At 43.7% G+C, this 144,179-nt stretch overlaps 3 protein-coding genes and 1 long non-coding RNA gene across 11 annotated transcripts; 2 read left to right on the top strand and 2 right to left on the bottom strand.

Moving 5' to 3' along the window:
• Positions 1 to 4,452: 4,452 nt before the first annotated feature.
• On the top strand, positions 4,453 to 15,131 carry LOC134312468 (uncharacterized). Its single transcript, XR_010011550.1, has 3 exons — positions 4,453 to 4,535; positions 14,252 to 14,436; positions 14,925 to 15,131. It is a non-coding gene; the product is annotated as an uncharacterized LOC134312468 (long non-coding RNA).
• vangl2 (VANGL planar cell polarity protein 2) lies at positions 10,801 to 20,567 on the bottom strand. Its single transcript, XM_062993423.1, has 7 exons — positions 20,448 to 20,567; positions 19,161 to 19,278; positions 16,446 to 17,053; positions 14,284 to 14,420; positions 12,574 to 12,709; positions 11,831 to 12,074; positions 10,801 to 11,649 (listed from the first exon to the last, which is right to left on the bottom strand). Exons 1-7 carry the CDS (start codon positions 20,516 to 20,518, stop codon positions 11,389 to 11,391), a joined length of 1,575 nt encoding a protein of 524 aa, XP_062849493.1. The 5' UTR covers positions 20,519 to 20,567; the 3' UTR covers positions 10,801 to 11,388.
• An 18,165-nt stretch (positions 20,568 to 38,732) lies between these two features.
• On the bottom strand, positions 38,733 to 111,208 carry arhgef11 (Rho guanine nucleotide exchange factor (GEF) 11). Of its 8 annotated transcripts, none has more exons than XM_062994439.1 (42): positions 110,164 to 111,208; positions 102,387 to 102,401; positions 99,926 to 100,017; positions 97,242 to 97,346; positions 97,110 to 97,159; positions 92,912 to 92,969; positions 92,631 to 92,815; positions 89,906 to 89,977; positions 87,129 to 87,236; positions 86,990 to 87,038; positions 86,682 to 86,719; positions 86,440 to 86,523; positions 83,420 to 83,488; positions 83,227 to 83,331; positions 80,859 to 80,957; positions 80,639 to 80,681; positions 78,064 to 78,160; positions 77,835 to 77,957; positions 75,735 to 75,758; positions 75,503 to 75,632; positions 73,939 to 73,996; positions 73,137 to 73,166; positions 70,920 to 71,046; positions 70,621 to 70,827; positions 70,456 to 70,503; positions 70,211 to 70,359; positions 66,356 to 66,496; positions 65,735 to 65,811; positions 65,501 to 65,626; positions 64,221 to 64,338; positions 62,105 to 62,283; positions 61,937 to 62,012; positions 60,160 to 60,342; positions 58,815 to 58,896; positions 56,449 to 56,526; positions 56,328 to 56,368; positions 56,063 to 56,233; positions 55,141 to 55,371; positions 50,812 to 50,886; positions 48,309 to 48,547; positions 45,497 to 45,635; positions 38,733 to 42,773 (listed from the first exon to the last, which is right to left on the bottom strand). In XM_062994439.1, the coding sequence occupies exons 1-42, from the start codon at positions 110,196 to 110,198 to the stop codon at positions 42,715 to 42,717; spliced, it is 4,215 nt and encodes a 1,404-aa protein (XP_062850509.1). In that variant the 5' UTR covers positions 110,199 to 111,208; the 3' UTR covers positions 38,733 to 42,714. The 8 variants fall into 8 exon arrangements, with proteins under 8 accessions (XP_062850509.1, XP_062850510.1, XP_062850515.1 ...); XM_062994440.1 differs by having other exon boundaries at positions 73,939 to 73,993; XM_062994445.1 differs by lacking the exon at positions 50,812 to 50,886.
• A 9,192-nt stretch (positions 111,209 to 120,400) lies between these two features.
• On the top strand, positions 120,401 to 124,131 carry myadma (myeloid associated differentiation marker a). The gene is made up of 2 exons (XM_062993422.1): positions 120,401 to 120,469; positions 122,290 to 124,131. The coding sequence occupies exon 2, from the start codon at positions 122,422 to 122,424 to the stop codon at positions 123,304 to 123,306; it is 885 nt and encodes a 294-aa protein (XP_062849492.1). The 5' UTR covers positions 120,401 to 120,469; positions 122,290 to 122,421; the 3' UTR covers positions 123,307 to 124,131.
• The last annotated feature ends 20,048 nt before the right edge of the window (positions 124,132 to 144,179 follow it).

Below are 144,179 nucleotides of genomic sequence, written 5' to 3'. Positions count from 1 at the left end.
TAAGCTAATGACACAGACTAACACAAGGTAAATGGTTCACGTTTTATACTCAAACATCTCAGCTCTGTTTGTTCAACGCCTTAAAAAAATTGTGCTGACCATCATGGACTTTTCTCCACACTCATCAAGCATCTACAGCAGAGGTGTCAAATTCACGGCCCGCGGGCCAGATCCGGCCCGCCACGTCATCTGATGTGGCCCGCGAGAGCTTAAACGACTGTATGATTGTTGTGATGGTTCGAGTCGTTACAGAGAGACGCTTATTATTTAATGGGACTCCAGCGCCTTTAAGGGACAACTGCTGACATCGTAGTCATGGCAACTAACTTTGACCTCGCTGAGTAGCCATGTGACTTTTACTGCAAAAGAACGCGGGGAAGCGCAGTCAGTAACGTAAACAATAATAAATAAATACAGATAATTATCTTGCAGTATAATACAGAAGCATCGTCTGTAAGTGGTGGCGTTTATATTCTCAGTTTAGTAAATGTTTAGTGAGTATATCACAGCGCTTTAGTTACAATTTTACCGTAATGAAATACTGTTGTTACGTTACTATAGCAATTAGTATTTTTACACAAAATGCTAACTCGTTAGCGCTATTTTACGTTTGGTTAAATCTCATATTGTACCAGATGTAACACTTGACTACAGCTGTGTGCCTTTACTGTATTAAGTTCTTTATTGTTTTTATTGTTTGTATTTTGACTTCATTTTGATGCACACAATGTATCACACAGCTGGCGAGCAAATAAACCGACTGTATTCTGAAGGGAGCTGTCTGTCTGTCTGTGTCTGTCTGTGTCTGTCTGTGTCTGTCTGTCTGTCTGTCTAGCTGGGAAAGGGGATAAACTATTAGTGAGGGCAGAATGATTGTCTTAAAAATACACTGTAAAATCCTAAACAAACTGCATCTTTCAAAATGCAGGCTGATTTTGTGACCTGCAAAGTGACACATCCCGCCAGTAGATGATGTTACACATATTTACACATGATCCTAAAATGTACAAGAAAATAATTAAGAAAATTAAGCATAAGGATGAAATTTAATGAAAGTGAAAACAAGTTTGTGCTTCAGGAGGAAAAACCGGTGCGTCTCTTGTATTACGAGGCTGTGTCTGTGGTGAAGTAGGACAATATAAATGCAGAATTCAGCCTCCAAGAAAAACAGCAGACTGCAATCACAGCAGAATACGTTACAATCGGCCCTTTGAGGGCCACAATAATGCTGATGTGGCCCTCGGTGAAAATGAGTTTGACACCCCTGATCTATAGGGTCACTTGAGGACAGACAAAGCCGAGCATTCAGTAAAATCCTTTTAATCGTATTGTGAAATCATGCAGGGAGAACACAGATCATCAGATTTTGCACAAATTTGTGGAGTCCATGCCAGCTCGAGTGCTGCTGACATCACAGGAAAAGGGAGAAAATACCAAACACCAAACATGGTTTAAGCCCCATCACTGGCAGGTTGCCTCAGTTGCTCAGACTGTATACTGTATGTTTACTGTATACCAGGCCACTGACCCTGGCACTAGTTTGTGTACTGTGAGTATATCAGGTGTAGGAGTATTGTTGGGATTTATAATCTGGCCTTGCTGCGTGTTGATATGAGCACAGCTACAGCTCCTGAAGAACCGATCAGCCATAACATTAAAACCACCTCCTTGTTTCTACACTCACTGTCCACTCCATTAGACACGCCTACCTAGTTGGTCCATCTTGTAGATGTAAAGTCAGAGACGATCGCTCATCTATTGCTGCTGTTTGAGTCGGTCATCTTCTAGACCTTCATCAGTGGTCACAGGACGCTGCCCACGGGGCGCTGTTGGCTGGATATTTTTGGTTGGTGGACGATTCTCAGTCCAGCAGTGACAGTGAGGTGTTTAAAAACTCCAGCAGCGCTGCTTTGTCTGATCCACTCATGCCAGCACAGCACACACTAACACACCACCACCATGTCAGTGTCACTGCAGTGCTGAGAATGATCCACCACCTAAATAATACCTGCTCTGTGGGGGTCCTGACCATTAAAGAACAGGGTGAAAGGGGGAACCAAAGTGCTTCTATATTTTAAGTGAAGCTGATAACATGGACAGTAAGTGTAGAAACCAGGAGGTGGTTTTAATGTCATGGCTGATCTGTGTATTAGCATTAGTCAGTTGGGTATCTTAACCACTTCCTCCCAGCCACAGCCCAACCCTTTCCCATCAAAACATGTCCTTTCTCTTACTGAGCATTTTCAAAACCTAAACAATATGTATGGTTTAATATAATAGAAGGTTTTATAACATGACAGTAAAATCAAGTACATTAATAAAGGGGAGTGCACTGTGATATCACATGCTTCCTACAACGGTCAGACAGACATGCTCACATTTATTACATTACATTATATTTTCTTAGATCTATATGAACTTAAAACTGTATTAATGTAACTAATAATCCTAAAATACCTACAGATATCCTAAACCTAAATCTAATACCCACAAGAAAGGTAGGACCACAAAACCCAACAGAAAGGTTCTACAGATAAATTCATTTTAACATTGGGTTAGTAATCTGCTCATTACAATATGTTGTTTCTGTGAAGTTTGGAGGAAACTACATGTTTCCTGTATGAAACTTCACACCCACAGGTCACACAGAAGAGTGTTAAAGACAAAAAGAATGAGTGTAACTTAAGTACAGCTAATTAAACAAAAACCTAAACTTGCCTCACAGTAGAATAAAAGATACTCAACCAGTATATTATTAACCAGGTATTATTTAGGAGGTGGATCATTCTCAGCACTGCAGCGACACTGACATAGTGGTGGTGTGTTAGTGTGTGTTGTGCTGGTATGAGTGGATCAGACACAGCAGTGCTGCTGGAGTTTTTAACACCTCACTGCCACTGCTGAACTGAGAATAGTCCACCAACCAAAAATATCCAGCCAACAGTGCCCTGTGGGCAGCGTCACTGATGAAGGTCTAGAAGATGACCAACTCAAACAGCAGCAATAGATGAGCGATCGTCTCTGACTTTACATCTACCAACTAGGTAGGAGTGTCTAATAGAGTGGACAGTGAGTGGACACGGTGTTTAAAAACTCCAGCAGCGCTGCTGGGTCTGATCCACTCATACCAGCACAACACACACTAACACACCACCACCATGTCAGTGTCGCTGCAGTGCTGAGAATGATCCACCACCTAAATAATTCCTGCTCTGTGGTGGTCCTGTGGGGGTCCTGACCTTTGAAGAACAGCATTCATGCTCCTCTTCAGAGTTTGCTAGGTAAAGAGCGGGTAACACAGAAGATGATGTTACTGCTGCAGAGGGAGTTTTTGCATCACACCACAAAGCATCAAAACAAGCCGGGCAAGCCGTAGCCTAGTGGTTAAGGTACTGGACTAGCAACCAGAACTAGCAACCAGTGGTTCAAGCCCCACAACTGCCAGGTTGCTGATGCTGGGCCCTTAAGTAAGGCTCTTAACCCTCAATTGCTCAGACTGTATACTGTAACTGTACGTCTCTTTGGATAAAAGTGTCTGCTAAATGCCGAAAATGTAAATGTAAATGAAAACATCTACAGATTAACGGCCTTCACGCCTGACTTGTTAAAAAGTCTTTACCTGAAACAGCGTAAACATTTTCAGGAGAGCGTACTAAGACTGAGGTTAATGTCAACGCCGTGATAGCGCCAAATAGCTCTACTGGTGAACTATTTTATTTGTTGTTATTATTGTTTAGGGCTATAAATGGATTTTGTTAGTTGTCTTGTTAAAAAGTAGCTGTTTATTTATTAAAATTCAAAAAACAGTCGGATGGTTTATACTTTATACACATTGTCAGTGTCACCAACGACATGACATTACTTACCCAACCCCCCACCCCGCCCGGCGTTCTCTATTTTGTTATCTGACTCTGTACTTCCTTCAAATGAATAGGTGTTTTATTTTAAGCTATTTTTGTCACAAGGTTTATATTTAACTTAGTTTACTTTCAATTCCGCAGTAAAATTACCAAATTATCAGTGGTGAAACTACGATAAACGCAAATCAGGTATCTGGGTGAAAACTAAAGTGAATCATTAATCGACTGCAGACATTTACGGCATTTAGCAGACGCTTTTATCCAAAGCGTCTTACAGTACTGTGACATTATACTGTCTAAGCAATTGAGGGTTAAGGGCCTTGCTCAAGGGCCCAACAGTGGCAACCTGGCAGTGGTGGGGCTTGAACCAGCGACCTTTTGGTTACTAGTCCAGTACCTTAACCACTAGGCTTCACCTGCCCAGAACAGACAATTGGGATCAACTCTCAGAGTTAAACACTTTTTTAAAAACTCGGCGGTAAATATGCTGCTTTAATAATAACTGGTAGCTGTTGGTGTAACTACAACAAACCCACAAACTAACCAGGTTGTCGGTTTGCGGGTGAAGCAACAAATTTCTGTTATATCTGGGCGGAGGCGCAGTTGAATCAATGTGTGTTCGGAATCGACTCCATATCTTTATAATCGACTCCAAGTTCACAACAACTTGAATAGGTAAATCAACTTAATTTTTGCGAACTCTACTCTTACCAACCGACGCGAAATTAATAATAAACTAGTTAAACTGTAAGTGTATGAAATGTATAGCTTAAATGTCAACGCACTACTGATTGTAATGTGTTCAAAAACAGCACGGAATCTTCCGCATCACTTTATGATTTTGGAACCGACTCACAATGATCGATAACTGGAATTGGTAATACAATTCAGTTTGGGTCGTATGTATTAGACCGATAGCTTTGTTATGTGATCAGAATTTGTTATCTGTTCTAACAATGCCAAACACACTGCTGTTTGTGGCATGCAATGAGACAGCAACAACGGATTCTCGGAATCATTGTGTTCAGAATCGACTCTTTGGGTTTGAAATCGACAACTTGACAATTAACTAGTTGGTAAATGTTACTATACTAGCCATATACCGCATCTATACTGTATAACTAACGTGCTGTTCATTTTTGGCTGTGGGTGAAAGGACAAAATCTCCGTCACCAGGCGAACATTAAATGAATGTGTTAGGAAACGACTCTGTGGCTTTAGTATCGACTCTTAGTGCACACGAACTAAAATTGGTCTGAACTTAAATTAATTTCTGCAAACCGTACACATCCGAACATCCGAGGTGAAAGTGGTAATAAACTAGCTGGTAACTGTAACTTTGACTATAACTTAAATGCCAAAAGACAAATCAATAATCGAATGTTTTGAATCACTTTGTTTGGAATCGACTCCTACTAATCTACAGTTACAAGTGTTGAATCAAATATTTTAAAAGAATTAATTGTACAAATACGACCGGAACCCAAGATTGTTAGTTAGCTAGTTAGTTATCTCTAGCTGTTACTAAATTGTCAATATACAGCAGATTCTAAATTTCTTGTGAGTGAAGGGACAAGAGCGACGGAATGTAAAGAATCAGTGTTAGGAATCGACTCCCAGTGCACTGCGTTCGAGCATTTGGACTGTTTTAATTCACGGACTGTCTAACATGTTTGCTTCATCCTCTTCAGGGTTGCGGTGGGTCCGACCCATTGGGTGAAAGGCAGGAATCACACTATACTTTTTGAAGATTTGATGTCTGCCAGTACATCACAACGCAGACACACACACACAAGCACACACACACTTAGAGCAATTTAGTAGCACCTGAGAACCAGAGCATACGAAGGAAAGCTACACGGACACAAGGAGAACATGCAAACTCCACACAGTATATATATATATGAAATTTGTTTAGGGGGCCCAACTTTTTTCTTTTGGCACTGGGGCCCATGAGCTCCTAGTTACGCCACTGGTATCCCACCACTAGAGGAGGTTAAGAAATATTTACGAATAATCCCAAAATGTACAAGAACACAAAATTGAAGCAGGAGGAGGAAATTTAATGAAAGATGTGAAAGTGAAAACAGGTTTGTGCTTCAAGAAGTATAAACTTGGCATTCTGACACCAAACACAGAACTTATCCTCCAAGAAAAACAACAAATTGTCCCAGGCTTAAAAGGCAGAGAGCGATCACAGCAGGATACTTTACGATCGGCTCTTTGAGGGCCACCATGATGCAGATGTGGCCCTCTGTGAAAATGAGTTTGACACCCGTGTGTTAGAATTTGGGGTTTACGTATTCTGAGGGAAGTGGAGCATGTGAATTAATATTTACAAACATAGAGGGAACCAAAGGAGGGATTAAAATCCTGCCCTAGACGTTTGTCCAACAATCAACATGACCCCAATTGAAGCAACATCACTGATTGGTGGTTGTTGCAGTTCTTTACTTCTTTTACGGCTGTAGAGGTAAAAGCGCAGGTTAAAGATTTCCTTTTAAAAGGGAAATTGCTTTTGCATGTTATTGTTCTGTTCAGGTGTAGGTGTAGAGTGAATCATGGTTTCTATAAAGGTAAATACCATAGTTAAATATTTAAATATCTCATTTTCAGTAGTTAAAAACAAACAGCATTTTTATTTTTGGACGTCGGAACAGAAGACGAATTTCCAAAACATGAACCAAATTAATATCATTTATTTAAAAAAGGCTGTAACATTTTAGTTCTAAAAATCATCAAATGCAAAGAAAATTCACACAATAATAAATCTACAGATTTCTTTACAACAGTATTTTTCAGTTTTCCTTTTTCTTTTTTTGAAAAACAAACAAAATAAAATAAAAAAAATGTTAAAAGGCTTAGCTTCACTTTAAAAGTACAAGGCAAAGAGTACAAACGTTACAAAACTTCATTACCTATGTGCATGCATTAGGCCTAAACAAAAGAAATCAGGTTCATTTAAAACCACCTACATAAAATAAATGTCTGTTTTTCCATCTCGAGACATAAAAAATGAGTATTACTGTTATGTACAGAAGGGGGGAACAGTCTACAGCGACTCAGAGCTGCCAGAAAACACAAATATGTAACGTGTGCTGAAGCCAACGGGCCTCGGTATCTGAAACCTAGTTTTATTGGTCCAGTTATTGATACCAAAACTGATCTGATGTGCAGTAACACAGTAAATTATTCTAAACCCGTCCTCACTGGCCCGTAACAGGCATAAGCAAACAAAGCACAGAAGGGTTTGGTAAGGGCGGCCCACATAACGTTTAGGCATCTTGCAATGTTCTCAACACTCGGCCCAGTGTTAGCTAGGACTAAGCTGGTCCTGCCAGTGAATTGTTTGGAACCAATCAACTCCCAGTGAGCAGATGTGAAAGATCTGTGTGGTATCTGTACAACCAAATGTGTATAGGATAAAAATACGATTAAAAAGGCAGTGGATCAGATCGAAATCTGTCCAGTTAGACTAAGAGCAATCCAGCATTGTTAAAAAACAGTACTCAGTACAGGAACAACAGTCCTGGTTTGAATTGTAAGGCATGGCTCGGCAAATGTGTTTTACCAACGTGCGCGTTTACACGTCCCGTCGTGCCAAAGGATCTTGTTAAAATTCAACAAGTTGCTACATGACTTGTGCTTGAATCACTGCAGTCCTGGTCTGTGATGGTTTGGCACACATTCAGTTGTAAGCCAGTGGTTTTGCGATCCTCGCGTTTCACTGTAAATAAAATCCACACACTATTTCAGGATGATGGAGGACACCTAAAACAGGCTCAGCGCTAAACTCCGAGTGTAGCGACCCTGCTGGTACATGAACCATGTATATTTTTGCTTAATGTAAACAAATGAACGTTAGAAGTTAGAAGGCCTCTTAATTCTGTATACAAATGACAAGACGACAAAGCTGAATGGCTAAAACGATCAGTTCACCCTAAAACTAATGACAGCCAGCGAAGACCTGTTAGCATGATCTTACTTGCATAACGCTAACACACTCCTGCTGGTTTAAAACATTAGCATTTTGAGGTGAACTTTAATCGTGAAACATTCAAGATATGCTTATAATCAGCTCGTGATCCGGATTCATATTTACACACGATACAGACAATGAAATCCGAAAAACAAACACGCTGTGTAGTGTTCCAGCTCAGTAAAGTAAAAATGCTTGTACTGAGGTGTGAAGCAGCCATCAGTGGTCAAAATCTGCACATTTAGAGCTAGAATGGAGCATCGCTAACACTTATCATTAACGATCACTTCACCAATTTAGCAAATAATGTTCACGTGGCTCGGCCGGTCGTCGTGTTTAATGTAGTTGGCTTGCACCAACAAAGCTCTTAGAAGAGGTCCAGTCACATTTGGCTTTACTTTTTTTTTAGCAGAAATGATGCATAATACTATAATTATGGAAAACTAATATCCAGTGATGTAATTGTGTCCAAGCAGAAAGGCATTAAGTAAGAGGTTCATGATTTATTAGAGCAGATTTAGTCCAATAAATATGTAACAATAATAAAATGCTGTAGTGTCTATAATAAAAAGTCCTTCCTGTTCAGTATTAGATAAACTGGCTGGTAGTCTCAGGAAGCCAGACATGATCTCTAAAGAGAACACAGACGTGTGTTAAAGATGAAAACCTAGAGTTACCGAGGCAGCCCGGAACTCTAAGTAGTAATGACACAGTTTGGGCTGCATCCTAAACTGAACACTACTGTACACCACTGTACAACACGGTACACCCTTCTTTTTCATTTACTGCATTATTCTGATTAAGCTCTTTCTGAGACTAGGACTCTGCATGGGAAGTGAAAACATCTTGAACAGTGAACAGGGTGTAAATATAGAGCAGTGAACGTCTGGCGGGGAGTTATTTAAAGGAACAGAGATCTGAGGCAAAGATCAAACCCAGACTCTGCAGATCCTACACTTCATGTTGCACCACTGTGCAGCCCAGCAATATGAAAAATACACCGTTTAGAAGACTGGATGTTCTTTGGGATGCAGTCAGAAACCTCGCCTGGCTGCAAAGTTGGTGAAAATCATTATGTGGTCAAAATAAATATTTTTGTGAGGCATGACCTGGTCAGGTGCATCAGACTGCATGACAGCCTCTCTGTCAACTAAATGATAGTAATAAACAAAAGTAGGTTGATGTAGCCGATCAGGTAGTGCAGCGGTAAAAACACACGCTGTTCACCAGAACTGAGATCTCGAATACATCGTATCGAATATCGGCTCTGCCTGCCGGCTGTGGCTGAGTGGCTACATGAACCACGATTGGCCTGTTGTTCAGATAGGGGCGGGATTAAGCCGGATGGGGGACTCTCTCTCAGACTAGTGCGATAACGACCTCTGCTGGTTGGTGGCGTCCGCACAGAGATGGGAAAGGAGTGCGGTAGAGGGTGTGGCTCTCCGTACACAGCGCTGTGCTGCACTGCACTCAAGTGTAGGTGATAAGATGTTCGATTGCTGTGCACGTGTCGGAGGGGGCGTGGAGCAGCCTCGTCCTCCCCAATCAGGAGCAGGGACCAGCATTAGTGAGAAGATGATTGATGGGCCGAAATTGGATGCGCTAAAGTGGGAGAAAAAGTGGAAGGAAAAAAAAATAAGTTGATGTAAAAAATAATTATCGGCTCAACCAGTAGAATTTGCATTGGAGATCACTGTACCATCATCTATGAGAACCACTGTAAAAAGGACTGCACAGCAGCAAACATCTGTAGAGAGTAGTGCGATGTTAGATAGTTAAAGAATTAGCCTTAGCCTTGAGACGGTGCTTCACTTCAATCGACGTGGCCTACAATATGTTATCACAACGATTCTTGACTTCTGCAAGAACTTTCTAGATGAGAACTGTTACCAGATCATGTGTGGCCCTGTGAGACGTGATCACATGACCCCATGAATGTTCCTCTTTTAGGCTTTTATGCAGCCAGTAGACTGTAGTGTGGCATCTGACATTAAAACTGGTCTGGATTTGTGATCGAGGTTGATCCAGTATTTGCTGGTCATGTTTAAATGCTGGGTGATCAGCTTGCATAGACTTTGGGAGGCTCCCTGTTGGTGATCTGATGGGTGCTTCATACCACGACAGTTTGACCTGCTAGTGTTTACATCTGTATTTAACAGTACAATCACATCACATTAGCTCTTGACTTGTCAAAAAAAATACTCCAGTTGTTGGTTACACATGATTCAGACACAGTGTCTTCTCAGGCGAGGTCTGAGCTCTCAGAAACAACGAAGACGGACGAGATGGAGATACGTAAACTGCTGTAATGAAGATTTAAGCTGCGTTCACAAGGGTGTTTTCAGGCGTCTGGAAAATGTGAGACATTTATTTTGAATCAACCAGGAAAGGTTATTTACACAGGTGATGGTGATGTATAACCCAGAGAGCTATGTGGTGAAGTCACGTTTACACTATTTACTAGATATTATGTTATTTGGGACACAGCAGCTCTTCAGCGATGTGTTGTAATTTCCGTTAACTTATAATTTTGTAATAAGCTTATACTGGGTTTCACTTTGGTTGTTTCTAATCGCTGAGTGCGGCTATTTACACAAATATCCAAGTCTTAATGACAGATCAGCTGCTAAAGAAACTACACAAGCACTCGTAACGGACACCCGCAGGGTCTAGTCGTCAAACGAATCACGGTATACATTAGGAATTTAAAGATTCACTTGCTGATGGGGCTAGGATTAAAAATTAGGATGCGTCTAGCCCTGTTGGAGGTGTGTGGCACACTCAGACACCACCATCGCCATCCTTACAGTTTAAAATACCATTACGTAATATAAACTCCAGGGCAAAAAGGGCAAAACATTATGATTTTAATGGCCACAACCACAAATCATGAAAGAAATAGATGAAGTAAATAAATTTGGGAGCTTTATGTTTTACCTTGTAGAGTAAGAAAAGCTGTTAAAACACTGACGGGACAGTTTCTGTTTAATACGAGACCAAATTTTATCTATGAGGTTTAAATATAATAAACTCTAACCAGGCCAAATCCATCAATAAAACCATTATATTTTGGGTTTGGTCCATGTTTTGTGCCCAGGAGTGTATCCTCTAATTTTTAGGTGACCTATCAATGTAGGAACAATTATCATCAACCAAAATCAATCCAGCTATGTACATCCATGAATGTTCCGATGGATGCCCAGAAACCCCTTGTAAACGCCCCTTAAATCCTGATTGTTTTGGTCTAATAGTGTTCACACATTCAAATCTGAATACAGTCTTGACTGAAAAAGCTGCCTGCTCCAACGGTTTTGAAGGAAACGACCCTGCTGCAGCTCACGTATGAATCTGAGCACAGGAAATGGAAATGCATAAGAACCGTTCAGTCCACGCCATGGAACGAGCTGCCAGTGAAGAGGCACGGGCGACATCCGGAGGAATTCACTATAAAAAGGAGGCCAATGGAAAGGCTCAGATATACAAAAATAGTTACAAGTGGTTCGCTCCCTCACAACCACAGAGGACTTCCCCTCTCGCTCTCTCCCGCCGCTACACCGACGTCTCGGACTGCAGCCTCATGACGAACTTGTGACTCTTGGGGTCGATGAATTCCTCTCCCAGGGTGAGGAAGGGAAGCGCCGTGACCGTCACCACGAGGGAGAAGTCCAGGCGTCGCAGGGAGAAGACGAGGCCCTGACGCAGCGCTGACGTCACGGGCTCCTCGCTGACGAGTGTCCACTGGCGCCCCCTGCCGTTCTCTCGCTGGTACTGCATCGTGGGGCCAGTGTTGAGGTAGCGCTCGAGGAAGGCCTGAGGCAGAAGAGCAACAGTGTCAGGCGGTTTTTTCTTATTAACACGATGTTAAGTAACAGCGATGGGCGGCATCGTGGTGCAGCAAAAGTGGTTGATAGAAGAACAAATGAAACATATTCGTGATGTGACTAGATAGTCAGAATCCTCATTACTCTACATCGGGAGAGTAATACCTCACCTTGGGTGTCATGTTGTGCGTGATGCAGAACTGCAGGTGGTTGATGATGCTCTCCATGCTGTGGTAGGGCTGCTGGCGTGTGGTGCGCAGATACTTCTGCATGGCTCGTGCCATCGGTGCAAATATGGCCTGGGCGGCCTCGCGGGGGTCCATCACCTCGCGCGGGTGCTTGGGCGTCGTGGCCGCCTCGTCCTCCTGAAGACGCCTGATGTGCGTGAACGCCTCCTCGACGGCCACCACCAGCCTGACAAGAACGAACACAAAAGAGACACACACAAAGGTTGAAGCCAAACACACTAAAAGGGCCAAAAGTATTTGGACACCTGTGCATGAGCTTGTTGGATGACCCAGTTTAAATACAGTATTAAAATTAAAAGTGAACTCTATGTGATCTTTTCAGCTACTATGACAGTCCCGCAGTATGTCTGTGGGAATTTGTTGCTAATTCTTTTGCCATTTGCACCACCCCTGTGCTGAGACCATCACTCTCCCCCCAAATCACTGACCACATCTTTTTACCTGCCAGTGGTGGAGCCCCACACAGAGTCGTACAGACATATACACACACACTGTACATATCGCTAGTGCAGTAATGCAGAGGAGACCTCCGTTGACCTCGTTCCTTCACGTACAGCAGGTTGTGTCTCCTGGACGCCCAGTCAGGTCGATAGGGCTCGATTACTGCCAGCTCAAACATACATCTTAAACACAGAGTAATTGGCTATAATTGAGGAATAACGTACCTGGCTTTGCGTTTGCGGATTCTGCGCTCCATCTCGGCCTCCTCGTAGTAATACTCGTTATGGGAATTATCACGCCGGCGAGCGGCTGCTGCGATCATCGCCCGAGACTGACCGGTCGAGTTATTGGTGCTGTTCTCTGTGAATTAACAACACACGTTCAGATATCATGATTCTCCAAATAAGGAATCAGATTCAGTAAGACCAAATCAAGATAAAGTATACGGCCAAAAGTACTGAGACATCCACTAAATACTGAGCTCACGTGTTTCAGTCATGCACACTGTTACGTCGTGTTTGATATCAATAATAATAAATACATCATGGGTGGTGCAGCGGTAAAGTACGCTAGCACACCAGAGTTGGGGTTTGGAATACATCGTATCGAATCTCAGCTCTGCCTTCCGACTGGGCTGGGCGGCTGTATGAACAACGATTGGCTGTTGTTCAGGGTTAGAGGGTAAGAAAGTCGGATCATAGGTCCTCATAACTGGTGCGACTGCGGCCCCTGCTGGCTGACTCTTCGGTTACATTCATGACAGGAACGGTAGTTAATCGATACACAAGGTTCTTCAGTTCACGAGGTTATATTAAGCACAGTCATGGACAATTTAGTGTCTCCAATTCACCTCACTTGCATGTTTTTGGACTGTGGGAGGAAACCGGAGCACCCGGAGTAAACCCACGCAGACACGAGGAGAACATGCAAACTCCACACAGAAAGGACCCGGACTGCCCCACCTGGGGGATCGAACCCAGGACCTTCTTGCTGTGAGGCGACAGTGCTACCCACCGAGCCCCCAATCAGGGTAATTGGACACGACAATTTGGGGAAAAATAGAAAATTAAAAATTATAATAATAATAATACATCATACACTTTTAATTTGGGGTAAACAGTTTAAGGAAGGTCCTTTTATGTTCTGGCATGAAGACATGGTTTGACGAGTTCGATGCGGAGAAACTCACAAAGTTCTGACCTCCACCTCACAGACCACTACTGGGATGAATCACAACACTGTTTATAAAGTCGGGCACTGATGTTGGACATGAAGGCTTGGCTTAAAATCAATGTTTGTACTTAGATACAAATTTCAAGCGTCACACTTTAAAGCAGAAGCTAGTAGAGCACCACATGGGGGCGCCAAATCCATATTATTGTCCACGGTTGGGACTGGGAGGTTCCACATACAGCATTTCTGGCCATGTGGTTCATATCATCACTGATTTATGCACCAACACACACCTTGGTGGGCAAAACAGTAGCCTGGGCACCTGGGACAAGCAGGCTGTGAATATTTTAATAATAATAATAATAATGATAACATTTATAAGCACTTTTCAAGACACCCAAAGTCACTGTACAATAAAAGCAATAAATAAAAATGAGAATAAACCTCTACAGACATGGAAACAAAACACACATTACTGAATTGTATTGGTACTGACACACTGATCTGTGTGGTTCAATCACCAGCGTCTCTGCAAGAAACCAAAACACTGAAGAATCTTGAATTTTAAAGACGGACCAAAGATCTGCATCACCAAGTACCTCAAAATAAAACAACAGAACTTTCTACACCAGTAAAACCAGTAATCTAGATTGCTGAAATCACATAAACCTGAAGGTGCTGAAGTTCATGTTAAACCCTGAACCTGAACTGTAAGTTCTGCTATTTTAGGTGACCGATGACGTGGTGTGTGAGGAGCTTACCTTCACCCAGAGAATACACCTTAAATCCAGACATCTTTTTGGACAGGATGGATTTGGGCAGGTTGATCAGTGCTGGGTTGTAGACGGGGAAGTCGCTGTAATAGTGATCCAGCACCCACACGGCGGCTCGCTGAATGCTGCAACACAACACAGGTACAGCGCCATTACATCACCGGCATTACTGTTAAATACCATATACAGCCACACATATGTGGACAGCTGAATAATTGTCAGACAGCATGTAATGGGCATTTCTATAGAGTTAACCAAAGCTTTGCAGCTGTGAGAGCTTTTTCTCTAGTGCTACCTCATAGGATGCTGCTTTTGTTTAGAATTGGGCCATCGTAGTACAATTAAGACTTGTGTGGCGTAATGGTAAAAGTCACCACCACTGGTAACAGCAGTTTGAATCCCAAGCTGGGCTCACAAACACAGAGAGGGCATGGCAGTACAAGAGTTGCGTCAGGAAGAGCTTTCGGGTAAAAACTGTGCCAAGTCAAACAAAAACAAATGATCTGCTGTGGCTACGGCTAACAGGAGCAGTCGAAAGGAATCATTTATTCATGTACTTCATATTTTTAGTAATGTTCAGATTATTAGCAGGAAGTGATACTGATTTTTAAACGTTTTCTGGCAAACAGGAGGAGCCGAATGCAATTTTTTGATCCCCCACGTTGAAAAAACAACTACGGGTCTGTCTGAAAACCTGGTGATCACTCTACATTGATGCATCGAACATCATCCTCCACCCTCCTGAGAAGGCGAGTGAGGGCAATCCCAGCATTTAGTGTGGCACAACTTCTCTCACAAAAAATTACAAATATGATGGACAAATGCGGAGCAACCAACAGAGTTCTTTTCAAATGTAAATAAATTCTCATTGATTTTTAATTTGTATAAAAGTTCACGTGTCGTTTATTTCAGACAGAGCCTAATTTGGTTGGCTAATCAAAGATTCAGCCAGATCAGTGCCAGAAGCTTGTTGATGTTTTTTTTTGCTTGTTTGATATTTATGGCAAGAGTCTGTGTATTGTGCTTGTTTAATTGGTCTTGTATTATGTCTGCTTTCAGTCTTATATTACTGAGGAATTTGAGGATTATTTCTGTATTGGCTTGTTGGTTTATTAAAAGCGTCTGTCTTCTTTTTCGCCTTCATTGCCGTCGTCTTCATCCCGTTAGGAGTCGGCACAGCGGATCATTCCTCTCCATCTTGCCCTGTCCTGAACATCCTCCTCTATCAACCAACCACCTGCACGTCCTTCCCTTACCTTCTCCACAAACCTCCTTTGTTCTTCCTATCCTTCTCAGTAACCTTCCCCTGATAGAACTCTCCTCCCTCCTCTGAACATGCTCAAACCATTTATTTATTTATTAGGATTTTAACGTCATGTTTTACACTCACATTTATGACAGGAACGGTAGTTACTCATTACACAAGATTCATCAAGTCTTTAATCTCAAACACAGTCATGGACAATTCAGTGTCTCCAATTCACCTCACTTGCATATGTTTTTGGACTGTGGGAGAAAACTGGAGCTCCCGGAGAAAACCCACACCGACACGGGGAGAACATGCAAACTACACACAGAAAGGGCCCGGGCCGCCCCACCTGGGGATCGAACCCAGGACCTTCTTGCTGTGATGTGACAGTGCTACCCACTTAGCCACTGTGCTATGGACAATTTTGTATCTCCAATTCACATCACTTGCATGTTTTTGGACTGTGGGAAGAAACAGGAAGGCCAGTGGTAGCCTAGTGGATAAGGTACTGGACTAGTAATCAAAAGGTCGCTGGTTTAATCCCCACCGCTGCCAGGTTGCTGCTGTTGGGCCCTTAAGCAAAGCCCTTAACCCTCAATTGCTTGGACTGTATACTGTTACACTACTGTAAGTCATATTAGATAAAGGCATCTGCTAAATGCCGAAAATGTAAATATACTTAATTAATAAAAATAGGGGCAATCTGGTCCCACAGTGGTTTACAAAGTGTTATGTAAAGCCTCCACAAGGGGGCGTTCGTGGACAAGTTTGTTGTGTGATTGTGCCTGTTAAAATTTGTTAATCTAATTATTATTATTTTTCTTGCGACCCACCTAGGGTTTGAAAGACCCCGGTCTAGATCACAATGTGCACAGCAGCACCTCCAGCTTTAACTCCCTACCTGAGATGGCCGATGTTGTAGAAGCGACTGGCTCCGTCCGTGGTGCGCACCACCTTGAGGCAGTACGCCGGCCGCAGATGTCGCACCTCCAGCAGCACCAGCGCCAGATACTGGATGAACAGCAGCGCGTCCACTAGCGAGACGGCGTATCCCACGATGCCGCGGTAATCGCGTTCGCGTGGCTCCAGCACACGCACCCCATAGAAGAGCCAGTAGGAGGCCACGAAGAGGAAAACCAGCGCCAGGAGCAGGCAGCGGAAGATGAAGAAGCGCGGCAGGGTGGTGCGCGGCGCCCGCAGGAACAGCGCCCACGTGGAGATGGCCAGCACGAGCAGCTTGAAGGCCAGCGAGACGTACAGGCCCTCGCACGGCGTGCCGCACGGTTCTAACGAGTCGCGCCACAGCGCCTGCGGTAGCAGTAGGAAAGCGAGGGGCGTGAGTAAAGCGAACAGACCCAGGACGCCACTCAGGATCGGACCGGCGAAGCGTTTGCACTGCAGAGGAGACGAGTCCTCAAGTTCCTTGGACGCCCTCGTGAGGTCTTCGTTAGATACGCTGTGTTCGGATGTGCCCGTCACCACCGTGGTGGTCTCGCCCCAGTTATCATCCTAAAAAAAAAGAAAAGAACCAATTAACAATAGACCCACATTTTCTTTACTTTAAAAAAGCACTTCATCCTGATCAGGGTTGCAAAATGTCCGGTTATGACAGGAAACACTGGGTGCAACTCTTTCACAGCCTCTTTTAAACATAGCCAATCAATCTGTGTAGACGCCTGACCAGCTGACAGCATAGGGCTAGCATAACAGACTGCTGCACCACCCCAGCACCTCCATGGACCCACAAAAATGCACAAACCCAGCAAGCGCATTCAAAAATCATTGGGGGCAAGCCATAGCCTAAAGGTTAAGGTACTGGACTAGTAATCAGAAGGTCACTGGTTCGAGCCCCACCACTGCCAGGTTGCTGCTGTTGGCCCTTAACCTTCAATTGCTCAGACTGTATACTGTAAGTCACTTTGGATAAAGGCATCTGCTGAATGCAGAAAATGTAAAATCATTCATTTTTAATGTTTAGATATATCTTAGCATATCTGGAAACTAAAAACCTAGTGATCTCTACATACTGTCCATTTTATTTATTTATTTATATGTTGTATGCTGTGTTTACACAATGGTTATGTCCACAGCAGGAAGGGTAGGTCTACATAGACGGCATTTCAATTGATAAATTCTTAGATCCCTTAAAATGCTCCTACTGAGGCGCCTTAATTCTGAGTGATAATCTGACTGAATGACGAGGAGCGTCCGACGCCTCCTCAGCGCTGAAGGCAATCCCAGCATTCAGTGCGGCACGACTTTTCTTACCAAACACTTCTAATATAGCGAATAGATGCTGACCAGCTAACAGAGTCAGTAATTATCATTCATTTTTAATCTGTATAAAGGTGTACACATTACATTAACTTGCAAATTCATGTTTGTCAGGGACAGTTTAACCGTTTTCGGTACACAGAGGGAGACGGTAGCGGGCAGGGGCAGTCAATTATGCCTGGTTCACACTACATGATTTTTGCCCTGATTTTCACTCGCTGACTGGTCGGCGCTAGATTTACCGGCTCGGGAGCAACTCGACGTTCGCTCTGCGATTGAAACTCGGCTCTCAATCGCTATGTGTGAACTACTCAACAACTCCATCCGACCGGCCGAAGAGATTTCTAGCTTGTAAAAAATCTGGATCTGAGTTGCCAGACTGGCAATGAGTGCTATGTCGAACAACCAATGAAAACGCAAGATACGGTGTGAGGGTACACAAGTTTACAGTATTTCTGACCTGATCGTTCTCTACAAAACACCCATGCTGCATTGCAAAAATATTTATTAACCTCCAACTCACTATAGAACAATCCCTGCTGCTCCTATTTTTTCTCCTTAATTTTACGCTGCACATCAGCGCACAAACTTTGATTGTTCGCTACTTGTTGACGTGCATGTTTGGACGTGGTGTCATTAAACCCCTCGTCACTTCTCACGTTTGTTTTCGTGACAGAACGTAGTTTGGGAGACCAGAGAAGCTCGCCGGCGACTGCAGTTGGTGATAGATGGTGTAGTGTGTGACCCCCCTATCACCGATCAGTCGTGTAGTGTGAAATACACACCGACTGAAAGATTCCCGATCACAAGAGATCCAGTCGTGTAGTGTGAACTGTACAGAGACCTGAACAATTTGGAAAGTCGTGTAGTGTGAACTTGGCATTACATAATCACTGGCCAACCAGAGCGTCTCAATAATCTGCCGTCTAAATTTCGGTCAGTTAGAATCTAGCAAAGCAGATCAGTAGGTTTTGAGACAGACCCAGGATGTCACATGTAGAGACCTGGGCTCGAATCTCAGCAGTGCCATCAGCTGGCCAACTGTCTACACAGACACGACAGCCTATGTTTGAGGGTGTGGGGGGGTGGTGGTGGGGGGTGGACGGAGCACTGTAATGGTTTGGCACCTTGTCCAGGGGTTATTCCTGCTTTGCAACCAGTGTTTCAAGGGGAAATAATTAAATGAAATTGATATTTATTTAATGAGCAGTAATTCATGATTATTCAGTGTATAAAACCTTACAGCTGAGCTGACATGAGCTGAAACTATTCTAACAGAGCCATGAATGCTAGCAATGGTTGAAACGCTTCGGAAAAGTCTTCACGCGCATGTCAGACCCACCCTGTCGTCTCCTCGTGTGGACTCGGTGTCCAGCAGTGGTTCTCCAGGAGCCTGGATAGTTACAGATTTGTCTCCTCTGCTGTCTCTGCTCTTGGAGCGATGTCGGTCTCTCCGATCCCTGAAATATAAAAACCTTTACGTAAACAGTACAACAGAAAATATTTACCATATACACTCAAGAACATCCAACACCAGCAGCGGTACCACACAGATCAGGTAAGGATATTATATTTTCATAGAATAAATCATAACGTTCATTTAAATTGTAATTTTAATCATTTTACTGTGTTAAACACTCACGTAGCAGCTCCTGTGTATTTCATTTCTACTGTGAACTCACAAATACAGAAGGCGCATGATGGTATGTGATTCTACACATTGCTGGGGACTAATCAGTGCACTCTCAATACTGGTCCCAATCCCGGCATCAGCTTTGGGCTATCAATCGAAAGGTTGATGCCATGCAGCCATTGTACACCGACCAGGCATAACATTATGAGCACTGACAGGTGAAGTGAATAACACTGATTATCTCTTCATCACGGCACCTGTTAGTGGGGGGGATATATTAGGCAGCAAGTGAACGTTTTATCCTCAAAGTTGATGTTAGAAACAGAAAATTGGCGAGGGTGAGGATCTGAGTGAGTTTGACGAGGGCTAAATTGTGATGGCTAGACGACTGGGTCAGAGCATCTCCAAAACTGCAGCTCTTGTTGGGTGTTCCCGGTCTGGGAGGGGGTGTGGGGAAGGAAGGCTGGCCCGTCAAACTCACTCAGATCCTCACGCTCGCCTATTTTCTGCTGGTTCCGATCCAACAGACGAGCTACTGTAGCTCAAACTGCTGAAGAAGTTCATGCTGGTTCTGATAGAAAGGTGTCAGCATACACAGAGCGTCACAGTTGCAGGGCTGTTTTGGCAGCAAAAGGAGGACCAACACAATATTAGGATCATATTGGTCATAATGTTATGCCTCATCGGTGTATATGCCATGCATACAAGGCATCTATTTTACATGCGGTCGAACAATCCGTTGTACCGATGTCTAACTGGAGCAGCCAAAAGTTCTTAAATATTTAATATTTTTACTAAAGTCGTTCGGATTATTATGTATTTAAGCATTTTTTGGCCAACAGGAGCTGCTACAATTTGATGAATACATTTGTATGACCCCCAAGTGTTTGATTTCCATGGAAACTTAAGTTTTATCACATTATTTCTACATACAGATACAGGAAGAACATTTATACAGATTGTGTGTGTGTGTGTGTGTGTGTGTGTGTTACACACCTGTGCTTGCGAGAGCTGCGGGAGTGGGAGGACTTGTAGGAATAGCCCGAGTACTGAGACTCGTTGTCCATGTCGGGGACCGGTGGGCGGGGTTTGTGGGCCCCGGCTCCGCCCCTGTGGCGCTCTGTCGCGCCGGCCAGCTGGGTCTTGCGCTCCGCGATGGATTTGGACGAGAGGGTCAGCGGCAGCTTCAGCAGCTCAACCTTGCTCCTGAGAGAATCTATTTTGGAAGCTGGAGAGAAGAGGGGGGACTAACCTGTCCAAACAAACAGAACAAACACGGTGGGATTAAAGACGGTCCAGTTTCAATACAAAAGGTCGCTGGTACAGAACAATACACTATGTGGCCAAAAGTATCAGGACACCTGACCATGAGTTTGTTGGACATCCCACTTCAAAAACAAATGGTATTAAAACAGAGTGACCTCTTTGTGACCTTTTTGGCCAAAACAACAGTGACTTTTCTCAGAAGGCTTCTTACAAGAGTTTGAAGTATGTCTGTGTATGGGAATTTGTGCCTATTCAGTCAAGAGAGTCAAAAGAGCCTTTACAAGGCTGGGCACTGATGTTGGTCAAGAAAGCCTCAGTTGATGTTCCAGTTCAAAGCTGTTGAGTGTGGCTGAGGTCAGGGCTCTGGAGTTTATTTAAATCAAGCATAGGGACAGAGTCATGCTGGAACTGGACAGGGCCTTCCCTAAACTCTTGCTGCTAAATCGGAAGCATTTAATTTACTTTCCTTCCTATATAATTCATGTAGAGAGAGATATATACTGTGTCATATATATACACATATACAGATGTACAGTATATCCCAGCTTGTTTTGAAACTGGGGTCAGAGTGCAGGGTCAGCCATCTTACAGCACCCCTGGAGCAGACAGGGTTAAGGGCCTTGCTCAGGGGCCCAACAGTGGCTGCATGGCAGAGCTGGGATTCGAACTCTCAACCTTTCAGTTGATCGCCGAAAGCTTTACCCACTAGACTAGACACGAGTTGAGAAACCGCCTGTCAGCAATTGTTGTGCATGAAATTTGAAAGAGTGTCCCAATACTATTCATTATGATTAGCATGTTGGAGTAAACCATCCGTTACAGGCTGTATAAAATCTACATTCTAGAGGTGGTTTTAGCTGCTTACTAATCTTGGTCAGGTTCTACTGAAGCGTTAAGGTAACATCCCTATACTGATGATTCTTAAGGTGGAACGGAAAAGGCCAATGGAAACAGACCAGCAGTGTAACGTTACTCATGTGATTAAACTGTAGGCATGTAAACTCGCTTTATGTATTTACTAAAGCAGCCAGAATTCTTTTATTTTGTTAATATTTCATTTGTTTCTGTATTTGGGAAACGCAGACGGTACGGGCGTGGTCAGAAATTCACCATAACTAACCAAAATTGCTCCATTTAAACAACCTGAACAATATAACAATAAAAAAGGACCCTGAACAAGACGAACTGTTGCCATTTTTTAATCAAATGAAGTGCAATAAGCTTTACAACAAAGTCTCATCACCCTCACACACACACACACATTCCTCAGCCTTCGACTGTCGTCTCTGGGGTGACCGAGCTTGGCTGTTACCATGGGAATGAATAAGAGGGTACAGAAGCTAAGAATGGCGTGGGGGCTGGGTTTATGGCCATGTGACCTTTGACCACACAGGACCACAGCAGTGAGGAGAACGTGATGTTTTAGTGATGTGTGTGCGTGTGTGTGGTCAATCCTAAAATAGTTTGTGTTTATCTGTGTGATCAGATTGTGCACATGTAATGCTCAGCAAGTCTACATGCAGTTGTGGAAGCTACTAACAAGTGTTTCCAGTACAGAGGGATGATATGCAATGATATGATGTGTGTCCTCCAAATGGCTACGTTCACGTAATGCAATGCACATTCTGTATCCATGAGCCCAGCCGGGATTCGAACCTCAGGAACTAAGGCACTGGTGTTACCAGCAGCGTGTCTCTTACTATTACACCACACTAGGGCTGCCACTAACGACTATTTTTCTGTTGATTAATCTATAGACTATTTGATCGATTCGTCGATTAATCGAAACGATTAATTTTCCTCCAAAACATTTACTTCAGAATCTCATTTAAGCTTCTTTTATTTTAACAACAAACTGTACAGCATCATAATATAACAGAACTAAATGTAAACAGGGTTTATGTTCATATTATCAAATTCTCAAGTGCTCCATATTAAACAAAGTGCAGCACGTGTGTTTATGGTGTTCAATACACAAAGCAAAGTGCTTAAACTTATAGCAAAAATAAAATAGTTAGAGGTAAGCACGTCTCATTAAGTCCAACGTACAGTAACGACAGAATGAGCCCAGATTCTAACCTACACATTCACTCAACACTTACTTCACATTCTCAGTGATGTAAACACAGTGGTAAGAGTTTCACAAGAGCGGAGCAAAGTGAGCGCCGTCTAACTGAACTCGCTATGGAATACGGTATTCCAAGATCTCCACGATTAAGAAGCTTAATGAAACAATATAGACGTGCAACATGGCGCTGGTGCTGCTGTGGTACCATCAAAGCTTTACACAGTGTACAAAGCACATTTAGGTTTTGTGCCAGTTTTAAGTATCACCAAACTTTTGATGATTTGGGTCATGGAAAACTTTGAGCTTTTCTTTAAAAGCTTTACAACGGACTTCTGACTTGACTTGACTGCTGCAGACGACGTTTTTTAAGACTGCGCTTAACGCCGCCAACCAGTGACTTAGACCATGCACACAGCGTGTAGCGCTGAGGGAATCATATGAACGGGAGTATAAATAGAAACATTGTAGAAATTAAAAAGGAACATTTATAAGCATAGTTTTAAAAACGATGCATCGACTTAAAATATTCTGATTAGGTCGACCAATCGCGGCAGCCCTACACCACACCAGGTCACAAATGTCAATACTATTTGAAGGAATGATTCTTTTCACTTGGAACTTGGAACCCACATTATAGGTGCACTGATGTGTTTCCCCTCCATGTTTAGGTTCACGTAACACCATGCGCCTATTTTATATGTGAGTCCAGCCCAGAATCTGGACCCTATGTACTGCTGGTAGAAGTGTGTGTCAAATCGAATAGCCATACACGGTACAACTGGCAGTGAAATGCTTTTGTGACTGCTCAGCCACAGTAGTCACAAAAGTAGTCACACCATGCCACACCAGCTCACAAATACTAACACTATTCAATGAACTGAATAAACTAATGCCAATAAATGTCAAGTTTTACGTTTCCTAAAGTTTCAGAAATCTTAACAGAAGTAAAAATAAATAAATAAAACAGATGAATGAACATTTTTATATTTCTAATCCTGTGTTCTTCTACAAAACAGTAACTGCTGGCGGTATGTTGAAGAATAATAATGACAACCTTCATTAGTTTGGCTTTTCTCCTGAACCACACAGAACTTTACTGGATAGTTTGTCACATTATTGCACTAGACTGAACCTGAGCTCATTAAACTGATAAGAAGGGTCTGATGATGCACTCTTAGCTGTAGAGTCTCATCAGTTTTAGTGTATGAGCTTCTGAGTCTAAAACCGTTGGATGAATACAATTGGTTTGCTGCTCGCTAATAAAACATATTAGTTAAACCGAGCCTCTGTTAGACTGGTAGGATTGTTTTGCAAGACGTCATAACAGGGAAATAAAAGAAGTGCATTTTATAAATGACCTGGTGATACTGCTGCTCTTTATAGCTGATACAGATACTGCTTGAAGGCCAGTATTGTACAGCTCAGCATTAATAAACTGTAGTCTGTCCTTTCTAATCATTTCAATTCCTAATTGCAATTCCTCTGCCGCTTGCACCGCCCCAGTGCTGGCAGAGGAGAAAACCATATCGTGGTATACCCCACTTGAATCATCACCTTTGTTGCTTTGACCAGACTGTATAGGTCACATTTCTGCAGCAGCAATGAGAAGAAACTCCACCGGCCTTCCCTTCCTCAGACACGGCCAAATGTACCTGCTAAACGCCTGGTCTGGTCAATAGCACCTCAAATATTCAAACTGGAAGGTTAAAACTTGGTTTCAGGTGTGTGTACTTGTTGTCTTTCCTTGGTGTATTTGGGGTGTTTCTATTAGGATGTGTTTTATCATAATAAACTGAATAAAGTCATGAATAAAAGGTAGTTGTAGTGTAGTGGTTAAGGTACTGGACTAGTAATTAAAAGGTCACTGGTTCAAAACCCATCACTGCCAGGTTGTCACTGTTGGGCCCTTGAGCACAGACCTCAACCCTCAATTGCTCAGACTGTATACGGGTAAAAGCGTCTGCTAAATGCCGAATGTAAATGGTGTGATGGCTGGCGTGTTAAACCACAGTGACACCAAAGCACGTGTCCACTTCTAAAACCCACCTCATTTTGAACCACGTTATGTGCTCCACACAGTGTGTAACTACAGCATATAATTATAGTGTATCAATTATACAAACTGCTCCATACAGCAGTGTGCGTTTGGGAATGTGGTCTTAACCTAAAGCTCCGGCTTTACAATCCAAACTGGCTTTGTTCCTCCATTTGCGTTCCCACCGACTGTTAAGCCAAAATCCCACAACAGATTTTCCGGACTGTAATTTTATAGAATTCCGGCTTCACAACACCAGGATTTGCCCAACCGGTTAAGGTGTTAGCTGTAGTACTAACTAGTTACTCTGTAATTTAGTCATTGTGAGCTTTTAAAATTTATTTCCATCAGGGAGCAGAGAGTTCCAGTAAAATGTTATGTCTGTTATCATATTAGACACCCTATTAAGAATTATGAACCATCTTATTCACATTGACCCACTTCAAGAGTTTGGCTCTGATAACGGACAAATAGGTGTAAATAGGGCTGTGTGATATGACTAAAAAACTCAATATGCTTTTGAGAAGTGGTGATATACGATAAAATATAATGTAAACTTGAAGTACAGTTGCAGACCACCGCCTGTATTTTAGCTTATATTGTTTCAAATAAATGAGCATCAAAAAATCCCGAAAACGTTTAATATTTGAGGATACTTTGCATTGCAAAATGAAATTTCACGGTAAACAGCAGCACCCAGACCCAGATCAACCACACAGCAGCATAAAATCATAACCGCTGCGTACCTGAAGGCCACCTTATATGTTTCCAGAATATATAAATCCATTTCTAACTGCGTTTGTCCATCCAACTAACTTTTTTTAACAGCTCTCCCGTTAAAAAGCTGAAACTGTTAATTCGTTCACTAAACTGTCACAACCAATCGAGAGAGATTGAAATTCCGCCCAAAATCTGAATTCAGAAGCTCTGATTGGTTTATACATCTGTTTATCAATGCTTGAACCACGAATGAATCTCTTAAATAAAAGAATCTCTTTCACAGATGAACTAATTTATTTGTGTGAGCAAAATGAATGAATCTGTACCATAGTTAGTTATAATAATAATATAATAATAATATGTTTAAATAAATAAACAAAAATACTGACCGAAAAGGTGTAGTCTGAAGCTTTAGCTTTCATTTCTGTGTATAAGCAATACACATAATTATCAATAGAAAGAGAGAGAAAAGTAAATTATAAAATAAGAAGAAGAAGCTCCCTGATTCAATTCCAATGAATAATTCGTTTGAAAAGAGTCGTTTCGGACAGTGATTCAGTTTGCATGTGTGTGCATCGATCATGCACGAAGGAAAGCGTACCGCTTAGCCCTTTTGTGCTCCATTTTAAATGTTGTCAAATGGTGTACTGTGTATCCTAGACATACTCGATACATCGAATATGGCCATTTTTAACATTGTGTAAAAAGTAATATTGAATATATCGATATTTGCGATATACCGCCCAGCCCTAGGTGTAAATACACAGAACAATAATTAGTGGGCTGAAATCTAATGAGGTTGTCAGATTTCTAGTAAGCCAATAACCATCTTACTTCAACTTCAGATACTGGCCGCTCAGGTGGCACATCGTATTGAATCTCAGCTCTGCCTTCCGACTGGGCTGGGCGGCTGCATGAACAACGATTGGCTGTTGTTTATAGGGTTAGGGGTAAAAACTTGACACAGAAACTAAATTCTTACGCTGTGCATTCAAATTTAAGTAATTACACTTTAAGTGTGGGTGTAAACACACTTGGTAACATTTCTGAAAAGGCAGCAGTGCCTCTAAATCCGAAACCAGTGCCTGTTCCATTTCTGCCTCTCTCAGTGTTGAGTTTTCTTGCAAGGACAACACAAACAATCCTATTAAATACAAATAAAAACACCTGCCTGATCATTCTGCCGTACGACGATGTGCCCCCACTGTTCCACCACAAACACACTCACACTTGTCAGACGTCGTTTACAAAGCTGATGAGACCACTCATGGACACCATGCCATTTGTTAAGGGCAGGGTTCCACCATGTGCTGCCCATCAATCTGAACACACCCGGCCATGTAGGGACAGTAATAAGCTTTCTACCAAAAAAAACGGCCTTGTATTAATTATTAAAGACAAAAATCAACACGGTGGAGATAAAAGAAGCTTTGGAGGAAGAGGAGGGCAACCAAAAACAGCAACCAACTGGAAAACTAATACAGGAAAATCATGTCCCTGCTAACAGACTCTTCTACATCTCTACATGTATATGAGAAGTAAATGTAATGTTCTACAGTAAAACAAGTTATTCAATTCCTGAATGCCAATAACACAGATATTTATAACTAAATTATAAGAAAGCAAACATGCAAAATTCCATCTACGATTTAATCCAGGTGCTGGGGGGGGGGGGGGGGGGGGGGGGGGCACAGCAGTCTATTACACTAACCTATCACTGCTGGGATCTGGGTTTAAATCTCAGCAGGAGCTATCACCTGGCTTAAAGCCCTCCTTATGTCTGAAGGAATGGGGGGTAGTCGAAGCCCTACGATATATCGGTGCCCTGTCTGGGGTGAATTCCTGCCCTGAGCCTGCAGTATCTGGTGAATGGAATGAAATGTAATAACTGCGTCTGATGTGAGGGAGATAAAAGCTTTAGTGCTCTGTTATAAGGGAAGAACAGATTTACAGGTGCAAACATCACATCGACCTGGTCTGTATTCTCATTAAAATACTGATACAACATGACAAATGACTTAGATAATAATATAACAAGGTATTTTAGTGTATCTTCAGTCTCTACAACCAACAAACTCTATCATGGCTTGGGTGGCACGGTGGCTAAGTGGGTAGTACTGTTGCCTCACAGCAAGAAGGTCCTGGGTTCGATCCCCAGGTGGGGCGGTCCGGTCCGGGTACTTGTGTAATGAGTAACTACCGTTCCTGTCATGAATGTAACCAAAGTGTAAAACATGACGTTACAATCCTAATAAACAAATAAACTACCATGGCTCCATCACTCTGCCATGGTGATACATTTTAGATGATTTGTTTGTTCGTTTATTAGGATTTTAACGTCATGTTTTACACTTTGGTTACATTCATGACAGGAACGGTAGTTACTCATTACACAAGATTCATCAGTTCACAAGGTTATACCGTGTCTCCAGGTCACCTCACTTTCATGTCTTTGTACTGTGGGAGGAAACCCACACAGACATGGGGAGAACATGCAAACTTCACACAGAAAGGACCCGGACCGTCCCACCTGGGGATCGAACCCAGGACCTTCTTGCTGTGAGGCGACAGTGCTACCCACTTAGAACTCTCCTTCCTCCTCTGCACATCTCAAATCATCTGAACGGTGTCTATCAGGTGATGCTTACTGAAAAGGAAAGGAAAGACAAAGAGGACGTTCATGGATGCGGTGGAGAAGACGACAAGGTGAGATGGAGACAGATGATCCGCTGTGGCGACCAATAACTGGAGCATCCGAAAAAAAGATTCCTGCAAAGCTACTAATCACGTCCGGATCTACTGACCACGTCCGGATCTGAGCTACATAATAAGAATTGTTTTACTTATGTGGATTTTAATGCCATGTTTAACATGTATGAGTCATTTTATGGCAAGACCGGTATTATGTTTCTGTCTGCTTATTTTACCTTTAGAATGTCTGTAGAATATGAGCTATTTTATTTTGAGAAATGCTGGATCCATGCTTGCTGAGACTGGCTTTGCTTACTCGCAAAGATCGTCATTCAGACTGAATTCATTTTAGTTCAGATAAACTGTTTATATGCCCAATAAACTCAGCAATCTGACCGTAATTTCCCATGAGACAGTGCGCATGTGTGAAGTGGCTTTTGGTGTTAAACATGAAGAGAGCTGCAGGAACCCTGGAATAGTTCATGAGTGTATATATACATGGTTTTGATCTTTTAATCTCTGCTAAAAGAGTGTAATTACAGATGATTCTGTATAATTACTGAGAGTTTAAAATGTGAGATTTGTAGAAATCTGTTCAGATGGTCGAAAGTAATCCAAGAACTCACCAAAAAACAAATCTGCAACAGTTTAAGGTTGCCATGCAGGAAAAAAATCCCTCGTTTCAAAATCAGCACCTCGAAGCACAACCAAACTTTGCTGCTGATCACAAGGACATGTAAGTAAATGTGCTTCTATCAGTCACAGCGACCTCTTAAGTCCATGGTAGTATCAAGCTTGCTTGACTGTGGACAATGTCCAACACATTCTAGCAGATTGTATGCATCTAACATGTATACTAGAAAGATCCACCATCAGATCAACACTTAATATCTCTCTCACGCTCACATGCACGACTGTCATGAAATCCTAGTCCTAGTGTTTTGGCTTGTCAGAATATATTTTTACTAGGGCTGTCGAAGTTAACGCGATAATAACGCATTAACGCAATCTCAATTTAACGCGATTATAAAAATTAGTGCCGTTAACGCAAATTCTAGTTCATGTTGAGACTTGACTGGTAGAACAAACATTTGAATGTCGGACTTGCCACCGTTTTTCATTTGCGGTTTGTTAACATAATGTTACCGAGCGTCGTAGTGTCGTAGTAATGCACTTGCATAATAAAGAAGCTGCCAGTCCTCCATTCCCGTAACGCTAGGACGGACACTTCAAAATCCTCCTTTTGGAGTGAACTGGTTTCATTTTTGATCAATATTATTTACCATTGGCTCAGGTACATGTCGAAACAAATGCTTTGTATTTCATTGGTTTAACAGCCTCATTTGACTCCTTATAGAGCTACCACTGGCCAATCGGAGAAGGTCCGCCCTCTAAATGCTAGTCTGTGATTGGGTGGTTGAATTTCGCCCGCCCTCTCCGTTTTGTAAACACCGCTACTTGAGTCAATCACTCAGCTCTCATGATCAGGAACGCGGTGAAAATGCCAAAAAGTAAACTTTTGAGGCAGCGATGAACGGACCTAAATATGAAAAGACACAACATTTAGTGAGTAAAACAGTCATTTGTTATATAATTCTTGCTTAAATTGGTCAAAAACTCTGTTATATGGGTTCTGGATTCATTCTGTGTGTTGCAGTAGCATGTCCCCCTGTTCCTAATATGATGTCCGGCTTTTTGGGGTGTAATGTCCTCCTTTTTGTTACTATGAATCTGGCCACCCTAGTCTAAACACACTCAGTTCGTGTAGAAACGTCCATTAAACCACTGGATAGTATTACTGCCTAGTATGTGAGTGAATAAAACAGTTTTCTCTTGTCCCAGCAGTTTTTAACATCAGTACATTTAGCATAAAATGTGTTCACCATTTTAACTAACATTTCACTTAAAAATCCTTGTTTTATATAACATTTACACAGATTTTTTTAAATGCGATTAATCGCGATTAACTATATGAAATTCTGAGATTAATCGCGATTAAAATTTTTAATCGTTTCACAGCCCTAATTTTTACATGTAACTACTGATTCCATCTGTCCCATTTCCAGACTAATTCCAAAATGGGTTCTAAGCATCAGCTGGTCTTGTCCATCACACTCATTAGACTCACTAACAGTAAGTTCTGAACACCAAGGGCAGATGAGTGGCTTGTGTTAAGATCATTTAGGACTGGTATTTATGTAGATGATCTAGTTGTCAGTCAACATCCACAGAATTATCAGTTTAAAATAAATGAATTAGGCAGGATTAAGAAACAGGACACCATTCTGATGCACAACTTTGAGCCAGTATTGGTCCAAATAATAATAATACCTGGTCTCATGGGACATGGATGGAATATAATACTTCCTTTATGGGTGCCAGACCTGCACAATGGCTGTGTTCCAAATCACATACTATGATAATAAATGTCAACAGGATGCCACTTAGTGATGTATAATTTCAACATATGTGGTTTGGGACACAGCCAATGGCTTTATTTGATATGGTTCTGTAATCAGAGTCAGCGTTCACTACATACGCAGACGCTACGTTCACTCGTAACGTAAAGAAGAGTCGCAGGATGTGGTGCACAGTTATGGAGGAAAGGCGAGAAGGAACAAGAATAATGTGTTTGTGTGCAGGTGAGGTGTGGCGGCTTGATTTATGGAGCGAAATGCTGCTCACAGGTGCTTATTACAGCGCAGGTATAAAGTTTCCTATTCTTCTATTATTAAACACCACAACAGAAGCTTACTGGCAAAGAACTTAGTATTCAGAACTCAAATGGCTGCTATGATGCACAGTCCCGGATAATTTCACCAAAAATGAACAAAGGACATCTAAATATGAGGACAGGAATTTTTACTAAATTACTAGACAAAATTCTAGATTACTCTTAAAATCAGGTAACAGTCTTAGTTTGTGTTAAGACATCCACACCCACAAATATCACATAGTATTTGTGGTTATTCCAGAATAAAATGTTCAAATTTGCAGCAGCTTTAAAAAAAATCTTTACAGTTTTTGCTACTTGTCTTCCTTTTGATTCAGATCACTGCAATATAACCTTAAACTTTTGTGACTGTGGGGCCCAAATGTGGCAAAAAAAAAAGCTTTCACATAAGCCAAAAGTCAAACATTGACTTTCGTTTGTGGTCCTCAATAGTGCTACATGGCATTCTGTGCATGAGAGAATTTCTGTTGCCAAATGTGATCAAATCTTTATTCATTATTTAGCTGCATGCTTACAATACCTGTGAAAACACTGCTGGTCAATTTATTAATTCAACTGTTGTTGTCACTACTTTCACATCATCCTGCATTTTTTTCAAATAAATGCTGGCTTATCTTTTAGCTACCTCACCATTAGCCTGAGAACATGTTTTTAAAATCTTATATAAGGTGCAAGTCCAGCTATGATTTCTTCACATTTATTGCTTTAGTTGAATGAATTATTCGCAACCAATGATAAAATAAAGCAATAAGCCACGAGAGGCCGTGCATTACTGTGATTTTAGCACGGGGATGACGTTTTTAAAACTTCTTTCCCCGTGCTAAAATCATAACAGTAATGCACGGTCTCGAGTGGCTTATTGCTTTTATAAAACGGCGGTCAACATAAGATATAATAAATACAACAATGTTTAATTCATAAATGTATTTATTGTGTATAGACTTACAATAAAGCATTCTTCCGCGACGCAAAATAGTTCGATTAACAGTGTTGCTAGGCAACATGAGGGCGAAAATAACATTAATTTTTTCTATTCAGTGGCGTATTAATATGGAATGATGTGAGGTGGTCATAGGTGTGCGTTTATCGGGGATTTTACAACGGCTTCGAACGCGGCTCAGCCAATCAGATTTTAGAACCGGAACTATCCGTTTTATAACAATATTTTTACTTTTATGTTTTACCACGTTGTTCTGGTATGGTTTAGATGGGCTCAATGCAGTAACACCAGGACAGGACACCAATATTCATCACACCGCCTCGGCCAAGACATAGCCAATCATGCCTGTACATGTGTTTATTAGTTTGTGTTTATTAGGATTTTAACGTCATGTTTTATACTTTTGGTTACATTCATGACAGAAACGGTAGTTACTCATTACACAAGATTCATCACTTCTCAAGGTTATATCAAACACAGTCGTGGACAATTTTAGTGTCTCGAATTCACCTCACTTGCACGTCTTTGGACTGTGGGAGGAAACCGGAGCACCCGGAGAAAAACCAACGCAGACACGGGGAGAACATGCAAACTCAGGGATTGAACCCAGGACCTTCTTGCTGTGAGGCGACAGTGCTACCCACTTATCCACTGTGCCGCCCTCATGCCTGTACATAGATACCTGGGGATTTGAATCTTGGATCTCAGCAGTAGTGGACTAACATAATTTACCACTGCACCACCCAAGGTCATGTTTTCCACTGTACCTGTAGTATCTTAAGACACTACTCCAAAGGTAAAAGAAAAAACAAAGGTAAAATATGTTTGTTTGTTTTTTTAGAAAATATTATAATAAATTTACATTTAATGCCAGACCAAAATGGTATTATTTCTCCTCCAAAAAGCCACTATCTGCACCAAAATGTTTAACTTGCATCAGCATTCAAAACCTAACACACACATCCTCACTAGTGCTGGTCTTTGGTTTTCTCTATCATGAATAGTTTGAGTCCATGTTACAGATCTAACCGACTACTGTGACTGTTAATCAATCCAAAGCATAAACTTAAATTAAACAGCAATCTCATATAAAGGTAAAACGTGGTACTTTACTATTGAGTGATTTTACAATAAGGGACATGAGCAACCATGTTAATAAAATGCCAGAACTTCAGGTTAATGACACAGTCCTGACTACCCCAGAAAGAATTCCTAGTTCAGGGGTATTTTACTTACCCCCCAACCCCCATACAGAGGTCAGACAACCTAAATTACCACATTTAATTACTTTATTTTAAAGTCATGGACCTTTTCATGGATGCCACTTCATTGATTCATGGGAGTTGAGTCAGAATGTGCATGTTACAGACACATTAATGATATTAGCCCATTTTTATTTTCATTTCATATGTCCAGCATTTTGTTATCACTTCGTTTGCATTTAAAAACGTACTTATTTTTATGTTTACTTAAAAAGATTAACATAACATATAATCGTTCGTCAATTAATGCATGAGTATGTATGCATGTTTGGAGTCTTCATTAAGCTATAAATTTGAAAATACATTTTAGTGTAAGGAAAAAAAGAATTAGTTTTATCACTAAAACTGAATCCTTAAACAAATCTTAATTTTGAGTACAGTTCGTATCGGTATTAATTGAGAGTTTAGTTACTGTGTAGTCAGGGAAACACGGAGAAGGCCTTAAAGCCTCGGGGTGCTAGTGGCCGCCATAGCGGGGAAGGTAAGCACCACAGACTCAAACAGAGCCCGGGGCTTTGAGGCCTTTTCTAAAAGCATACAAATGTACTTAAACGGAACAGTGTTTACTTATCAAGGTCTGGTTAAGTAAATCTGCAAAATGAAGTAGATTAAGACGCTAGATTAGGGCTTTAATTTGTCAGAAGAGACCACCCACATTTACTACACACAACTGCAACAACAATGCATCTCTACAAAGTATCTCAACAGTTACAAAGCACTTCCACAACTCACTGATCAACCAGATCTACCTACATGCATGCATGAGAGGAAATGCTTTGGTTATTTTCTTACATGCAAACATATTTAAAACTAACTAGAGAAGTTTAAACAATAGGAATACAAGAGCTTTTTTTGGGAAACCCGATACTTGTTCTATAGTACGAAACTGTATTCTGTAATGGGGAATAAACCAGACAAAGGAAATGATCAAGCATTAATAAATGTTTTTCAATGCTTTATACACATTAAATGCACAATCTAATCACCTCAGATTAGTTTAACTAGCAAACAAACCAACACAAAACAATAGGGGAAACATGCAGGTTACTAAAGACGCGTCAGGAGTGAGCGCGTAAAGAAATGCGCCTTATAAATAAAACTAATTATAAGAAAACGCGCTCGCCTTAACAAAGACATTATAATGCGTGGAAGAGTGAAACACGAACACTTGAGCTTTATTGAAACATTCTGGAGGAAAAAGGAGGCTTACCTTATCTTATCTTCTCCAATGAGAATCCCGATCATGCAACACAAAGAAGTCCAAAACGCAGCGGCTTTTCCAAATCTACCAAGCCTCCTTCAAGCATCCAAGTGGAAAAGGTTTTTCTCTGTGCAAAAAAAAAAAGCCTCTCAGAGCGAGTGGGTCATAAAAAGCACTGGATCCTAAACTGCTCTCATTGTTGGAGAAGAATCCATGAGATGTTTCCAGTGCGCCCTGGATTGGTGGAGCGCAGTCCGAGCCCCGCTGTGCGTCTGAATAGTGCTGATGAATGAATGAATGAGGGACGGTGTTCTCACAACACACACAGAGAAACCGAGCCAAATGAACAACGTGGAGAAGAACGAGTTTAGAGTCCTTTACAACATGCACACGAGTTCGGGTGGATTAAACAAGCCCGTCCACAAGCAGCACCAGACGCGCTGGTTTGTTTGGTACGTGCGCTCTGCGTTCTCAGTCCCGCACCGAATCCATTTCCTCCCAGGATCAGTTACTCCTCTGTTATTCCTATTTCCGTCTCCGTTCATTCAAACCAGAGTTTCTGGGGCTGATGGCTGTAGTGACTACGCCCCGAACCTCGCTTCTCCTCCCCCATGTTCCTGCTCCCACCACACATCAGCCCTCCCTAAATCTGAGCTTCGATTCCTCCTGAGTCGACTCCTCTCTACATTTACATTTTCAGCATATAGCAGATTTTTTATCCAAAGCGACTTACAGTACTGTGACAGTATACTGTCTAAGCAATTGAGGGTTAAGGGCCTTGCTCAAGGGCCCAACAGCAACCCCCTGTGGTGGGGTTTGAACCGGCAACCTTCTGATTACTGGACCAGTACCCTAATCACTAGGCTACTGCCCAACTCCTCTCTACATTTACATTTTCAGCATATAGGGCAGACACTCTTATCCAAGATGACTTACAGTACTGTGACAGTATACAGTACTGTCATCAATTGAGAGTTAAGGGCCTTGCTCAAGGGCCCAACAGTGGCAGTGGTGGGGCTTGAACCAGCAACCTTTCGATTACTAGTCCAGTACCTTAACCACTAGGCTACAGCTGTCCTCTCTAACAGGTTCGTCATGCCTGAATTTATAGAGAAAACGAATCATTCCAACTATAAGTTTGTCCAATTCATGTCTAAATTGACTCTTAACACGTTCGTCATGCGTGACTCTGGAGATTCAATTACTCATCAAATATTTCTTTAAATGAATCGTTCTGAGAAATCAATTCGCATAGAGAATGACTCCCCAAAAAGTTGAGCGTTTGTTAACACACACTTTGGTTACATTCATGACTGGACAGGTAGTTATTTATCTCATTACACAAGATTTATCAGTTCACAAGTTTTTAATGTCAAACACAGTCATGGACAATTTTCTATCTTCAATTCCCCTCACTTGCACGTCTTTGGACTGTGGGAGGAAACCGGAGCTCCCGGAGGAAACCTACACAAACACGGGGAGAACATGCAAACCACACAGAAAGGACCCGGATTGCTCCACCTGGGAAGCGAAATCAGCGCAGTGCTACCCATTGAGCCACCAGGGAATCCTGAGTTCTAATCCGACTCTTACCAAGTTCGTCATGCATGATCGTTCTTAAGACACTAGACCAATCGTTCTGAGAAATGGCACGGTGGCTCGGTGGGTAGCACTGTCGCCTCACAGCAAGAAGGTCCTGGGTTCGATCCCCAGATGGGGCGGTCCGGGTCCCTTCTGTGTGGAGTTTGCATGTTCTTCCCGTGTCTGTGTGGGTTTCCTCTGGGTGCTCCGGTTTCCTTCCACAGTCCAAAAACATGCAGCCAGTGGAGACTGAATTTTCCCATAGGTACCTGGCCGCTAGGATGGACAAACCAGTGCATTGTAGTGCCGGTCTTAAGCCCGGATAAATAGGGAGGGTCGTGTCAGGAAGGGCATCTGGTGTAAAAACTGTGCCAAATCAATAATGCGGATCACGATCCGCCGGCGACTCTTAACGGGAAAGAAGCTGAGGAAATTGATTGAATCGTTCTGAGAAATCAATTCACTCAGAAAATGACTCTCACCACTGTACACATCCATGAATCCTCAAAGAGTTGCTTGAACCAATCATTTGTCATGGATTCATTTAAAATGAGTCGCTTTATCAAAATGGATTCTTCCAAATGATCATTCTGAGACTCATGAGAGTCGATTAGAATCTAGACTATTACCACATCAGTAATTTATTAATCCTCAATGACTCGGCTCATTACAACCTGAACAAACCGATTCCCACCGTTAATTGTTCTCAACACTCATTCCTTTCAGGCTTGAGCCGATTTCTCGTAAAGGATTCTACCAAATGAGAAATCTTAGGAGTCTGGAGAATGGCTTATGCCAAGTTTGTGGTGTGACTTTAAAGATTCAGCTCCTACTAAAAGATTATTTTAGGTGAAACTTGCCTCAGTTGAAGTTTCAGTTCATTCCAGAGCTGTTCAGTGGGGCTGAGGTCAGGGCTCTGTGCAGGACACTGGAGTTTCTTTAAATCGAGGTTTTCTTCATGAAAAACTTTGCTTTGTGCACAGGGGCAGAGTCATGCTGAAACAGAAAAGGACCTTCCCTAAACTCTTGCTGCAAAGTTGGAAGTATAATTTCCTTTATATAATTTATTACACCTATTAGCAGTTATTGTGGCAGAAACACATGAATGCAATAATTAGAACGGGTGTCCCAATACTTTTGTCTATATAGTGAAAACATGATATAGCAGATCACTGGGACCGTCGACCACAACTGCACAGCAGATTTTCTCCAGATGTTAGAAAAATATGGCACAGACCGCTCCATATTTACTTGCCTTCACGCAGGAGCATTTAGAAGCAGCTAATCCACCTTCTGCAGATAGCACAAACATACTAAGAACATGCAAATGTCCTCATGGGTTCTCAGGTTTCTGTGCGGCACACGTAGTTTCTTCCTCCAGCTGTGCACAATGTGATTAGCAGATCAGAATATGAAACCCCAGCACGGCAACCTGATCCCCACACTCGAGCGGTTCAAATCCTTCCAAAAATGTGCTTCCAAGCCAGGTAGAACCTGTTCTGTATTATTAATTTTCCAAGAATGTGCCACTTTCTATAAGGAACCGTTGGTGTGAGAGCGGCTTGCGTTCGAGCGCTGAATGGCTCGTTTGTATTTCAGTCACAGTCGCTCCAGAGTTACTGGCACAAAGATGGAGGTCAAGAAAAGTCTGTGCTGTTTAAAATTCTTACACACAACCAGCCTCTCTCTCTCTATATAAGAAACATTACTGACACCTCTGCATCTAGAACCTCATGCAGCCTCCAATCACAGACGTAATGCTTGATTAGATCCAGAGCAAGAACTCCCCCACACCCCATCAGTCCTGATCTCTGCAGATCCTCCAGGCTTGTAGCTCAGGAGACTGGGATGCCCGGGACAAAAGTTCAGTTCTGAGCTCACTGAACCACTCCGGTATGGTTTCAGGCACAGGTTCTGGATTATTGGCCAGGTTCAGCTTCCTGTTAAAGGCGGCATTATTTTGATTTCAAATCTCCTTGTACTTCCTGGAGTTCATGACGCCATGTACATGCCACAGGGATTCCAGAGCAGCCAGAAGGTCTGGTCTAGAATCTAGAAAACTCAAAAGCTTCATGTTTGTGTGTAGGTCTTTTCTGGCAGTAGTTTGTTTGCAAGGTGGTGGTAATTCATGGTAGCTTTAAAGACCAGGAGACCCCAAATTACCACCAGCTCCAGCTGTGATCCTTGACATGTTTTGCCTCTTGTAGATGCTTTTATCTACACAAGTAAGTGAAGGTTAAAGGTCCTGCCTAACTGTGCCAAATCAATAGTGCGGATCACGATCCACCGGCGATTCCTAACGGGAGCAGCCGACGAAACAGAGAGAGATTTTAATCAGTCAGGTGATTAATTTCTCTTTCCTGATTACTAGTCTACTTTTAAACTGCTAAATTACCAAGTCTCTTATGTTTATATGAATGTTTGTTTGTTTATTAGAATTTTAACGTCATGTTTTACACTGTGGTTACATTCATGACAGGAACGGTCGTTACTCACCACACAAGTTTCTTCAGTTCACAAGGTTATATCAAACACAGTCATGAACAATTTAGTGTCTTCAATTCACCTCACTTGCACGTCTTTGGACTGTGGGAGGAAACCGGAGCTCCCGGAGGAAACCCACACAGACACGGGGAGAACATACAAACTCCACACAGAAAGGACCCGGACCGCCCAACCTGGGGTTCGAACCCAGGACCTTCTTGCTGTGAGGCGACAGTGCTACCCACTTAGCCACCGTGCCGCCCCTTATATGAATGTAACGTCAATAACTGCAGCACACGTTGTCGTTTGTTATTATTTTTAATTCCAACAGTTCCTTTTTTAATGTCACAAAACAAAGGAGTATTTAACACGACTTTACAGGTTCCTTCGGTGGCGCTAACCATCTCACCTTTTTAAAGAGGAAGATAAAATAATTTACACGTCGTCCCATATCTACAAATAAAACCCATGAAAAAACTAAAGCTTTACATAGAGGAACATATAAACATGGCACAGTGTCTATATTACACACTTGGACAAAATAAGAATAATAATAATAATAAAGAATTTAATGCAGACAGTAGTTTGCACAGGCTCCGGTTCATTTCATTCTTTGTGCATTTTACATGAAGTGTAAACAGAAGTGGAGATGCAGGGAAAAGAAAGATACAGTGATGGAGAGAAAGAGAAAGAGAGAGAGAGAATGGAGAGAATAGAAGAAAAGATGGAGAGGAAAGTAGGAAGGGTGAAACTGAACTGGAAGGAGAGGAGGAGGAACTGGTGAGGATATGAAAGTTAAAGCTAAAGAGAGTAACAGGAGCATCATTTCTCCACCTGAGTTACACAGTAGTTATTCACCCACTTCCCAAATAAACAAAAAATATCCCCTCATACCCATGAACCTTTGCTGTAGAACAGAAACTGGACACCAGTTAGATGACGGACGTTGGTTTTACAGGCTACCGAGACTGAAGAGACGTTTTCTCACTATAGTGTTGAATGAATTAGATTCTCCTGCTGGAAGCTTCCACCACAAACACTTGTGAGCTTCTCAAAGCTGAAGGTACATTTCCATCCACACGATCATCTGATAACTGCACGCGATCAGATTTCACCAACAATCCAATCAACAGCTTCAGGTGCGATCAGATAACGGCAAATCAATCACGTTTCCTTCACTAATGAGGCCAAACGTAGTTATTTTACTGTAGTGAGGTGGTAGCATCACGGCTTTTAAATAAAACACCGCTTACATACTGAAGTATCGTGTTACCCCAGAGGTTCGGTGTGAGCAAATCATTTTCATACTGGAACGACCAGCTACAGGTGACGTCCCTTCACTGCCCTACACAATATGTTCAGCAACAAGCCTTAGTATGCAGTACTGAACTTACCACTATTTTTTAAATCTATTTGCTTAATAAGATGTCAAAATGTTGCCAAAACTCTGGTACTGGTGTACTGACCGGTGGTGAGGTCAGTCAGTAGGTTACACTAGGTGGACATCAGACACTCACTCACTGTCTTAACTGCTTATCCAATTAAGGTCGCGCGTTACTGAAGCCTATCCCAGCTTTTCAGTGTCTCCAATTTACCTGACTGCATATTTTTGGACTGTGGGAGAACATGCAAACTCTGCACATAAAGGACCCTGACCGCTCCGCCTGGGGATCGAACCCAGGACCTTCTTGCTGCGAGGCGAGTATCCCAGTATCCTCCAATTTATATTAAAGGCATTTAGCAGACGCTTTCATCCAAAGTGACTTATAATTATGACCGAATACAATTGGAGCAATTGAGGGTTAAGGGCCTTGCTCAGGGGTCCTACAGTGGAGGGGCTTGAACTGGCAACCTTCTGATTACTAGTCCGGTATCTTAACCATTGAACTACCACTTAGAATTAAATCCAGGTTGCTTTGTTACTCATGAGATCTTGAAGCTATCAGATACTGGTGTGATTATCAGTGTGGATGTAAATGCACCCTGTGTGGAAGAGCCGTGGATCCCTGGCCGAGGGGAGAGAAGATCTTCACAGCGTTTCCTCTAAAACACGACATGACGTTAGATAAAACATCTCCGAACAGAAACGAGTCCTCAGCACGGACAGCAATACAGTAGTGCCTGCTGCAGTAGTGATGCTGTGGTGCAAAGCTAGTGACCGCTGCATTAAGCCTGGTTTATGCTTCCATCTGTACAGACTTCAGGAGGGTGGGTGTTGAGGGGGGGGGGCACACTGCGATTCCAGTCAGAGAGCAGAAGTGACCGACGACCCTGTTCAGTGGGAACCGGTCATCGTTATTCATTTATTATTATTTATTTAGGATTTTAACGACATGGGTTTTACACTTTGGTTACACAAGATTCATCAGACAGTCATGGACAATTTTGTATCTCCAATTAGCCTCACTTTCACGTCTCTGGACTGTGGGACGAACCCACACAGACACGAGGAGAACACTTCACACAGAAAGGACCCAAACTGCTCCACCTGAGAATCAAACCCAGGACCTTCTTGCTGTGAGGCGACAGTGCTACCCATCGAGCCAGTCATAGTTGGCAGCATCCTGTTAGCCTACTAAACTCCTACTGTTCTGGGCTGCTCAGGTGGCATCGTATCGAGTCTCAGCTCTGCCTGCCGGGTGGGCTGAGCGGCCACATGAACAATGATTGGCCTGTTGTTCATACAGGGGTCGGATATTAAGCCGGATAGGGACTCTAATGACTGATGCAACTACGACCTCTGCTGGCTGACTGCTGACACCTGCACAGAGACGGGAAAAGCGTGCTCTCAGGGTGTGTCTCTCCGTACACAGACGGCTGCTGCCCACGTGTCGGAGGGGCCGTGGGTTAGCTTTGTTCTCCTCAATCAAAGCATTGGTGGAGAGGAAGCATGACGCAATCGGGGAATTGGACGCCCTGTTCCGATAAACCCTGAACCCACAGAGAGATTTCTGAAGTGCATTCGGAGAAGCACTTGATGTAGAGCGTTCGGCAGGTCTGAACAAGCTCTTACTGATGTTCTGATCCGGGATCTCTCCAAGCTTTCGTTTGCTGGTTTCATGGATCTCCAGGAGCACTTTCGGAGCATTTTACAGACCAGACTGAAGAATCTTCTATCATTTATAGGCAGACGCCTTTTATCCAAAGTGGCTTACAGTACAGCGACAGTCTACAGTCTGAGCAATCGAGGGTTATGGGCCTTGCTCAAGGGCTGCTACGCTACGACTTGCCCATCAATCGTTCTGATAAATGATGAACAATCATTTCTAACGTTCGTTGTGTATTTAAAAGACTTCTGACAGAGAAATCACAGTATTTAAGATCCAACAGCTCTTTAGATGTTCTGGACAATCTGGATTCTCCAGGGTTTGATTCAAATGGCTCAAATAAGCACCGAACGCTCTACGCTGTCTGACGTTTGATGTATGCGGCTCTATAAGCAGCTCTGATGGAGCGTATGTGCTAGACTGAAGCTTTTTAGTGTCAGAACGCCAGCTGAAGTATAAACCAGGCTTAACTTGCTGTGCGTGTCTTTCTTTCCGCTATAAAGACGAAGCAACAAACCCCCCGACCGCTCTTTTAACTCAGAGTGTCCGTTCACAAAACAAAGATCAGCTACGATTATAACAGTAATGCAACACGGTTACTAGAGACCCCGTAAATATCGCAGGAGTCGCAGTGCAAAAGAACCTGAACGACTTCCGTCTGAAAGCCGCGTAAGGCGAGCAGTGGTGGGTTTAGCGAACACAGGTGCATCGTGGGATCCTGAATTCCAACCGAAAAACCCTTTTTAACCTGGACGAGGTGGATGCGAGAGTAGATATAGAGGAGGTAAAGTGCTGGGATCCTTCAGAGCAGAGTCATTTCCACAGCTGGTCCTATGAGACCTCTTGTTCCTTCAGCGTTTCTTCTGTCTGTTCCTTCCACTGAGCATCAGCATCACGTTCTTTAATCCATCCACCGTTTCTTACCTTCATTTATCCTCTCAAAATAAAACAAACGAACCGAAACGTTCCACCTGATCTAACATACACACATGCGTGAATCTCCGCTCACGTTCCTTCTTTCTCTTCTTTTCCTTCCCGTACACGAAGGTGCTGAAGGTTCTTCCGTCCTCTGTCCCGCTTCCAGAGGTGGACGACAAGAACGACACGCAGAATTTCGCCCGTTCTGTTTCCTCCCGAAAGCAAAGCATGCTGGGATTGGAGGTGAGGCTACATAATATGCACGAGGCAGCTGATATGCTGGTCCCCTAGTTCTGAATGTGTGAAATCTCTCGGATCAGAATCCTGTCGAGTGGATCTCGGGCTGAGCCGGTTCTGTCGGACCTCCTTCTTTACCTGTGATGTCCGGGAGACACAGAACCACGTCACAGTTATTCAATCAGAAGACAATAATACAGCAATAATTCATTCAAATAAAGGTTTTTTTCTATTTTATTTATGCATTTTCTCCCTGATTTAGCGTAGTCAATTTGTCTCCCCCTGCTGGGGGATCCCTGATTGCAGTCAAGGTGGGTTTATTGCAGTTTACGACCTCCCCTGACCCACGCACAGCCCTTAGCGGAACCCTTTTTCACCCATGCACAAGCGCCTCTCTATCTGCCAATCAGGGTCCTTACACAGCGTTTAAAGACCCCACCCACATAGTCCGGTCAGCCCTCCCTAGCAGAGACGTGTCTGCTGCAGGCACTGCCGATTATGCCCGCTAGATGGCGCCCAGATGACCGGTGACAATGACTAGTTTTGAACTGAGGAGTGTTCACTGGCAGTGAAATGCTTTCGTGACTGCTCGCCCACAATAGTAATTACTGCATTACTCTTGGTACCTGCTGACTGGGACTCTGCTTATTGCATTGACTACCAGTCCAGTACCAGGTGGATCAGGTCCCAGATCAGGTCTGGCATAAACAACACCTCATTTAAAGAAGCTAAATTAAAGAAAACACCCAGCATGGATGTTTGGCTAATGTGTTAGGTCACCACAAGCCGGCTGAACAGCCTACAAGCCCTTCACGTATGCATGGAACAGTGGTAGCCTAGTGGGTAGAGCTTTGGACTATCAATTGAACATTTGAGAATTTGAATCCCTGCGCTCTGACCCCAGCTTCCAAATAAGCTTAGATATGCGAAGAAAGAATTTCGTTCCACTGCACACCTGTATATGTAAATATAATGAATACAGGCATAGTCAGGGTCAGCTACTGAACGGCACCCCTGGAGCTGAGAGAGTTAGGAGCCTTGCTCAAGGACCCAACACTGGCTGCATGGGCCCCTGCATGGCAGAGCTGGGATTCAAACTCTCAACCTTTAAACTGATAGCCCAAAACTCTACCCACTAGTCTACCACTGTCCCATACCACTGCCATTAGCCTTACATTCTTTAGTCCATACAGTACTACCACTGTTGATTTACCAGGTTAATTTCATGTGAGAAAGCAGACGGGTCATCAGATGACCGTGATACTGAAAAGAACCTGATGCCTGTGAGGGTCTGTGATCTTGTGGGGCTGTTTTTTCTACTAAGCCCCTGGTATACCAGGACCATTTCAAATCAAAATCTGTCTGCCTCTGTCAGGAAACTTAGAAACAGGTCGTCAGGGCAGGACAGTGATCCAAAACATACGTCCAGATCAACACAAAACTGGTTGCTTCCATGGCCGTCAGTAAGACCGATCCTAAAGAGGAAAAATACCTACAGATTTATATGAGAGAAATAAAAACGTGTCGCCCCGTAACGAGTGTGAAACACTGAATGGTTTTAATAATGGGTCGTTAGCTTAACTGGGTCGTTTGTGTGTAAATGGGTTTAAAACAATGAACCGCTGCGTCAGGTCGGCACGTGTGAACGACACAACGTCCACTCAGTGAAGGGAAGTGTGTATTCACACAGAAGAGTGTACGAGTCTCTGGAGCTGTTCTGAAATGTAAAATCGTTCTTCTCAGCTGGTGAGGGTGGTGTCTAACACCTCAGTCTCAAATGGATAAAAGCTACATCATTTCATACTCAGAAGTGATTTGGTTATACAGTAGATATAACTTGATATATAAACTACAAAAGTACTGGGACATCACTTCTAATGATTGAATTCAAGTGTTTCAACCACAACAGTTGCTAACAGGTGTTTGTTTGTTCAATTCTTAACGACATTTCAGCTGCTCTGCTTATTATTATGGCTGATGGCTGAATAAAAGGTTCCATCCATCTTTAAAAAGTCAGAGTCAACATGTTTTTGGTCTCCCTTCAGCAGGTTTGTATGTTTGTTTATTAGGATTTTAACGTCATGTTTTACACGTTTGGTTACATTCATGACAGGAACGGTAGTTACTCACTACACAAGATTCATCAGTTCACAAGGTTATATCGAACACAGTCATGGACAATTTAGCGTCTCCAATTCACCTCACTTGCACGTCTTTGGATTGTGGGAGGAAACCGAGCACAGGGAGAACATGCGAACCACACAGAAAGGACCCGGACCGCCGCACCTGGGGATCGGACCCAGGACCTTCTTGCTGTGAGGCGACAGTGCTACCCAGTACATACAGTAGCCTAGAGTTTGAGGTACTGGACTAGTAAACAGAAGGTCGCTGGTTCAATATCCACTACTGCCAGGTTGCCACTGTTGGGCCCTTGAGCAAGGCTCTTAATTCTCGATTGCTTAGACAGTATACTGTCACAGTACAGTAAGTTGCTTTAAATAAAAGCGTCGGCATGGGGAGAACATGCAAACTCCACACAGAAAGGACCCCGCTCGCCCCACCTGGGGATCGAACCCAGGACCTTCTTGCTGTGAGGCGACAGCGCTACCCACTTAGCCACCGTGCCGCCCCCTTTAGCAGGTAGTTATGAGGGAGGATGGTGTCCTGTAGGGCATCTTGTGTAAATGATTTGTTCCCATCGTTCTCTGGGTTTTGAATTCTGTCTGTTATTATAGTTGGATGGATCTTGTAGTGTGATGAGCTGTAGTGAGGTGATCAGAGTATGGCCACCACTGTAGCTGATTCTGTGGAGGGTGTTCCTGTTAAAGCTGTAAATGTATGCTGTGTGTTTAGGAACCCACCATCTCCCGCTCCTCTGTCTATAGATGGCGTCCTGCTGACGGAGGCAGGCGTGTGGATGTGCTCGTCTGCATTGGGACTGATGGACTGTGACGTCGTCTCTGCGGTCTGCATCATTCTGTAATGGTCTACCTCGATCTCCTGTGGGGTGATAAAAGCAGACAGAAACACCACATGACTTTCTCATCCTATAAATCCTGAAGGAAACGATCAGATAAACACTTAAACCGACTCAAATTCACTTTAGCACAGGGTGCAGATACAACCAGGCTGATATTCACTTATTAGGATTTTATTGTCATGTTTTACACTTTATTTACATTCATGACAGGACACGAAGTTATTTATTACACAGGATTCATCAGCTCAACACAGTCATGGACAATTTTGCATCTCCAATTCACCTCACTTGCACGTCTTTGTACTGTAGGAAGAAAGGAAACCCACACAGACATGGGGAGAACATGCAAACTCCACACAGAAAGGATTCTGACTGCTCCACCTGGGAATCGAACCCAGGAGCTTCTTACATTTACATTTTAGCAGACACTTTTATTCAAAGAGACTTATAATATCCAGTCTAAGCAATTGAGGGTTAAGGGCCTTGCTCAAGGGCCAGTGGTAGGACTTGAACCAGTGACCTTCTACTTACTAGTCCAGTACCTTAACTAGGGCTGTCGCGGTGAAAGAATTTCCCCTTGCGATATTCAGCCTGTCTCAATATCGCGGTATGCGGTGATATTTTTTTTTTTGAAAATTACTTAATTGATCTGGATTTTAGAGCTATATAAACAAGCTTTATTGTTAGGCTATGATTCGGTATATTATTGCTTTATAATGACAAAGATGAGGCAGCTTTAAGACCAATGAAATGCGTGTTTAATGTTAAATACAGAACAGAGCTAAGATGTGCGTCTTTTCTCTATTAAAAAAGGTTTAAATTTAGCTTCTAGCCTCGGCTAGATATACACTGTGAAACGGAAAAAAAAAAGAGTTTAGGCTAAATATTTTAAACGCACAACTAATCAAAATATGGTAAAAAAAAGAAATAAAATAAAGAATAAAGTCTGTAAGAGTTTAAACCTGCGTTATCATGCGCGCTAGAAGAACCAACATGTTCACCTGATGTGGTTTAGAGAGGATCTGAGTGGGGTAGAGATGTTCCCGACGTTACCGTTGTTGCACTAATACACACGTGTACTGATCCTGCATGCGACTTTACACAGCAAAGCAAATCTAGCCTGGTTATCGCGCCACTATTAACCATCTATTTAGTAGGTATAATTAACATAACAATATATACTACATTGTAAGTTATTATTCATTTCAATACATTTTTATTCAACGAAAAAATACATTTAAATCATTCCAGCAAGCCAGCAAGAGAATATTTGCAGGCTGCACTGCCATATTAACCGTCATTAAGTGTTTTAGTACGCCAAGGCTGTTTGAATATAGTCTAAATTACAAGTATTTTATTGAGTGTGAACTCAATTTAATCATTAATAAACTTGCCTATAATTCATGTTGCGATTGTTTACATTTTAAAACACAAAGCCTGACGCTCAACAGCAACACATGCGAACAGGTTGCGGGAAAATGTCGCTCTTAGCTCATTTTCATTATGAATTTATTTAACATTTATTACGCCCGAATGTAAGCGTATAAAACAAGATGGACCCTGCAACAAAAAAAAAAAAAAAGAGAAGAAAGAAAGAAAGAAAAAACGTGAACACCGCGGTGTTGCGGTTGCTTGGCATGCCCTGCGGTTGGCTGGTCTATACCGCGTTATTTCAAAATTGCGGTTAGCGCGACAGCCCTGACCTTAACCGCTACCCGCCGAGCCACCCTGGCTGGTATTAACATTCATTTTTTTACCACATTGAGCAGAATCCTTTATACAAAGTGATTTACAGTTGTACACAGATGAAGTGCAGGCGTAAGACATAAGGGTCTTGCTCAGGGGTCCAATAAGGGCAAGTCGGCTGTGAAAGGGCTTGAACCAGCAACCTTCTGATCACTGGTCCAGTACATTAACCCACTGAGCAATCACCGCCCTTGTTATGAAGGTGGTGCCTGTGAGGTAAGACATAACATTTAAACCACCTCACTGTCCATTTTATCAGCTCCACCTACCATATAGAAGCACTTTGTAGTTCTACAATTACTGACTGTAGTCCATCTGTTTCTCTACATGCTTTGTTAGCCCCCTTTCACCCTGTTCTTCAATGGTCAGGACCCCCACAGGACCACCACAGAGCAGGTATTATTTAGGTGGTGGATCATTCTCAGCACTGCAGTGACACTGACATGGTGGTGGTGTGTTAGTGTGTGTTGTGCTGGTATGAGTGGATCAGACACAGCAGCACTGCTGGAGTTTTTAAATACAGTGTCCACTCACTGTCCACTCTATTAGACACTCCTACCTAGTTGGTCCACCTTGTAGATGTAAAGTCAGAGACGATCGCTCATCTATTGCTGCTGTTTGAGTCGGTCATCTTCTAGACCTTCATCAGTGGTCACAGGACGCTGCCCACGGGGCGCTGTTGGATGGATATATTTTTGGTTGGTGGACTATTCTCAGTCCAGCAGTGACAGTGAGGTGTTTAAAAATCTGATCCACTCATACCAGCACAACACACACTAACACACCACCACCATGTCAGTGTCACTGCAGTGCTGAGAATGATCCACCACCTAAATAATACCTGCTCTGTGGGGGTCCTGACCATTGAAGAACAGGGTAAATTTTAACCTGCAGCTCTAAATGCAGCAGCTGTATGTAAACCCGACTGTGATCTGTTTCCACTTTACCCTCAGCTGATGCAGCTTTTTCTGCAGCTCCTCAATCGTTTGAAAGATCTCATCCACGTTCTTGATGAGGCACCGCCGTACCCCAGACCCTGACCGGCTGAGCCCCTCCGCTGTCTCCTGCTCTTCCTCCTCCTCCTGCTGTAAGGACACCGGCGTCTCTTCTGGAGCCTCGTCCGTGCTGCTCTCTTCTGTGAGAGCGCCCATCTGGTCAGTGGGCATCACCAGGTAGAAGATGTTTCCTAAAGCAGACGTGTATACAGTGTGTACATTCAGTTGTTTAAAAATAAATAACAAAAATAAAAAAGCCAAAGTGGTATATCATGCTAGCCCACTGCTGCTGAGATCAGGGGTTCGAATCTCAGTGGTGCTATCGGCCAGTTGGGCATCTACACAGACATAATCAGCCATGTCTGAGGAAGAGGGGGCGGCAAAGCTGAAACAGTCCAGCTATTGGGAGAAGAATTAAGGTCCTAAGCCTGGATAGAAATACGAGGGTTGTGTCAATTACACAAAAACTGTGTCAGATCGGCTATAAGGACCATAAAACATGCAAAAAAAAATTAATAAATAAGAAAAACAAGTACTGGGTCACTAAAATAAGTTAGGAAAAAATATTGCTGGTTATATCGAACACAGTCATGGACAATTTAGTGTCTCCAGTTCACCTCACTTGCACGTCTTTAAACAATGGGAGGAAACCGGAGCACCCGGAGGAAACCCACACGGACACGGGGAGAACATGCAAACTCCACACAGAGAGGACCCGGACCGCCCCACCTGGGATCGAACACAGGACCTTCTCGCTGTGAGGCGACAGTGCTACCTACTAAGCCACCGTGCCACCCATCATGATAAAGGTAAAGAAGCTTCTTTGATTTCACTGGGACAAAACGATTATTGAAGTATCAAATTGAAACTTCTACAGAACCACATCAAACACCCTAATGATCCACCAGGGGGAAGTTCCTGAAACCACAACTCATCTTCAGAGTGTGTAGCACTATAGAGTTTACAATGTGCCACTACAATCGGTAAGAAAAAAGAGAAACCAGATGTCACATCTACACCTCAATAATTAAAAACGTTTTTTTTTTCAACTTTATTGATGCACTTTCTCCCATTTTCTCCCAATTTGCTCCTGATTGCAGTTGAGTTGAGTATATTTCTGCTCACGCCTCTCCTGCTCAGCGGAACCCCTCTTCACCCATGCATTCTGCACAGGCGAAAAAATGCTTCATTTTGCTCTAAAAATAATTCAAAGTCAATTTGAATTTTTGAATGTCAGAGTCAATAATTTTTTTTTTATTATCTATTTTTTCCCACTTTTTCCCCCCAACTTTTATCCCCATTCTAATCGTGTCCAATTACCCTGATTGAGTCCTCTATACTGATTCGACCCTTTGCCGCCGACTGAGGACAGCACTCGGCTGACTCCGGCACGCAGTCAGTACAGCCGGCATTTTTCACCCGCACGAGCCGAGTTCATACACCGAGAGGGCCACACCCCCCTCGATGTTATTCCTCAGCCCTGTGCAGGCGCCGTCAGCCAACCAGCAGGGGCCGCAGTCGCACCAGTTATGAGGACCAATGCTCCGACTCTACCCCTAACCCTGAACAACAGCCAAACGTTGTTCATACTGCCGCCCGACCCGGTCGGAAAGGCAGAGCTGAGTTTCGATACGATGTATCTAGAAACCCGACTCTGGTGCGCTAGCGTACTTCACCGCTGCGCCACCTGAGCGGCTAATTTAGAGTCAAATTTTAAAAAACTTACTTTAAATTGTAATTACATTTTATGCACCATTTTAAAGATTTGCTCAGTTATACATATTAGAAAAAAGAATGTTAATTGTGCCATAAGTTTTGGGACATGCCACATTTTACGTTTTCTTGACAATGTCTTGAACTGAGCTAATAAACAGTAACTGCATAAAGCACTGATGAGCCAAAACATTAGAACCACCCGTCTAACATGCTGTCAAAAGCTCCGATCTGACGAGACATGGACTCCACAAGGCATCTGAAGTGGTCATGTGGAGTCCTGTGGAGCATTAGCTGTAGGTTCTTTATCTTCTGTACATTGTGAGGTGGACCGTATATATTAGGATGTGCATGTGCCTGGTCGTCCAAGATCGTGCCCATTGTGGGTGCTTTTAAGAGTGGACAGGACTGGCATGGGCAGCCACATTACATTTATACAGCATTCAAGTCCTCTGCCATCAGAGACCATGGTCAGTGGCTGCTCAATGCCTGCTGAACTACCATCAACCGGGCATTGGATAGATTCCTCACCCTCACATGCACAATTGTGATGTAATATACAGCACCATGAACAGTTCTGGGGTGGTCCTAATGTTCTGGCTGAATGATTTGAAGCGTTTGCAGTGACTTTAATCCTGAAAGACCTGCAGGAGCATCTCACTCATTCCTACTGAGGCAACGTCTGAATAAAACCACTGAAGGAATCGTCGTGAATCTGTGGATGAGCGTTTGTTGATCCCACCTTTTGATTCAGAAGGTTGGTCGGCGGTGACATCAGGGATGTCATCAGGAATAGAGGAAGAGCCCACACCCATAGCTGTGCACCGAGGACAGGAAGAGAGAGAACAAGTGTGTGAATGCGTGCATGTGTGTGTGTGTGTGTGTGTGGTGAGGGGAATAATGAGATCACAGTGTGTGTTAGAAGTGTGCAAAATAGGATGCAGATGAAAAAGCGGTGCAGGAAGTTTGTGTGAGAATGTCAGCGGACGTGTGTGAGAGTGTGTGTGTGTGTGTGTGTGAAGGGGGGTGAGGAGAGGCAGGAAAGAAAGAGGAGATTTAAATCACATTAGTTTCATCACAACTGCTCTGAGCACGTGCAAAGAGACGAGAGAGATCGAGAGAAGAGAATAGAGAGGAAAAAAATCACAAATTAATTAATGATCTTTTCAATTAATATGTACTCCTCACACACACACACACACACACACGTTACAAGTTAAATCAAAGGTGTTACAGTTAATGACACAGTAATACCTGTGTGATTAATGCTGTTTCATTTCTTTTAGAGCTCAACATTTCATCCTGTACATTGATTGGCTGTGTCTGGGTGGGGAGGGAGGAAGGTTAAAGCCTCACAGTGGACTGGAGTGTCCAGAATATTCCTGCCTTACACTTAATGGCTCTGTTCGAAAACCTAGTGAGCTGCCTTGCTGTCTGATGCCTACTACACAGGCAGCTGCCTCAGTAGAGAGGATTCTAACAAGGCATCGACTTTAGTCAGGTTATTCGGATACGCTACTTGGACAGTGATGCCAGCGATTCCGTCGGTCTTCGCTTACAATGCTAACACAGTGAGCATGTTGGACGAGAAGGCGTGGCTCGCAGTCTCCGCTCTAATTCATCCCAAAGGTTGTTCTATCGGGTTGTTCTGCAGGCCAGTCAAGTTCTTCCACACCAAACTCGCTCGTCCACGTCTGTATGGACCTTGCTTTGTGGAGCGCAGTGATCAGAATATGTTCTCACCTTTTCTAACCAGCTGAACCATCGGTGAGTTAGCATCAGCTTCCATAATCTGGTTCTGACTCTGACTGAAAATGACCCGCCCCGTCATTTCATTTTACGTGGCCTCTATCACTTGGTGGCTGAGTTGCTGTCGTTCCCAATCGCTTCCACTCTGTTATAACAGCACTGACAGTCGACTGTGGGATATTTAGTAGTGAGGAAATTTCACGACTGGACTTGTTGCACAGGTGGCATCACGGTACCATGCTGGAACTCACTGAGCTCCTGAGAGCGAACCCGTTCTTTCACTAATGTTTGTAGAAGCAGTCTGCATGCCGAGGTGCTTGGGCAGTTGTAGCCTAGCGTTTAAGGCACTAAGACTAGTAATCCAAAGGTTGCTGCTGTTGGGTCCTTGAGCAAGGCCCTTGACCCTCAATTGTTTACTGTAGCAGTTCTGTAATGCCAAGTTCACACTACACGACTTTCTGATTTGTCGGGTCGCTGTACAGTTCACACTACACGACTGGATCTCTTGTAATCGGGAGTCTTTCAGTGGGTGTGTATTTCACACTACACGACTGATCGGCGATAGGGGGGTTTCACACTACACCATCTATCACTAACTGGAATCACAGGCGAGCTTCTCTGGTCTCCCAAACTACGTTCTGTCACGAAAACAAACGCGAGAAGTGACGAGGGGTTTAATGATACCACGTCCAAAAATGCACGTCAACAAGTAGCGAGCGATCAAAGTTTGTGCGCTGATGTGCAGCGTAAAATCAAGGAAGAAAAATAAATGAATCTGAGTGGATTTGGCAACACGAACAGTTTGGATTGTTCTGTAGTAAGTTGGAGGTTAATTAATAATTTTACAAAGCAGTGTTGGTCTTATGTTTTGTAGAGAACGATCAGGTCAGAAATACTGTAAAACGTGTGTGTGCCGGTGTATTCTGATATAAACTATATCATCCCCCTGTCCCACCTGTTTACACTCCTCCTGCGTTTCCTCTCACACCGTATCCTGCGTTCTCATTGGCTGTTCGACATGTCACTCATTGCCAGATGTGCAACTCGGATCAGATATCTGACGTGCTAGAAATCTCGATCCGGTGGCCGAGCGCTCACGCTCAGCGAGAGATCCGAGCGTAAATCAGGGCAAAGATCGTGTAGTGTGAACCAGGCATAAGTCGCTTTGGATAAAAGCGTCTGCTAAAGGCTGAAAATGTAAATGTTTTATACACCTGTGGACATGGAGGAGATTGGAACACCTGAATTCAACGATTTGAATGAGTGAGTGAATACTTTTGGCAATATAGTGTATGTCTATGGGAATTTGTGCCCATTAAATGAAAAGAGAATTTCCATGGCTGTGCACTGATGTTGGTCGAGAAAGTCATAGTTGATGTTCCAGTTCATTCCAAAGGTCAGGACTGGTTTCTTTAAACCGAGCTTTTCTTCATGTCTTTATAGATCTTGCTGGAAGAAGAGGAAAGGACCCTCCCTAAACTGTTGCTGCAAAGTTATACCAAGATATAATTCCAAAGACTTCATTATAAAGAAAGAAAAAAAATGCTGTGGCTAAAATGCATAAATTCAATCGTTAGAAGGTGATGTAAATTTGTGTATATACAGTGTATCACAAAAGTGAGTACACCCCTCACATTTCTGCAGATATTTAAGTATATCTTTTCATGGGACAACACTGACAAAATGACACTTTGACACAATGAAAAGTAGTCTGTGTGCAGCTTATATAACAGTGTAAATTTATTCTTCCCTCAAAATAACTCAATATACAGCCATTAATGTCTAAACCACCGGCAACAAAAGTGAGTACACCCCTAAGAGACTACACCCCTAAATGTCCAAATTGAGCACTGCTTGTCATTTTTCCTCCAAAATGTCATGTGATTTGTTAGTGTTACTAGGTCTCAGGTGTGCATAGGGAGCAGTTGTGTTCAATTTAGTAGTACAGCTCTCACACTCTCTCATACTGGTCACTAAAAGTTCCAACATGGCACCTCATGGCAAAGAACTCTCTGAGGATCTTAAAAGACGAATTGTTGCGCTACATGAAGATGGCCAAGGCTACAAGAAGATTGCCAACACCCTGAAACTGAGCTGCAGCACAGTGGCCAAGATCATCCAGCGTTTTAAAAGAGCAGGGTCCACTCAGAACAGACCTCGCGTTGGTCGTCCAAAGAAGCTGAGTGCACGTGCTCAGCGTCACATCCAACTGCTGTCTTTGAAAGATAGGCGCAGGAGTGCTGTCAGCATTGCTGCAGAGATTGAAAAGGTGGGGGGTCAGCCTGTCAGTGCTCAGACCATACGCCGCACACTACATCAAATTGGTCTGCATGGCTGTCACCCCAGAAGGAAGCCTCTTCTGAAGTCTCTACACAAGAAAGCCCACAAACAGTTTGCTGAAGACATGTCAACAAAGGACATGGATTACTGGAACCATGTCCTATGGTCTGATGAGACCAAGATTAATTTGTTTGGTTCAGATGGTCTCAAGCATGTGTGGCGGCAATCAGGTGAGGAGTACAAAGATAAGTGTGTCATGCCTACAGTCAAGCATGGTGGTGGGAATGCCATGGTCTGGGGCTGCATGAGTGCAGCAGGTGTTGGGAAGTTACATTTCATTGAGGGACACATGAACTCCAATATGTACTGTAAAATACTGAAGCAGAGCATGATCCCCTCCCTCCGGAAACTGGGTCGCAGGGCAGTGTTCCAGCATGATAATGACCCCAAACACACCTCTAAGACGACCACTGCTTTATTGAAGAGGCTGAGGGTAAAGGTGATGGACTGGCCAAGCATGTCTCCAGACCTAAACCCAATAGAACATCTTTGGGGCATCCTCAAGCGGAAGGTGGAGGAGCGCAAAGTCTCGAATATCCGCCAGCTCCGTGATGTCGTCATGGAGGAGTGGAAAAGCATTCCAGTGGCAACCTGTGAAGCTCTGGTAAACTCCATGCCCAGGAGAGTTAAGGCAGTTCTGGGAAATAATGGTGGCCACACAAAATATTGACACTTCAGGAACTTTCACTAAGGGGTGTACTCACTTTTGTTGCTGGTGGTTTAGACATTAATGGCTGTATATTGAGTTATTTTGAGGGAAGAATAAATTTACACTGTTATATAAGCTGCACACAGACTACTTTTCATTGTGTCAAAGTGTCATTTTGTCAGTGTTGTCCCATGAAAAGATATACTTAAATATCTGCAGAAATGTGAGGGGTGTACTCACTTTTGTGATACACTGTATATACTGTATATATATTCATCTATATTTTGCGATTTTCTTCTACGAAGAAGCGCCGTGATCAGAATCAGCTCTCACCTTTTCTGACCAGCTGAACCGCCGGCCGCTCCGCCTCCAGTACGTCAGCGTCAGCTTGATCCTCTATGATCTGGTTCTGACTCTGACCGGTGTTGGACTCGGGCTCCTCAGCTTCAGGCCGGTCCGTGTACGGGCTCGCTTCGTTGGCCGTCTCGTTGGTGGGCGTTTCATCGGAATCGTGGCTCCACCCATCCTGAAGATCTCTGAAGATCAACTGTCTGAGAGTCTCGACTGTGAGGAAGTAACAGAGATCGGATCAGAACATGTGGTGATTTTCCGAGCTCCGGGGTTCGAATCTCGGCTCTGCTACCGGGCGCCCTCTAGCAGGCACGGTTGGCTTCCAGTCTGCCGGGTGGGAAAGACCGGACTAAGGGGAGGGGTTATCAACCTTGGTTGTCCAGGGTGCCTGTACAGAAAGTGGAGGAGCGCAGAGATCGGGGCGTGGCTCTCCGTACGCGAAGCCGACCTCATGCACAAAGTATGGGTGAGTGAGAAAGGATTGAAGAGAGATGATGATGATGACGTTTCAGGACTGAACTTATACAGTTACACAATTTATATCACAGAGGCAGCGGTTTGGGACACAGCCCGAAAAGCCCCCCAGCAGATTAGTGTGAAGCTGTGTGTCGGACTTATTCATAACAAGACCTGATTAGCATGCAGTCCTGTGATCCTGTGATAGGGACAGTGGTAGCCTAGCGGGTAGAGCTTTGGGCTATCAACCGGAGGATTGTCGGTTTAAATCCAGGCCTTGAGCAAGACCCTTAACCCTGTCTGCTCCAGGGGCGCCGTACGATGGCTGACCCTGCGCTCTGACCCCAGCTCCCGAACAAGCTGGGATATACGAAGAAAGAATCTCATTGTACTGTACACCTGTGTATGTATATATGACAAATAAAGTAAATCTTCTTCTATCTCTCACCGTCTTTGAGAGCAGCTTCGGCTACTTCACTGGGAGCCGCCAGGTAACCGTGCGCGTCGGCGTGCAGGAAGGATCCCGATTGGTCGGTCGGGGTGGTGGACGTGAGCGCACTTTCGTCGTCGCTCTGTGAATCTCGCTCCAGTGACGCCGACTCCTCTGTTAGCGAGTCGTCTAGAGAAACGGACAAAAGAGCCGTGAGATGAACAGCTGGAGGAGCGAACAGCTGGAGCATGAAGTAAGTGAACCCCATCACTCGCGTGCTCACCTTGATTGACATGGCCGTCGTGTAGTCTCAGAACGGAGGATCTACAGGAGACGTGAGGAGTTTTATCAATCATTATACACATGTAAAATATCTCTTCATTAATCAGATCTGAAGCGCTTACGGAGCCGGTGATCCTTGTTTTGTGGTTCCTGCACCTCCAGACGCCAGTGAGATTGTCTTTTCCAACAAATCCTTCCAGCTGTGGTGCACACAGATCGACAGAACGAATGACAGAACATCATTTTATTTTCATTACTAGTATAGAGCACTGAAGTCGTGCGTCATTCTGTAGTCCTCGTTATGCCCATATTTGGTGACCCGGGTCTAAATCAGATTTCCTATAGGAAAAAAATCGTCTCTAACGCATCCTGTGCTAAATAAACATGTTCAGAACCCGGTACGTTCTGTCCTGTGTACATTTCTCTCCTGTACATCACTGGATCCTCTGAATTACGAGGTTGTTAAAGGGTCGTAATACTAATAATGCTACACGAAAGCTAACGCTACTGCGCATTAATTAGACGTCACTGAACTACACCGATCGAATCGACGGAACGAGCAGCTCGCTTTTGTTGAGTGCGACCAAAGGCGTAACACCCGACCGTCCTCGCTTTCTACTTTAATGTAGCTAGCTACTAAAAATATAAAGTAAAACTTGTGAATATCGCTCCACTGTTACTCTGGTGAATCGTGCTGCTTCGTGCGGTTATTTAAGAGGCTTATAAAAGAAAAAAAAGAAAACATTAAGAGGCTTCCAGTTTAGTGACGTCAATTCAGTGCGCAGTAGCATTAGCTTACATGTAGCAATATTCATATTTTGACTCTTTAACGACTTCATAATTCAGAGGATCCAGTGATAATAGACAGAAGAATCTCCATAAAACAAAACCTAACAGCTCTGGAACATTTTTTATGACTACAGGATGCGAGAGAGAGGCTACATTCATATTTCCCATTCAAAATTTCTCTTAGACCCGGGTTACCAAATATGGCGTGGATTACAATATGACGACACGACTTCAGTGGTCTATTTGTTGCCTAGTGGATCAGGTACCAGGTACTAGAAGCAGAGGTGGGTTAGTGGTTAAAGTACTGGACTAGTCATCAAAAAGTTGCTTGTTGGGCCCTTAACTCTCAGTTGGTTGTTTTGATTCACAACTGTAAGTTGCTTTGGATAAAAGCATTCTGATCTAGTAATCAGAAGGTTGCTGGTTCAAGCCACACCACCGCCACGTAGTCACTGTTGGACCCCTGAGCACGGCCCTTAACCCTCAATTGCTTAGACAGTATACTGTCAGAGTACTGTAAGTCGCTTTGGATAAAAGTGTCCACTGTAAATGCATTTATTGCTTTATCAGGGTCAGGGTCACGGCGGGTCAGGGTCCACTGAGAAACACTAGACGCAGCTAGGCAGGAACAACCTAGACAGGGCGCCAATTTATTGCAGGGCTTTGGTATTTATTGCATTTCCACACACACACACACACACAGAGAGACTGAGGAACAGCTACTGTGATACCGATAACACTATTTAAACCCAGTATTTATATGCATTTTACCATGTAAATGCTGCCAGGCATTCCATCCGACTCGGGCTCGGCTCCACCTAAAGACGCAAAGCCGATCGCGTGTCTGTGTAGGCACCCGGCCGGCTGATAGCAGAGCTGAGATTCAAACTAGAAATGGAGATCTCAGCACCGTTGGACTAGCCTGTTTTACTGCTGGGTCACCCGAGCGCCCTTTAGCAAACAATTAAGCTGCGTCCGGAATCGCATACTTACAGAGTACGTACTAGACTGGAGGACGAGATGACGTAATATCACCATGGTTACAGACTCATTACAAACCCCACTCGCCAAAATTTTGGATATTTATCGTCTTTTTGTTATTTATTCGTCTTTAAAATGTTTTATTTTATTTATCTCACTGACACTTGTGAACAGAGGACTCAGTTTTCCGCGTCTTTCTTGTTTCTTATTCCGCTTCAATCGCCTACGCAGCTCCAGTTGCATTATGGGATACATTAGCGGACCGCAAGTGTGCATCGCTTGCATACTCAAACATGGCTGCCCAACAAGTAGGTCGTCCGGGTACTTCTCGCGTACCTCTTTGTGTATACTGTGTATTCGGACATACTAACCGCTCCCGCGTACTCATTTCGCGTACTTTTGAGTATGGAAGTATGCGATTCCGGACGCAGCTCAGGTCTCATTAGCGGCGCTTTGAGAAGGTCAGCGGCAATATGGGTGAAAGTTCATCAGACTGGTAAAAACCGAGCATCAAAGCAGTGGCAGGGTAAGTGGCACAAAGTCACTAAAATCTGGCAACCTAGACGACAGGCAGGATAGTGAAGGCTAGAAACACCCAGAGGAATCACCAGCAGTAATCAGTAATCAGGGCACCATGAGGTGTAAAACCCCCCTCAGTGATGATGTTGTTGTGAGGTGTTCCCAAAATGATCCAGTATTAATAAGTAAATGTACTCACGTGTTGATCTCTGAGGAAGTTCCAGCCACCAGCTCGTATATCTGTCTCTCTGAGGTACTGATCACATACAGCGCCTTGTTATCTGAGTGTGAATAAATAAAGAAAGAAATAAATAAAGAGAAATAAAACTATTACAACACATTGATAAGCAATGGAACTACCCGGACGAGGTCACGTCAAGTGTTGTTAGACCAATTTCTCCCAAAAACGTGAGGACTGTTTTCATTTTGGCTTAATTAAAGATCTTTCTCATAGTCTTTGGTTTTGCACTAGACTAGACTGTCACTGCTGAACGTATTTAACACATTTAGTTAGTACACGTTTGACTGAACAGTTATATAGCAGGTATCACAGAGCGGAGGAGCTTCCCCTGTGAATTCACTGTGATTTGGTTGCAGGCACAAGCCGAAGGCGATAACACACGACCCAAGTGCCCTATTGTTCTATGAAGAAATAAAATAATAAAAGAAGCCCTGAATTCATTTAAAATACGCTTGAATGCGTGGAAACACGCCGCGCCCCCAGTGTTTGATAGATGTTGGTTCAGGAACTTCTAAATTGTGTAAAGCTTGAGAAGCTAAGATTTTCCTTGAAAGGTTTTTTATAAAACGTGGGGTCCCATCCTCATTTTTATTGAAGAAAAAAGTCGACAAATTAGTTCCTGACATGTAATGAATAGGGGGTCTGGATAAAGAATAGAGAGGGTTTTTATTTATTTATTTTTATTATTATTTTAAATTTTTTTTTTAAATTTTTTATTTATTTTTTACTATTTATCTACTTATTTCATTACACTGCTCAATGTGACCATGCATAATTCCAGGCCAGGCTGGGGGAAAGGGGGGGGGGGGTGGTAGGTAAAGAAGAGGGGGTTAAAGGGGAAGGAGATAAATGGGAAGGGGTGGGCAGATTACAGTATCAAAAGTGCAATTACAATTGCTTTTTCGTCCCTAGATCTTTCTTCATAGACCTTTTTTTTAACTGTTGTATCACCCTATGAACTTAATAAAAAGATAAAAACTAAATTAAAATACGCTTTAACACTAACAGTAACCTTCCGCCAAAAGTAGTTCCACAATAAATGATTTGCTGCTAGGTAACGGTGATAATTCCCTACCCGCCATAACACAGTCGGCTACAAAACTCACCTGGTTCATGCAGAACACGAGCAAGTATCATTAGTTTGAAATACAAAGTGCGAATGTGCAAAAAAAGAAAAAGAAAACAGGCCGCTCAGGTGGTGCAGCGGTAAAAACACGCTAGTACACCAGAGCTGGGATTTCGAACAGGTCGTTTAGACAGCAGTAGCTCGGGGGTTAAGGTTAGAAGAGCAGGAAACACAAACCTCTGGCTACAGGTCTGACGAGAGAGGAGTCCAGACGAACCACGGGACAAAACGGCGTCTTCTGATCCGTATTCCCGCCCCCGACCACGCCCAGAGAGCGTGACGGACAGCGCAGGATCCAGCGGTCGTCAGGCCCCCTCTGGAGGAGCACCAACAGGTCCGACAGCAGCAGGGCCTGAATCTCTGCAAGACCAAAATGAGACTAGAGATATTAAAAACGATACGTAATGGAAAGGTTAAACTTTATGTTTAGAGACATGAGTAGCTCAGGGGTTAAAGTACAAGACTAGTGATCAGAAGGTTGCAGGTTCAAGCCCCACATCTGCCACTGCTGGGCCCATGAGTAAGGCCCTTAACCTTCAATTGATTGTATTGTATATGGTCACAATTGTAAGTCGCTAAATGTAAATGTCATTTTCTTTTGTTAGGCAGTTGTAGCCTAGAGGTTAAGGTACTGGACTAGTAATCAAAAGGTCGCTGGTTCAAGCCCTGCCACTGCCAGGATGCCCTTGAGCAAGGCCTAAATTGCTTGACAAAATGCTGTCATAGTACTGTAAGTCACTTGGAAAGTACAGAGATGAGCAAGATGTTATAAGCAATATAAGAAACAACAGTTACCACAGAACGGTTGGTTCCAGTGGCTTACACCCAAGCCTCAGAGGAAAAGCTGAAGCTGTAACGTGACTACAGCAGTGTAGAGGGAGGCCCACAGTTCTGTTCCTTGTTCTACGTTCTTTGTTCTACGGCTAGTACACACAATCATGCCAATAAATTCTCCAATTCAGGCAACTGTAATCTTAGTCTTCTTTGATTATCTGACCTTATTTTATCACGACTGTATGATAAAGTATTTGAACCTCTTTTCTCACCACGTTCTAGACTTATGCTGTAAAGCAGAGGTCCCCAACCACCGGGCCACAGACTGGTACCGGTCCGTGGGCTATTTATTTCCGGGCCGCACAGAAAGAATGAATAATTAGAGATGGCTAAAAAAAAGCTGTTTTCACTGCTTCTATTTCGGGTGTTGTTGTCTTATTGTCACTCCTAGCAGCGTCTCGTTGCAGTGGAAAAAGCTCATTTTACATCGTTTGTGAGCGATATTATTAAATGCTCCCTTCCCCTGCCGGTCCGTGAAATTATATCTTATAAGAAACCGGTCCGTGGTGCAAATGTGCTTCTCTGAAAATCAGATCAAAAGCCATTCAACACGCCAGCACGCCAACTCGTCGGTTCGAATCTCAGCTCCGCCATACGGCTGGGCTGGGCGGCTACATGAACGACGATTGACTGTTGTTCATCCAGGGAGGGGGCCGGATAGGGACCTCATGAACTGGTGCAGTTACGACCTCTGCTGGCTGATTGATGACGGCGTCTGCACGGAGTCGATGAAAAATGCGATGATCAGGGTGTGGCTCTCCGTACACAAGGCTGATCCGCACATGAACTCGCCTCGCGCAGGTGAAAAGATGCAGTCGGTGCTACTGCACACGTGTCGGAGGGGGCGTGTCAGTTCGCTCTCCTCAAATCGGGGTGGGGGTCAGCACCAGTAGAGAGAAAGCGTAACGCAATTGGGTAAAAATTGGACGCGCTAAAGATCAGAAGAAAAGGGGAAAGTGCATAAAAAACCCCTTCAAGAGAACATGCACCCAGGACTGAAACGATCCTGGTCAGTGTTGCAGTGGGTTCGATTTCACTGGTTGTCTGTGACCGTCTGAGATGTTCAGCTGCATCTCCTGTGAGACGTGCTGAGGGTTGGCGAGCTGCAGTGAGATCTTACCTATAGTCTTATCTTTACCGGCCTTCCAGGTGAGAGGCCCCTCATGGATCATCCTCTTGGTGGTCAGATCCAGGTTCTACAGACGATCATAAAGACAAACACACGACTCGTTTAGATTCAGGAGCCGATTGTATAGAAATGAAAGTAAGGTATTTATATCAGGCGTACCTTGAACTGTGCTGCGATGGGATTGGCCTGCCTCTCCAGAGCCGACAGGTCCAGCCTGCGTTGGTACTGGCTGAGCCGTTGCCGGTGTTCCGTCTCTCTGACCACCTCGTTGACGGTCTGTAGGATCCCGCGGCAGCACGTCTGCGCCCTCAGCAGTGGCTGCAGGTCGGGAGAGCCGCCTGAAAGGAGAAACGTTACGGTTAGGCTGCAATCACACGGGATTCTTGGCACATCCAGATGTTTTTGGAAGATTTGCATGTTCTGTTCTGTTTAATTAGTTGTCACATTCACCGAAGAGCCAAAATACTTGGACCACCCACCTAACGTGACATTTGAGGTCCGGTGGTATCGGGTACACCGGATCATTCGACAGCGCATCCCAGTGCGACCCACATTTTGTCCATGATTTTTACCGTGACCCAGGCATTTGTCAAACATCAGATTCATAAAAACTGAATATACTTAACTAATGAACATGAAACCACTGTGGTTTACAAGGTGTAACATAAATCCTCCACAAGGGGGCGTTCGTGTACAAGTTCGTCTTTCAAGTGCCTGTTAAAATTCAAGGGTTTGAAAAACAAAAACCCTGCTGTCGACGTCACACGGAGCTTCGCTCGGCTCTCCGTGAGCGATATGGCTCAGTGTGAGAATCCAGCACTGGCGGGTGAATGGAAGCGGCCACGAGGTAGGGAAGGGGGGGGCGTGGGGTGATCAGAACGGGGGTAGATACTGGTCGCACAAGATGTCAAACACAGTCATGGAACAATTTTGTATCTCCAATTCACCTCACTTGCACGTCTTTGAACTGTGGGAGGAAACCGGAGCTCCCAGAGGAAACCCACACAGGACCACTCTACCTGGGAACCGAACCCAGGACCTTCTCGCTGTGAGGCGACAGTGCTACCCGATCGAGGTTGTGCAATTGGTAGTGGATTTTGTTCCAAACGTTAGTGACCTACAATGCTTACAATGCAAGCAAAGGGCCTTGCTCAGGGGCCCAACAGTTGCAACTTGGCAATGTTGGGGCTTGAACCACTCCATGAAGTCACGCTGACTTATATAAATTCCCACACGTTTAAAGTGTGTTTGTTTGTTTATTAGGATTTTAATGTCATGTTTTACTCATTACCCGCCGAGGTTAAGGATTAAAGTCGAGACTGCCGTGACAACGATGCTGCTCCTGCCGGATGTGACGGGTCTGGAGTAATTGCACCAAGAATGACAAGAAATCACTACAGACTTTATTGAAGACTAGAGCGAATAACAACTCTATTATTATTTATCTATTTATTACCAGTTGTAACTTTTAGATCATTTAATTCTGTGTTCGTATGCTCTGTGTAAATCGTGCATTTATTTAAAGTATCCTCCAGACCACCCAAGAAGGATGGGCCCTGCTGAGTCTGGTTCCTCTCAAGGTTTCTTCCTGTAATTTTCAGGGAGTTTTTCCTTGCCACAGTCGCCCTCGGCTTGCTCAACAGGGGTTTTTTTGTATCTGTTGGTCCTGGATTTTGTAAAGTTGCTTTGAGACGATGTCTATTGTAAAAAGCGCTATATAAATAAAGTTGACTTGACTTATTACACAAGGTTCATCAGTTCATGAGGTTATATCGAACAAAGTCATGGACAATTTAGTGTCTCCAGTTCACCTCACTTGCACGTCTTTGGACTGTGGGAAGAAACCGCAGCACCCGGAGGAAACCCACGGAACATGCAAACTCCGCACAGAAAGTACCTGGACCGCCCCCACCTGAGGATCGAACCCAGGAGGACCTTCTTGCTATGAGGCGAAAGCGCTACCCACTTAGCCACCGTGCCGCCCCGTCCAAGGTTGTAGACGCTGGAAAGATCATTTGCATTTACTTTGCTCGCCAACCCCGTCCAGGCTGGTTGCTGATAAGCTAAGGTCATTTGGTGCATATAAAGTGTATTTACACCATGGAACCCAGCTTCATGTTCAGTAGAATAATAATAGTGTGCGAGTGAAGTTGTGCAGGTAGTGCTTGGCGACGCAAATTTGCAGCTTGAATGCTTGAATATATATGTTAACGCAACATGCATTAAAAACACATTCAGCGTGACGCGGGTGTGCAGGAGTGTTCAGGTTCTGTACCTTCTGTGTATTTGATGATGTTATCCAGCAGCAGAGGATACTTGGTGAGTCTCTGCATCTCGGACACCAGCAGGTCCTTCAGCTGTAGTCGGCGGCAGTGCGGACTGGCCTCACACTCCTGATAGTGCACAACACAATCACATAAACACTGGTGAGCACCACACATACACACACACACTCCAGAATACTCTGTTCTGATTCATTATACAAACTCTACTGCACCAATATGCCTCATTTAACTGATTTGTCTCTGTCCTCTGCAAACACTAGATGGCCAAAAGTATTTGGACGTCGGACCATGAGCTTGTTGAACATCCCAATGACCTCTATGTGATCTCTGTTCTGAGAAGGCTTCTCATAAGATGTTAAAGCACGTCTGTGAGGATTTGTGCCCGCTCAGTCAAAAGACTATTTGGGCGGCACGGTGGGTGGCACTGCCGCCTCACAGCAAAAGAAGGTCCTGGTTTCGATCCCCAGGTGGGGCTGTCCGGGTTTCCTCCCACAGTCCAAAAACATGCAGTCAGGCTAATTGGAGACACTGAATCGTCCTGTAGCTACCAGCCGCTAGGATGCATAAACCAGTGCACTGTAGTGCCGGTCCCAAGCCTGGATAAATAGGGAGGGTCGTGTCAGGAAGGGCGTCCGGCGTAAAAACTGTGCCAAATCAATACAGTAATCCCTCCTCGGTGTTTTTCTATATTTTAAGCCCTTATAAACCCTCCCACACTCTTATAAACATTACCCGCACAATCCCGGAATCTAACGCTTCTCTCCTTCGCTGAGCCAATCAGCACCCGGGATGCTTAACCGCGTGCTCTGATTGGGTAGCTTCTCAGCCATCCGCCAATAGCGTCCCGTGTATGAAATCAACAGGGCAAACCAACTGAGGAAGCGTGCACCAGAAATAAAGACTCCTTGTCCGCAGAAATCCGCGAACCAGCGAAAAATCCGCGATCTGTATACAGACACGCTTGCATATAAAATCCGCGATAGAGTGAAGCCGCGAAAGTCGAAGCGCGATATAGCGAGGGATTGCTGTAATGCGGATCACCATCCGCCGGCGACTCCTAACGGGAGCAGCCGAGGAAACAGAGTCAAAATCTAAGTTGATGTTTCAGTTCATTCTGGGGTTTATAGAGTTTGCTTTGTGTACAGGGGCGCAGTCATGCTGGAACAATACAGGTCCTTCCCTAAACCATTGGTGCAAATTCGGAAGCATATCATGTCATTTAAATAAGTAATCAAGTAAACGCTCCTGAGGCCACATGACGTCACGTTACCTGTATGAGGTGAGCGAAGCGCGGGTCCTTGCGCTGTTTGCTCTTGATGAGCTCCAGTGCCTGACTCTGCTGACTGCACAGGTGAGAGACCTGCTCCTGAAACTCCGCCCCCGCTGCATCCTCAAACTAACACACGGACACACACACACACACCAAGTACAACATGCATGTTGAAAGCTGGACTAAACCATTACATTTGGAAAGAGAGGAGGGTAAATAAAGAGCAGTGCTCACTCTAGCCAGCATGGTGTCTCCAATTCCTTGAACAATAGGAGATTCTCGCAGCTTCTTCATGGACTCACACAGGCTCGCTGTAAAACACATCCAACACTGCGTGAATGAATGATTCCTTCTGGGCTGCTCTGGTCAGGCTACACCACAGCGAATCAACTGTCCGCACATTAAGACTTGTTTTGACACCGGATGCTCTTCCTGATGCAGCCCTCCTATCTATACGGGCTTGGACATGTGTCCCCCTAATGGCTGGGTCCACCATGCACCCCTTCATATTGTATTTGTGAGCCCAGCCTGGGATTCTTACTCCCAAACCTCCCGGGCACTGCTGTTACCTTTGTGCTACCCAAGCGCACGACACTAATATCATCAAGTCTGACCAACATAAAAAGGAAGGTAGATAGATAATAAGGGAGGTATAATAAGAGAGGTAGGTAAACAGGCTGGTAGGTAATAAGGGAGGTAGGTAATGAGAAAGGTAGATAGGTAAGTAGATAATAAGGGAGGTATAATAAGAGAGGTAAGTAAAAAGGCTGGTAGGTAATGAGGGCTTTGTCACACACACACACACACACACACACACACACACACACACACACACACACACACACACACACTGACCGTGGAGCTCGTAGACCTGGTGCAGGTTAGGGAAAATACAGGCGAGTTCCTCCGAGGTTAAAACGCTCCTCATTTTCTGGAAGAAGACCTGATCCAAAACCCGCAGAGTCCGGAGGTGAGAGGCTTCAGTCGTGAATAACTCTGAGGAAAGACACGAGACGCATGATTTACACACGTTAGTGACCTGCGCTGCTTTTTAGTTATTGAATGATTGGAACACAAACTTTTAAAATATTAACAACATCTGAGGGCAAGTGTGTATGCTTGCCTATATAAATAGGGTGAGTGTAAATCACTCTGGATAAAAGTCATTTAATGCTCTGAAAGTAAAATATAAATGTGATATCACAAAGTTAGGAGCCCTACAATAAAAAAAATGGTCCAGTTAACTGCTGAGCACCTATGGTCATTACAAAAGTACATGGAACAGTGGTCGCCTTGCCATGGTTGAAAAAAAAAAAAAAAAAAAACCCTTTAACCTACCTCCCTCCTCTCTTATTACATACCCCCCCCCTTAATACCTACCTACCCACCTTCCTTATTACCTACCTCCCTCCTCCCTTATTACCTACCTCCCTCCCTTATTACCTACCTCCCTCCCTTATTACCTACCTTCACCCCTTATTACCTACCTCCCTCCCTTATTACCTACCTCCCTCCCTTATTACCTACCTTCACCCCTTATTACCTACCTCCCTCCCTTATTACCTACCTCCCTCCTCTCTTATTACATACCCCCCCCCTTAATACCTACCTACCCACCTTCCTTATTACCTACCTCCCTCCTCCCTTATTACCTACCTCCCTCCCTTATTACCTACCTCCCTCCCTTATTACCTACCTTCACCCCTTATTACCTACCTTCCTCCCTTATTACCTACCTTCACCCCTTATTACCTACCTTCACCCCTTATTACCTACCTCCCTCCCTTATTACCTACCTCCCTCCCTTATTACCTACCTTCACCCCTTATTACCTACCTCCCTCCCTTATTACCTACCTCCCTCCCTTATTACCTACCTCCCTCCCTTATTACCTACCTTCACCCCTTATTACCTACCTCCCTCCCTTATTACCTACCTCCCTCCCTTATTACCTACCTCCCTCCCTTATTACCTACCTTCACCCCTTATTACCTACCTCCCTCCCTTATTACCTACCTCCCTCCTCTCTTATTACATACCCCCCCCTTAATACCTACCTACCCACCTTCCTTATTACCTACCTCCCTCCTCCCTTATTACCTACCTCCCTCCCTTATTACCTACCTCCCTCCCTTATTACCTACCTTCACCCCTTATTACCTACCTTCACCCCTTATTACCTACCTCCCTCCCTTATTACCTACCTCCCTCCCTTATTACCTACCTTCACCCCTTATTACCTACCTCCCTCCCTTATTACCTACCTCCCTCCCTTATTACCTACCTCCCTCCCTTATTACCTACCTTCACCCCTTATTACCTACCTCCCTCCCTTATTACCTACCTCCCTCCCTTATTACCTACCTCCCTCCCTTATTACCTACCTTCACCCCTTATTACCTACCTCCCTCCCTTATTACCTACCTCCCTCCCTTATTACCTCCCTCCTCCCTTATTACCTACCTCCCTCCCTTATTACCTACCTTCACCCCTTATTACCTACCTCCCTCCCTTATTACCTACCTCCCTCCCTTATTACCTACCTCCCTCCCTTATTACCTACCTTCACCCCTTATTACCTACCTCCCTCCCTTATTACCTACCTCCCTCCCTTATTACCTACCTTCACCCCTTATTACCTACCTCCCTCCCTTATTACCTACCTCCCTCCCTTATTACCTACCTTCACCCCTTATTACCTACCTCCCTCCCTTATTACCTACCTCCCTCCCTTATTACCTACCTCCCTCCCTTATTACCTCCCTCCTCCCTTATTACCTACCTCCCTCCCTTATTACCTACCTCCCTCCCTTATTACCTACCTTCACCCCTTATTACCTACCTCCCTCCCTTATTACCTACCTCCCTCCCTTATTACCTACCTTCACCCCTTATTACCTACCTCCCTCCCTTATTACCTCCCTCCTCCCTTATTACCTACCTCCCTCCCTTATTACCTACCTTCACCCCTTATTACCTACCTTCACCCCTTATTACCTACCTCCCTCCCTTATTACCTCCCTCCTCCCTTATTACCTACCTCCCTCCCTTATTACCTACCTCCCTCCCTTATTACCTACCTTCACCCCTTATTACCTACCTCCCTCATTACCTACCTCCCTCCCTTATTACCTACCTCCCTCCCTTATTACCTACCTCCCTCCCTTATTACCTACCTTCACCCCTTATTACCTACCTCCCTCCCTTATTACCTACCTCCCTCCCTTATTACCTACCTCCCTCCCTTATTACCTACCTCCCTCCCTTATTACCTACCTTCACCCCTTATTACCTACCTTCACCCCTTATTACCTACCTCCCTCCCTTATTACCTACCTTCACCCCTTATTACCTACCTCCCTCCCTTATTACCTACCTTCACCCCTTATTACCTACCTCCCTCCCTTATTACCTACCTCCCTCCCTTATTACCTACCTTCACCCCTTATTACTTACCTACCTATCCCTTATTACCTACCTCCCTCCCTTATTACCTACCTACCTACCCCTTATTACCTACCTTCACCCCTTATTACTTACCTACCTACCCCCTTATTACCTACCTACCTACCCCTTATTACCTACCTCCCTCCCTTATTACCTACCTCCCTCCCTTATTACCTACCTACCTACCCCTTATTACTTACCTACCTACCCCTTATTACCTACCTTCACCCCTTATTACTTACCTACCTACCCCCTTATTACCTACCTCCCCCCCCTTATTCCTTACCTACCTACCCACCTTCCTTATTACCTACCTACCTCCCTCCCTTATTACTTACCTACCCACCTTCCTTATTACCTACCTCCCTCCCTTATTACCTACCTCCCCCCCCTTATTACTTACCTACCTACCCACCTTCCTTATTACCTACCTCCCTCCCTTATTACTTACCTACCCACCTTCCTTATTACCTACCTCCCTCCCTTATTACTTACCTACCTACCCCCTTATTACCTACCTCCCTCCCTTATTACCTACCTCACTTATTACCTACCTCCCTCCCTTATTACCTACCTACCTCACTTATTACTTACCTACCTCCCTTATTACCTACCTACCTATCCCCTTATTACCTGCCTTCACCCCTTATTACTTACCTACCTACCCCCTTATTACCTCCCTCCCTCCCTTATTACCTACCTACCCCCCTTATTACTTACCTACCTACCCCCTTATTACCTACCTACCTACCCCTTATTACCTACCTCCCTCATTACCTACCTCCCTCCCTTATTACCTACCTACCTACCCCCTTATTACCTACCTTCACCCCTTATTACTTACCTACCTACCCCCTTATTACCTACCTCCCTCCCTTATTACTTACCTACCTACCTACCTACCCCCTTATTACCTACACCTACCCCTTATTACCTACCTCCCTCCCTTATTACCTACCTCCCCCCTTATTACCTACCTACCTCCCCCCCTTATTACTTACCTACCTACCCCCTTATTACCTACCTACCTACCTTATTATTTACCTCTGTTATTATCTACCTCCCTCATTTCCTAACTACTTTATTACCTCCCTTTCTCATTACCTACCTCCCTTATTACCTACCTACCTTATTATCTACCTCCCTTATTACCTGCCTGTCTTTTTACCTACCTACTTTTATTACCTCCCTCCCTCACTACCTACCTCCCTTATTACCTACCTCCCTCCCACTAAACTAAACCCTCTTGCACTTCTATTTTACCGTATATGACAGCCTGCCGGTCGATCTCTCGTGAGCTGAGTGAGGCGAGTACGTGTGGCTCCACTGTTTCCTGCCAGTTCTGAGAGTCGATGATATCTTCTTCTAAAGGAGGAGCATCCGGCAGCAGAGCCAGCGGTGTGTCCACACTCCTGCAGAGAAACAGCAGGGGAGGAAGAAGATGAATAAAATACACAGACAGCGAAACAACCCAAACAGGAATTTTACTGGACGTGTAATCCTCGTACCTGCGCCTGGAGCGGGGTGTGTACGGTGGGGTGGGATTCTCCAGCGACCTGAGAAGACAGAATTAATGGTAGATGGTTACGTCGCAGTACAATCTGTCAAATGTTTAGCTGTTGATGTGAGTGTACGTGAGGGTTAAAGTGCAGTAGGTGTATTTGTTTTATCACCTGGCCGAGCTGCTGGAGGCCGAGGAGGAGGCGCTGTGATGTAAAGGTCGTAGCCCCGGCCCCTCGCGGTCGTCACAGTCTTCCATATCGACGTCACTGCGGGACCGGGGAACCGTCTCCGCTCCCGTCAGGACTCCACGCCGACGTCCCTCCCCCTGAGCCTTCAGAGACTCGCTGCGAGCCAAACAACGCACGGACACTGTAGGACTGAAACAAGGAGACGGAGTTAGAATGGAATCTCACAGTGAAGCCTGGCAGGAGAACACTGAGCCCTGAAAACGTCACCCCAAAACACACACCTGTCCATGCTTTCATCCCCGAGACTGCCAGTCGAAAGTCTCTGCCCCCCGTTCTCTCCTTCTTCATCCACTGAGTCTGTGTGGTTCTCAAAATGCTGAATGATGTTCCGCACGTTACCTGCACGCACTACAGCAGAGATTCAAAGTGAAGAACGTGCAAAAGCAAAGACCAAAAACAAGAAGATCAAACAGATATATAATATATATCGTTAAATATATAGTTTAGGAAAGTTATTGAGAGCAGCTCTTACAATTATCACTGAATACAATTTGAGCAATTGAGAGTTAAGGTCTTTGCTCAAAGGCACAACAGTGGCAACTTGGTGACGGTGGGCTTTAACTGGCAACCTTAAGTTTACTAGTCCAGTACCTTAACCACTGAACTACCACAACTCACTGCTCTTTCGTTTCATTCTAGTGCACTGCTACACATACGCAGCTCATATAAGCTCTACTTAATGACGTACACAGACTAGGCATAACATTATGACCACTGACACGTAACGTGAATAACACTGATTATCTCCATCACGGCACCTGTTAGTGGGGGGGGGGGGGGGGGGGGTGTATCAGGCAGCAAGTGAACATTTTATCCTCAAAGTTGATGTTAGAAGCAGAAAATGGACGAGCGTGAGGATCTGAGCGAGTTTGACGAGGGCCAAAGTGTGATGGCTAGACGACTGGGTCAGAGCATCTCCAAAACTGCAGTTCTTGTGGGGTGTGTCCCCGTCTGCAGTGGTGAGTATCTATCAAAAGTGGTCCAAGGAAGGAACAGTGGTAAACCGGCGACAGGGTCATGAGCGGCCGAGGCGAAGGGAGCGAAGGCCGGCCCGTGTGGTCCGATCTAACAGACGAGCTACTGTGGCTCAAACTGCTGAAGAAGTTCATGCTGGTTCTGATAGAAAGGTGTCAGAATACACCGAGCATCACAGTTGCAGGGGGACCAACACAATAATAGGAAGGTGGTCATAATGTTATGCCTGATCGGTGTATAAAAGTATATACGACCGCTGGGTGGCAGAAAGCAGTGCTAGTAGCACTTCAGAAGTAAGTACCATGTCAAAACTGGAAAAGCTATAATTTAATTGGTCAGACTCTGATCCACTGAACAGCTCTGGAATGGACAGGAAACGTTTCCTGACCAGCGTCAGTGCCCAGCCATACAAATGCTGTTATGATTGAATGGTCACAAATTTCCACAGACATACTTCAAAGTCTTGTGAGATGCCAGTTGTTCTAGCTGGATGGATCACATAGAGGTCACTCTATTTTAATACCATTTGTTTATGAAATTGGATGTCCAACAAGCTCAAGGTCAGGTGTCCAAATACTTTTGATCATATAGTACAATAATAAAGAGACCAACAGTCAGGACCAGATTCCTCACGTGTCAACATACAAATCAGATTCAGAAAACCCAATTTTTTACCCAATTGTGTTACGCTTCCTCTCTACTGGTGCTGACCCCCGCCCCGATTGAGGAGAGCAAGACTGTCACACGCCCCCCTCCGATACGTGTGCAGTAGCCGACTGCATCTTTTCACCTGCACAAGGCGAGATCAGCCTTGTGTACAGAGCGCCACACCCCGGTTGCATTATTTCTCGACTCTGTGCAGACGCCATCAGTCAGCCAGCAGAGGTCGTAACTGCACCAGGTTATGAGGTCCCTATCCGGCTCCCTCGCAGGATGAACAACAGCCAAACGTTGTTCATGTGGCCGCTCAGCCCAGCCGGATGGCAGAGCTTAGATTCGATACGATGTGTTCGAAATCCCAGCTCTGGTGTGCTAGCGTGTTTTTCAGCTGCACCGATGAAACTGATGTAAAGCCGTAGCCTAGTGGTTAAGATACTGGACTAGTAACCAGAAGGTCGCTGGTTCAAGCCCCACCACTGCCAGGTTGCTGCTGTTGGGCCCTTGAGCAAGACCCTTAACCCACAATTGCTCAGACTGTATCCTGTAACAGTACTGTTAAGTCGTTCTGGATAAAAGCGTCTGCTAAATGCCGAAAACGTAAATGTAAATGTGAAGTGTTCAAAGATTCAACATCTCATTTATACCGTTTTGCTGATTATATGTTTTTTTAATGTAAATCGTTTAATTAAATTCATGAATATATTAGTGTTCTCCAACTTTTGGCCACAACTGTAAAAGAAATAGAAAACGTGAACACAACACAAAGGAAATAGGAGGGAATAATGGAGAGGGGAGGAATGTACCTTCTGTAGGGGATAACGGGACATGGAACGCTGCAAGGAAAAACAAAAACAAACAGGAAGGAAAAAAACAAGGTGGAACAAAAAATTAATGAACTTATAAATGATAAAAAAATGAAATTAAGAAACAGAAGTACAGTGGTACCTCGAGATACGAGCTTTTCGAGATCCGAGCCGAGGCTCGGACAAAATGTCTGCTCTAGATACGAGCCCAGATCCAAGATATGAGCCGGGCTGGAGCTTCGGGGACGCTACCGCTAGTTTGTGCGTCGGCGCAAGGGAGCCGTTTCAAAGGAATTTCCCAACTACTACTACTACTACTACTTCATTTAAAGTGCAGAAATTGCTATTGAAGTTTTGTTTAAAGTGTAAGAAAGGCCTGTTTTAGTTTACCCGTACGTATCTACGCTTCGTACCTTGCCAGTATCCCTTCCTCCCTCCCTCTCTCCTCAGCCGCTCTCCGCTCATCTGTCGCCAAGGTAAGATTACAGTACCGTATTTTATACATTTTTCTCTTATTTATTTTGTTATGTTTTATATGTTTATACATGTGTTTTTCTTAATTAAAAACCTGTATTTTTTCATGATTTACGATATTTTGGGGACTTGTCAGAGGGCTGGAACGGATTAATTCTATTTCCTTTATTTTAAATGGGGAAAATTAGTTCGAGATACGAGCTGCTCTACTTCCGAGCTCGGCTCTAGTATCTAGAGGTACCACTGTAATTAAGAACTGAACTGGGTAAAAAGGTAAAACTATTGCGCCGTCAGATGGAGGATAACGTTTGTGCATGCGTGTGCTTACTGGACTGGGATGCGCTCCGGGGTTTGCCGATGTACTTCAGGAACGGATTTCTCTGCTGCTGCGACAAAAGAGATAAAAATCAGCCAGGCGAGATTTAAAGATAGGCAGTAAAAACGTGAGCGGGCGGTTTTGGGCCTCGACACTGAGGCTCCAGGCATGAAAGAGCTCAGGGCTCAGCCCAAAACTTCCGTCACCACAGCGAGTGGCAGCTACTCAGTAGCTCTGTGTCTCGGTACCTTTATACGGCATCTTTATTTCCTTTTCTTCTCTCATACAGTTTCAGTGTGTATTAAATATGTGTTCTGTGTATCATATGGAAATGGAGTTTACTTTTGTTCAAGCTAGTGGTATAAACTTTGTGTTTGAGAGGGATGACCTACTTTCACAATGGGTCGGTCTGCATAACTCACCCCATCCCAGAAGGACTCCTTAATTTCCTTTGGGATTAATGAAGAATCCATCTACATATCTGTCTTTCTGTCTGTCTTTCTGTCTGTCTATCCATCTATGTCTGTTTTTCTGTCGATCTGTTTATCTATCTTTCTGTTTGTCTGTCTGTCTATCTGCCTGTCTGTCTATTTAGCTGTCTATCTATCTATTCATCTGTCTATTCATCTGTCTATTCATCTGTCTATTCATCTGTCTATCTATCTATTCATCTGTCTATCTATCTGTCTATCTATCTGTCTGTCTGTGTCTCTCTGTCTGTCTATTTATCTGTCTATCTCTGTCTGTCTATCTATCAATCTATCAATCTATCTATCTATCTATCTATCGATCTATCAATCTATCAATCTATCAATCTATCTATCTATCTATCAATCTATCAATCTATCAATCAATCAATCAATCAATCTATCAATCTATCAATCTATCTATCTATCAATCTATCTATCTATCTATCTATCTATCTATCTATCTATCTATCTATCTATCATCTATCTATCAATCTATCAATCTATCAATCAATCAATCAATCAATCAATCAATCAATCTATCTATCTATCTATCTATCTATCTGTCTATCTGTCTATCAATCAATCAATCAATCAATCAATCAATCAATCAATCTATCTATCTATCTGTCTGTGTCTCTCTGTCTGTCTATTTATCTGTCTATCTCTGTCTGTCTATCTATCTATTCATCTGTCTATCTATCTATCTATCTGTTTGTCTGTCTATGTCTCTGTCTGTCTATTCATCTGTCTATCTATCTATCTGTTTGTCTGTCTATGTCTCTGTCTGTCTATTTATCTGTCTATCTATCTGTCTGTCTATATGTCTCTCTGTCTGTCTGTCTGTCTGAAACTGGAAACCTGGCTGTGCTGGACCTTCTGATCACAGCCTTCAGTCCTCTTTTTACACACATTTAGCAAGAATGTATTAAAGTGACTGATTAAAAGACATAAAGGTGTTATAGGTATCATGTCTTGTTGAAAGTAGTATTTGAGTATTTGTTGAAATGTTTAAACACATGACACAGTCAGTGTACAATATACACTATATCATATACAATAATTAGCATGTTAGAAAGAGGCACATGGTAAAAAACAAAACAGTGCACCTTTTTAGACTTGGGGAAGAAAGCGAGCCACTTCTCCTTCTCGGTGCTGAGTCCCGGGAACAGCTTCACGTCCCGCAGCTTGATGCCCGAGTGCCGCAGGTACAGGTGAACAGCCAGTGCTAACGGGGAGCTGAGCAAACACCGACACGACACGGTAAACAAACAACGGTTTACTACACCGGATCACACGCAACAGAGATGAAAGAGAATCACGGTGGGTTCTGCTTCCTACCTTTTCTCCTCCTCGTGCTTCGAGCTGCAAAGAAGAAGAAAAAACAGCAAAGGTTGAATCTCTTACAAGCAACACGCTACACACACACACACACACACGCACGTACACACACACACACAGGATCAAGTACACGTAATGACAACAAATAAATCAGACTTGTTAATACAGTCACACTTCTCATGCAGACGTTAGGTGGCCAGTCTACCCGGTCAGGTCGATCAGCCGAAGCTTCACGTCATGTGACCCTGCGCCGTGTGTGCGTCCGTCGCCGAGGTCGAGCTCGGATGTCTGTTGAACGTCATGTGACTCGTGCTGAGGTGTTGGGCCTTTTACTACGCGTGAACTTTGTATCTTTACACAGTGAGGTTCGCTTTAATTACCGTTCTGCATCCTCCGACACACACAGTGCACCATTTATTCACATGTCAGGGCCGATCGAAAGGAATTTAATGAATTTAAGGGAGTAAAAACGACTTTGACCCTCAAGGGCTTCAGAATCCGTCTGTTCACGATGTAAAACAGTCAAATCTTAAGAGTAACCTGTATATTTCAGAACTATTTGCCCTCTCAAGGCACAACGGCTCGGTGGGTGGCGCTGTCGCCTCACAGCAAGGAGGTCCTGGGTTCGATTCCCATGCGAAGCGGTCCAGGATCTTTCCGTGTGGAGTTTGCATGTTCTCCCCGTGTCTGTGTGGGTTTCCTCCGGGTGCTCCGGTTTCCTCCCACAGTCCAAAGACGTGCAAGTGAGGTGAATTTTAGATACAAAATTGTCCATGACTGTGTTCGATATTAAAACTGGTGTAAGCACCTGTTCTGTCATGAATGTAACCAAAGTGTAAAGCATGACGTTAAAATCCTAATAAATAAATAAATAAATAAATATGTTTGTTTATTAGGATTTAAAAGCACTCTGGTTCCATTCATGACAGGACAGGTAGTGACAGGTCACACATCATTCAGCAGTTCAAGTTTAACACCATCACAGCCGATTTTATATCTTCAATTCACCTGATTTACACGTTTTTGTACTGTGGGAGGAAACCGGAGCTCCTGGAGGAAACCCACACAGACACGGGGAGAACATGCAAACTCCACACAGACAAAACCCAGACTACTTTATCCAGGAATCGATCCCTGGATCTTCTTACTGTGAGGAGACAGTGCTACCCACCGACCCACCGAGTCTAACAATGTGTTTTATATAACCGGTAAAGAACGGACAGCCATAACATTAAAACCACCTCCCTGTTTCTACACTCACTGTCCATTTTATCAGCTCCACTTACCATATAGAAGCACTTTGTAGTTCTACAATTACTGACTGTACTCCATCTGTTTCTCTGCATGCTTTGTTAGCCTCCTTTCATGCTGTTCTTCAATGGTCAGGACCCCCACAGGACCACCACAGAGCAGGTATTATTTAGGTGATGGATCATTCTCAGCACTGCAGTGACACTGACATGGTGCTGGTTTGTTAGTGTGTGTTGTGCTGGTATGAGTGGATCAGACACAGCAGCGCTGCTGGAGTTTTTAAACACCTCACTGTCACTGCTGGACTGAGAATAGTCCACCAACCAAAAATATCCAGCCAACAGCGCACCGTGGGCAGCGTCCTGTGACCACTGATGAAGGTCTAGAAGATGACCGACTCAAACAGCAGCAATAGATGAGCGATCGTCTCTGACTTTACATCTACAAGGTGGACAAACCAGGTAGGAGTGTCTAATAGAGTGGACAGTGAGTGGACACTGTATTTAAAAACTCCAGCAGCGCTGCTGTGTCTGATCCACTCATACCAGCACAACACACACTAACACACCACCACCATGTCAGTGTCACTGCAGTGCTGAGGATGATCCACCACCTAAATAATACCTGCTCTGTGGTGGTCCTGTGGGGGTCCTGACCATTGAAGAACAGCATGAAAGGGGGTAACAAAGAATGCAGAGAAACAGATGGACTACAGTCAGTAATTGTAGAACTACAGAGTGCTTCTATATGGTAAGTGGAGCTGATAAAATGGACAGTGAGTTTTTTAATATTGTAATATCTCCACAGCGCTAAATCCCTGTTAAAAGGTTAAAAACTGTCTGAGCTTACAGCAGTTCCCACAGCGCCGCGACCTGTCTCTCCACCACCAGTCTCTCCTTGGCCGGGTCTCCGTCTAACTGGTGTAGATCGGTCTCCCCGTAAAGTGAGGCCAGTCCCATCAGCTGCTTATTCCTGCGTTACAGCACATTTATACGCTGTTATTCCACATCATGTCTGTTAACATGTGCCAGATTATTGCCTCATTATTGTATAACGAATGTGTCCATGAGAGCAGCACCTGTAGTCCTGGATTTGATCCTGTATATCTGGAAGCACCTGCTGCTGGAGCTCAGACAGTGGACCCCTGATATCCTCCTGAGCATGAAGACGACTCTCTGGATACAAACACAAGCACCGTTCAGTAACGTCGTCTTTTACATGTACAGAAAGTATCATTCATGATAAAAATGACTCATTTCATAAATAAACACATCAATAAGTATTAGAGATGGGACGATCGATCGGCTATGAATCGGTATCGGCCGATTTTTAATCAAAATATGCTTTCGGCGATCGGCCGATATTTCCTAAAAGTAGCCGATCCGATCGTGTGATATATAAAGATCACGTTAAGTTAACAGCTCTGTGGATCGATCCAGACTTTGAGCTACGAAGCGCCAACCATCACATCACCATTCATCAACCATCGTACAGAAACCACAGTGAAAGCTCTTCATGACCTAAAATAACATCATTAACGTTGTGCATCATGCATACGATGTAATTTTGCTGATTGTAATATTTACTTTAAAAAGATAATTCAACCCGGTCACATCCGAGTCGATTCTATCAGCACGTTATATAAACTCCTGGTTCACTTTGGTAAATCGTGAGCGGTTCTTGCTTGTGATGTAGATGAGAACAGAAGACGTTACAGAGCCAATCAGAGGCAAAAGTTTATTCATTAGCAAATTCGTTAGTTCAGGATCATCTGCTGAACTTTTAGCTCCTTAGACGGAACGAAATCGATCGGAATCGGCTATCGGCCGATGTCCCTGAAAGGAGATCGGAATCGGTGCCAAAAACCCTGATCGGTACATCTCTAATAAGTATAATAAAATATAATTACATTGTTTACATAAGCTTGTTAGGGACACAGTTCTGCCGCTGAAGCTTTTCTGTGACCGAATGCTTGAATTTGTACTGATTTGGGAGTTTTTCTAAGTTTCTAAGGTATTTTTAAAATATATAACAAATCTACATTTTGTGATCATATTCTGCCTTCTTTACTGCTGCCCCTCCGACACATGCAGTAGCCGACTGCTTCTTTTCCTTGAGCTTGTCTGGAGGTTCTAGCAGGGGAGCGCAGCTACTTCTAGAGCAGAGATGCTTGTCCGCCGAGGTGTTGTCCTCTTCCACCGAGCGCGGAGCTTCGGGAGGGACGCGCACGGGGTGGTGAGGGAGGAAGGGGGCCCCCGCCTAGGCAGCCAGATCAGCCGAAGCGACCCTAGCGACCGATGGGGTGACGGATGTCGCGGCCAGATCGCCCTCACATCGCGACTGCTTCTTTTCACCAGCGTGAGGCAGGTTAACGTGGAGATCCGTATCACGCACAGAGAGTCGCACGATCTCCATTACCGCCCATTTCTTTGTGCAGACTATCGATCATCCAGCAGAGGTCATAATTACAGCGGTTATGAAGAATCCCCTCCAACAGTCCCACCCAACTGACCACCCAATCACTGTCCATACAGGCACCCACTGCCGGTAGCAGAGCTGAGATTTGAACTCACAAGTTTGAGATGTCAGCTCTGGTTACTGCTGCACCACCTGAGCACCCAGAATGTCTATTTCTGTGCTCAAATAGTCAAAGATTCAACAAGAGTTAATAGTACTAGAGGTTCATTCTGGTACTTGTCTTTGCAATGTCATTGGCTGTAACCTAACAGCATTTTAACCTCAACATAAACTCTTACGTCCTGATGGGCCACTACTAGAGGGTTTGTGACGGTATCGTTCACATGTTTATTAGGATTTTAACGTCATGTTTTACACTTTGGTTACATTCATGACAGGAACGGTAGTTACTCATTACACAAGATTCATCAGTTCACAAGTTTAATATCAAACACAGTCATGGACAATTTCGTATCTCCAGTTCACCTCACTTGCACGTCTTTGGACTGTGGGAGGAAACCGGAGCTCCCACACGGACACGGGGAGAACATACTAACTCCACACAGAAAGGACTCGGACCGCCCCACCTGGGAATCGAACTCAGGACCTTTTGGCTGTGAGGAAACAGTGCTACCCACTTAGCCACCGTGCCGCCCCCGGTCTGTCGGTCCTGGATTCTGTAAAGTTGCTTTGAGACGATGTCTATTGTTAAAAGCGCTATACTAATACATTTGACTTGACTTGACTTGCAAGGATCCACCCTGAGTCATACAGCAGGTTCATTAATTGCTATAAAAAGTAGTTGATCATACCGGTACTTGTCTTTGCATGTGACATAGGATGAAACCTTATACTGTTCTAACACCTGACATAAACTCTTACGGCCCCTCCCGATGGGTTTCTGAGAGTAATTTTTACACTTTGGTTACATTCATGACAGGACAGATATAATTACTGCTTACACAAGATTCACCAGTTCACAAGTTTAATATCAAACACAGTCATGGACAATTTCGTATCTCCAGTTCACCTCACTTGCACGTCTTTGGACTGTGGGAGGAAACCGGAGCTCCCGTAGGAAACCCACACAGACACGGGGAGAACTGTGAGAGCTGTGTGGTGACAGAGCCAGCCACTGTGTTTTTACAGCAGAACTTGTAAATATACCTACATATAAGCAGCAGGCTGGAGCTTACCTATATCTGTCAGATACTCGTCTTTGACTTTAATCTTCAGAGGCTGGATGAAAAGAAAGGAAAAGAAGCTTAATGTTACAGAGAAGCAGAACTTAGGACATCATGTCATGGTGTTTTCGGTAGCTGTGTACATTAGGTGTTACGTGTGAGTGTATTAACAGCGCTGCTCTTGCTTGTGTGTTATATTTGGGACATTACATACAGGTTTAAGTACACTCACAGCATCCGGGTCCAGAAAGTGAGAGCAGATCTGGGGGGCGAGAGCACGGGCGTCCTTGGGGCTGGAGCTCAGGTACGCCTCCACTGACAGATAGAACAGCTAGAGGAAACGCATGCAGGCCATTAGTTATACACCGAGAACACGTACATTACCAGTAATACATTATATCCAATACACACATTTATTAAAATGAATCAATCATGGGGCGTCGTGGTGGTGCAGTGGGTAGCGCACCGATATACACACCGATCAGGCATATGTATGACCACTAGGGGTGTGCTATATCGTATCGTTCATGATAATACCGGTATAATTTTTTAAACGATAAAAAAAAAAATCCCATATCGTAATAATAGCGATATTCTGCGTTGTTTACGTAATGACGTCACACAGCTACGCAAATGGCGTACGTTGTGGCGGAAAGCGGGTCTGCGGTGGAGGAGCTCGTTCCAAAAACTCCAAGTCCACCATAAATTAATCTTTGGCAACCCAAATCCCAACCACCGCTGTTCCGACAAATTTTTTCCGGAAGTATTTCTGCACGCAGGTTCACACAGGGACGCAATTCAACAGCGCACCTCCACCAACCAGTGCAGGAATACTCTCAACATCAATGTCAACCACCAACACAGAAGTAGTACTACTGCTTAGTACTAATACTACTGTACTTAGCTACAAGTAAAGGTGCCAACAGGCTCTGCTTGTTCCAGTGTTGCCAGATTGGGCGGATTTTGTTGGAAAACAATTTAATAGCAGTTAAATAACACTTCTATTTAAAAGACAATATTCAGTTTTAAGAAGCTCCAGCGTTGCAGAAGGTTATTAAAAGTAAAGTGAATTTTCAATGCTGATTTGGCTTAATAGTGTTGGTCAGTCTGTGTCATACTGTTGAAAGAAAATTAAAATGTGTTTTCCATGCATTCACACTGGCATGTTCTGGGGTTCAATTGAGTGTCATAATTACACACAAGTTGGCAGCCAAATTATAAAGTATTGCAAAGGAATATCTTTGAAATTCTTCCTCATAATGTTAAGGCTGCTATATTTTGGGGGTTTTTTACTCGTCAGGGAAAATGAAGAGAAAAAAAAGTTTATTATTATTATTATTATTATTATTATTATTATTATTATGCAGGTCTTCGTGATGTAATTCTACATGGCACTCACTGCCTGTATAGGTAAATAAGTGAGTGACCACATACATTATGGTACATTATTTTTATTGGAAAGACACAATACAGAAAAGTGCATAATTCTTACATACGTCTTACATTTTTCTACGAAGTGTTAACTTACGTATATTAATTCTAAATAAAACCTGAACATTGTTTTTTTTGGCAATAGCGTTTTCTCAAAGTAAATAAAATATTTTTCAGTGTTCTGTTATATCGCCAAAAATATCGTTATCGCAAAAATAACCTGAAATATCGTGATATTATTTTAGGGCCATATCGCCCACCCCTAATGACCACCTTCCTAATATTGTGTTGGTCCCCTTTTTGCTGCCCCATACGCAACAAACTGTGCTGCACTGTGTATTCTGACACCTTTCTATCAGAACCAGCATTAACTTCTTCAGCAGTTTGAGCTACAGCAGCTCGTCTGTTGGATCGGACCACACGGGTCAGCCTTCGCTCCCCACGTGCATCAGTGAGCCTTGGCCGCCCATGACTGTTCCTTCCTTGGACCACTTTTGATCGATACTGACCACTGCAGACCGGGAACACCCCACAAGAGCTGCAGTTTTGGAGATGCTCTGACCCAGTCGTCTAGCCATCACACTTTGGCCCTCGTCAAACTCTCTCAGATCCTCACGCTCGCCCATTTTCTGCTTCTAACATCGACTCTGAGGATGAAACGTTCACTTGCTGCCTAATATATCCCCCCCACTAACAGGTGCCGTGATGAAGAGATAATCAGTGTTCTTCACTTCACCTGTCAGAGGTCATAATGTTATGCCTAGTCGCTGTGATCATGTAATTTGCCCTATGAATCTTTGCCCCAGGCTGCTGCCTTTTCAGAACCACTACATCAATTCTTGAATCGAGTTATCGATTGTGCTCTCCCTGCACGCTATCAACACAGTCACTTAAAAATTTTAAAATTGACCTAAGAAATTGTATTTTATGAAGCTCTAGCACTAAACAGCTTTTTCTTTTTAACAAAATGCCCAATGTGACTGTTTTCCTTTTGCTAAACCTTTACAGATGATGCCAACAATTGTGGAGCTGACTGTATAAAAACCATCATCTATCGTTTTTTTTATTTCGACTGGCATCAGGATCTGTCTCCAATCAAAGTTGTAGAGAACAGGACCAGGACCAGTAAGGAGAGGTGAGGCAGCGGATAAGGACAGACTGGTACTAACCAGTGGGTTGGGGTCCAGCAGCTGACTGAAGACGTATCTCATGAACACGGCCATGTACGCTGGACGACTTTTCAGCTGCTCGATATCCTGAAACGGACCGTCCATCTGAACCGAGAGAGAGAGAGAGATAAAGGAAAACATTAAGACTCATGTAAAGGGAGACGTTCATTCATCAACTGTAGTGAGGACTCACTTCATTGCTCGTAATACTATCATAGTAGTCCTCTTCCTCCTCAGGGCCGATTATGTACGCCCTCCCTCCCTGCGATCAGGGGAACAGAAAGCAACATTAGGAAATCCTTTCATTGTGCTGGTGTAAGATGGATCTGATGAATGCAGCCACACAGAGGCTTTAAAGTACTTCTAATGTCTTACATGTACTAGAAGAAAAACAATCATCATAATCAATTATCATCTTTATCTGTTAGGCAAAATGGGCTGCACGGGTGGAGCAGCGATTAATAACGCTACACTGACTGTAGTCCATCTGTTTCTCTACATGCTTTGTTACCCCCTTTCACCCTGTTCTTCAATGGTCAGGACCCCCCACAGAGCAGGTATTATTTAGGTGGTGGATGATTCTCAGCACTGCAGTGACACTGACATGGTGGTGGTGTGTTAGAGTGTGTTGTGCTGGTATGAGTGGATCAGACACAGCAGCGCTGCTATATTGGCAATATCCAGCCAACAGCGCCCCGTGGGCAGCGTCCTGTGACCGCTGATGAAGGTCTAGAAGATGACCGACTCAAACAGCAGCAATAGATCGATAGAGCGATCGTCTCTGACTTTACATCTACAAGGTGGACCGACGAGGTAGGAGTGTCTAATAGAGTGGACAGTGAGTGGACACGGTATTTAAAACTCCAGCAGCGCTGCTGTGTCTGATCCACTCATACCAGCACAACACACACTAACACACCACCACCATGTCAGTGTCACTGCAGTGCTGAGAACGATCCACCACCTAAATAATACCTGCTGTGGTGGTCCTGTGGGGGTCCTGACCATTAAAGAACAGCATGAAAGGGTAACAAAGCATGCAGAGAAACAGATGGACTACAGTCAGTAATTGTAGAACTACAAAGTGCTTCTATATGGTAAGTGGAGCTGATAACATGGACATGGCTGACTGGTGTAAGTTTGTGTGTGTGGTGGGGCTGCACGATATATCGTTTCAGCATCGTCATCGCCATGTGTGCATGCGCGATAGTCACATGGCAGGACGTGCGATGTCACTTCATGCAAATTAGATCAAATATGTCACAAAACGAAAATTCACACCGTTCTCATTTTCCATGACGCATCTACACCAGTGTGTTCGAAATCCCAGTGAGCCGCCTCGCTGTCTTACTACCTACACATGCAGCTGCCTCAGTAGTGATGATTCTAATAAGTCATTGACTTTTATAAGGCGGGTTATTCGAACGCGCTACTTAGCGATTCCATCAGGTTTCAGCGTTTAGCATTTAGCATCTTGCCATTAAAACCAATGGAATGAGGTGTGACAGCGCTAACACGTCAATATAACATCTGGATTCTGTACAGAAAACTGTTACATTTGCTGATGAGCCCGAACTTGCAAAGAAAAACACTCGCTAAAAATCAATAATTATTTATTTACGTTTGAAAATAACTTCGTCCGCACCGTCAGCCATGTTTATTTTTCTGTGAGAGAAAATATGCCGCAGTGAATTCTGGGATTCACTAAGGACACTTCCGATTCTCACTCGTTCTGCCTCAGTAGTGAGCTTAGTAACTAAGGCATCTGGGATTTGGAACAGGTGTAGAGCTGCTCTTTTGTTTGTATAGTTTTATTTTAAATAATGTTTACTACTTGAAGAGGTTTTGATTGTGAAATAAAATATTAAATGACCCATTTTGTCGATCCTGTTAATTCCCTCATGTGATATTGAAGCTTTCTTAGTTTAATGCTCAGTTTCAACCCAGTACAAAGATGTAGCTTGTCATAATCTGTTGTATCCCTTGTAAGCACCACCCTTTTTTTTTTTTTTTTTTTTTTTTACATATGAGCCCCTTATTTAGAGTAAGACACATGCATTATTAATATTATTAATAGAGATGCATGAGTACCGATACTAGTATCGGGTATTAGCCCGATACCGCGCTCATTAACTCGTACTCGTAAACGAGGCTCCGATACTAAACATCCGATACCTTGTGCCTAGTGCACGTTGCTGCGTTAACGCAGGGATTTTCAACCTGTGGGGCACGAGTGCTTGTCTGGGGGGGCGCGAGTGCTTGTCTGGGGGGCGTGACATTACGAGATTTTTTTACTTCTAAAACTAAAGCAATTCATTTTTCACCCACGGGAGACAGATTGAATTATTCTCACTGACCACGCTCACACGCACGTTTAATGTTATTTAGTTCCATTTGAAAAAAAAAACCCCTTCAAAATAGAGCTAACGGTGAAGATAACCGGTTACAAAAGCAGCGACCGCTGTTTGTGTTCAATACTCTGTTCACAGTGTCGATACACGTGATTCAGGAGTCGACTCATTTTAAGCTTCTTTTCTCAGTCATCTCTCCGTGTTTACTGTTATAATGAATGATGCGGTTGTAAATAAACACCAACTACTACAGAACATTTTGTGTGACTCGCTTACATTATAAAGCTCAGGCTTAATTATACTGGTTATTACCACAGAGTGGGAGCCGACTCAGAGTCGTTTACGATTTACCGAGGTGAACCACGAATGTACGTGCTGATAGAATCGGCTCAGATGGGATCGGACTGTATTATCTTTTTAAAGTAAATATTTCAATCAGCAGAATCGCATCGCATGTATGATGTGCACAACGTTAATTACGTCCGTTTATTAATGAACGTTAACTTGTCAGTAGCTTTCTCAATGATGGCTGTGCGGTGTTTTTTTTTTTTTTACAATTAGTGATGGCAACCCAAGCAACTGTTCCACTGCACTATTTTACACTAAAAACTTACACTATTCCATAATGCTGCAGATTGCATCATTCTAAATAGGTATCGGTATCGGCGAGTACAAAAATACATGTACTTGTACTCGTACTCGGTTGGGAAAAAATGGTATCGATGCATCCCTAATTATTAATAATGTGGTGAAAATTCCTGCATTTTTTTAATATCGCAATATATATCGCAGGAAAAAAAAAATCGCAATGTCAGTTTTTTCCAATATCGTGCAGCCCTAGTGTGTGGTGTGTTTGTGTCACCGAGTCGAGTGTGCCGGAGCCCTGTCGGCTGTACTGAGGGGTCCTGAGTGTGGAGGACGGGGATGAGAAGGGGCTCTCGCATCCCTAAAACAGAAAGGGCTTAAATTAACATGACGAGATCTACCAGTGATTAAAGCCCACACACACACACACACACACACACACACACACAGGAGCATTGACAATGGCAGAAAGAGGGAACTAAAACTTTGCATCCATTAATCTTGAGCAGCACAACTTACCTCATAGTCCCCTTCACTTGAGTCTATGGACGAACGACCTGTTGGAACAAAACACACACACACACACACACACACACACACACACACACACACACACACACACACACACACACACACACACACACACGATCATAACAGGACTTCAGAAAGATGGGTGATGGATGATACTGGTGGTATTTAATAGGAAAAGCACAATCTGTATTGGATTACAGTGATCAGAGCAATAAAAGCCACTTAATTAAGGTCTGATCACTCATTATTACAGTAATAAACATCAGCAATGTGAACACACACACACACACACACACCTTCTCCAGCCATCACGAAGTTGGTCACCGTTTCAAGGCGTGTCCCATCCTGCAGAGGAAACACACACACGCGCTGTGTCAGTACATCCCGTTTCAGAAAACACAGAACACACAGTGAGCGCAGTGAAGCGCCTCTTACCAGATCTGGCTGAATTTTCACTCGGAGTTGGTGGGCGCGCCTTTTTGCGCTTCCTATCCTCTCTTCTAGCGAGGGAGATGGATTTCGAGAGCGCTCCTCCAGCAGCTCCTGCAAATTCCACACAACATCACAACCACCGCAGTAACAGTTGTGGACGACACGGTCGGGGACGTATTAAACGCTGGGCTGATGTTGGCTGAACAGAATCTTGCCTTTAAGGCAATGATTTCTGTTTTTGTTTGCATTTCACACCATGTCCCAACTTTTCTGGGATTGACGTTTGAAGTACTCTGTTCATCTAATATTAATAAATAATAACAAAATAAGTGCTCGGGCAGTGCAGAGGCCTACAGGGACAGTGGTAGCCTAGTGGGTAGAGCTTCGGGCTATCAACTGAAAGGTTAAGAGTTCGAATCCCAGCTCTGCCATTCAGCCATTGTGGGGTCCTTGAGCAAGGCCCTTGACCCTGTCTGCTCCAGGGGCGCCGTACAATGGCTGACCCTGCGCTCTGACCCCGGCTTTCAAACAAGCTGGGATATGTAAAGAAAGAATTGTACTGTACATCTGTATATGTATTAGAGATGCATGAGTACGGATACTAGTATCGGGTATTAGCCCGATACCGCGCTCATTAACTCGTACTCGCAAACGAGGCTCCGATACTAAACATCTGATACCTTGTGCCTAGTGCACGTTGCTGCGTTAACGCAGGGATTTTCAACCTGTGGGGCGCGAGTGCCTGACCGGGGGGCGTGACATTGCGAGATTTTTTTACTTCTAAAACTAAATCAATTCATTTTTCACCCACGGGAGACAGATTGAATTATTCTCACTGACCACGCTCACACGCACGTTTAATGTTATTTAGTTCCGTTTGAAAAAAAAAAAAACCTTCAAAATAGAGCTAACAGCGAAGATAACCGGTTACAAAAGCAGCGACCGCTGTTATAGGACGTGTTTGTGTTCAATACTCTGTTCACAGTGTCGATACAAGTGATTCAGGAGTCGACTCATTTTAAGCTTCTTTTCTCAGTCATCTCTCCGTGTTTACTGTTATAATAAATGATGCGGTTGTAAATAAACACCAACTACTACAGAACATTCTGTGTGACTCGCTTACATTATAAAGCTCAGGCTTAATTATACTGGTTATTACCACAGAGTGGGAGCCGACTCAGAGTCGTTTACGATTTACCGAGGTGAACCACGAATGTACGTGCTGATAGAATCGGCTCAGATGGGATCGGACTGTATTATCTTTTTAAAGTAAATATTTCAATCAGCAGAATCGCATCGCATGTATGATGTGCACAACGTTAATTACGTGCGTTTATTAATGAACGTTAGCTTGTCAGAAGCTTTCTCAATGATGGCTGTGCGGTGTTTTTTTTTTTTTACAATTAGTGATGGCAACCCAAGCAACTGTTCCACTGCACTATTTTACACTAAAAACTTACACTATTCCATAATGCTGCAGATTGCATCATTCTAAATAGGTATCGGTATCGGCGAGTACAAAAATACATGTACTTGTACTCGTACTCGGTTGGGAAAAAATGGTATCGATGCATCCCTAATATGTAAATATGACAAATAATAATTGTTTCTATTCTATTATGCTAGTACACCAGCACTGAGATCCTGGTTCGAATCTCTTCAGCCATAATTATCTATGTTGGGGGGTGGAGTGGCCAGAGCCTTACGATTAACGTCCTACCTAATTCATGGCCATAAAAATCGAGTCACAAACCATTAAATGAGCCGTTTCCAGTGTAATATGCAATTAGCTGTGGAATTCCAAATGTAGCGTTTGTGTTTAGCGATTTAACGTTCTCCGTTAGTGTAGCGTTTAGGTGTCTTAAGCTTACTGTTTAATGTGCACTATGAGACGTCCTAGCAATCCTACGGCAATTCAGTCAGCAATCGGTTAGTCAAAATGTCCCGAAGTAAAGCAGCTAAGAACACGACTCGGGTAACACTGTGTGAAACACTGATGAAAATGTTTGTATTTGAGACAGAGCATGAAGCCTCACACCGTCGCTGGATGTTCTAGGTTTGCAGTCATCTATTAAGGTAGCTGTGCCGTGTATTATAGCTTCTATTTATTCTATCATTCCGTTTATGAGTGTTATTTAACGACTGCCATGAAATTAAGCACATTTTCCCGTGAATTTAGTAGAAGCCTTCATTATGATAGATCGGTACTGTGGCCGAGGTATTTCTGCTTTGTACGCTGGTGATTTGTTTGTTTGTTTATTAGGATTTTAACGTCATGTTTTACACGTTTGGTTACATTCATGACAGGAACGGTAGTTACTCATCACTCATCAGTTCACAAGTTTAATATCAAACACAGTCATGGACAATTTTGTATCTCCAATTCACCTCACTTGCACGTCTTTGGACTGTGGGAGGAAACCGGAGCTCCCGGAAAGAACCCACGCAGACACGGGGAGGACATGCAAACTCCACACGGAAAGGACCCGGACCGCCCCACCTGGGGATCGAACCCAGGACCTTCTTGCTGTGAGGCGACAGTGCCATCGACTTAGCCACCGTGCCGCCCTTGTACGCTGGTGGAACTGAGGTGCAATGACTTTGACCTGGATCATGAAACCAGTTCATGAAAAATAAATGTTAATAATAATAATAAAAGTATCAAAGCATCTGTGATATAACATCACGTTTATGATGCTATAAAGTATTATTGCCTTGCTATATCACAAGATTCATACTATAAGAAGTCCTGACTGGACGCGTCATGCGCTGCGTTTTACCTGGATTTCTGCCTCCTCTTGTTCCAGCATCTTTCTGAGGATCTGTGTGGCATGTTTTTGGACTTCTGGATCCTGTGGAGGAAGAATAAGAAGCAGGTGAGGAACTAAAAGATTAAAGTGCACAACGTGTATAAGCAGGAAGACGTTAAACCAGTCACGCATCCATTTCAAACCAGGTATTACTGAACACTTCAAGTATTTTAAACCATTCTTTCTACTTCCTTTATTTCTAGTCTGTTACCTTTGAGAATTCAAGCATCCGCATCACAGAGTCTCAGTTATTTATGTAGGACATTCTCAGCTAAGTAGATTACAAAAACAGGACAGTAGGAAAATTTTAAGAATGCACTACGGGGGGCGTAGTGGTAAACCACACTGACTAGCCCATTACTAGTGAGATCTTAAGCTCTTGAGCTCTGTTTTGGGCCAACCAGACCCCTACATAGACATGACTGGCTGTGTCTAAGGGTGGGAGGGACTGATTAAAGGGATTTCTCAACAATGCATCAATTGCAGCCTCTGCTGGATGGTGGCTAAGCAGAGACTGCAAATAATGGAGAGCAGTCCGAGGAGCCTTATGTTATGCCAAGTTCACACTACACAACTTTCCAAGTCCAAGAGAAGTGACGAGGGGTTTAATGATACCACGTCAACAAGTAGCGATCGATCAAAGTTAGGAACGGCATGGATTGTTCTATAGTGAGTTGGAGGTTAATAAATATTTTGTAGAGAACGATAAGGTGTGTGTGCCAATATATTCTGATATGAACTACATTATGCCTCTGTCCCACCTGTTTACCTGTCCCCTGCGTTTCCCCTCAACCCTTATCTTGCGTTCTCATTGGCTGTTCGACATAGCACTCATTGCCAGTCGGGCAACTCAGATCCAGATATTAGACAAGACGAATATCTCTCTTCGAGCCGCTCGGATCGAGTTGTTGAGTAGTTCACACATAGCGATTGACAGCCGAGTTTCGATTGCCGAGCGAACGCCAAGTTGCTCCCAAGCTGGCAAATCTAGCGCCTAACAGTCGGCGAGCGAAAATCAGGGCAAAAATCGTGTGGTGTGAACTAGGCATTAGGCGCCAGGATCTTGGCCATAATTAAGCAGTAGATAAAAAGAATAATAATGTTCCAAAAGTTGTGATTTAATATTATTCTTATTATGTTATTATTTATTATCGCTTCAATAATCAAGAAAAGACAGATTGAAGGGATTCCTCATCACTACAGCAATTGCGACCTCTGCTGCCTGGTCTACAGCGACTGCACAGAGACGGTAAATAATGGAGAGCAGTCTGTGACTCTCCATATGTGACACTGATCCCTGTGTGAACAGAAGTAGGTGGCGACTGCACACGTGTTAGAGGGGGCATGTGTTAATTACAGCCCTTGTTGGTCAGGGTTGGCGTTAGAGGCTGCAACTATCGATTAATTTTGTAATCGAGTATTCTATCGATTATTCCAGCGATTAATCGAGTAATCGGATAAGAAATACTTCTGCTTTAATAAAGAGCAAAAATAAATACGTATAAGATTAAATAAGACGCGTCTCTTAAAACAAACTGTACATTTTTATTCCTGCATACAGGACAGTTTAATGTAACAAATACATCAAAAATAAATCAAATTACTTTTAAAATGTAAACAGGCAACCTAAAACTAAGGTATAAATAATAAACAATAATACATAAACATTGCCTTTAATTTGTGCAAGTTTCAGAACTAAAAGTTCTGTCAGGATTGTATCTCTAGATGAGGTAGATTTAGTTTGTGTGCATGTACGTGTCTGTTTGTCTAAGCCTTTAAAAAAGCCTGTGGTGGTTGTAATGAAGAAAAGTAAACGTATCAACACGACGCTCGCACGACGAGTTGTAGTTTTTTCCAGTTTAAAATGATCTTAAACTTTTTGTGGTTTTCTCTGTCCAGTCTCCTCTGTTTACCCCTCGATATTTTCTCTCTCTCTCCATTTTGCAGCCTGCGTTATCAGATCTCGTCCTGAATCGCACTTTCATACTGAACCGTACACGCAGGAGCGGCGAGCGTGTCCAAATACGGAGTATTCATCGAAGTGTACGCGAAAAGTACCCGGATTAAGTCCTGTAAAGTTCTGTTTAAGTGCGAGATTTCGGATGCAGCCCTCGGCTGTACGCAGTGTGAAAAATTTGCATCGATGATTTTTAGTAAACGAATTACTCGAGTTTCTCTAGGAATCGTTAAGCAGTAAAGGAGCTTGGATAACTCTATCTGACCAAATAGCCACATCATCTTGCCAAATCTGATATTGTCTGTGTGGTTGGTTTATGGCTCTATCGTCAGCATTGTTCCTTCAGAAAACTTCAAGTGCTACATGTTTTTGCACTTCAGTCAAATTTATCATCCCTGGTTAGACAGATAATTATGCAAATGATCCTGTAAACAGTTCAGCACCAGCCCTGTGCTGTCAGACTTACAGTTGTTTCATGCAAAACCTGCTCAGAATTAACGGTTTGGTTATTTATGGTCTGTGTGGGACAAAACAAAAAGAACTGGAAGCTAAAGCTGCAATAATTAATCAACAAAGTTAATTAAAACACATTTTTGATTGGGTGCTTTAGTGGCACAGCAGTTGAACATGCTAGCACACCTCTGTGGCGTGTCCGAGTCAAAGTGGTTTGCATGTTATTTTGGCTGAACCGTCACCACTGCCACAGTGGACAACGTTCCTCATCATGAGCTGACCCACCTGTAGAGGTTTGGGGCCGGTGATTCTCTGGTTCGGGGTGCCGATCCCCGTGGCCGGTAAGGGAGGGGGTGGAGGAGGAGGGGTTTCGTCCCCCGGTGTTGTGAGGCCTGATTGGAGAGGCTGGAGATAAACGGAGGCTGCAGAAGGGGCGGGGCCCTGCAGCGTCAACGCCACGTAGGTTCCAGCTACGAACGAGAGATCAGACAGAGAAACGTAAACCATTTAAACACTTCATCTGAGCACAACGATCCCGGATGAAGACGAGGGAGGTTCGTACTCACATTTGATCAGCTTCACTACCTCCTGATGGGACATGGACGACACTAACGAGCCGTTGACCTGGAAAACAATGAGTGAAGGAAATGAATTTGCTTTTGTGCACATGAATAAAGCAAATATTGTTAAGATCTGTGCGACAGGCTTATTATTCAAGTGGTCAACAACGCTCCTTAGCCTAGCAGTTAAGGTACTGCCAGGTTGCCACTGTTGGGCCCTTGAGTAAGTGGTCAGCCTTCGCTCCCCACGTGCATCAGTGAGCCTTGGCCGCCCATGACCCTGTCGCCGGTTTACCACTGTTCCTTCCTTGGACCACGTTTGACAGATACTGACCACTGCAGACTGGTAACACCCCACAAGAGCTGCAGTTTTAGAGATGCTCTGACTCAGTCATCGTCCATTTTTCCTGCTTCTAACATCAACTCTGAGGATTAAATGTTCACTTGCTGCCAGTGGTGATTTCTCTAAGACTGCAAGGGAAGCTCAGCTTCCCCTAAAATGTCCAAAATTAAATGGTGAAATATGTACAGTTGTGTTAACATGACTACAAATGCGTTAGAACACGTTCATCTGGAAGACGAGTTGGTTCAGAATCAGCTACATATCAGAAATCCACTGACTCGAACTTCTCATACATTCCCGGAGCCTCAATGCATTTACCCGCAGAAGCTGAGCGTCTCTTCACTTCTATGGGGCTGCATGGAACAGTTTTTTCATTGCTTCGAAACTCGCCGGTCATTGGATAAATGCCAGGATTTTGTCCCGCCCCCGGACGCCGAGCGTCTCTGGGGTGAATGGAGCTGTGGGCGGGTCTGGACGCGGAGCTTCTGCAAGATGATTGGAGGATCAGTCGAAAGGCTGAATCCCGTTTTGATTGACCGCTATTTTGAGATCTACACGTCACTTAATCACTGGGAGCTTCAGTCCCGTCGCGGATGTTGCGAGTGAAGTCGGAAGACAAACTGCTGCAACCCATTTCTTGGTATTTGCTTGGTGAAATTACTTGAGCATTTCCATTGTTCATTGTGTAAATAAAACACACTCATAGTATTTGTTTCAGTTTCAACATTTCCTTGTTCGAGTTCAGGCCATTTTCTTGAAAAGGAACGGAGGGCGGAATTTATGCATAAATAAATTGACAGGTGCTGTGATGAAGAGATGATCAGTGTTTTCACTTCACCGGTCAGTGCTCATAATGTTATGCCTGGTCGGTGTATGTTTTTGCAGTATGTTTATGATAGTTGGATACTTGATCGCTTGATCTTTAGTGATTCCAGTGCCAAGACGTTTGGAATCTGTATTGGAATCCTATTTGCTTTTAATCCTAACTAGAAAAATATAAATGCTCCATAAGCTTTGCACATGATGAACATGTGGGCGTTTGTTTTGATGATCTGATCCTGTGTTGTTCTCCTCACATTCTGTTACAGCTTGTCCTGACAGTCCGGTTACGATTTCTTCCTCTTTTGTACCTTTATTTGTCTTTACTAGAATTTACCGCTGGATAAGGGAAGGTCTTCGTGTTGATACCTGCTTTCCTAGTGGCTTGGAGCAAGATTTCTGCTTGTAGCTTCTTGAGACATTCCACTTATATCTTCGACTATCTCAATTATTCCTACGATCCTCCTCTGGATGCCAAAAAGAGACTCAGTTACAGATGAATTTCTTTTTTTAAGAAGGTTTTAAGTAGCCACAGTAATATTCATGAGGTTCATCATCTCTGCTCCTCGCCCACTTCGGAGCCCTACTTGGGGGGTACGGAGAGTCAAAGAACTCCAGCAAGCAGATACGCATGATTAACTCTATTTGATGAACCCTCAGCCAACGTCTTCTAACGGTGCACCAAGGGCGAGACTTTTGATTCTTTTTTTATGCATTTTTCCCCCTTTCTCCTAATTAAGCATAGCCAATCTGCTGGGACCCCGACGGTGTTCAAGGAGGGTGTATATTCACCTGACCGACACTCCCTCTGACATCTGTGCAGTCCCACCAATCCCTCCTTATTCATGATCTGTGTGTGAGGGAGAGCCACGCCCCGATCTCTGTGCTCCTCCACTTTTACCCCTACCGTGTTTCCACCGGACAAAAGAGGTTCCAGACCGAGAACTAGCTTCTAATCCGGCACCACAGAGTACTGGGTTTTGCAGTGATACAGTGTAGAGGTTTGGGTGCTTTGCTAAACCGCTGTGCTGGTGTCTCTTATGGAGCTTGTCGCTGCATTTTTTATCTTTTAAAGTTCACCTGATTGGATTTTGATCCAGTTTACCGCTGATATTTTCAAAGAGTCTTAAAAGTGATGAACAGTGTGATATGACGTGGCACTTATAACCGGTACAGAGCACTTATAACCGGTACAGAGCTCTTATAACCAGTACAGAGTGCTTATAACCGGTACAGAGCGCTTATAACCGGTACAGAGCGCTTATAACCGGTACAGAGCACTTATAACCAGTACAGAGCACTTATAACCAGTACAGAGCACTTATAACCAGTACAGAGCTCTTATAACCAGTACAGAGCTCTTATAACCAGTACAGAGCACTTATAACCGGTACAGAGCTCTTATAACCAGTACAGAGCACTTATAACCAGTAGAGAGTGCTTATAACCGGTACAGAGCGCTTATAACCGGTACAGAGCTCTTATAACCGGTACAGAGCACTTATAACCAGTACAGAGCACTTATAACCAGTACAGAGCTCTTATAACCGGTACAGAGCGCTTATAACCGGTACAGAGCGCTTATAACCGGTACAGAGCGCATATAACCAAGTACAGAGCTCTTATAACCGGTACAGAGCACTTATAACCGGTACAGAGCTCTTATAACCAGTACAGAGCACTTATAACCAGTACAGAGTGCTTATAACCGGTACAGAGCGCTTATAACCGGTACAGAGCTCTTATAACCGGTACAGAGCACTTATAACCAGTACAGAGCACTTATAACCGGTACAGAGCTCTTATAACCGGTACAGAGCACTTATAACCGGTACAGAGCGCTTATAACCGGTACAGAGCGCTTATAACCGGCACAGAGCTCTTATAACCGGCACAGAGCTCTTATAACCGGCACAGAGCTCTTATAACCAGTACAGAGCACTTATAACCGGCACAGAGCTCTTATAACCGGTACAGAGCTCTTATAGCCGGTACAGAGCTCTTATAACCGGCACAGAGCTCTTATAACCGGCACAGAGCTCTTATAACCGGCACAGAGCTCTTATAACCGGCACAGAGCTCTTATAACCGGTACAGAGCACTTATAACCAGTACAGAGCACTTAGAACCAGTACAGAGCTCTTATAACCGGTACAGAGCTCTTATAACCAGCACAGAGCTCTTATAACCGGTACAGAGCACTTATAACCGGTACAGAGCACTTATAACCGGTACAGAGCTCTTATAACCGGCACAGAGCGCTTATAACCGGTACAGAGCTCTTATAACCGGTACAGAGCTCTTATAACCGGTACAGAGCTCTTATAACCGGTACAGAGCTCTTATAACCGGTACAGAGCACTTATAACCAGTACAGAGCACTTATAACCAGTACAGAGCTCTTATAACCAGTACAGAGCGCTTATAACCGGTACAGAGCACTTATAACCAGTACAGAGCACTTATAACCAGTACAGAGCACTTATAACCAGTAATAACGAAGAGAAATGTAGTGTTTCTATGTCGTACTTTTAGTACATTCAGCCACGTTACGCTTTTTCGACTCTCCTGAGAAGATTCAGAACCCCGAGTTGAATAAACACCACACGTGAAGTAAATCCGGTTAAGCACAGATACATGTTGTGTAACGCCCACCGTTGATGACGCAGGCTTGGTTCCCAAAAACTGGTGGAAACGCGCGTCAGTTCTCTACAGAACACCAAGGTTCTAAGAAACCTGAACAGAACCGGTTCAAGAACCAGGGTTCTTTCGGTGTAAAAGCGCTAAGTGAGTAAAATCCAGATAAACACAGATACTTGATGTGGAGCTTTCAGACTGGATCTGCTTATTCCGCACAAATACAGATTCGTCTCATATTCGCACCAGGGTGAGAGAAGCACAAAACGCTTCTCATGTGAACGCGCCCTTAGGATGTGAACAGGCCGAGCCTGAAAACCCGCCGATTAGATTCCCGGCAGCTGATTTACATGTAAACGCTCCTGCTGCGTGAGGTAAAGATTAATAATCTACAAACCAAAGTACCTTAATGATCCGGTCTCCCTCCTGCACCCCTGCCTTCACTGCTGCTCCACCTGAGACACAAAGAAATATGAATGAAGAAGAAAAGGAAAAGAAGAAACACGATGCGGTGTACTGGCGTGTGCTGGTTCATACCTGGACGAACATTCTGCACCAGTTTAATCCTTTCTCCACATACAGTGAAGCCGAATCCCAGACTGTCCCTCTGCACGATCACAGATCTCTGCACCAGACCCGCGGCTGCAAGCAAACCATCGTTACTCCTCACGTGGACGACTACGACGTGCAGATCGTTATCCGACTCCACACTCACACAAACCACACACCAGTCTCAACTAGACTTAGACTAAGCCTGTTACTGGATCGTGGAAAACCCAGTAAAAATCTAACAGACCCCTGCGTTTAGCGCACAGACGCCTGGCTCAGTTCTGAAATTTCAGGAGACGATTCCCTGCCAGACAAATAACTGAGATTAACATCCTTTTCTTTTTCCTGTTCGACTTTCCCCACACACACACACACACACACACACACACACACACACACATCATAAAGGACTGTAAAATACACCGATCAGCCACTCACAAAAATGGAGACGCAAAAGGGGGGGGAGAGACTAGCCTGTATGTAATTATCTAATCTGAAGGCTGGGAAAGCATGTGTGTGGCTAGGAAAAGCGCATTACATAGTGGTAGTTGTGCTTTGTTTACCACTTTGCTTTGGTAACCTACAGTCTGAGAGTCTGAAAGTGTGTGTGTGTGTGACACAGATACAGAGGATCAGATCATTCTGTATCCACTGTTAGAAAGTGAAGCGTCACAGAGCAGAAATAACTGCAGTTAGACTGAACGATGATGTGGGACGCGACCATCTTACACGCCGGAAAGTTCATTATTTATTTATTAGGAATTTAACGTCATGTTTAACACTTACAGTTACATTCATGACAGGTTATATCGAACACAGTCCTGGACAATTTAGTATCTCCAGTTCACCTCACTTGCACGTCTTTCTTTGTACTGAAGGAGGAAACCCACGCAGACACGTGGAGAACATGCAAACTCTACACAGAAAGGACCCGGACCGCCCCGCCTGGGGATCGAACCCAGGACCTTCTTGCTGTGAGGCCAGTTCAAACTGCAGGTAGAAAACTTCCACTCTGGTTACTGAGCACATAAATACTGCCCACATGTTTTCTCTACCACCACGCTTAGGTAATGTATGATAGGGGCGGCACGGTGGCTCGGTGGGTAGCGCTGTCGCCTCACAGCAAGAAGGTCCTGAATCCCAGGTGGAGCGGTCCGGGTCCTTTCTGTGTGGAGTTTGCATGTTCTCCCTGTGTCTGCATGGGTTTCCTCCGGGAGCTTCGGTTTCTTCCCACAGTACAAAGACGTGCAAGTGAGGTGAACTGGAGATACAAAACTGTCCATGACTGTGTCTGATATTAAACTTGTGTGAATTGATGAATCTTGTGTGTGTGTTTGTTTGTTTATTAGGATTTTAACGTCATTTACATTTTCAGCATTTAGCAGACGCTTTTATCCATTTGGAGCAATTGAGGGTTAAGGGCCTTGCTCAGGGGCCCAACAGTGGCAACTTGGCGGTGGTGTGGCTTGAACCGGCAACCTTCTGCTTACTAGTCCGGTACCTTAACCACTGAGCTATCACTGTCCATGTTTTACACTGTTTTATATCAAACACAGTCATGGACAATTTAGTGTCACCAATTCACCTCACTTGCACGTCTTTGGACTGTGGGAGGAAACCGGAGCACCCGGAGGAAACCCACGCAGACACGGGGAGAACATGCAAACTCCACACAGCAAGGACCCGGACCGTCCCACCTGGGGATCGAACCCAGGACCTTCTTGTTGAGAGGCGACAGTGCTACCCACTTAGCCATCGTGACGCCCGAACCTTGTGTGTAATGAGTAACTACCGTTCCTGTCATGAACGTAACCAAAGTGTAAAACATGACGTTAAAATCCTAATAAACAAACAAACAAACAGTGGATGCAGAGGATTAAAAATATACTATAGATACTTAATAACTTGCTATACTGGAGAATGGCTTCTTTCCCCTTCCCTCGTTTACATCGGGGGAACCTCCCCTGATGATGGTTTGGGTTTAAGAGAAGCGGATGTAGACGAGGAGAGCGAGGTAAGGGGATTAGGTGAGCACGCACGCTCTCATGTTCTATGTATATGGTCATTTTTTTCCTGACTGTACTGTTGTATCACCTTGTTACAAAACTCAATAAAAAGAAATAGACTAGGATAAACTATCCCAGAAAAGTTCCACATTTCACAGCAGTGTGAGTAAATGACACTCATAAACTGAATAATAGAATATAAATAGAAGCTATAATACACGGCACAGCTACCTAAACGGTTGAATGTAAACCTAGAACATCCAGCGACGGTGCGAGACCTCATGCTCTGTCTCAGATATAAAAATTCTCGTCCGTGTTTTCACCCCGCACCCCAAGGCGTCCACAGAGTTTTCTAAGCTCAGTTACCCAAGTTGTGTTTTAGCTGCTTTACAGGACATTTCGACTGAGCGATTGCTAACTGAATTGCCGTAGGATTGCTAGGACGCCTCATAGTGCAGATTAACCAGTAAACGTGAGGCACCCAAACGCTACACGAATGAAAATGTAAAATCACTAAACACAGACTTTAAATTCAGAATTTCACAGCAAATTGCTTATTACACAGTCTGCGATGTGCTCTTCACAGCTGTGAATCAGGAAGGGACTTATCAGTGACTAATAACAGGCATATTATATTGTTTGTGGTGTCTGTCTGGGTGGTGTTACCTGCGCCGTCGGGTGGGAACTCTGGGAGAGACTCCTTCTGCCGGCCGAGAGACGACCTGCGCTCCGAGTCTCCAAACGTCAAACTGCTGAACCTACACGAGGACCAGATCAGATTCTATTAGAACCAGTAAGGTACAAGCGAACGAGCGCTGATGATCTGCTGGAATGAAGTGCAGGATGTTCGGACGGGGGGGGGGGGGGGCGTGGGTACAAGCAGCCGGATATGATGAAGGAATGGAAATCAATACATTAAAGAGGGGATGTACACCGATCAGGCATAACATTAAAACCACCTCCTTGTTTCTACACTCACTGTCCATTTTATCAGCTCCACTTACCATATAGAAGCACTTTGTAGTTCTACAATTACTGACTGTAGTCCATCTGTTTCTCTACATGCTTTGTTAGCCTCCTTTCATGCTGTTCTTCAATGGTCAGGACCCCCACAGGACCACCACAGAGCAGGTATTATTTAGGTGGTGGATCATTCTCAGCACTGCAGTGACACTGACATGGTGGTGGTGTGTTAGTGTGTGTTGTGCTGGATGAGTGTCCACTCACTGTCCACTCTATTTAGATGTAAAGTCAGAGACGATCGCCGTTGATGATCTATTGCTGCTGTTTGAGTCGGTCATCTTCTAGACCTTCATCAGTGGTCACATGATGCTGCCCACGGGGCGCTGTTGGCTGGATATTTTTGGTTGGTGGGCGATTCTCAGTCCAGCAGTGACAGTGAGGTGTTTAAAAACTCCAGCAGCGCTGCTGTGTCTGATCCACTCAAAGCAGCACAACTCACACTAACACACCACCACCATGTCAGTGTCACTGCAGTGCTGAGAATCATCCACCACCTAAATAATACCTGCTCTGTGGGGGTCCTGACCATAGTATGTAGAGAAACAGATGGACTACAGTCAGTAATTGTAGAACTACGAAGTGCTCCTATATGGTAAGTGGAGCTGATCAAATGGACAGTGAGTGTAGAAACAAGGAGGTGTAATGTTATGGTTGATTGGTGTAAGAAGAAGAAGAATACTGGGGTTGAGGATATAGAGGATCTAAATTGACGTTTCTTGCTTGATTCTCGTGCAGGTGGTTAAAGGTGCAGGAATTTGGAAAGACCAACAGTGTGTATTTTAATAACAAGGCGTGTTTCCAAAACACTGAATTTTTCCCTCTGGGTGCAGTTTCCTGTCTAATACCTCAGTAGAAATGTGTTTCATTACACGACCTTCACATTCGAGTGAGCAGAAATAATCCGGGTTCATCTTTACTAAGCAAATCCATCCTGGTGATGCTGTTCGAATGTTTGGTGTGGTCAAATGCACCTGAAGAATCTGATCAGTACCACACTTATATATTTCATCCTCACATTCTTCTATCGAAACAGTGACATTTTTACATCCCAAAATCACAAGACCCAGCAAAACTCTCTGAGGGATTTATATCAGCACAGAGGGTCTGTCTGAAAACCCACTGATCTCTCCACACGGACGCATTTCACGTCATCCTACGCTCCCGAGAAGAGGGAGTGTCTAAATTCTGAGATTCCTTAAAATCTGAGTGATGATCTGACCGAATAACGAGGGAGCGCCCGGCGGAGCGACCGACGTTCTTTGTAAATCAAATGTCAATAAATTCTCATTGATGTTTGATGTGTATACAGGTATAACTATACGAGCGTGCTTATTCGTAAATTAGCTGGCGTGCCGGCGGGTTGTGCCGCCTCAGCCTGTCGGTTTGAATGGCCCGAGGTTAACTGTGTTAGCTTCGTAAGCAAAAACTGCGGTGGCGTAATCGCGCCTAAATAATCCGCCTTGAGTTCTCTCTGCTGAGGCAGCTGATCAGGTAGGCAGTAGGCAGCAAGGCAGCTATCTAGGTATTCAGACAGACCTGAGGTAACCCCCCCCCCAAAAACCGAGCTAACCACATGGCCACCAACAATTTTACAATATCTATTCATTATTGTTTACCTTCATTGTTGTTCTTTTTAATTATTTGTTATTCTGTACCACACACAGTCATGCTCACAAAGCTTGACGATTGGTTAATTGATAAAGCCTCTCTTTAGCCCTAGGATTAGATTACTCAGTATTTTGTTTTGCGACTTACTTTATATGAACTATTAAAATGATTATTATTATTATTATATGTTTATCAGTAAAAAACATTTGAGCAACTAAATAGAGAAATGTGCTAGTAATAAAGCACCGCTGGGATTTAGGTGTTAACATTTAAGCTATACTTCATTTCTCATTTGTTATTCATTATGGTCTTGATGCTAATCAGATCTGCTGCATTTACCATGTGAACTACAAGGAACCACCATCAGCTTAACGTTTAGTAGATCTCTCACCCTCACATGCTCTGTTGTTATGAAATAGGCGCTGGTGTGTACCGGTTTAAAAGCAAACTTCCTGCACGTTTGACCAAACAGTAACCAGAGTTTCAGATAACTCACCACACAGCAAGTGGACTGGGAGGAAAGAAGGAAAGACAGAAAATAAATAAATCAGTGGTAACGCGAACACTGAGAGAACATACAACTAACAAAATCTGGAAGGTCGAATGTCCGGTTCGTTTCTCTGTTTACATTATGTCAAGTTCACACTACACGACTGGATCTCTTGTAATCGGGAGTCTTTTAAGTCGGTGTGTATTCCACACTACACGACTGATCGGCGATAGGGGGGTTTCATGCTACACCATCTATCACCAACTGGAATCGCAGGCGAGCTTCTCTGGTCTCTCAAAAGTACGTTCTGTCACAAAAACGAACGCGAGAAGTGACGAGGGCTTTAATGATACCACGTCCAAAAATCAAAGTTGTTTGTGCGCTGATGTGCAGCGTAAAAGCAAAGAGGGAAAAATAAATGAATCTGTTCTGTAGTGAGTTGCAATGCAGCGTGGGTATTATGGTTTGGCGTGGACGATAAGATCACAAATACTGTAAAGCTCGTGTGTGTGCTGATGTATTCTGATAGAAACTATATTACGCCCCTGTCCCACCTGTTTACACTCCTCCACCGGGTTTCCCCTCACCCCGTATCCTGCGTTCTCATTGGCTGTAGTTCCACACCGCACTCGCTGCCACCCGCAACCTGATCGCAACACCTCGGAGTCGCTGACGGGTCCAGATATTTAGCATGCTAGATTAGGGCTGAAACGATTCCTCGAAAAACTCGAGTAATTCGATCACTAAAAATCGAGGCATCGTTTAATCCATGCAACTACATACAGCTCACGGTGTTTCGCACTTTTTGCACAACGCGTTCACGCTGTGGTCAGGTGACGTGAAGAAGCCGAGGGCTGCATCCCAAATCTCACACTTAAACAGGACTTAATCACGTACAGTTCAACGAATACTACGTTTTTTTGGACACGCTCCCGCATACTGTTCGGTATGAAAGCGTGATTTAGGACGCAGCCGAGATCTGATAGCGCGGACTGCAAAATGGAGAGAGAGAAAATAACGAGGGGTGAACAGAGGAGACCGGACAGAGAAAAGCACAGAAAGTTTGAGATCATTTTAAGCTGGAAAAAAATTAATTAAAAAACATTAAAGCTTTATGTTCTGCGTGAGCTGTAGCTGAAAGCTTTAGTTCTAAAAGTTGCACAAATTAGAGGATTATGTTTATGTATTATTGTTTATTATTTATTCCTTAGTTTTAGTTGCCTGTTTACATTCTGAAAGTATTTGATTTATTTTTGATGTATTTGTTTTTGCATATCAAAATGTTCTTTTTAAACTGTCCTGTATGCAGGAATAAAAATGTACAGTTTGTTTTGAGAGACGCGTCTTATTTAATCTTATATGTATTTATTTTTGCTCTTTATTAAAGCAGAAGTATTTCTTATCCGATTACTCGATTAATCGCTGGAATAATCGTTAGAATACTCGATTATACGGCCGCTCAGGTGGCGCAGCGGTAAAAGACACGCGCTGCAACCAGAGCTGGATTTCGAAGGAGCGTCGTTTCGAATCCAGCTCTGCCTTCACGGTCGAGGCTGGGCGGCTATGGACAACGATTGGCCTGTTGTCCGGGTGGGGGGCGGGACTTGAGACCGTAGGGGACGCTCTCTCAGGAACGGGGCGGTCGCGCCCTCTGCTGGCCGGTTGGTGGCGCCTGTATGGAGACGGGGGGGAAGGTTGCGGCGGAGTGTGTGATCCTCCGTGCACGGTACTCTGCCACGGCTACACTCGTCGAGTGTGGGTGATAAGACGGTCGACTGGCTGTGCACGTTTCGGAGGAGGCGTGGAGCGGCCTCGTCAGCCCCGATCAGGAGCAGGAATCCGCACTAATGAGAGGATGATAGATGGGACGAAATTGGACGTGTTGGATTGAGTAGTTCATACATAGCGATCGAGTGCCGAGTTTCGTTCCCCGAGCGAACGCCGAGCTGCTCCCGAGCTGCCACATGTAGCGACGACCAGTCGTTGAGCGAAAATCAGGGCAAAAATCGTGTAGTGTGAACTAGGCATTAGTGATAGACTTTGTTTTGCCGGGAGGCTCGCGTTGTTCTCGTCTTTTTCTCTGAGTTTTATGCTTATTTTCTACAAGCTCTAAATAAAAGGGAAGTGGTAAGTGAAGGAGATGCATCTAGGTATTGCTGAAATGTTACTAAGGAACTTATTAAGAAAGTGAAAGCGGTGTTTTTGTGGCTCGCGTATGTGAGGAATGTGGTGTGAAGGAGAGCGTGCAGTGACATTTAATGGTTTTAAATGACATATGTACATATCTATTTATGTGCATGTTTAGCATGTTTGAGGATCCGAGCGAATGCCAAGTTGCCTCCGAGCCTGCAAACCTGGACCCGACCAGTCGGCGAGCGAAAATCAGGGCAAAAATGGTGTAGCGTGAAGCATTACGTGCAATCATCTTCATAAAAAAAGCCGTACTTTTGTACCAGCTACAAAGCACGTGACAGATAAAGACGATGAACCTTGATTGGCCGGGTGCAAACCACATGACTCAGACGGTGTGAGCGTCTCATTTGAGCCGTCGTTACCTGGACGGGTAAGTGCGTCTCCGGGGCGTGGCCTGGACGCACAGGTGAGGTGAGCGTGTGAGATGGGGGAGATAAGAAGACAGACAGAGACGGGGGACAGACACGGTGATAAAGACAAAACAGAACGACGGCGAGGGCGAGACGAGCGCAGGGACGCTGTGGGTCCTCCACCGAGGCTGATGGAAGAAGATCCCAGATAAAGACGGCCGTCTGGACTTCCGTCTGACTCATCCACACGTGCGAGCGACAACACCGTCTGCTTTTACACAAACCCACTATTGTGGAGCAGACGGAGGGAAAACAGCCGAGCAGGAAACTAACAGCAGCTCTGACGCCGCAGTGACCGAACCGGTCAGTCGGTTTATCATTAACTGGACGGGGGGGGGGGGGGGGGGGGGGGGGGGCGCTCAGGTGGGGCAGCGGTATGTTGCGCTAACCCACTGCTGCTGGGATCCACGTATGTGTGTGTGTGTGTATTGGGACGCCCTTCTAATTATTTAATTTATTTACATTTGCGGCATTTATCAGACACTTTTATCCAAAGTGACTTACAGGACTGTGACAGTATACAGTCTAAGCAATTGAAGGTTAAGGGCCTTGCTCAAGGGCCCAACAGTGACAACCTGGCGGTAGTGGGGCTTGAATCAGTGACCTCTCGAATACCGGTCCAGTACCTTACCACTAGGCTACAGCTGTGTTTCAGCCACAGCAATTGCTAACACATGTAATAAATCAATATTATGAAGGATATTATACACTTCTAACTTTGCAGCAACAGTTTAGGGAAGGTCCTTTCCAGATCTATAAAGAGAGTCCTGACCTCAGCCCCACTGAACGGCTCTGGAATGAACCGGAACGTCAACTGAGACTTTCCGGACCATCATCGGTGCCCAGTCATACAAACACTCTTTTGACTGAATGAGCACAAATTCCCACAGACATACGACAACAGCCTTTTTTTTTGAGTGGCTGTTCTAGCTGAAGCGGTCACACAGAGGTCACTCTATTTTAATAGCATTTTTAAACAGGACGTCCGACAAGATCATGGTCAGGTGTCCAAATACTTTTAATATACAGTATATCTATATTATATACACAGATCAGCCATAACATTAAAACCACCTCCTTGTTTCTACACTCACTGTCCATTTTATCAGCTCCACTTACCATACAGAAGCACTTTGTAGTTCTACAACTACTGACTGTAGTTCATCTGTTTCTCTGCATACTGTTTTAACCTGCTTTCACCCTGTTCTTCAATGGTCAGGACCCCCACAGGACCACCACAGAGCAGGTATTATTTAGGTGGTGGATCATTCTCAGCACTGCAGTGACGCTGACATGGTGGTGGTGTGTTAGTGTGTGTTGTGCTGGTATGAGAGGATCAGACACAGCAGCGCCGCTGGAGTTTTTAAACACCTCACTGTCCCTGCTGGACTGAGAATAGTCCACCAACCAAAAATATCAAGCCAACAGCGCCCCGTGGGCAGCGTCCTGTGACCACCGATGAAGGTCTAGAAGATGACCGACTCAAACAGCAGCAATTGATGAGCGATCGTCTCTGACTTTACATCTACAAGGTGGACCAACTAAGTAGGAGTGTCTAATAGAGTGGACAGTGAGTGGACACGGTGTTTAAAAACTCCAGCAGCGCTGCTGTGTCTGATCCACTCATACCAGCACAACACACACTAACACACCACCACCATGTCAGTGTCACTGCAGTGCTGAGAATCATCCACCACCTAAATAATACCTGCTCTGTGGTGGTCCTGTGGGGGTCCTGACCATTAAAGAACAGGCTGAAAGGGGGCTAACAAAGCATGTAGAGAAACAGATGGACTACAGTCAGTAATTGTAGAACTACAAAGTGCTTCTATATGGTAAGTGGAGCTGATAAAGTGGACAGTGAGTGTAGAAACAAGGAGGTGGTTATAATGTTATGATCGGTGTATAGTGTATGTATAGAATAGAACAGAACGCCTTTGTTTATCATGTATACATATACAAATGTACAATCCAGTGCAATTCTTATTTCACATATCCCAGCTTGTTTGGAAGCCGGGGTCAGAGCGCAGGGTCAGGTATTGCACGGCGCCCCTGGAGCCGAAAGGGTTGAGGGCCTTGCTCAAGGGTCCAACAGTGGCTGCATGGCGGAGCTGGGATTCGAACTCTCAACCTTACGACTGATAGCCCAAAGCCCTACCCACTAGGCTACAACTAGGCTAGATAGGTAGATAGGTAGATAGACGGACAGACAGACAGCTCACAATGAGTGTTCTGAGTCAGTAATAGACTTCCTACACAAATCAAGACAAACTGGGTTTTTTAAAGCTGCTGTGCTTTAGGATCTGTGTTCTATCGGCCACCTGTGGATCTGATTTCACCTGATAAAACCCTCATACACAGAGTGTAAACATCACTACATCTCATCTAGTCCAGGCACATCCGGGGAACACTGGTCACAGGGAAGGAATTCACTCAGGATAGTGTACCAGTCCATCTCAGGGCTTCACACACTCATCAATTCACTGTCCCTCACATCTAGGGGTCATTCTGATCATCCGTTTTACCTACTGGCAACCAGAATACCAGAAAGAAAACCAGGCAGACTGCACATGCAAATGCCAAACTGTACATAGACACAGTCAGGGCGGTGAACTGTACCACCCAAGCTCCAAAATTCTTTGAAGCTGGTCAAAGCTGTGCTGGATTTATGGTCTATCTCCAGAACTGGGGACAATGCAGGAAAACGGAGAACTACAAGCACCCGTGAATCACATTAGAATTTAGGGTGATATGACTATCCAAGCTACCTACTAGCATGTTTTAAGAACAGCTAGATGGGGAAAAACAGAACACCTTCCTAACCCAACACATTAAGCTCAGGGTTTTCAAACTTGGCACAAACACAAACGATGCTCTCACTCACTTTCTTAACCGCTTTATCCAGTCATCCCAGCTTTATAATGGACGCAAGGCACACAGTAACACCCTGGACGGGGCGCCAGTCCATCGCGGACACGGGGAGAACACGCAAACTCCACACAGAGAGGACCCGGACCGCCCCGCCCGGGGATCGACCGCGGGACCTTCTCGCTGTGAGGCGACGGCGCTACCCACTTGGCCACCGTGCCGCCCACTAGCACGTTTTAAGGAGAGATAGATGGAGAGAAGTTCGGCGCTAAATGTACCAGCCACCACAAGGCTTTTACAATCAAAATGAAACACAAAACAAATATGCTTCATTCATAAAAGATGGTGGTAATCTGGTCCCACCGTGGTCTACGAGGTGTTACGTAAATCCTCCTCAAGGGGGTGTGTACACACTAAATTCTTTTTTAAGTGCCTGCACGGTGGCTAAGTGGGTAAATAGGCACTGTCGCCTCACAGCGAGAAGGTCCGGGTCCTTTCTGTGTGGAGTTTGCATGTTCTCCCAGTGTCTGCGTGGGACATGCTAGTAGGTAGCTTGGATAATCAAAATTACCCTAATTTTGCTGTGATTCACTGGTGCTTGTAGTTCTCTGTTTTCCTGCACTGTTCCCAGTTGTTCTGGACATAGACCATAAATCCTAATAGACGTTAAAATCCTAATAAACTAATAAACAAATCTTATTTTTGTCCGCTTGCAACCCACCCAAGGTTCGGGACCCAGGCAACACAAACACTCTGCTCTGCTTCGTACAATCTGGTCCCACTGTGGTTTACAAGATGTAACACAGAGCCTCCACAAGGGGGCGTTCGTCTACAAGTGTATTTAATTAGTATTATTTGGGTTGTAACGTCTGGTCCTGGTCAGGATTGCATCGGAGCCTGATCTGGAAATACGAGCCGAACAGGTTAGCGATCCATCAGCGTGCATCACACACTCAGGTATTCATTCATTCATTTACAATCAACTCGCGTCTTGCTGCAGTTTAAAGTGGCCACTCCACCTACTGGCATGTTTCTGGGGGGGTTTGGAGGAAACCAGATCACTGCACGAATCCCACAAGGACAAGGAGAGATAGGAAATAAACTAAACTACACACATACAGTACCAGAAAGCAGGTGAACCAACCACGTACGTTTACATTTCTGGCATTTAGTAGTCGCTTTCATCCAAAGCAAATTGTGACAGTATAAAGTCTGAGCAACTGAGGGTTAAGGGCCTTGCTTAAGGGCCCAACAGTGGCAACCCGGCAGTGGTGGGGCTTGAACCAGCAACCTTTTGATTACTGGTCCAGTACCTTAACCGCACACAACTGCCCTATTTTATTAATAAAATAAACCTATCACTTGTGGTACTCTAAACTAAACCTGGGGGTAACATTCAGTGGTAGCCTAGTGGGTAGAGCTTTGGTCTGTCAATCAAAAGGTTGAGAGTTTGAATCCCGGCTCTGCCATGCTGCCACTGATGAGCCCTTTGCACTCTGACCCCAGCTTCCAATCAAACTGGGATATGCGAAAAAATAATGTAATTGTACTGTACATCCGATCAGCCATAACATTAAAACCACCTCCTTGTTTCTACACTCACTGTCCATTTTATCAGCTCCACTTACCATATAGAAGCACTTTGTAGTTCTACAATTACTGACTGTAGTCCGTCTGTTTCTCTGCATGCTTTGTTACCCCCTTTCACCCTGTTCTTCAATGGTCAGGACCCCCACAGAGCAGGTATTATTTAGGTGGTGGATCATTCTCAGCACTGCAGTGACACTGACATGGTGGTGGTGTGTTAGTGTGTGTTGTGCTGGTATGAGTGGATCACACACAGCAGCGCTGCTGGAGTTTTTAAACACCGTGTCCACTCACTGTCCACTCTATTAGACACTCCTACCTAGTCGGTCCACCTTGTAGATGTAAAGTCAGAGACGATCGCTCATCTATTGCTGCTGTTTGAGTCGGTCATCTTCTAGACCTTCATCAGTGGACACTTTGGATATTTTTGGTTGGTGGACTATTCTCAGTCCTTTAAAAACTCCAGCAGCGCTGCTGTGTCTGATCCACTCGTACCAGCACAACACACACTAACACACCACCACCATGATGGTCAGTGTCACTGCGGTGCTGAGAATGATCCACCACATAAATAATACCTGCTCTGTGGTGGTAACAAAGCATGTAGAGAAACAGACGGACTACAGTCAGTAATTGTAGAACTACAATTGTGTTTCTATATGGTAAGTGGAGCTGATAAAGTGGACAGCGCCACACAGCACCATGGGTCACCCGAGAGATCTTACCTGTCCAGCGTGGAGGCTGGGTGTCGGACGCTCATGGCCGCGAAGCTCCTGAAGCTGGTCCAGTGGTCTGTAGTGAAACTGTGGTCAGTTTGTGATCATGTCCGTAGGTGGAGGGTCGTTCGAGCTGTCCTTACTCGTTCTGGCTTCATTAAAAGGCCAAAGTTCTTGCACCTTCTAGGGTTTCACTTGGATAGAAGCCATGGTGCCAGCATGACAATGGCTTTAGATTCAGAGAAGCTGGTTAGATGCTACCAAGGGTGAAAATACTTGGAGGGTGAGCTGTGATCCTTAATGTAGAATGATGGATGTCAACAGTGCACAGACAGTCATTAGTGTTATTAAATGTGCATGCTTTATAGCAGATCTCATCATTTAATTAGGCAGCAAACTACAAATAATACCATTTTAAAGTGCATTAATTAAGTTCAAATTCAAGTATTTACTTCTAATAGTAAGTATAGAGCTGTTTTCATTCTTGCTGCAGGAAATAAAGTTAACGCATCCCAGTAAACCTGCAAAATCTACTCGACACAGCCCTCCATTGGAACCACGGTGTTTCGTACAACCGACGCCGGCTCACAGCGCTCCTTCATCGGCTGGGTCTCCACCGAACACCCGGTGTTAGCCAGCAAGGCCCGGGCAACCTCCACAAGCTAACGAGCTAACCTCAGATCAGTAAATGCCTCCCAGATTAAGATTCGCATTTAGCACGAGTCAAAGCACCGCAGCAATCCCGGAAACTGACTCTCCAGCCCCGAACCTCCAGTACTCAGCGGTGTAAGAGCGAAATTCAGATATAAACATTAACATGAATCCGATCTGCTCCATTTCACAGCTTCACTTTCCATTGTTGTTCATCCGCTCCAGCCGTTATTCAGCCCCAAAGTCCAGCCGTATCCGCTCGGCATCTCCGCGATATCCTCCGCGTTAGCGTGAGTTTATTTTTTTATGAGAACCGCGGACGCTTTAGTGTTTAAACTGTGCTCAGAACCGAAACCGCACAGCCGCAGCAGCGCCACACTCACACAGGTTCGTGTTTATTCGGTGCAGAGACGAACAGACTCACAACCGCCGCCTAACGGTCACAACGGTCAACTGCACCAGCACTGACGAGCATTGCAGGGTTGCCAGGTCAATAAATAACCCGCTATCACCTCGGCTTCTCAAGGTGTGTAGGGTACACAAGTTCCCTATCATCAAGTTCTCTATCCTCGTTTTAAAACGTGCAGAAGGTGGATTGGCCACTAGAAATTGTCCCTAGGTTCAAACGAATGTCTTTGTATGTAGTTCACAGACGAACCGATTGACAACCGCCGTCCAACGGTCAGCTATACAAGCAGTGAGTGATACAACGTGGTTGCCAGATCAATAAAAACAACCTCTATATCTTTTTTTCCAAGTACGCCAGTTCCCTATCACTATCGACAAAATGTGCAGAAGGTGGATTGGCCACTTAAAATTGTCCCTAGGTGTGTATAAATGTTTTTGTATGTAGTTCCCGATTGACAACCGCCGTCCAACGGTCACGACGAATCACGGCAAGGGCTCTGAGACATACAACAACAGGGTTGCCGTACCACCTAAAATTTGGGTTTATCCAAAGTTTACCAATTCCCTACCACCATCTGAAAAGGTGCAGAAGGTGGATTGGCCACTTAAAAGTGTCCCTAGGTGTGTATAAATGTTTTTATATGTAGTTCAGAGACTAAAAGATTCACAACCGCCGTCAGATACGTTAGTTAGACATACAACAGGGTTGCCAGATCAATAAATAACCCTCTTAAATCTCGGCTTCTCACAGGTAAACCATTTTCCTACAATGATTTAAAAACGTGCAGAAGGTGGATTGGCCAAATGAAATGGTCCCTAGGTTCAAATGAATGTCCCTGTGTGTAGTTCAGAGTCAAACAGACTCACAACCGCCGTCCAACGGTCACAACGAATCACTGCACCAGCTCTGGGACCATCTACAGGGTTGCCAGGGTTGCTACAGGTACAACAATTCGCCCACTGTATGTTCTAGAGTTTCTCCCAGGTATACCAGTCCCAGTCACCATCTAAGGCGTGCAGAAGGTGGATTGGCCACTGGAAATTGTCTCTAGGTTCAAGTGAATGTCTCTGTGTGACGAACCGATTGTCAACCGCGGTCCAACGGTCACAAAATTTACACAAGTTCCCTACCACCATCTGAAAACGTGCAGAAGGTGGATTGGCCAATTGAAATTGTCCTTAGGTTCAAGTGAATGTCTCTGTGTGTGGTGCAGAGACAAACAGACTCACAACAGCCGTCCACCGATCAGAAACGAATCATAGTACAGTACAAGCACTGAGGCAAACTGACGGGTTGCCAAATCAAGAAACGTACCCTCTATAAGTTCCATACCACCATCTGAAAACGTGCAGAAGGTGGATTTGCTGCTTGAAATCCTTGTTTCTTCCGGATGCACCACACAGACTCACACCAACAACTGTTTCACTTGCTGTATGTTTTGACGACTTTTGTCTGTTATTTTCGGGAAGCCAGCCTAGTGGTTAGGGTACTGGAATATTAATCAAAAGGTCGGTGGTTCAAGCCTTACCGCTGCCAGGTTGCTGCTGTTGGGCCCTTGAGCAAGGCCCTTAACCCTCAATTGCTCAGATTGTATACTGTACTGTAAGTCGCATTGGATAAAAGCGTCTGCTAAAATGAAAATGTAAATTTTCAGATTACTAATTCCCTATTTCCACTGAACAGTACCCTGTGGTACATTACATAAATAAGTGATCCACATTTAGTGGTGGTTTTCATAGCCAAGTGACAGATACTGTACCTCATTAGGCTAATTATGCTAAATTTGGTTACCCTTCTTGAACAGGGACCAAGCAGACCGAAGTGAGCTCCGAGTGTTTACTGTCTCAGCATCCGGCGGGGAATGCTTTCCCAGCTTCACCTGCAGCCATTTGCTCCTTCTCTTACAGGTACCCTTGTGCATGGAAATGGACCACAACACATTATGTGCAGTATGTGCAGTCCTGTACTCCTCCTGTATTTCGGTTTCACTTATCAGTCACACTCTCTCTGGGTTGATTTGTCTGAATCAGTGTTTATTAAACGGGGATCCTCGCAACTCTTAGAATACTTGAAAAACTTCAACCCGGTGTTTTTAATCAGCTCAATGATTGATTTATTGTTCTCATGATAAATCAGTCATTGAGCTGGTTTATAGCTCATAGTTGGGTTACTAAAGTGTGTGTAAACCCAATAATCAGTATAATCAGTATACTTACATGTATCTGTGTACATTTTTTCCAGGTACACATATTTCTAGTTTCCTTCCACCATCTAAAATCATGCAGAAGGTGGACTGACCACTTTAAATGGCATGTAGTGTACGTAGAGCACAACCCTAGATTCTAGGGACCAGAGTTTGATTCTCTGTCTTTGGTCCGCCCTCCTTCAGACATAGCCTCTTGGGACAGTTGTTGCCTAGTGGGTTGAGCTTTCACACAAAAGGTTGAGAGTTCAAATCTGGGCTTTGCCATGCAGCCACTGTTGGGCTCTTGAGCAAGGCCCCTAACCCACTCGGCTGTACAAGGGGCGCTGTACAGTGGGTGACCCTGCACTCTGACCGCAGCTTCCAAACAAGCTTGGACACACAAAAAAAAAGAATTTCGTTGTGCTGTACACCTGTATATGTACGAGGGATCTTCAAAAAGTTTCCTCACATTTATATTGTGGTTATAAGCGGTGAGGGTATAGGAGGAGTAATCGGTCGTGTCTGAGAGACTGAGAGACGCTTATAGTCTGGATGTAGCGCCATCTGATTTTCACCTTGTTAGACGCTCAAAGAAGCTTTAAGGGGAAGAAGATTTTCATGTAATGATGATGTGAGAGCAAAAAAACTCCAGCAGCACTGCTGTGTCTGATCCACACACACTAACACACCACCACCATGTCAGTGTCACTGCCATGCTGAGAATGATCCATTATTTAAATAATACCTACTGTACCCTGTGGGGGTCCTGACCATTAAAGAACAGGGTGAAACAGTATGTAGAGAAAAAAATGAACTACAGTTAGTAATTGTAGAACTACAAAGTGCTTCTATACGGTAAATGGAGCTGATAAAAAAAAGTGTAGAAACAAGGAGGCGGTTTTAATGTTATGGCTGATCAGTGTATGGGGTAATAAATAAAATCATTCTATTCTGTTCTATGCCTGTGTTTGTAACTGGCCAATAGCAGAGCTCAGATTGGAACCTGATGAATGAAGCAATGAAGCTCCAAGGTATGAAGCTCATACATAACACCATGATGCTAGAGTGCAGATCATAGAGAGATTGTGTAATTTGTAGTATAAATTAAATGTTCAGGTTGTTATTACTGTTTATTTAGAAGACATTAAGATTTGTTGATGCTATTCTAGGCAGGGATTGTTTAAATCAGAAGAAGATGTTAAGGGGTAAACAGGGGGCCTGAAAGCCAGCAGCAGTTAGAACAACATGTTGTTGTTTTAGAGACAGACGTTTCATATCAGCTGTGTCAGCAAAATAAGGTCGGCGGTATAATCAGCTGAAGTGAGGTTTTAATTGCACAGAAGAACTATCAAGTTCCTCATGAAACTTGCCTCATTCAGGAAGTTCTCTGCAACCATGTCCTGCATGAGAGCTCCTATAAATGGAAATATTTCGATTTCACTATCAGTCTCACTCTCTGTGGGTTGATTGATCTGAATAAGTGTTTATTAAACGGGGATCCTCGCAACCCTTAGAGTACTTGACACTTCACCAGGTGTTTTTAAGAGAAATTAAAAACCCAATTACATTTAAAGGGAAATTATTAAGACCATAAACATTAAGCTTTATTGACACATTTCACTGTTAAATAGATAGATAGTTACTCATTACACAAGATTCATCAGTTCTCAAGTTTGATATCAAACACAGTCTTGGACAATTTAGTGTCTCCAGTTCACCTCACTTGCATGTTTTTGGACTGTGGGAGGAAACCGGAGCACCCAGAGGAAACCCATGCAGACACGGAGAGAACATGCAAACTTCACACAGAAAGGACCCGGACCGCCCCACCTGGGGATCGAACCCAGGACCTTCTTGCTAAAGTGAAAATAGTAGCATTGTGCAAAAAAACAGAGACCATGGGTGTGTTAGAAAACCTAGTGAGCTTTGCTGCCTTACTGACTACATAAGCAGCTGCCTCAGTAGAGAGGATTCTAATAAGTCAATGATTTATAAGGCAGGTTATTCGAACGCGCTACTTAGACAGCGATTCCATCGGGTTTCGCATTTAGCATTTTATCATTAAAACCCATGGGATGGGGTGGCACAGTGCGCTAGCATGTCAACTAACTCTCTTCTCCCTATCTACCTCCGTGTACCGAAAATGGTTAGATTAGCTGACAAGCCCGAACTTACAAATAATAACACTTGTGCACGTTTATACAAGTTAAAAATCAGTAATAATTTATTTACCTTTGAAAATAAATCCGTTCGTTTCTCCGCCCCGTCAGCCATGTTTTTATTATTTTTCAGAGAAGAGCTGCCACACTGAATGCTGGGATTGCCTTGATCACTAAGGACGCTTCCGATGCTCACTCGTTCTTGAGTCAAAATAACATTGAGATGTTAAGATGCCTTAGTAGTGAGCATATTAAGGCATCTAAGATTTCGAACAGCCTCCTTCTCGGGAGCGCGCGTAGGATAACGTAAAATGCGTCTATGTAGAGAGAGAGCTAGCTTTTCGAACACACCCTATCAGTTTACTCATGAATCTATAATTAATATTAATATATAGTTGTAACTATTGCTGTTTACATATATGGGATTATATACTATATGTACATAGTACTGTATACATAATAGCAATAATAATAATAATAAGCATATGAATAAAAATGGGATTAGTAAGTATGTGTGATGTGTATGTAAATAACTATAGAACTGTAACTATATAAAGACACTGCTAAATAACTATATATATATCACTGCAGGGCTGAGAATAATCCACCATCTGAATAATATATATATATATATATATATATATATATATATATATATGCAACAGGAGCAAAACAGACAATTAAAAATGTTCTCATTGCATGACAATATAGAGGAGCAGAAACTCAAAAACATGGGTAGTGTTATAAAGTGTACATCAGAAGAAGACTTCCAGCGAAAGGCTGCATGTAGTAACTCTGTGTGGGAACCCAACACTGGCAGGTGATAAGAAGTGGCTGCAGACTGGACACGTGGGAATAAGGAATTAAAATTGATTAGATTGGGAGATAAAGGGGGACAAACCCAGGAATAATTAAACTAAGTACCATAAAATGACATACAGTATGTGAAGTGTCCGTCATAGTGCTGCACTAAAACCTCTCTGACCTCGTGAACGTTTCACTGTTAGTGGGTGTGAGTTGTGTAACATGTGAGAGGAAGTTCAGATGTGTTGTACATGAGTCATTTTATAACCCTCAGTACAAGGCAGCGAGGTAAATATAATAAACACAGACATACAAAATGTTTCTGTTAGAAACGTGAAACTTGATCCCACAACATTTGAGTTGTAAATGAGAAGTATTTATCAGTTTAAGAGCTAACAATAGAACAGCACAGAGATCTGTCTGTATCTGCGGTGTTATTTGTTCTGTATGAGTTAAAAAAGAAAATGGAGCAATAATAAATGCATAAAAAAATGCAATTGTTATAAACACTGTTTATTAGGATTTTTACAGGAACGGTAGTTACTCATCACACAAGGTTACTTAGCCACCGTGCCGCCCTTATAAACACGGAATCACAAGTTATGATGAATAATATTACATGTGCTGTAATCGGCTGACAATGTCTGCAACACAGTATAAAAATCTCGGGACAGAAACATTTATTAGAAGTACACTATGAAACTTTGAAGTATGTCTGTGGGAATTTGTGCATATTCAGTCAAAAGATGACAGCATTTGTATGGACGGGCACTGATGTGAATTGATGTTCCAGTTCATTTCAATGCTGCTTGGACGGCACAGCAAGAAGGTCCTGGGTTCGATCCCCAGGCGGGACGGTCCCGGTCCTTTCTGTGTGGAGTTTGCATGTTCTCCCCGTGTCTGTGTGGGTTTCCTCCAGGACCTCCAGTTTCCTCCCAGTCTGAAAATAAATAATAAATGATAAATCAATGCTGTTCAGTGGAGCTGAGGTTCTTTGCTTTGTGCACAGTGGCACAGTTATGCTTGAACGGAAAAAAGCAGAAGCATATAATTTCCTTAATATAATTGAACACATACAGCCATGTAAAAAAGTTAGGACACCCCATGAGAACCTTTGTCTTTTTGAACATATTTAAACATATGGACATTTGAGCTTCATTTGAACAGTACTGAGAGATGGAGCTTATATAACTAAACAAATAAAACTAAAAAAATTACTTTTAAACACAAGTTGTAAAATGTAATGAACAAAAATGGAAATTGATTGTGAGGAAAAAGTTAGGACACCCTATGCCCTAATAGCTGGTATTTCCCCCTTTTGGCTGAAATAACCTTAATTAGACGTTTCCTATAACCATCTACTGTCTCTGACATCAACTAGGAGGAAGTTCTTCCCACTCCTTCATGCAGAATTTCTTCAGCTGTGCGAGGTTTGAGGGGTTTCTTGCATGCACGGCCCGTTTTAAATCACCCCACAGCATCTCAATCTAGGATTAAGATCCGGGCTTTGACTTGGCCATTTCAGAACTCGTCATTTCTTTCTTTCGAGCAATTCCTTGGTGGATTTACTGGAATGTTTGGGGTCGTTGTCATGTTGCATGGTCCACCTCCTCTTCAGCTTCAGTTTTTGGACAGATGTCCTTACATAAAGCGACTTACAATTATGACTGAACACAATTTTGAGCAATTGAGGGTTAAGGGCCTTGCTCAGGGGCCCAACAGTGGCAACTCGGCGGTGGTGGGGCTTGAACCGGCAACATTTTGATTACTAGTCCAGTACCTAACTGAGCTATCCCTCTGGAGCTTATAGTTATATGAGCTCCATCTCTCAGTACTGTTCAAATTAAGCTCAAATGTTCATATGTTTAAATATGTTTAAAAAGACAAAGGTTCTCATGGGGTGTCCTAACTTTTTCACATGACTGTATATTTAACAAGGAGAACGGGTGTCCCAATACTTTTGTCCTTTAAGTGTATTACCTTGTTCAATCATTTTGACAAATGAAGCAGTAAGTAAGAGTCAGTGTAAGCTTTGGCACTACGAATGTCCACGTTTGAGTTTGAGTAAGAGGAAGAGTTTGAGAGTGTGTATGTCTGATTAAGGCGCATGTGTGCTAGTGAGTAAAGCTGTGTGTGTGTGTGTGTGTGTGTGTGTGTGTGTGTGTGATAGTGAGTAAAGCTCTCTCTCAATTCAATTCAATTTCAATTCAAAGAGCTTTATTAGCATGACTGTTGAAGAGGTTACAGTATTGCTAAAGCATTGGAAAGATGTTTATATAATTATACAAAACTAAATAACTTTAGGAAAAATATTAAATTTTAGATAATAATAAAACAGAAGCATAAAAAGGAAATTAGAATAAAGGCAGATGTAGAAGAATAAAGATTAAACATTGTCTCTGTGTGGGTCCATCAGGGTTGTTCCTGTGTTTGGTTGTATCAGTCCGTGTCTGTCAGATTGTGGCAGGTAGATACATACTGAGCTGCTACTGTGCTGCTCTTCTTCTCCTCTCCCAACATGATGAAGAGTTTCTGGGTGTTGGTGAGGGAGCAGAATTCAGGGTGAAGTTTTTGGAATTTTTGGTAGTACACCTCTCGTATGTGAGTGTATTTTGGACACTCAGTTAGGAAGTGCAGCTCAGTCTCGGTGGTGTTGGTGTTGCACTGTGTACACACTCTTAGTTCTTGTTGCGTCCGGTCTCGATGGCCAGCTTGTGAGCACTGAGTCTGTACTTAGTCAGTGTGGTTCTGTGTTTGGTGTCAGTCACTGTACTCAGGTAATCAGCTACAGTGTACTGTCGATTTAGGGTGGAATAGCACCGCATTTTACTCTGTGCTTGTGTTTGGCTTCTCCAATAACTCAGGTACCTTTCTTTTTGAAATGTTACAATTTTACTAATGTTGATTGATTTCAGGGGAGGCTGGTCCTGATGTGGTGCGGTGCCTGTGTGTGTTTGTTTAGAGTCTGTGTGTGTCTGTGTGATGTGTGTTTTTGTAGAGTCTGTGTGTGTTCGTGTGATGTGTGTTTGTGTAGAGTCTTTGTGTGTTTGTGTAGAGTCTGTGTGTGTCTGTGTGATGTGTGTTTTTGTAGAGTCTGTGTGTGTCTGTGTGATGTGTGTTTGTGTAGAGTCTGTGTGTGTTCGTGTAGAGTCTGTGTGTGTCTGTGTGATGTGTGTTTTTGTAGAGTCTTTGTGTGTTTGTGTAGAGTCTGTGTGTGTCTGTGTGATGTGTGTTTGTGTAGAGTCTGTGTGTGTTCGTGTAGAGTCTGTGTGTGTCTGTGTGATGTGTGTTTTTGTAGAGTCTGTGTGTGTTCGTGTAGAGTCTGTGTGTGTCTGTGTGATGTGTTTGTGTAGAGTCTGTGTGTGTCTGTGTGATGTGTTTGTGTAGAGTCTGTGTGTGTTTTTGTAGAGTCTGTGTGTGTCTGTGTGATGTGTTTGTGTAGATTCTTTGTGTGTTTTTGTAGAGTCTGTGTGTGTTTGTGTGGTATCTGTGTGTGTTTGTGTAGAGTCTGTGTGTGTTTGTGTGGTATCTGTGTGTGTTTGTGTAGAGTCTGTGTGTGTTTGTGTGGTATCTGTGTGTGTTTGTGTAGAGTCTGTGTGTGTTTGTGTGGTATCTGTGTGTGTTTGTGTAGAGTATGTGTGTGTTTGTGTGGTATCTGTGTGTGTTTGTGTAGAGTCTGTGTGTTTGTGTGGTATCTGTGTGTGTTTGTGTAGAGTATGTGTGTGTTTGTGTGGTATCTGTGTGTGTTTGTGTAGAGTCTGTGTGTTTGTGTGGTATCTGTGTGTGTTTGTGTAAAGTCTGTGTGTGTTTGTGTAGAGTCTGTGTGTGTTTGTCTAGTGTCTGTGTGTGTTTGTGTAGAGTCTGTTTGTGTAGAGTCTGTGTGTGTTTGTGTGGTGTGTGTTTGTGTTTCTCTCTCTCTCTCTCTCTCTTGTGTGTGTGTGTGTGCGTACTTAAACCTAATTTGGAGAGGCTGGGCGGAGATCACTGTGTTCCGTTAAAGGAAGTGAAGCAGAGCCGCGTTTGGGAAAATAGCTCACATACCAGTCTGATAGTCTGATCTATTGTTAGAGAAAAGTCCGAGAGAGGAGAGGGAAGCTGTGGGAGAAGGTAGGACTGATCATCTGCTTCATTTCTGCTTCATTTCTGCTTCATTTATGCTTCTTTTACTCATCTAATGGATCAGATTTGATTAGATTCTGGAGGTATCCGAGTGGTTAACGGTGCGTAAAAGTGGACCAGTTACTTTTATTATTATTATTATTATTACTATTATTATTACTATTATTATTATTATTTATATCCATAAGAATCATCAGGTTCTTTAAACACTGATGTACACTCAGATCAATCCACCATCCGCATGCTTTAACTACTTATATCTGATCTACAGTGGGTTTAGTTTATATAGGGATGAATCGTTCTGATTGAATCAGACCTACAGTAAATAAAACCTGGTCCTGGTACTCACTGACCCGGGTCAGAACTAGTGCCACACCCATGCGTTTCTGTGTAAGAGGCTTAGAGGAATCAGCTCAGATCAGATCGGATGTGTAGAAAAACGTTTCTCTACCCTCGTTTACCACTTTAGGTTTCTCTTCTCCCCCCAAAACCCAAACCGAGTTCAGGCGCTTTCAGCCACACCTACACCCACCACATCCGCTCAGCACTCAGCATCTGCTGTAACGTACTAATGCACTTACGCTTACAGAAACAACAGAGCAGTAACATGGACGTGCTTATGTGATTAATCACGTGTATCCTGATGTGATTTCCACCATATGATATGCGTAATATCTGAAGTTACACTATATAGACAAAAGTATTGGGACAAACCTTCTAATCACCGAGTTTCATGAATGTCACGTTTACTCACAACAATTGCTAACAGTTTTAATACATTAATTATATAAAGAAAATGATTTGCCTCCAACCTTTCCAGTTCCAGCATGACTGTGCCCATGTGCACAAAGTAAACTCTATAAATACATAAAGAAAGCTCAGTTTAAACTCCAGTGTCCAGTACTGGACTGAGGCTTTCTTGACCAACATTAGTGCCCAACCATACAATGTAGTCCATCTGTTTCTCTGCATGCTTTGTTAGCCCCCTTTCATGCTGTTCTTCAATGGTCAGGACCACTACAGAGCAGGTATTATTTAGGTGGTGGATGATTCTCAGCACTGCAGTGACACTGGCATGGTGGTGGTGTGTTAGTGTGTGTTGTGCTGGTATGAGTGGATCAGACACAGCAGCGCTACTGGAGTTTTTAAATACCGTGTCCACTCACTGTCCACTCTATTAGACACTCCTACCTAGTTGGTCCACCTTGTAGATGTAAAGTCGAGTCTGTTGAGTCGGTCATCTTCTAGACCTTCATCAGTGGTCACAGGACGCTGCCCATGGGGCGCTGTTGGCTGGATATCTTTGGTTGGTGGACTATTCTCAGTCCAGCAGTGACAGTGAGGTGTTTAAAAACTCCAGCAGTGCTGCTGGGTCTGATCCACTTGTACCAGCACAACACACACTAACACACCACCACCATGTCAGTGTCACTGCAGTGCTGAGAATCATCCACCACCTAAATAATACCTGCTCTGTGGTGGTCCTGTGGGGGTCCTGACCATTGAAGAACAGGGTGAAAGGGGGCTAATAAAGCATGCAGAGAAACAGATGGACTACAGTCAGTAATTGTAGAACTACAAAGTGTTTCTATATGGTAAGTGGAGCTGATTAAATGGACAGTGAGTGTAGAAACAAGGAGGTGGTTTTAATGTTATGGCTGATCAATGTATATACATATTACCTTCCCAGACATTCATATTGAGTGATTCAGTAGATTACATAGTGTCGGGGACTTGAAATTGTCTAAATCGGACAGTAAATGGTGTAAATATAAATAATCCTACATTTTCTGTTTGTTTGCTTGCAGGATCAACAGAAGTAGGAAGTCCAGACTGAGAAGCATAGTCACCACACGGCACTCGAGCGGCGCATCAGATCAGATTAGTGTAATCTGATATATCACAGTACTTTGTAAACATCTGAATCCAGATCTCCCATCATGCCCGTGATTGTGCTGCAGTCGTCCCGCCTGCTTTGGGCGCGTGTGGCGGCTCTGTTGTTCACCTGCGTAGCGTTTAGCGTGGCTGCCCACGGGGGGCGTCTACTGGGCGCCATGTCCGACTGGTGCATGTTTTGCTGGGTGTTCAGCTTCGTTGGCACGATACTAGTGCTAACAGTGGAGCTACTGGGCCTGCAGGCACGCGTGCCGGTCTCCTGGAACAACTTCCCCATCACGTTGGGGTGCTACGCCGCCCTGCTCTGCCTCTCGGCTTCCATCGTCTTCCCCCTGTACTTCCTGAAGGATAAGAACCTCTACGGAGAGACGCGGGACTACCGGATCGTCAGCTCTGTTTTCTCCTGCCTCGCTACGGTGGCGTACCTGGTGGAGGTGAGCCTGGCACGGGCCAGGCCGGGCGAGGTGGCCGCGTACATGGCGACGGTGCCGGGTCTGCTGAAGGTGTGCGAGACGTTCGTGGCCAGCGTGATTTTCGTCTTCGTCAGCGATCCCGTGTCGTACGACCGGCACGCGGCGCTGAAGTGGTGCATGGCCGTGTACTGCATCTGCTTCGTGATTTCGGCCGCCATCGTGGTGCTCTGCGTGGGCGAGTGTACGGGCTACCTGCCCTTCCCGTTTGCCCGTTTCCTGTCTGCATACGCCCTGCTGGCTGCTGCCATGTACCTCACCGCTACTATTATCTGGCCAGTCTTCCAGTTCGACAGTAATCACAGCGCTGAGTCCCGAAGGCCGAGTTATTGTCAAAACACGGTGGGATTCTGTCCGTGGGATAAACTGGTAGCGGTCGCTGTCCTTACTGCCCTCAACTTTCTGATCTATGTGGCAGATCTGGTTTATTCTGCTCGACTCGTGTTTGTCCGCACGTAAACTTTGCGACGCCGGTCCGAACTGTTGAATGTTTAGTGTTTTTATGTATTAGGCGTGTGTCAACTTTCATATCACAATATTTGGAGCTGTTTTGTTACTCACTCACTCACGTTTAGCAGCAGGGAGCTGTTAACACTCTATATTCTGTGTGCTTTACATCAATGACCCTGTGTATCCCTGTTCTTCTACCTTTCTGTTTATGTTCTTGTAGCGTTATTTACACTATATGGCCAAAAGTATTCGCTGGTCTGCCTTCACACGCATATGAACTTGTGTGACGTCACATTCTTAATCCATAGGGTTTAATATGATGTTGATGACCCCTTGCAGCTATAACAGCTTCAACTCCTCTGGGAAGGCTTTCCACAAGGTTTACCGGATACTGTGAAGTGTGAAGGTACTACTGTTTTCTCCCCATTGCCCACATTTTCAAAAAATAGGCTGGAACAATCACTCTGAACTTCTTCTTTGATGGAAGTGAGTAAGAAGCCGTATGTGTGATGCTGCATTATAGATATTTTAAATACGTTTAAGACGTTCATTATAACAGTATGAAAAGTGTTAAATGTAGTGATATCGTTTATGTGAGTTGGCACATGCTAACCACCTACCACTGCTGCCTTAATGTGAAAGATCTCAATGTGTCACTGAAGCTTATCTGCTCTGTGCTTTGCTATTTATGAACTGAATGTTATGAACTTTGCAGTACTGCCGGACCTGTGCCTCGTACCAAGAGACTATTAGGGGGAACATGCTGATGTCCTGAATGATAGCCTACTGAAATTAAATACATAACACATAAAATAAAAAGTTTTCCTTTCTCTACGTGTTTACCTGCTTCTTGACCTCCTACACAGTCAGTAAACGTAACGGTAGCTGATGGTAACTACTGTGTTAAATTCTAGCAAGAATTCTATATAATACTGCTCGAAGCTTCCACAAATTAGAGGTTAATGTCTTTTATAGTTGTGATTTTTATTAGCATTATTGTGTTAATTTAGCTTTCAGAAGTGAAAGTTTGCAGTAGTGCCATTTATAAAGTCAAATTACAGACAATTGATAAATATTTGGGCAGTGGTAGCTCACTGATTAAGGTTAAGAATCAGAAGGTTGCTGGTACAAGCCCCACCACCACCACCAAGTTGCCACTCTTAGGCCCCTGAGCAAGACCCTAAACCCTCAATTACTTTTGATAAAAGTGTTACTGCTTATTGCTGTAAATGTAAATATTAAAAGTAAAAGTAGAACACAGTTCTCATCTTGTGAATCAATGTGCTGCTTGTTGTGACTTTGAAGCTACTTAACATATAAATAATTAGTATAATTAATTAACTTTGTGTATCTAATCTAAGTGATTTAATAGCCAAAACAGCCCTGACCCATCGAGGCATGGACTCCACTAGAACCCTGAAGGTGTGCTGCTGTGGTATCTGGCACCAAGATGTCAGCAGCAGATCCTTTTAACTCCTGTAAGTTGTGAGGTGGGGCCTCCATGGATCGGACTTGTTTGTCCAGCACGTCCCACAGATGCTCGACTGGATTGAGATCTGGGGAATTTGTAGGCCGAATCGACACCTCAAACTGGTTCTTGTGCTCCTCAAACCGTTCTTGCATCATCCTGCTGAAAGAGGCCACAGCCATCAGGGAACCGTCTCCGTCGTAAGGGTGTACATGGTCTGCAACGATGCTCAGGTAGGTGCTACGTGTCAAAGTAACGTCCACATGGATGGCAGGACCCGAGGTTTCCCAGCAGAACATTGCCCCAAGCATCACACTGCCTCCGCCGGCTTGTCTTCTTCCCATAGTGCATCCTGGTGCCGTGTGTTCCCCAGGTAAGTGACACACACACACACACCTGGCCATCCACGTGATGTAAAAGAAAACGTGATTCATCAGACCAGGCCACCTTTTTCCATTGCTCCGTGGTCCAGTTCTGATGCTCACGTGCCCATTGTTGCTGCTTTCGGCGGTGGACAGGGGTCAGCATGGGCACCCTGACTGGTCTGCGGCTATGCAGCCCCATACGCAACAAACTGAGATGCACTGTGTATCCTGTTGTACGTTGTGTGTACAATGTTTCACTTGTGTACTGGACATGTAAGGGATTTATGTGTGTGTGTAGGAATAGGGTTCATATCTACATCACACACACACACACACACACACACACAGAAACATGCAGTCTGTAAAAAATCCACAACATGAAGTCGATGCATTTTTAACATTTTATTAAAACATTTTCTTTAATGCCTCAATCATAACCAGGGTCTAATGAAGGGATCAGGGTCACTGCAGGTCACTGGAGTTTCTACACCAAACTGGTCCTACTGTGTCTACATGGGACGTCCCTGTGTGAACAATTACGCTGGAAACTGTTTCAACACAGTTAAAAGCATTTTATTATTATTATTTTTATAAGGCTTTTAGCATCGAGTGTGGTTACAACCTTATTAAGGTTATATTTTGTATTTTTACTGTCCCGGGTCAATGTGACCACTCACTATGGGGACCAGTACTGTTTTTACACTCTATTTCCTCCAACTAAATGAAGTATTTATTTATTTCAGGTCAGTGGGATATCTCCACCACCCCTGTTGATCTGCCGAGGGCGACAGTGGCAGAGAAAAACTCTCCTAAAATTACAGGAAGGAACTTTGAGAGGAACCAGACTCGACAGGAACCTCCATCCCCCTCAGGTGACCTGGAGAATCATTTAAATAAATTAAAATGAAACTAATGATTGTTGTTAATTTATGTTTTTAATAATTTAGGTCCCGGGTCAATGTGACCACTCCACCACCCCGCCACTATGGCGACCAAATTTTATCTTTGCTCACAACATTTTATTATTTTTGTGCTCTGTGGCCAATAGCAGAGTGACCACTCCACTACTTTGTGCTCTGGGGACCAATATTTAATTTTTTTTGCACACAATTGTTGCACATGAATGTTTCCCCGAGCACTTTTGCACAGTGTTGTGACCACTTCACCACTTTTGAGGAGAATTGTTGCCAATTTTTTTCCCAATATGTGGAGCAACATTTCTTTTGATTTAAAGCTTCTTGGTGAACCATCTTATCTTCCACCACTTTTTAGTTTTCCTCTCATTCTGAGCCTCCTTCTTTTTCTCTGCTTTCTTACACTCCTTCTCTATTTCCTTCCACTCTTTCTCCTCCTGCTTCTTTCTTTCTTTCATTTCTGTCTCACTCATGTCCCTTAGCTGTTTTTGTTTCAGCTCCTGGAGCATCTTCTGCTTCAGAGCAGCCTGGTTCACCATCATGGAGACATGCAGCTTTTCATTAGTTTGAAACTGCAGCTCTAGATAGGATCTCTCCATCTCCCTGTTTAGCTCCAGGTTCTTTTTCTCCTCTGACCATTTCTTCTCTTTTTTACGGATTAGATTGAGGAACCACGACTTCTTCCTATTTCCTCCCTCAGTCTCCTTCTTTTTGGGTGTCGGCTCTGTCGCCCGCTCCTCTGCTCTCCTCTTCGACTTGTTCTCCAGTCGCCCCGATTCTAACCTGCTTTGTAGCTCCGTTTCTGTCTGGCTTTGCTTTTCTTTACGCAGTTGTGCTGCAGCTTGGAGATCATTGACCTGTTTAAGCAGCTCTTGTTTTTTCTTCTCTGCCTTTATTTTGTCGCCCACCATCCGAGTCCAGGCTGGTCCCAGCTTCTTTGTAATTTTTATCTGGGACTCTGGTTTTGGGTCTGGACTGTGACGAGCTGTGAGCTTCTCAATCTTTAGCCTTAATGACTTGATTAGCAGGAACTGATCACGCTGCTTCTTCTCTTCCTCTTGTTCAGCTTCTTTAATAGCTGGGTCCATCCCCTTTCTCAGAGTTTTTCTCACAGCCTTGTCCCTCTTCCTCTCAATGCTCATCAGCTCTTCTAATTCCTCTTTTTCATTCTCAAGCTCTTGTATCTTTCTTGCCAAATCCTTATTCTCTTTCCTCATCATTTTCATCATTCTGTTCTTGTTCTGCTGCTTCGGAGGCCCACAAGTCATGTGCTCTCCCCAGTTTATCTTGGTCTCATCGATTGTTTCCACTGTGCACTGACCCTGTCCTATGTCCTTATTAAACTCTTGTATCGTGTTTTCCATGTCCTCAATTTCTTCTCTCATCATTTCCATCACATCTCTCTCTTTTTGCAGCTGCTCTGGAAGCCTACAAGTTGTGCTCTTTCCCCGGTCAATCTTGGTCTTATCGATGGTTTCCACTGTCCACTTACCCATCATATTTATCTCTTTTTGCAGTTGCTTTTGAAAGTAGTCTGCTACTGCTGTGTGCTCTACCCTATCAATCTTGGTCTCGTCGATGATTTTGGGCATGCACTGACCCTGTCCTCTGTCTTTATTAAACTCTTGTATCTGGCTTTCCATATCCTCAATCTCTATTATTACCATTTCCATCCCAGCTCTGTCTTTTTGCAGTCGCTTCGGAGACCCACAAGTCATGTGCTCTCCCCAGTTAATCTTGGTCTCATCGATAGTTTCCACTGTGCACAGACCCTGTCCTATGTCTTCATTAAACTCTTGTATCGTGCTTTCCATATCCTCAATTTCTTTTGTCATAATTTCCATCACATCTCTCTCTAGAAGCCCACAAGTCGTGCTCTCTCCCCAGTTAATCTTGGTCTCATCGATGATGTCCACTGTGCACTGACCCTGTCCTATGTCTTCATTAAACTCTTGTATTCTGCTTTCCATGTCCTCAATTTCTTTTGTCATGTTTTTCATGTCGTCTCCCCTGTCAGTCTCGATGATGTCCAGTGTGCGCTGACCCTGTCCTCTATCTTTACCAGTCTCCTGCATCTGGCTTTCCAGTTCCTCAATCTCAATAACAATCATGTCCATCACATCTCTCTCTTTTCTCAGCTGCTTTTGAGCCCAGTGGTTCAGGTGCTCTCCCCAGTCAGGCTCCATGATTTCCAGTGCGCTCGTACCCGGTCCTGTTGGTCCCGTCACCTGTATTAGCTGCAGTAGAAGCGCTGAGTAGAATCTCACACCGAGCTCTGACCTGCTGAAGTGAAGCGCCTGTATTTATACTCTCTCTCCAGTGACGTCACAATACCAACCGGCCCGCATCGTGACGTCACTTGGTTATAAGACGTCACTCGCGTTAGCCCCGCCCCCTCTCTCCCGCGCCCCGCCCACACGCACTCACCTTCACTTTCATTATACAGTATATTAAAGGAACAGAACTTATAAAGCTGATGCGTTTACTTTAATGCATTTTATTATTAATACAGTCAAGTGTGTTTAAGACATCATATAAACTCCTGGTTCAGTATGAAGCACATCTCACTATAAATATATTAGATTATCTTTATTTCAGAAATATTCTGGACTGCTTCGTTTATCGTTGCTTCTGTTTTCTCATGTTTAAACTGTGTGAGATTATTTTGAGATCAGCTCATCATTCTCTTTATTAATATTCTTCTCACTTGTTATTCTTGATGTTGTTTTAATATGTGCCAGGAATCAGCATTTCAATTATCAGTATTAATTAGAATATAAAAAAAGCATATCAGAATCCTGGAATGGAGAACCTGACCCCCATAGCTCCTGCTATTTCTTATAAATAAAAATAATATTTATCCATAGCACACATAATGGTCGCACACCAAGGGTTCCACATATTCCTGTATGTCTAATAAAGAACTTGAAACAGCATTGAGCTTCACAAGTGTTGCTTAGACTGTAGGGTGGCTCCCCCTGGTGGCTGACCAGGAACTGCTGGGGTGGTAGATACACTGTAGATATTACATACATGTACATGTACATTGTACCTTGTTTCCATACATGTTTCTTAAAATAAAGCAATAAATACACAATGGGGATCATGTACCATCATATTTAATTTGTCAAACAGCAATTTCAAATTGCATTCATACAAGTGGAAATGTATTATGTTTTTTACTCACAGATAGAGCTTACATCTAATTACCCATAATACCCCCCATCTCCTGCCTGAAAAGTGGTCGCAAACCAAGGGTTCCACATATTCCTGTATGTCTTATAAAGAACTTAAAACGACTTTAATCTCCATCGATGCTGGGGTGGTTGTACTTTCCAAACGTTTTACTTGAAATAAAGCAATAAGTACACAATGGTGATCACGTATCATCATCTTTAATTTATCAAACATCCATTTTAATTGCATTCTGTAAGTGGAACTTTATTATGTTAAAAAAATGTAACTAACACGTGGTAAAACTTAACATTATAGTTTAAGATATATTACAGATAAAAATTATATTGTGTTATTTAGTTTATAAACCAAAACAAAGTTAAGATCTGATTACATTAGTGTTTTAGCAAACTCACTACAAGGTTTACGTCAGTGATTGAATGTACATGCTTTATTTTTCTCTTAACACATAAAAAGAAATATAATCAAAATTCCTGATACTGACACTGAAGATTTTTTCATGACTTATATACTGTATACATATAAAATATACATATATATACATATATACTTATATATGTAAGTATATAAGTGAGTATAAAAGGGGCCAGTGATAGCTCAGTGGTTAAGGTGCTGGACTAGTAAACAGAAGGTTGCCGGTTCAAGCCCCGCCACCACCAAGTTGCCACTGTTGGGTCCCTGAGCAAGGCCCTTAACCCTCAATTGCTCATCATGTTCCGCTCATTGTGTAAGTCGCTTTGGATAAAAGCGTCTGCTAAATGCTGAAAATGTAAATGTAAATATATATACATATAAACCAATCTACAGTACTGCGGTTAAGGTCAGTAAGGAAAGTGTTAGTGTTAAAGCTTGATGATGAATTTGTACCCAGTACAACAAGATTATTCATTCCAAGATGCAATTTGAATGAAAGTCTGAATGCTTGGTAAAATGATTATTAATGCTGATGCTTTAAAGTTAATGTAGTGTTAATAAATAAAATATGATACATAATGATAAAGAATAAAGACATTTGAGATCTTGCTAGTGTTCTGAACGAGAAATAGTTTTACTTATAGAGTCCCATAAATGAGAAATCGATCTGATACAAAGTGAAATATCATCTACAGCACAACATGATTCAGAAATCCTGCTGTTCATCACGCTTTAACATGAGATTGTGGCAGCATCAAACCTAAAGCTACAAATCTAACAAATGTCTATTTCTGTATCTTTATAGTCCAGCCAAAGTCTGTCAGTGCTGAAAAAGTTTTACGTTACTAACCAGTAAAAGGCAACAAATAGTTTATTGTTATTATTATTAACTTTAGTCATATTTATAAAACAAAAGATTAAAAATATCTAAATAGCCGACAGGTCATGCAGACCAATGACATAAAAACACAGAGTGTCATTAGTCTACATGTCTGAATATACACAGATAGAGTTCATCTAAACTTCTTTCTGGTTCTGCTTGTCTGTAATGTTGCTCATCAGACATTTAAAAGAAACACAATTTTAATATTATTATAAAAATATACAAAACGAGCAAATAACTGCACCAGCTGAACAGTTGTCTGAGCTAATCAACTCTAGTGAGGACCAAGAGTCACAATATTGCTTTATTAGACCATTTTTTATTCCTAAAATCCCAGTGTTTGTGTGTGAGGGTGGTGGGTGTGGTGTGAGGTGTGGTCTGGGGTCATGGGAGGGGTGGTCATTCCCAGTATAGCTTAAAAAACTAGCTTATTACTGATTTGCACATTGTGAAAAGTACATCGTCCCACAAAGCCAAGCTATACATTTCTAGATGTAAACTTTTACTGTTACCAATATTTCTAGCTGTGTGACAAATATATATATATATATATATACACACACACACACACACACACACACACACACACACACACACCGATGAGGCATAACATTATGACCAATATTGTGTTGGTCCCTTTATGGCTGCCAAAACTGCCCTGACCAGTGAAGTCATGGAGTCTGACACCTTTCTATCAGAACCAGCATGAACTTCTTCAGCAGTTTGAGCTACAGTAGCTCGTCTGTTGGATCGGACCACACAGGCCAGCCTTCGCTCCCCACATGCATCAATGAGCCTTGCCCGCCCATGACCCGGTCGCCGGTTTACCACTGTTCCTTCCGTGGACCACTTTTGATAGATACTGACCACTGCAGACCGGGAACACCCCACAAGAGCTGCAGTTTTGGAGATGCACTGACCCTGTCGTCTAGCCATCACAATTTGTTCCCTCGTCAAACTCACTCAGATCCTCACGCTCGCCCATTTTTCCTGCTTCTAACATCAACTTAAAATGTTCACTTGCTGCCTAATATATCCCCCCCACTAACAGGTGCCGTGATGAAGAGATAATCAGTGTTATTCACTTCACCTGTCAGTGCTTATAATGTTATGCCTGGTTGGTGTGTGTATATATATATATTCAACTGTTCTTTAAAGCTTGTGTTTTGTTTCTATTCAGCCAGAACCCAAAATCCATCAATACCCTATTGAGCACTGCCAGTTGTACCATCCAGTCTGGTGAACAGAAGATTTTCTCTTTGCTAAAAGGAGACCGTCGTTTACTCCACAGTGTGTTGATCTGACATCCACTAGACTCACATTCTCATTTAGCTCTATTATCTGCTGGTAACTTCACTGGTGCACCATGCTGGTATTCCAGGTATTCTCTGTGTGTGTGGCAGCTCTGGTATCAACCTTTCCACCAGTTAATCTTATATTAAACACAGGAGGATTGTATGATTTGGAGATGCACTGACCCTGAATATGGTGAATATGGTGTATGGGTGTATGGTGTATGGGTTCCTGGGTCTTCAGCCTTACTGTTACATTTTTCATGTTACTGGTTCAAAAGTGTTATTTGATGCAGTTGGTCAAACCCACATCTGGGCTAACGTCAGCATCATATGGGGGAGCTTCTCAGCTCTGCTATGTCTTAGAGTGGAAAGCAAAGTGGCTACAAGATCTCACATGAACTGACATCAGTCTTCTCATGCTTGGCCACGCTGGCATAGTTGGTACAGGTTTGTATTCTGTGGGCAAAAGTAAAGTGCAGTGTGGCTACCGGACGATGTCTGCTGCTCCTCCTATGTCAGACCTACAGACGACCGGGTGTGATGTGGTGTAATATATGATATTTGTGTCCTGCATGATCAGATGTGCTTTATTTACCATAGAGAATCAAGCTAGCTTTCTCTTTGTGTAATATAGTTTCAGATTTCATTTCTTGATGCAGAGGAGGACTGTGTTTAGTGCCAACGGTTTTCCAAAGTACTTCTGAGTTCATGTGGCTATATTTATCACAGTAGCACCACAGTTTCTCACGTAGTGTCATCTGAGGGCTTAAAGGTTATGCATATTCAGTAGTGGTTTCCATTCTTGCCCTACACTGACTGAGATCTTTTCAGATTTACTGATTCTTTTTACAATATTATGTACAGTGGATGGTGAAAGATGCATTTTTAAACTGATTGGCAATTTTCTTCTGAAGTTTGGAACACTGTGGTAAGCCACGACTCATCATTGCTTGTACAGACTGATCGTTTAGTGGATCCTCCTTTTACACCGAGTCATGATTCCCTCACTTGTTATCAATTAACCTGCTTATTGTGGAACATTTTAAGACTGCAACTTTCACCCTTGTTTTGCCTCTGTCCCAAATATTTGGAAAAAACATGTCAGCTAAATGCTGTTAATGGTAATGTAAAAACTTCACAGGCTGGTGGTAAATAGGAAGAACCTTGGAGGGATTAAAGCTCAGCAGGAGAAGCACATATTCCACATGATGGTGCTGCAGACCAGGAAGTGTTTTTGTTTCAGCTTGACCAGCAAATCTAAACTGTATGCAGGGTGAACTGGGTACAAAGTTTACAGGTTAAAGAAACAGATAAGTCCTGGTTTAATAGCAAACGAGGAGACACAGGTGGGGTGAATGATAGTACTAATACTAACAATAATAACAGTAATGAGCTCTCAAAGTACTTATGCTTTATTATCATTGTATATAAAAGTCAGACATTTGTGCTTTGTGTGTGTGACCAATACCAGTACAACAACTGCTCATTATGTGATAGAACATATCATGCTAATCATACCATCATGCTTCCCAGAATCCATCACGCTCCGACTGGAACAGCTCACGCTTAATGACTGGATCACACAGTATTTACCAGAGAATGAACTGCTGTTCCACCTTCTAACACATGGTGGCGCTGTTAGACTGTCTGTGATCAGTATGTACTCTCTCGCTCTCTCACGCACACACACACACTTATACTTACACATACACATTTATACGTTTACACACATACTTACATACACACTCGCACACACATTTATATTTACACATACACATTTATACAGCTACACTCATACACATAAACACACACACACACACACACACACACACACACACACACACACACATACATTTATACAGCTACACTCATACATATAAACACACACACACACACACACATTTATACAATCACACTCATACATATAAACACACACACACACACACACACATTTATACAATCACACTCATACATATAAACACACACACACACACACATTTATACAATCACACTCATACATATAAACACACACACACACACACACATTTATACTTACACACACACTTATACAGCTACACACATTTATACTTACACATACACACACATTTATACAGCTACCTACATATTCATACCTACACACACACTACACATTTAGACAGCTACACTTATACATTTAAACACACACATTTATACGGCCACATACACATTTATACTTACACACACACACACACACACACACATTCATACATTTAAACACTCACACACGCACATACACTTTTATACAGCTACATACACATTTAGACAGCTACACTCATACATATAAACAAACAGTCATATACAGTGTATCACAAAAGTGAGTACATCCCTCACATTTCTGCAAATATTTTATTATATCTTTTCATGGGACAACACTATAGAAATAAAACTTGGATATAACTTAGAGTAGTCAGTGTACAACTTGTATAGCAGTGTAGATTTACTGTCTTCTGAAAATAACTCAACACACAGCCATTAATGTCTAAATGGCTGGCAACATAAGTGAGTACACCCCACAGTGAACATGTCCAAATTGTGCCCAAAGTGTCAATATTTTGTGTGACCACCATTATTATCCAGCACTGCCTTAACCCTCCTGGGCATGGAATTCACCAGAGCTGCACAGGTTGCTACTGGAATCCTCTTCCACTCCTCCATGATGACATCACGGAGCTGGTGGATGTTAGACACCTTGAACTCCTCCACCTTCCACTTGAGGATGCGCCACAGGTGCTCAATTGGGTTTAGTCCATCACCTTTACCTTCAGCTTCCTCAGCAAGGCAGTTGTCATCTTGGAGGTTGTGTTTGGGGTCGTTATCCTGTTGGAAAACTGCCATGAGGCCCAGTTTTCGAAGGGAGGGGATCATGCTCTGTTACATAATGTCACAGTACATGTTGGAATTCATGTTTCCCTCAATGAACTGCAGCTCCCCAGTGCCAGCAACACTCATGCAGCCCAAGACCATGATGCTACCACCACCATGCTTGACTGTAGGCAAGATACAGTTGTCTTGGTACTTCTCACCAGGGCGCCGCCACACATGCTGGACACCATCTGAGCCAAACAAGTTTATCTTGGTCTCGTCAGACCACAGGGCATTCCAGTAATCCATGTTCTTGGACTGCTTGTCTTCAGCAAACTGTTTGCGGGTTTTCTTGTGCGTCAGCTTCCTTCTGGGATGACGACCATGCAGACGGAGTTGATGCAGTGTGCGGCGTATGGTCTGAGCACTGACAGGCTGACCTCCCACGTCTTTAACCTCTGCAGCAATGCTGGCAGCACTCATGTGTCTATTTTTTAAAGCCAACCTCTGGATATGACGCCGAACACGTGGACTCAACTTCTTTGGTCGACCCTGGCGAAGCCTGTTCCGAGTGGAACCTGTCCTGGAAAACCGCTGTATGACCTTGGCCACCATGCTGTAGCTCATTTTCAGGGTGTTAGCCATCTTCTTATAGCCCAGGCCATCTTTGTGGAGAGCAACAATTCTATTTCTCACATCCTCAGAGAGTTCTTTGCCATGAGGTGCCATGTTGAATATCCAGTGGCCAGTATGAGAGAATTGTACCCAAAACACCAAATTTAACAGCCCTGCTCCCCATTTACACCTGGGACCTTGACACATGACACCAGGGAGGGACATGACACATTTGGGCACAATTTGGACATGTTCACTGTGGGGTGTACTCACTTATGTTGCCAGCTATTTAGACATTAATGGCTGTGTGTTGAGTTATTTTCAGAAGAAATTAAATCTACACTGCTATACAAGCTGTACACTGACTACTCTAAGTTATATCCAAGTTTCATGTCTATAGTGTTGTCCCATGAAAAGATATAATGAAATATTTGCAGAAATGTGAGGGGTGTACTCACTTTTGTGATACACTGTATATACACACACACACCTAAATTCTCACACGCAGAACATGCAAACTCCACAAAGAAAGGACCCTGGTGGTCCAGCTGGGGAATTGAACCCAGGCCCTCCTTGCTGTGAGGCAACAGTGCTACCCCTCGTACCACCGTGCCGCCCCATAAACCACCCTGATATTTTAAATGCAGTCATTTGGAATGATTTTGTCTGAACTGTCTGTTTGAATTTCTTCCCCAGATGTTGCAGTGAGACGTTCCAGCAGACACAACGTTAACATGAGATTTTATTATTAATGTGGAGCTTCTGATGATGCTGTGTAAATATATACGTATTATTATAAAAGCTACACAGCCGAGCTGAATCCATCATCATCCATAATCCAAAATGTAGGTTGTTTGAAAAAAAAAAAGGATTTTTAACATTGATGTTTATTTAGCAAAAGCTTTAATGCAGAGGGACATGAAAAATGCAACCAAGTGACAAATACAACAAGAAAAACCCCAAATAATTTATAGTGTTTACTGTTTGGTGCTGTAATATTTTTCATCTAACAAATATAATATAATATAAATATTAATAACAATAAATTATTCAGTGACGAGACGTGCAAAGAATTCAACATTTTATTTAGAGCTTCATAATGGTGATAAATATTTGTAATGAAATAAATATACGATCATGTATTGTTATATATTAATGTTTAATAGATTAATACAGTAGACCCTTGACTTACGAATGTAATTGGTTCCGAAGGGCTGTTCTTAAGTCAAAATGTTCGTTAGTTAAACCTATTTTTCCCATAAGAAATAATGTAAATAAAATTTATCCGTGCCAGACCTCCCAACCCCCCCCCTTACCTAACCTCTCTAATGTCTTAAATGCTCTTTTTTGTTATAAATACAAGTTTATTTTCCCTTAAATCTTAAATTATAGAATAGATATACTGTAACTGTAATAAACAATAATAAACAACAATACACAGTAGTACTGTACTGTACATAAAAACACACCACACCACATTTCAGTACAGTACGTGTGCTGTATCATACACCATAATACATTTTTTTTTTAAATAAAATGTATCTACCAGAAACAACAATAACTCTCATATTTCTCTATTATCTCCTTCTTTATTTCAGTAGTGTTGTATTTTGAAGGTGTAACTGCACGAAAGAAAGAATACTTTATTCAGCGATTTCCTTCTTCTCTCTCACTCACTGTCCCCTCTGTCTGATACACAGTGACACCTACTGGCAGGTGTAATTACACAACACAACGAATGGGCCTCCTTTTGCGGCCAATACAGCGTCAATTCGTCTTGGAAATGACATATACAAGTCCTGCACAGTGGTCAGAGGGATTTTAAGCCATTCTTCTTGCAGGATAGTGGCCAGGTCACTACGTGATGCTGGTGGAGGAAAACGTTTCCTGACTCGCTTCTCCAAAACACCCCAAAGTGGCTCAATAATATTTAGATCTGGTGACTGTGCAGGCCATGGGAGATGTTCAACTTCACTTTCATGTTCATCAAACCAATCTTTCACCAGTTTTTTTGTGTGTATTGGTGCATTGTCATCCTGATACACGGCACCGCCATTGGATGCACATGGTCCTCCAGAATGGTTCGGTAGTCCTTGGCAGTGACGCGCCCATCTAGCACAAGTGTTGGGCCAAGGGAATGCCATGATATGGCAGCCCAAACTATCCCCATGCTTCACTCTGGGCATGCAACAGTCTGGGTGGTACGCTTCTTTGGGGCTTCTCCACACCGTAACTCTCCCGGATGTGGGGAAAACAGTAAAGGTGGACTCATCAGAGAACAATACATGTTTCACATTGTCCACAGCCCAAGATTTGCGCTCCTTGCACCATTGAAACCGACGTTTGGCATTGGCACGAGTGACCAAAGGTTTGGCTATAGCAGCCCGGCCGTGTATATCGACCCTGTGGAGCTCCCGACGGACAGTTCTGGTGGAAACAGGAGAGTTGAGGTGCACATTTAATTCTGCCGTGATTTGGGCAGCCGTGGTTTTATGTTTTTTGGATACAATCCGGGTTAGCACCCGAACATCCCTTTCAGACAGCTTCCTCTTGCGTCCACAGTTAATCCTGTTGGATGTGGTTTGTCCTTCTTGGTGGTATGCTGACATTACCCTGGATACCGTGGCTCTTGATACATCACAAAGACTTGCTGTCTTGGTCACAGATGCGCCAGCAAGACGTGCACCAACAATTTGTCCTCTTTTAAACTCTGGTATGTCACCCATAATGTTGTGTGCATTGCAATATTTTAAGCAAAACTGTGCTCTTACCCTGCTAATTGAACCTTCACACTCTGCTCTTACTGGTGCAATGTGCAATTAATGAAGATTGGCCACCAGACTGGTCCAATTTAGCCATGAAACCTACCACACTAAAATGACAGGTGTTTCAGTTATTTTGTCCAACCCCTGTATATATACTGTATATATATATATATATATATATATATATATATATATATATATATATATATATATATATATATATATATATATATATATATATATATATATATATATATATATATATATATATATATATATATATATATATATATATATATATATATATATATAGAGAGAGAGAGAGAGAGAGAGAGAGAGAGAGAGAGAGAGAGAGAGAGAGAGAGAGAGAGAGAGAGAGAGAGAGAGAGAGAGAGAGACGGTCGGAGTCAACTTGTTCGTGACGTCACGGTTTCGCGAATTTCGGTTCGTAATCTGAAATTTGTTCGTACGTTAATTTGAAAAAGATCGCTCGTAACCCGAAATGTTTGTATGGTAAATCGTTCGTAACTCAAGGGTCCACTGTACATGTTTTGTAGCTGTTTAAATTTTAAAATATATGAAGTTCATTCTAATTTCTTTTTTCAGCTGCTCCCCTATTTAGGCATCGTTACAGCTGGAGATGGTCCTCATACCAGATTTCCGCTAGATGGTGCCCGCTGCGCCACCTGGGCATCAGTTTTATCTACATTGATATATTTATTCTGCTATGTTTCTTATTACTAATTTAGGTCATTTATTAATTTATCACTGTTTTTTTTATATTTTCTTTATGCATTTCCCTCTATTTACTCTTTTTATCCTTTTTCTCCCTTTTTAGGGCGTCCAATTGCCTCATTGCGTCATGCTTTCTCTCCACCAATGCCGATCCCTGCTCTAATTGAGGAGAACGAAGCTAACCCATGCCCCTCCGACACGTGGGCAGCAGCCGTATGCATCTTATCACCTACACTTTGACGAGTGCAGTGCAGCTCAGTGTTGTGTACGGACAGACACACCCTGAGAGCACTCTTTTCTCATCTCTGTGCAGTCACCATCAATCAGCCAGCAGAGGTTGTAATTGCACCAGTCATGGGAGAGAGACCCCATCTGGCTTGGTCCCGCCTATATGAACAACAGGCCAATCGTTGTTCATGTGGCCGCTCAGCCTTAGCCGGCAGACAGAGCTGACATTCGATACGATGTATTCGAGATCCCAGCTCTGGTTCCAGCGTGTGTTTTTACCGCTGCGCCACCTTAGCGGCATCACTGTTTTGATTTTATTGGACACTCGATGTCTTTATAAATAAACATGACTTATGTTATTTTACCCTAGTAAATAGCACTAGCATCATGGTAAGTTACGCTAGCCTGCTACTGCTGAGATCTGGAGGTCCAGGGTTCGAATGTATAATGCTATTGACCCGTCTTTATCTGCATGGTCTTGATTAGCTAATGTCCGAATGTAGGGGTGGCTGAAACAGACTAGCTATTGTCTAGCTACACAGTCTTGTCAGTGCGCTCTCAGTGCCGGTCACAAGCCTGGATAGTAATAGGAGGGTCGTGTCAGGAAGGGCATCCGGGGTAAAAACTGTGCCAAGTCTGATATAAGAACCAGATCCGCTGTGCGACCCCTAAATTCGGGAGCATCCAGCAGAAATAAAACAGTACAGTATTTCTGTACAGATTCTGTACGACTGTTCCATTCCTGGTTTTCTTCCTGAATGTGACGATGGGCTTCAGTTGCGGATTTGGCAGGCAGCTCAGGGGCGAGCAGCACGAGCTGAAATGCGAGAGGCTGCGAATCGAGCGCATGGTAATCCGCTCAGTCGCTTTGCATTCCTCCTCCACACGGAGGCCACGCCGTCTCTCCCGGCCGCTATAATCCCGGCAGCACATGTTCCATCTCTGAATTTAAAGCCAGATGTCCCGCTAACACGCACGGACACGTACAGCGGAGCGGACCTTCTGATTTACGACAGCGCACCCGGTCACGAATGGCTAACGCATCCGGAGACGAATTCGGTCCTTCTAACATCAGAGAGAAGAACTGGAAAAGGGAGGGAGAAAATGATGTGAGGTGCAGGGCCTTTCCAGCCTCATCACAGAGGTTCTAATTTATTCATCACCGGCAATCAGAGGGAACCGTCGCCTAGAGTGCAAATGTGTCGTTCGAGACGTATACGTATAAGGTACAGACCCCGTTCACACTTATTACACATGTGCAGCTTGTTCTAATAGTCCACAGCTGGGACTGTGTGTTGAAAAAGAGCAACCTCCAAACCTTCCAAACCCTCAGAAAAGAGAAAAACCTCCCTCCCAAATTATTCATGTGTTTATGTAAATTGCTGCCATTCACTGAAAGCACAACTTTCGTCTGGAACTGACTTTCCGTCCCGAGGGAGAGAAACAAACAGTCTGTTCTTCATTTCTTCTGGAGCATAAATATCACATCTTAAACGCAACACGAAAACACATGAAAACAGGACGGAAAAAGAAGAAAAGCACATCCGTGCCCTCAACGATATGATGGCGGAGTGATGAAATGCGCTCCGGAATGCGCTAAACGCAAAGCGCATGTGCAAAACATCTGCAAAGAGCATCTGTATTAAAGTGCTAAAGCGCACAGACGGCCACATATAGCTCGAATATAAAAAAATATGATTCATGTAGAAGATGAAGAGGTTCAAACATCTTCTTCTGCTTTCTGAAACGTCCTCATCTAGCTTTCTGTCGACGTAACCCTCGTGCAGGACTCAAACCGGGACCAAAGCTAAAAGAGTACTTGTAGTCCATCTATTTCTCTAGGTGGTGGATCATTCTCAGCACTGCAGTGAAACTGACATGGTGGTGGTGTGTTAGTGTGTGTTGTGCTGGTGGATCAGACACTGTGTTCACTCACTGTCCACTCTATTAGACACTCCTACCTAGTCGGTCCACCTTGTAGATGTAAAGTCAGAGACGATCGCTCATCTATTGCTGCTGTTTGAGTCGGTCATCTTCTAGTCTTTCATCAGTGGTCTGTTGGCTGAATATTTTTGGTTGGTGGACTATTCTCAATCCAGCAGTGACAGTGAGGTGTTTAAAAACTCCAGCAGCACTGCTGTGTCTGATCCACTCATGCCAGCACAACACACACTAACACACCACCACCATGTCAGTGTCACTGCAGTGCTGAGAATGATGCAAAACGCAAATAATACCTGCTCTGTGGTGGTCCCGTGGGGGTCCTGACCATTGAAGAACAGGCTGAAAGGGGGGTAACAAAGCATGCAGAGAAACAGATGGATTGCAGTCAGTAATTGTAGAACTACAAAGTGCTTCTATAAGGTAAGTGGAGCTGATAAAATGGACAGTGAGTGTAGAAACACGGAGGTGGTTTTAATGTTATGGCTGATCAGTATATAAAGGACGCATACAATGGTGGTGGACAAGTGTTCCAGCATTTTTGTATTTTTATTATTTATAAAAAATTATTATTCTTACAAGACTTTGAAGTATGTCTGTGGGAATTTTGCCCATTCAGTCAAAAATTGACAGCATTTTTAAGGCTGGCCACTGATGTCGGTCAAGAATTCCAAAGCTGTTCAGTAGGGCTGAGGTCAGAGCTCTGTGCTGGACACTGAAGCTTTACTACATGTCTTTATAGAGCTTGATTTTTGCTGAAAGAGGAAAGGACCTTCCCTAAACTGTTGGAAGCATGTGATTTCCTTTAACCTGTTAGCAATAACTGTGGGCGGCATGGCGGCACGGTGGCTCGGTGGGTAGCGCTGTCGCCTCACAGCAAGATGGTCCTTGGTTCGATCCCCAGGCGGGGCGGTCCGGGTCCTTTCTGTGTGGAGTTTGCATGTTCTCCTCGTGTCTGTGTGGGTTTCCTCCCACAGTCCAAAAACATGCAGTCAGGTTAATTGGAGACACTGAATTGCCCTATAGGTGAATGTGTGTGTGTGTGTGTGTGTGTGTGTGTGTGTGTGTCTGCCTTGCGATGGACTGGCGCACCGTCCAGCATTGATTGGATAAGCAGTTAAGAAAGTGAGTGAACAATTGCTGTGGCTGAAACACATGAATTCGATATTTAGAGAGGGTGACCCAATACTTTTGTCCATACAGTGTACTCTCACCTCAGATTCACACATCATGCCTTCCACGCTGGACTGATGCAGAGTGGAAACGTGTGCCGTGATCTGACGTTTTGTCCAGGCCAAATAGGTAAACAATCAAATTTGTACCAGACCAGGGCAGAGATAAAAGCGTCGGTCATGGTACCGGGGTACATTAGTGCCCACGGCATTAGCAACAAGGAAACATTAGCACCACCCGTCTAATCGTTTTTTTTTTTTTTTTTGTATTTACTGTTTATGCATTTTCCTTCATTTTTTTTCTTAATCTAGCTGTTAGGTTCAGCTTAAGTCACTACACCGACGTCCCTTCTGTCTGTATTGTGGCGTCAGCGAAGAAGAGGCAACAGGAAACAGCTCTTTTACTGAATCAGGTGGACAGACACAGACACACTCATTCATACATTCATACCACAAACACACATGCCGATCAGTCCTCGGCGCAGCCACACCATTCCCAACACTGGGCTACACGGCTACGGTAGGTCTGGATACCACGGCCGCAAGTCCTTCTGGGTAAAGCTCGCTCCGCCCCTCCTAGTCCACAGTGGCGGACGCCACAGTATTATAGCTGTAGATTAGGAGAGGAAGAACTCCGTGTTTAGCCGACACCTTTATCCAAAGCGACTTACAGTACTGTGACAGTATACAATCTAAGCAACTGAGGGTTAAGGGCCTTGCTCAGGGGCCTAGCAGCAGCAACCTAGCAGTGGTGGAATATTTCTTTCTTATCAATCACTTTAATTCAGTCAGTGAACTAAATTACCTACACCGACGAGGCATAACATTATGACCTCTGACAGGTGAAGTGAATAACACTGATTATCTCTTCATCACGGCACCTGTTAGTGGGGGGGATATATTAGGCAGCAAGTGAAAATGTTATCCTCAAAGTTGATTTTAGAAGCAGGAAAGGATGAGGATCTGAGCGAGTTTGACAAGGACTAAATTGTGATGACTAGAAGACTGGGTCAGAGCATCTCCAAAACTGCAGCTCTTGTGGGGTGTTTCCAGTCTGCAGTGGTCAGTATCTATCAAAAGTGCTCCAAGGAAGGAACAGTGGTAAACCGACGACTGGGTCATGGGCGGCCAAGGCTCATCGATGCACGTGGGGAGTGAAGGCCGGCCCGTGTGGTCCGATCCAACAGACGAGCTGCTGTAGCTCAAACTGCTGAAGAAGTTCATGCTGGTTCTGATAGAAAGGTGTCAGAATACACAGAGCATCACAGTTTATTGCGTATGGGGCAGCAACAGGGGGACCAACACAATATTAGTGTGCAGTACTGAGCACTTCTTTTTATCTGTTTAAGGCAGGTTCACATTTATAACATCTCCCAGAAAACATGCCAGTGGGTGGATTAGCAAGTCTAAACTGCCCCCAGGTCTGAGTAAATCATAATGAGAGTGTCTGATGCCCTGAGATGGACTGGAGGCCCAATGACTCCATGTAGGCTTTGGACCTTCCATGACCCTGATCATGATGAAGCCGTCACTGAACATTACTGTTACTGCACAGTTTAGCAGATTATTAAGTTAAAAAAGTCGTTTTCAGCTCAGATCACATCGAAACTTCAGCATCATCAGAACGTTTGACTCATGCCATGTTTATTACTAACAGAAATCTGATCCTGATCCAAAACCCTCGTCCAAGTTTCACTTCTGAAACCTTTAATCCGTCCAAATCACAATACTGAAGCACAAAGACCTTCAGAATCCAGGCACCTCGTTTAGAAGATCCTCGTATGATCAGATCTGATCTGTAATCCAGTGGATTTGGCTTCACATTCAGTTTAAGAAGAAATTTGCTTTTATAAACTCTAGTAAACATTTCCCTACACGCTCGGTTTGTTTCCTGATTAAACACGCTGAACGATTTAATTATTGAATAATCTAAAATCCTGTTGTTTTTTTAACATGGGCGCACCAGTGACTCAGCGGTAAGTTCTGCTAGCACGCGAGCGCTGGGATCCTGGGCTGGAATCTGCAGTGTTGCTAAGGGTCGGTCGGGCGTC

Source organism: Trichomycterus rosablanca, chromosome 4, assembly GCF_030014385.1.
Source record: "Trichomycterus rosablanca isolate fTriRos1 chromosome 4, fTriRos1.hap1, whole genome shotgun sequence".
Taxonomy (NCBI): domain Eukaryota; kingdom Metazoa; phylum Chordata; class Actinopteri; order Siluriformes; family Trichomycteridae; genus Trichomycterus; species Trichomycterus rosablanca.
The sequence above is the reverse complement of the archived record's forward strand: the minus strand, read 5'-3'. Positions and strand labels throughout refer to the sequence as shown.

What these genes read in the sequence shown, in the direction of transcription:
- myadma (XM_062993422.1), top strand. Translation starts at nt 122,422, where the DNA reads ATGCCCGTGATTGTGCTGCAGTCGTCCCGCCTGCTTTGGGCGCGTGTG.
- vangl2 (XM_062993423.1), bottom strand. Translation starts at nt 20,518, where the DNA reads ATGGACAACGAGTCTCAGTACTCGGGCTATTCCTACAAGTCCTCCCAC. An exon ending in GGTGTATTCTCTGGGTGAAG is followed by an intron (nt 12,710 to 14,283) that starts GTAAGCTCCTCA and finishes GTTAATTCACAG; the next exon opens with AGAACAGCACCAATAACTCG. An exon ending in CGCACAACATGACACCCAAG is followed by an intron (nt 11,650 to 11,830) that starts GTGAGGTATTAC and finishes CTTCTGCCTCAG; the next exon opens with GCCTTCCTCGAGCGCTACCT.
- arhgef11 (XM_062994439.1), bottom strand. Translation starts at nt 110,198, where the DNA reads ATGAGCGTCCGACACCCAGCCTCCACGCTGGACAG. An exon ending in GAGACACCATGCTGGCTAGA is followed by an intron (nt 65,627 to 65,734) that starts GTGAGCACTGCT and finishes TCCGTGTGTTAG; the next exon opens with TTTGAGGATGCAGCGGGGGC. An exon ending in AAACAAGGATCACCGGCTCC is followed by an intron (nt 56,369 to 56,448) that starts GTAAGCGCTTCA and finishes CGTCTCCTGTAG; the next exon opens with ATCCTCCGTTCTGAGACTAC.